The 115,294-nt window shown below is 32.1% G+C and overlaps 6 protein-coding genes and 1 long non-coding RNA gene across 7 annotated transcripts; 5 read left to right on the forward strand and 2 right to left on the reverse strand.

Annotated features, from left to right (window-relative positions):
• Window positions 1–18,720: 18,720 nt before the first annotated feature.
• On the forward strand, window positions 18,721–20,105 carry LOC143075795 (toll-like receptor 6). Its single transcript, XM_076251359.1, has one exon. The coding sequence runs from the start codon at window positions 19,183–19,185 to the stop codon at window positions 20,080–20,082; it is 900 nt and encodes a 299-aa protein (XP_076107474.1). The 5' UTR covers window positions 18,721–19,182; the 3' UTR covers window positions 20,083–20,105.
• Window positions 20,106–30,476: 10,371 nt separating this feature from the next.
• Window positions 30,477–32,294, forward strand: LOC143075794 (toll-like receptor 1). The gene has a single exon (XM_076251358.1). It carries the CDS (start codon window positions 30,590–30,592, stop codon window positions 32,270–32,272), a length of 1,683 nt encoding a protein of 560 aa, XP_076107473.1. The 5' UTR covers window positions 30,477–30,589; the 3' UTR covers window positions 32,273–32,294.
• A 9,130-nt stretch (window positions 32,295–41,424) lies between these two features.
• On the forward strand, window positions 41,425–43,606 carry LOC143075797 (toll-like receptor 1). The gene has a single exon (XM_076251360.1). The coding sequence runs from the start codon at window positions 41,442–41,444 to the stop codon at window positions 43,578–43,580; it is 2,139 nt and encodes a 712-aa protein (XP_076107475.1). The 5' UTR covers window positions 41,425–41,441; the 3' UTR covers window positions 43,581–43,606.
• Window positions 43,607–44,276: 670 nt separating this feature from the next.
• On the reverse strand, window positions 44,277–56,702 carry LOC143075798 (uncharacterized). Its single transcript, XR_012978415.1, has 2 exons — window positions 56,657–56,702; window positions 44,277–47,365 (listed from the first exon to the last, which is right to left on the reverse strand). It is a non-coding gene; the product is annotated as an uncharacterized LOC143075798 (long non-coding RNA).
• LOC143075799 (uncharacterized) lies at window positions 50,868–53,037 on the forward strand. The gene has a single exon (XM_076251361.1). It carries the CDS (start codon window positions 50,877–50,879, stop codon window positions 53,013–53,015), a length of 2,139 nt encoding a protein of 712 aa, XP_076107476.1. The 5' UTR covers window positions 50,868–50,876; the 3' UTR covers window positions 53,016–53,037.
• A 6,862-nt stretch (window positions 56,703–63,564) lies between the features above and the next one.
• LOC143074486 (uncharacterized) lies at window positions 63,565–74,298 on the reverse strand. Its single transcript, XM_076249925.1, has 9 exons — window positions 74,243–74,298; window positions 73,102–73,194; window positions 68,661–68,807; window positions 67,936–68,124; window positions 66,656–66,802; window positions 66,046–66,107; window positions 65,609–65,705; window positions 64,203–64,541; window positions 63,565–63,679 (listed from the first exon to the last, which is right to left on the reverse strand). Exons 1-9 carry the CDS (start codon window positions 74,256–74,258, stop codon window positions 63,600–63,602), a joined length of 1,170 nt encoding a protein of 389 aa, XP_076106040.1. The 5' UTR covers window positions 74,259–74,298; the 3' UTR covers window positions 63,565–63,599.
• Window positions 74,299–75,074: 776 nt separating this feature from the next.
• Window positions 75,075–86,570, forward strand: LOC143075800 (ketohexokinase-like). Its single transcript, XM_076251363.1, has 8 exons — window positions 75,075–75,192; window positions 76,239–76,351; window positions 77,798–77,914; window positions 79,691–79,828; window positions 81,220–81,292; window positions 81,929–82,055; window positions 84,581–84,695; window positions 85,218–86,570. The coding sequence occupies exons 2-8, from the start codon at window positions 76,263–76,265 to the stop codon at window positions 85,483–85,485; spliced, it is 927 nt and encodes a 308-aa protein (XP_076107478.1). The 5' UTR covers window positions 75,075–75,192; window positions 76,239–76,262; the 3' UTR covers window positions 85,486–86,570.
• The last annotated feature ends 28,724 nt before the right edge of the window (window positions 86,571–115,294 follow it).

Below are 115,294 nucleotides of genomic sequence, written 5' to 3' on the forward strand. Positions count from 1 at the left end.
TTTTATAAATACTGTTTAAAAATGTTTGAATTTTTCGAAATTCTAAGGATTTTCTTATCCCAGACATAGATTACCTTAACCAAATTTGGCACAACTTTTTGGAATTTTGGGTCCTCAATGCTCTTCAATTCGGTACTTGTTTTGGCTTTCTAACTATTTTGATCACTGATAAATTGTATGTGAACATAACGCACGTACCGTCTGGCGTATTGAATTATAAGCCTGGAACCTTTGATAACTATAACTGTCATTGTATTAATAGATAATGTAAAACCATTCTAAATTTGTAGCCTGAAACGACTTTTTGATCTGTTGACAATTATGATAGTATTGTTAATAATTTGCTAGATTGATCATAGGCGGCGGACTTGGGGCCCGGCCCTCCCCTTTACTTTTGGAAAAATTAGGTTAATATATAGGTAATCACTGAACTATGCCTGGATCCGCCACTGTTGATTGCATGGTAAGAAAGATTGAATCATCTGTGTATTTAATTTATGATATAAGAACAACGAAGTGTCCGTTGACACTACGAAATAATGTTTAAACTTGAAGTAGAATATTTTCAATGTAGTACTTCTTAGTATTTGATAAAACTATGTCAAATCATTTGGAAAGTCATATATTTTCTATTTAATGAGTTTATTCTTTTAGGAAATGACCTGTTGTGAATGAAAAAAGAGTTTTCCATTCATCTTCATAAACTTGGCCTTTGTTTCGCTTTGAAAAATTACATGGACTTAAAATTAAAGACATTTTCGAAAGACAATTTGAAAGATTAAAGAATAAAAGAGCTATTGCATTGTCTTTACCCTATACATGCGTGTGTCCCATTTTCCAAAACATTTAGCGTATATAGTCTTTTATTAATGAAATTTTAACATAATATAAAAAAGAATATGTGTAATGAATGCCAATGAGACAACTTTCCACAAGAGACCAAATAACATAGAAATTAACAACTATAGGTCACCATACGGCATTCAACAATGAGTCAGAGCATAAAAGGCCCCGAAATGACAAATGTAAAACAATTCAAACGAGAAAGCTAAGGCCAAATGTATGTACACAAAATGAACGAAAAACAAATATGTAACACACCAACAAACGATTACTATTGAATTACAGGCTCCTGACTTGGGACAGACACATACATACAGAATGTGGCGGGGTTAAACATGATAGCGGGATCCAAATTATCCTCTATAACCTGGAACAGTGATATAACAGTACAACATAAAAAAAAACCACGGTTACTATATCCAATAAAAGGCTTTCTAACAAAATCGTGTTTTGAGAATTCATTTGCATATCCAAAAACTAATTTGCACACAAAATTGATTTTTGTGACACAAAATTGACTTCTGTGACAAAAAAAATACTTTTGTGACTTTTGTGAAATTTTCACTTTTGTTTAAACAAAATTCAATTTTGTCTACACAGAAATACACAAAAAAATGATTTTTTGTATGCAAATTAGTTCATGTAATCCAAACTAAACTAATTTGCATACACAATTGACCTTGTCGCCCAATTTTAAAAATTAGGTAACGGAAGTAAAGTCTGTGATACAAAACTTAATTTTGTCATGACAAAGGTAACTTTTGTCCACTAATAGTATACAAAATTCAAATTTGTAGTTTGTTACGCATTTTGTTAAACTGAACTCATTTTTGTTGAACACCACTCATTTTTGGTCCGTACAAAATTGAATTTCGAGTACAAAACCACAAGAGTCCCGTTCGGCGCCCCGTAATAACATCCAGTTACAAATAAAATTGCATGTTGTTAAATGTTCGTACCGTTCAATTTCTGACAAATAAGCTCTAAGATATTTATGTTTTGTATAATAATAAAACCAATGAAACATATAAGTTTTTTTCATTGAATTTATGTAACATTGTAATGTTTTATCTTGTTATTTGTCATTAATAAATACTGTTTAAACTAATGAAAGATGAAAAAATTGAAAACAAGGTATAAAATTCCCTTACTAAAGCTTGTTTAATATCAATTGCATATTTTAAGACTTACAGTACATAAATTACCGTTAAAGTAATAAACATTGTTTGAATGAAAGCCTAAGAAAATTGTTACTCGATTTGATTGGATTGTGAATTACCAGGAGGCAGATAAAGATCCCTTCTTTACGCGTCATCAATTAATTAATTACGACATTTTTTGTATATTGAAACATACAAAAATAAAAGCTCATACGGTTGTTAAAAATATCCAAATACCCAAATAGAAATCTCGTTGTTGTTCTATGTTAAACAAAACTTGTGAATGTGAATATTAGGTTTTAAAACATGCTGAATTTTATAAATTATTGTTGATCATCTCAAAGAGATTGATTTTCTCGCTTGAGCTTGGTCGGCGAAGTGAGGAAAGCAACCGAGTTAATATAACCAATGATTATCTGTTTATTGCTATTTTACCTATCACGAAGTTGTCAATTTCATGTCAACTTCATTGACAACGCAACGTGCCCCTTAGTTTTAGCGATATAAGATCTATAAAAAAGTTTATATGACCAAAATTGTCAATCTCCTAAATTGTTAAGGAGTTACTGTCCTTTAAAGAAAAAAATTCTGAATTTGTTCATCAATTTCAGCAAAACTCAGGCTGAATGAGTTTCAGAATATCTTGTATGAATTTTGTATTTCATTTTCTTGTACATCAAGAAACATAGCCACTGTAACTAAAACTAAACATAGGGACAAAATGCATTTATTCCGCTTTTGAAGAAAATATGACAGAAACAAAGAACGCTTAAATGGAAATTTTAAGACACTCATTAATATATATTAAAAAGCAAAATTATCAATGTGGAAACATTTTAAGCAAACAATAACAGGTGAGCTATTCAGGCTCTTGTTCAAGGTTGCCTTTCGTGTGCTAGAAAATATGACTGCTCGACGTCTATGACGTCAGATGTCCAACAACGACGTCGTTCGATATATGACGTCACGTTTTAATGACCGTTACATTTGAGACCAATTGAAGAAAAAATATAACACTATTTAATCTTTGGTCTTTTATTTGGAAAAAACATAACAATGAGGAGAAGCTTGCATAAATTAAAACAAAGACATATGTGTCCCTCCGCCAAAGTCAGTGTGGACTCATATGTCCCTCCGGCAGCAAGAGGGTTGAGTGGTGAAAAGTCTAGGTTACTTTCAAAATGATGTGTCTATTGGATACAATAGAAATCAGAAAAATCCTCTGTCATAGCAATGGTTAAACATGAGGTTGTCATAGAAATATGTAAATATGTACCGTATTGATTTTAAAAGAAAAATATTAATAGCAAAGTAATGATTTAACGAAATAATATCTCGCATTCATATTTGAGTTGAATAACATGCTTTCATATATAACACGTGTTTTTTAAAAGGTGCGATGATTCAGATTTATGATTTTTTGTTGATCTTCGTACTTTTGTATTATATTTTATTGAGGTTAAATGATAGAGACACATTCCTCTTGTATGTTTCATTTCCAGCTACTTCAATCAAAATACAGTTTTTCTCAAACCAGACTTTGAAACATAGCAATTCTTGATCTATCTGATTTACTAACCATAAAATGGTCATGGCCGAGACAAAAGAAATCTCGAATGCATTGAAGTACTGAAAAGACATCTTATTAGAAACTATTTTAAGGGTTTTAATGTGGGCCGTTTTACATAATAAAAAAAACCACGACATTTTTTGGTCCTTTTTAAATCCTCATTTTAAGTTCATCTCGTGGTACCTTTTCGAAAATAGCATGTATTCAATTTCTAAATAATAATAACGAAACAGACATAACCAGTGGCACCTACTTTTAGGACAAACGTCACCGATAAAAATCATTATAATATAGCTATTATCTCAAGGATAATTGTTCTGTAATTTATACACGGAAGTGAAGAACAAATCGTTGAGAAATATCAAGTATTCACATCATCATATGCTTACCTTATAAGTGTTTACATCATCAGGTTCTAACTTTATAAGTATCGACACCAAGGTCATGTTTGAATAGTTTGACTTAATTAATATACTACAAGGACTCAAATTGACCTTCAATATCGCCTTTGTGTGTCCGCAATTCACTTTGAGAAAATCAAAATTGTTTCTTCAATACCTTCTTCAGTGAAAAGATAACAATCTTAAAGTTACTCATATTTCAATCACTAATTAGTATTCTTTTAAATATGACAGCAATCTATGGTAACTTGTTATAATTTGAAATTGAAAAAGAAAAATTAAATGAGAAAATATTTTAACTTTATTTGAAGGCCATAGAGGTTCATGTAATTTATAAAAGAAAATGGGATCAGTATTCCGTCATCTACAACCAAGACAAAACATATCGACACAATCTATTCATCAAAGTAGTTAATACTTAAAACAATTTCGATATTTCTCATACATGTCATATTAAATGATGTTTTGTCGTCAGTTAATAGTTCGTGTTATGCAATATCTATTTCGCCACCTATATACATTTTGGTCTTAAAACTCTCATTTTCAGATGAAAGATTAATAAAAAATTTAAAAAAGAAATGTCAAATGTTCAAGCTATAAGTGAAACGTCCTTCGCAAAGCTTATAAAACCCTTGAAATAAGGTAATAAGTTCAAGGTTTAAACTTCACCTTTTTTATAAATCAAAACGATGTAAAAAGAGTTAATGAATTCACTGAACGCATTGCTGATACATATAAGGAGATCTACGGTGGATTATGGCGTGTGAAACAATGCAATATTCTCCCAAAAAAAATATGTTCATAAAAATTAAATAATTGTTCTTAAAAACGAATATTTGTTCATGAAAATAAAATGTATATTCAATAAATCAAAATATGTGTTCATTATATGAATTATATATGCATAAGATATAAAGATATGTTCATAAATTAGTTTTTGTTCACAAATAATTGATATATGTTCATATAAATAAATAAAGAGTTAAAGCTAAGTAGTTTAAACGAGTTATCTAAGTTGTTATCACGAGTTAAATAAAGTTAACTAAGTCGTTATAACAATTTAGCTTAACCGTTATAACGACTTAAAAAATAACTCCACACTGACACTAACCGGCGTCCACACAAAAGAATCCCATGATACAAAAGAGGTGCGAAAGATACCAGAGGAACAGTCTAACTCATAGATAGAAAATAAACCGACAACACAATGGCTAACAAATAAAAAAAAACCAGACAAATAATAGTACACAAGACACAACATAGAAAACTAAGGAGTAAATAATTGAACGTATTTATAAATTTAAGAATATCATTTAATTTTTTAATGAATATTTAGATTTTATGAATGAATATTTTGATACAAGAATGAATATTATATGCTATTTGTTATTATATAAATTGCTGTTACACCTTATTTAAACCATAACAATTTTTTTTTACTAAATTTATCCGTTTTATAAAAGTTTTTCAAAAAGTTTAAAACAACGAATATTTTGCAATTAAAAGAGTGCGTTTCAATTCAATTACATAGTTAGTTTTTACGCTAAATGTAAAATAATCGACAAAAATATAATATTTCATACCTTAATTGAACAACAGTTTCAAATTCATTTACCTCAGAGGCATTGTTTTTGACTTGGAATCCTTTCTTATAATTTCACAGGGGTATTTTATATCAATTTTGGTTAAATAATAGTACACAAGACACAACATAGAAAACTAAGGAGTAAATAATTGAACGTATTTATACATTTTAAGAATATCATTTAAATTTTATGAATGAATATTTTGATACAAGACTTATAATTTCATTCGTTTAAACGGGCAGTGCATTAGAGTGAAATTATTTTTTCCTGGGTGTTTCATCATATGTAGCATAGAGGGCGTAATGTTTTCCCGCTTCAAAATTATTTTCGCGGTATTTTATTGCCTATGTAATCATTCAGCACGACATCGTCAATCTGAGCAGTCGAATTTTCTTGGTACGCTGCCTATCTTGAATTTGACAATGGACCCAGATTCTCCATCATTACTCGAGGAATCGCCTTCATCACTGGGGTAAAGCTGATGACCGTAACTGCATTCACGGTCATCCCAAGATGTCGGATGAAAAATTAGGTCAGTTTTTTTATTGTCTGTTAAGGTGTTTCTACATCATTTTCTTTACAAAGCATACTTTGATACGATGTAAATTTATAAAAGATTCACACGGAAGTCACAAATCTCTACCGAGGAACGTGTATAAAACGGGAATTTGGATTTGAAAAATTCGCTAGGATGACCGTAAATCGTAATCGAGATGACCGTAACAGGATTAGCGATTCATAACAAGGCTGACCGTAATTGGTTAAAAGATGACCGTAAATTGTTAAGGATGACCGTAACTTTTAAAGGATGACCGTCAATTCTAAGAAATATTCATATTTGTATTCATAACTGTTTGTCGAGTTTGTCTCAATATAATAGGGGTTCGTTTAGCGGTTATAAATATGTTTTATCAATTTCTTTTCAACTATTTGCCGTATTTAGAGTTTATGACAATGATAGTAAATTGCATATTTCTCGTAAATAATTAAATATTTAAGGAAGGACTGAAATATTTTTTTCTGTCTATGAAGAAATAACATAAAAAAATTGGTGCACACTGAATAACGCGGGTTATTTAACAGTGTGCATCCCATTTTTTATGTTATTTAGAATAGACAGAAAAAGTATTACAGTCATTTCTTATAATTCAATTCTAAATTCCATTTTAAACCATAGAAAACCATGAAAAAACGTTGATGACGTCACGGTCACATGACTAAATTATGTCTATGGGCTCATAACAAAATAACGTCAGCCAATCAGAAGACGCGTTACATCCAAAATTAAATTATTTATTGATAACAACGTTAAAATTTGAATACAAATCAAATATTTTATTTTTCCAATCAGGGTCCCAAAGCGGGTATTTATACAATTACCAATAATGAAAGTATATGCAACAAACATTGAAAACTATATAACGTGACAGATATTATAATAGACAAATGACAATAAATGTGTTCATCTGTATAGGAGACACCAAGGGACGGTGCTGTAGGATAAATTGTTGATTGCGATAGGCAATAACAGCAATCAATCCTCCTCGTGTCTGAAGCAGATGAACAAAAATAAATAGAGAAACTGAATCCTGTCACTTAAAAACTTTTTTTTTTTTTAATAACAACAATAACTAATTTTGCTAAACATGGAATATAAATCTGCTATTTGCAGTGTTTAACCAAGAATATACACAACTCTTTTCATACAGTTGAGTTCTCACAAGACAGCAGCCGTAGCAATTTTTCTTGGGAATTTAAGTTAATGAAATTGGAACATGATTCAGATGTGATATAAATAGTGTCTGTCTTCGTTATATTTTGTGCAATAAAAGAGAAAATGAACTTCATTTTCAACATTACCAGAATTACATTGCTGACATACGGTCTAAGGTTTGGAGGAGTACCCTGGTATCGTTCTATTTTAATCTGCAAATGGTGAGATGACACCCTCAATTTTGTTAATGATCTCCTACGCTAAAATTTTGTTATGATATTTATATAGATACTTTTCGAAACCATAATTATCCTTAACTGTCACATAAGTGCGGAGCTCTCCTTCTGATTTCTTGGTCAGTTGATCCTTCCAAAATTTGTATGCACGTCTCTTTCAATATTTTCCTGATGGTATTATTTGAAATATTTTCCCCATCATTTAGATTTGCAAAACCAGAAAGTATTTAAAATGTGTTGGAGAAAGCTATACCATGACGATTTATACTGAGAATATAGAGATTTGAATGCTGGTATGCATCTTGTAATAAAGGAAATTATTCTTATTTTTTAGTCTAAGCCAATAATTCAAAACAGACCTCACTAATTAAAAGTACAGTGGAAACCGACCAAGTTAAAAATAAGGCTGCACAATTTGTGTTTTTATTTGTGCCGACCAGAATGAATTTACAAAATTTACTGTGTAGCTTTTCACAAGTTAAATTTGAATACATTTTATCCATGCAAATTAGTTGGTTTCCATATCTAAATTTTGCTATCAAGGGATCGAATGAGCTCCAAATTTCACTTCCATATAGAGGAATAAGCTTAATAGCATGCTCAAAAACATGCATACAGTACTAGTTTTTAAGGATTTAGAGATAATATGCCTATTAATATTTACATGGTCTAGAGATTTTTCCAAATAGTTGGGAAGGTCATTGATGAAAATCTTAAACAGGTTAGGACTTATGTTATCTCCTTGTATAACTCCAAACTGTGTAGGGAAGAATATAATACAAATTGACAGCGATGCGACGAAAAGTTGAAGAAAAAAAAACATTGATTAAGCATGAGATTATCCAGCGGAATCAGATTAAAATATTAACATTTGCATTGAAATATACAAACAGTCCATTGACAACACCGGATCCGATGGAACTGCAAAATGTATTCGGCATTCAGTTGGTTTGACTGAGATTAAAGCTTCCGTAACAAATGAAAAGCAATATGTTCAGTAAATATTCCATTAGATAAGGATTTCAATACGGAAATGAAGTCTTCGTATCGCCCTATCTCTTTTAGTTTTGCTTCAATATTTGGCAATAGTTCATAAAAAAAAGATGTGGTATAATTGCTAATTAGACAACTCTCCAAAAGACAATTCTCCACTGGAGACCAAAATGACACAAAAATCAACAACTATTGTTCACCGGACGGTCTTCATCAATGAGCAAAGTACATACCGCATAGTCAGTATAAAAGGCCCCCTAAATAACAATGTAAAAGAAATTCAAACGAGAAAACTAACGACCTAATAAAGTTCATTTTTAATTCCGTTGGACACCCTTCTTGGACATAATCGCCACTGACTTTAAAATTGGAGGAACATCTTTTGAATGCTATAGTTAGTTCTTCTAAATTTATAATTTGGTTTTCACTTGTATAATTTAGATTTTTTACAGGTGCCCTCCAATAATATATATGCAACACTATCGTGCAAAGCAGGTGCAACATATATACACCTGTTTCCTTGGGTTATAAGTTACAGGCAGGTTAAAATGTTTACATAGTAAGCACATTGTCTACAAGATAGCTCATGTTCAAAGCTAGCATGATTCCTCTTTCGTTCGGATACGATTTAATACAGTTGGTGAACTATGTGTTTGAAGCAAGTCTTATTTTCTTCTACCTATAGGATAATGCAGTCTTGTAAATACGTTTTATACCAACACAATTAATTATTTGATACAAAAAAGGTAATAAAAATACGGATATCTGTTAGAATCGATGGTCATCCTTTATAAATTACGGTCATCCTTTACAAATTACGGTCATCTTTTTACCAATCACGGTCATCCTTGTTTTATGTTACGGTCATCTTGAAAATATTTTACTTACGATTTACGGTCATCTTAGCGATTTTTTCAAATCCAATTTCCTGTTTCATACACATTTCTCGGTAGTAATATGTGATATCCATGTGATTTTTTTATACATTTACATCGTACCAATGTATGCTTTGTAAAGAAAATGCTTTAGAAACACTTAAACAGACAATACAAATACTGACCTAATTTTTCATCCGACATCTTGGGATGACCGTGAATGCAGTTACGGTCATCAGCTTTACCCCAGTGTTCATGGTGTTTCACAACAGGACATTTTCAGCACCTGTAAAAAACATTTTAAAATTTCAACAGCAGCCCTTTCGATAACCTCATCCCGGTTGTTATGCCTTTTTCCCGTTAAATTGCAACGTCCAGCACGAGCGGAAGTCAGTCTGAGTTTCAGGAGCCTGCTATGGTTGTGGCTAACCAATATCTGAGGAATAGATGCCTATTCAACCCGAAAGCAGTCGATAGGCAAAATACGGAATTAATGATTTATATAAGATGAGTATTTAAATATTTCTATTGGTAGTCAATCGAGTGCACACTTACTCACACCAGACTATTTTCATTTTGAATATGAACAAGGTCAGTCTAAAATTATCGTCAGAGATTGATTATAGAGACATATTGATTTTTGGTAAAACATTGGTTGTCACGATTTTATTACCGATACCATTTTACACGCTTATAAAAATACATTTTTATACTACACGGCTGTCCGTTTGTTTACAAAACAATTGTTCTGCTATTACATACAGTTATTTGTTTTTAGAAGCTATTGAAGATCTTTTGTTTAGAGGACTTATTATTGAATGCACTGATGCTAAACCATTGGTTTGCAAACTCACTTGCTACCTCTGTTCTAAAAAATGGTAATGAAAGTTTAAATTTAGATATAGGTCAATAGGTCAAGTCAATTTACATCTATGGAAAACACCTTTGTGAAATTTGAAGATATCATGGTATATATACAATCTATTAAATAGATTTGTTATTGTTTTAAGTTTGACATTCAGCTTATCACCATATAGGCATATACGATCTGCATTCTGATTATCTTAGTTTTACTGGACATATGACAAGGTATACATAATAGTTGAGACTACAAATCCTTGGATGAAAGTTCATATATTTTTATTCTCGTTCCCCCTTTTTGGATAAAGTTCTGCTTATTGTATATTTACTTAAGTTACTTGACCACTAATTAAATTGAGGTGGATGAAAAGAAATTTTCATGTATATAGATTATGGATTTGACACCGATTCTGATATTAGCGTGTGTACAGATATTGCCACCTGAGTTAAACAAGACTTTATTGACCAAAGTGGTTGTGTCCATATGGTCTCCCAGTTATACATTGATATATTTGGTTATTTTGGATTAGTTATCACATAAGCAACACGACGGGTGCCACATGTGGAGCAGGATCTGCTTACCCTTTCTGAGCACCTGAGATCAACCCTAGTTTTGGTTGGGTTCGTGTTGCTTATTCTTTAGTTTTCTATGTGTCATGTGAACTATTGTTTGTGTTTTTGTCTTTTTCATTTTTAGCCATGACGTTGTCAGTTTATTTTCGACTTATGAGTTTGATTATCCCTCTGGTATCTTTCCTCCCTCTTTTATAACACCGATATAAAATAAGACAAAAGCAGAAGTACAGGCATAACAATGATAATCAATACTATGTAAAAAAAATCCTTCCAATTACTTATATCCAGCTCAAAGTATTTAACCTGCTGATATTAAAGTGTGCCTCATACGCTCCTATCAATGGTTGTACAGTAGGACATAATCTTATACAGTGATCAAATTTAATCTATCTAAAACCAAACAAAAACCTACAGATATAGTTCTCGTTTTAAAAAAACTGAATGGGAAAACAAAACAAACAGAATTGTTTAACCGGATAGACGAAGGCAACATCCTAGAAATTGATATTTTATAAATCTATTATATGAAATATGGGAAAATACATGTTTTTTTTATATAAACAAAGCAACATAACTATCAATGGATTTTTAAGAAAATCTAACCGAAATTGATGAAAATACCACTGTGAAACTATAAGAAAGGATTCAAAGTAAAATACAACTTCACCATTTGGAACTCTTGGTTAAGTAGCTTCCTTGTGAGCAGCAACCCTGTTTCAAGCAAATCATGATAGGAAATGAAAGCACGTGAATATCGTATCAATTGGGAGATATATACCCCGTATGCAGGTGCTGCTGGAATGTTAAAGTTAAGTGTTTTTACTTTCCGTACGAATGTGTATTCTGTATTCTTTGTATGCATATTTCATTATTTGAGTGATCGTGAACAAGGTTCAGTGGCGGAACTAAGGGGGGATCGGTGGTGGTGGAACCCCCCTTGTTTACGATCAATGCATTTGAATGGGAATGTATAGTTGGAAACCCCCTTTATCAGGGTTGGGAGCCTTTTTTCAAATTGTTGGATACTGCCCCTTGGGTTATATCAGTAACCTTGTTTAATGTTGTGGTTTGATAGTCAAAAATGTGTATTCTGTATTCTTTGTATGCATATTTCATTATTTGAGTGATCGTGAACAAGGTTCAGTGGCGGAACTAAGGGGGGATCGGTGGTGGTGGAACCCCCCCTTGTTTACGATCAATGCATTTGAATGGGAATGTATAGTTGGAAACCCCCTTTATCAGGGTTGGGAGCCTTTTTTCAAATTGTTGGATACTGCCCCTTGGGTTATATCAGTAACCTTGTTTAATGTTGTGGTTTGATAGTCAAAAATCTTTTCTAGACTGGGCACAAATAAGAGATTTATATATTGTATCGACGCTTTTTAACTGTTAAAGACTAATTGCTACTGATAGAATTCTTTTCATTTTTTGGTTTCTCTGTTTGCAGTCTCATTGATATTTTCCAAATCTCCATTTATTCATAATTAAATAGACGAAAACTAACAACCACGTATGAAATGACTTTTTTTGAAACATAATGTAGGCTCTTTTAACATACTTGTCAAATAATTAGATCAACTTCAGATAATTACCTCTGGTGATATTTTCATACGATACTAACATAAATAATGATATATAGTGTGAGGTTGAAACAAAGACAACATCCGATTCAGAAAACAAAGGTACACATATATAGATGGCAATTAATATGACCTGTCATAACTCGTAAAATTTTTGGTTTCTCATTAAAATTCACAAACATCTTTGTCCTTGCAACTCGACCATTTTATAGTAAACGATACTTTGTACATTTCATTTAAACCCACCCGTGCTAAATCGTACATTAATTGAAACACATGCACCCATTTATAATTTTACCTGTAGAAATAAAATACAAAAATGTTTATGAAATTTATGTAAAAAAATGTTTTTTTGTTGTTGTTTGAAAACATATATCAAATATTATAATTAAGTGTATGTATAATATGGAATTTATTAAAAAATTGAATTAATTAAAAGAAAAGGTAGTAAAAAATTAGTATTCTGGAAAAAAATATTTCATGAAAAATTAGTAAAAGCATTTTAAAGTCTGAGAAAAAATCTTACACCGCACAATTCCAATGACACGGGAATTAACAACTATATGTCACCACACGGCCTTCACCAATGAGCAAAGCCCATACCACATAGCCAGCTTTAAAAGGCCCCAAAATGACAAATGTAAAACGAAAAAACTAACAGCCTAATATATGTACCAAATTATAAGCCAAAAAAACCAACAAAAATGTTACACAGAAGCAAACGACAACACCTGAATAACAGGTTCCTGACTTGGGATAGGCACATACAAAATCTGACGAGGTTAATGTCGTTTGAAGGCGCCAGTCATCCATAACCTTGGGACAGTGGTGTAACAGTACAACAAAAGAACAAACTATTAAAATTAGTCATAAAGTCTGTCATCTTTTTCCTTGTATTTTCTCTTTATTGGAACAGGTTTGTCACCGGCTCTGTATTGATAAGATTGAGAACAAGGAAGACTTCTTCTTGCATCAACAACTTAATCATGCTGAAGATGTTTGGGTGATGTGCTTTGAATAACTTCCTCAGCTTTCTATTCCAACCTTCCAAATGATTTGTTGTTCTAGGACATTCTGTTTTTAATTACAATGAATGATACATTTTCAAATAATGAATTGAATAAAATATTTGAAGCTCAAGTTGAAAGTGTTGGTTACTATTAAATGTTTGAACTACCTTTTCTTTTTTTTCAGACTTAGAATGCTTTGTTACAGTTTCACATTTGTTTTTTTTTCAATAATTTTGCTTAGATTTTCTTATAAATCCATTGATGGGTATGTTGCTCTGGTTTTTGTTAAACATGTATCTTCCCATATGCATATGAAAGTTTTATAAAATGTCGTCTGTTTTTATAAGCATTTTATTGTCTTTGGTTTCCCTTTTTCGTATTATCCTTCAATATGATATTTTAAGTTCATCTTTGAAATCTGAGTTTTCAAAATATTAAGCTTTAATGAACGCTTAATGAGAAATATATTTTCTAAATGAAAATATGTATGGTAAGTGTAATCATCGTAAGTTTCTGGTAATTTTATTTCGGTTTATCTAATTAAAATCTACAGTTTGCAAATAACCTGAACAAACAATTATCAGCAACAATGAATAAGATAATATCAAAGACATATACATATATTTAACAGAACTAAAAAATCGTATTTGAAGATCACCTTTTTGTGAACATTGAAGTCATATATAGATCTCCCTTGTCAGCAAATGACTGATATGTTGATAGCTTGTTATGTTTAAAAGTGGTTTAACTTTATCAGATATAAGCAGGGTGATATATTTCAGAACTAAGTAAACTGATCGAGTATTACAAAGGCGTAATTTCTGAAAATAATCGTTGATTATTGCCGTTAGTCATGACAATCTGAATGTCAGGCACATACAAAGACATTTTGTTAGAACTTACAAGAAAAACATACATACATTTCTATTTTTTAATCACCGAGGTAGCAAACTGTCTGATGTCACCAAAATGATCAGGAATGTTAGGTTGGCTTTCTTCTTAATCAGAAGATTCTGTGCTGACGCTGGCAAACTTGTCATCTTATGATTAATCTGTTAATAAAGAGATGACTGAAATTTTACTAGGTTCATGGACCATATATGTCCTAGATGAAGTGTGCTGAAATTTTCTACCGGTTGTGATTTGAATGATGGCTAGTTTTGGGACATGCTTGCTGAGGTCTTTGTCCTACTGATGTTTTTGTATGATAATGAGAGTTTAATGGAGAGAAACATCGAACGTATTGTTAATTGTGGAATAACACGCGTAACCTGTTTGCTTTCTTCGTTTTTCATAGGGCACGTATGGTTTCCCTCTTCCAGTTCGTTCGATCCCGTCTCTTTAGTTTGGTCCATTCCATCTCTATCCTTTTATTCTCTCTCTCTCTCTCTCTCTCTCTTTCTCTCTCTCTCTCTCTTGCTCTCTTTCTCACTTTTTCATTATATGTCATCTATTTCTTTCAATTGCTTACTCTCTGTTTGTCTTTTTTTTTCGAATAGTCGAGAGTTAGAATGACAGTTAGTAGACGACAAAGTTAGAGATAGAGCGAGTTGAGTGGGAGATGATTAGAGAGGAAGAATAGACGAGAGATTGAGAGTAGACGAGAGTGAGGAAGAGTAGTTGAGTGTGAGAAATAGATGAAGATAATGTGACCAGGAGAAGAGAGAGAATGAGAAGATGAGATTGAGAGAAAGTAGTGGAGTGTGTGAGAGAGATCATTCATCATCAATGTATACTACCCTATATTTCCCGAACACGGAATTCCTAACCCGAATTTGTTACTCCGTTTCACACGTAATAAAAATCAACTCAACTTTCCCCGCTCAACAACAATATACACACACATATGATCAACAATTGATACTCGCATCTGTTAATTGGAGTTTTATACATTCTCTGCATTACAGTTACATTTTTTCAAACTTTGAAAGTATTCCGCATTCCTGGCCATTTGGGAGGAAAATTGTGTCGTCCAATGTCGTTCTCGTGTTTAGGAATAACTGCTTGACTTATTTGGATAGAGGAGTCAAGCTCGTCCTATGTCTTGCGATCTCTCCCAGTATTGTAGGCTAACTTGAGAGGAAAATAATTACTCTTATATGACACAAATTTAACCCGAATGAATTATTTTACCCAGATTAAAACGACTAAGTGTGAACGGATTAAAAGAAATGAATTAACGTAAGGTAACGATCATAACCAATATATATATATATAAACAGAATTATCATCTTTTTTTTTAATATTGTATGCGTCTTGCAAATCTCCTCAAATATTTGAATTGCATAAAATACCTATGTTTTATTTTTTGGTGTCTTTTTATTGTAAAATTATGAACGTCCAAAAAAATTGAGAGTGTTTCTATTTACATTGAAAAAGACTAGCCAATGTCAAAATTACTGCATTCAAATGTGCAGCCTGCTTTAAGCAAATGCAGTTTGTATATAATATAGATAAATCAATCTAGTATCATTCGGTGATCAGTGTGGGCCATGACTCCGTGTTGAGGGTCGTACTTTGACCTATAATGGTTTACTTTTACAAATTGTGACTTGGATGAAGAGTTATCTCATTGGCAATCTTACCACATCTTTGTATATCTAAATAATAGTTAAGTTTGTTAATTTTAGTGTTTTATTAACGGTCTTAGTTTTAATTATTTGATTTCAATAAATTTGTTTTACATATTTTCTGTTTGAAATAATCACAAAAATGTGAGTGCAATAGAGAAACGTTCACACGACAATTATTCCGAAGGTGACCTGTTTTCTAACACTTCAAACACATAATTGACCTGTTTTCTAACACTTAAAACACATATTGTTATTCTAATTACTTCCCTGTGAAAATTTAGATTACTCCAATTTCTGGTTATTACGATAACCTCATGTCCATGACTTTTGACTTGTGTATCTTTTGCCCGACCTATAATGTTCTCCTTCCATACAATTGTATGTTCATTCGTTTCAAAAATTATTCAAAATGCATTCTTAAATTTCAATTAGTTATGGAAAGTATTACACAAGTTGAATATGATCGGTGATATCTTCCATTAACCAAATCTAATTCAAATAAAGATAGTCCTTTTTTTTTGGGGGGGGGGGGGGGTTCAGCCGAATGATTACGTTATCTCTTCATTGCAGGTAAAGAGACATGGGCCTCCTTTACACAATTCCATCCTCCGTTTTTGTCATTGAATTTCATTATATATGTATCTGTTTTAGTACAACAACAGTATGACAGATGACTGATAAAGGGTATGATTGTTTTTGAAGATATAAGTTATTTGTTGGCTCGGCATTTGATTTAAAATAGTGATTATATCAAAATCTTATATGCAGATAGAGACCCAGAATACATAGTTGAACCATCAAAATGCATATATGAGAATAGAAATAACCGAATTAAATTGCTTATTTCTTTGTAAATGTTACAGACTTATATTCTACGGTTGAATGTAGCTGCTGTAAATTAATTAACAGAAGAGACTTTTATCAGTGGTATCAATTATGTTGTACATTTGTTCAAGGGTTCATCAATTGCATGAATAATTAGGATTACATGTTCCATCACACAATCTATTATTACTTTTGTCAAATTATATAAACTTGCATATGCTGAAATTCTTATCTTTGGTTTCTTTATAAGCAGTGAAATACACATGATAGATGTTGCATCGTTCTGATAATGCTATGCCACTCTGGATGGATTTAAAAAAAAAATTTCATCAAGCATCAGATTAAACTGTATATAAAAAAAATTACCAAAGGTACCAGGCTTGTGATACACATGACTCATCATAGACGAACGAATCAAAACAGTTGTAAGGCCAAATTTATCTAAACATAGTATATCAAGGAAGTATTTCAAAATAATTATACATTAGGAAATAATTCTCTGGTTTCGACGTCCTTTCCGTTTTGAAATAGCACATTTCACAAAATGTTCAGATGTCGGTTTTATTGATAAAATGTATTTGTATTATACTGTGCATGGCATATGGATATAATGTCTTCTGCCTTACGAAAGAAATACGATGTGGAAAATATAAAGAATGCATATGTAAAGGGGAAAATGCAACGTGTTCATTATTGCATTATATTCCGTCGTTGCCACGAAAAATAGCCAAATTAACATTGAAAAATAACACTCTAACGTTGATCAATCAGAGTGCTTTTAGGAATATTTCTTCAATCAAACTCAAGACACTATGGTTTGAGAACAATTCAATTGAAACAATACAAGATGATGCATTTTATGATTTCAAAGTTTTAACTAATCTAAATATAACGAACGAAAAGTTTTTGAATGTAACATCATTAAAATTTTCGTTCAAGAGTTTGAATAGTACCACCATTCAAAAGTAAACTTTAGAGAACAACGATTGGAATGCGATTCCGGATGATATGTTTTCTTATTTATTGGTAGATATTATCTGTATGTCGCTAAACAACAATTTATTCCAAGAACTAAATTCAAGTGTTTTTCTACCTATACGAAGCCTACGTAAACTGTTTATCCAGAAAAATGAAATTGTGTTTGTCGATCTTAACGGTCTAATCACAACTGAGATTCTGGATTTATCAAATAATAACATTTATGCAATACCTAATTTTTGTAAAGAAAACAATAGAACGTTTGTTTCGCAGCTGAAAAACTTGTCACTTGCATACAATAGTATACGGCAATTTTCTAAAGAATCCTTTAGATGCCTAGACAATCTTTTATTATTCATCTGATTGTTAATCTGAATTTTGGTGAAAATTGACAATTTTTGACTAAATTTTTTTTTTAAAGAAAAAAAAAAAAACACACGACTTTCTTTTTATTTTCTGAATATATAGAATGTGGTCTTTCAAAATTTGTCAATGACATGTCATGGTATTGTTGGTCTTGGGAGATAAACAGATTTAAAATTTTAAAGTTTTTGAAATTTTTCATTTTCGAATTTTAACACATTTTAAATGGTTGCTATGGAAACAAACTATTTAGTAAATTCACAATTTTAACGTTTTTGTATAGTTTGGGGTTTTGTTTGTCAATACTGTAAATATACATATCCTTTGTATTGATTAACTTTATTTCTATGGGACTTTAAATTCCCTTATTTTATATTTTCAAAAAGGGTCTTTTTTCACATATTCAGGCAAAATGTTGATTTGATGGTTACCATGGCAACGGGCATAATACAGGGAAAATAAAGACAGAATTTTGACCATCTACCAAAGTTCTTATGATATAGGGCAAAAAAAATTACTTCTGTGACATGCCATGAATCACCTTCTGCATGATTTTTACAAAGACCGGTACTTAAGTATCTGAATCTGGACGGAAACCGTGTCCGACGCTTAGGTGATAATGTCTTTGGATTATTAAATAGTATAAGAAGACTTTCAATAGGAGTTAACCAGCAGCTGGAACATATTGCCTCATTTGCATTTAATAGTTCATCGCTACAAGTTCTACGTTTGCATCGAAATCATTTCCGATTTAGTAAAAGAAAACTCAAGAGAGAGGATTTTAATCCGTTATTGACTTTTGGAACTATTCCAAATTTGAAAGAATTAGATTTATCTAACAACCATTTAAAGGATTATGTGATACTGGGAAAACTTTTTTTATCTACAAGAAATATTAGAAAACTTAATTTAGCCTCGACACTTGTAAAAACAATCCCAGACGGATTTTTACAAAACATGCCATACATTAAATTGTTGAATTTACATGGCAATGAACTAGAAACGTGAAATGCATCAATTTTTAAAAATTTGTCTTCCATGCGTGAGTTGTATCTTGACGGAAATAATATACATGTTATAAACGAAAAGTCTTTCCCATCATACTTATTAAAATCTGTAAAAGTACTTGAATTATCCGGTAATCAAAATCGATGTACATGTGAGATTAAATGGTTTTTAGATACAATTCGATCAACAAACTTATCAATTAAAATGCACAAAAATTGGCCAAAGTATTACACATGCCACTATCCAGATGATCTACGAAAATCACTACTTGCAGATTATTTTCCAACGACAGCAGAATGTAATCCTTTGAACATTGTGTCAATTATAATAATAGCTGCATGTTCGTCTGTTTTGATTTTACTTTTCTGTGTCCTAATGACCTTCAATTGCCAGATAAACCTTGAAAATGTGCTTTACCTGTTTCGTTTAAAAAAGCGCATGAAAAGTGGGAACTTTAGTCTTGAATCGTCAGATGATTTTGAGTTTGACGCGTTCGTTGTTTATTGCGATGCCGATCGCCTATGGGTCCATGGCGTTCTACTGAAACGATTGGAAAATGCTCACCTTAATATTTGTGTACATCATAGGGATTTTGATGTCGGTGACACAATCATCAACAATATTGGAAAATATATGGAGAAAAGTTGGAAGATAATAGTTGTTTTGTCTAATAACTTTGCTAAAAGCGAATGGAGTCAATGGGAGGTTGATCTTGTACAAGAGCGGAGGCGCCGACAGGGAAAAGAGGTTTTGATATTAATCATGTACCAACAGATTGATTCGAAACACATGATTACACCACTAAAGACATTACTCGACACAACGCCTTATTTATCATATAAGGAAGGGTTTGGCGAGTATTTGTTTTGGAATGCTGTCATTAAAGACATTAACAAACCTTTGAATATTCCACCAACTTCTATTTTCTAAAAAAATAAATGGATTAATATTAAGCTTTGTTGTTTTGTAATCAGAAAACGAGTCACAAATTCGCTTTTGGTTTTCTGAAACACGTTTCAAGATCTATCCTCACATATCGTATCTTTAAAGTCTATCTTTTATTCTTTTTAAATTGGTGTTTTATTTCTGCGTCTTTGTCAAATTTATTTGTCTTTTGGTTGGATTTTATGGTCAGATGTGTTATATGTCTGTTTACACGGTTTTGGCTTATTGGTCCCATTCATTGCCCCATTTACTAATAATGTCTGTTTGGGCAGTTTACCCATTATTGCCAATAAAACGATAAACACCTGTCATTCATTCAAGTGGGATGTTTACCTTACTTTAAAACCAATGGCATACTAAATGAAATAAAATAAAGAACAGTTAACATGTGTGAGTACATCAGAGAAACAATGAATATTTTTATACTGTCAATCAAAAAAATCTAATGTTTTGAAAAGTAATATTGAATAATTACATTTTCAAAAGAATGTAATTAATTGCTTTCAAGAAGCTCAATTACACATTATTTCAAATATTTTGGAATTTTTAATTAGTTACATATAATTACTATAATAGCAATTTGAATAATACCAGCCCTGCTCATTTCATTAAATAATTCTATGAAAGGCCTATTTGTTTGAAGTATTCCCGTTGGTTTCCATTCGGTTGTAATAACATTCAATAATTTAATTTTGGATGTAACGCGTCTTCTGATTGGCTGACGTTGTTTAGTTTATCAGCTCATAGACATAATTTTGTCATGTGATCGTGACGTCATCAAAGTTTTTTCTTGATTTACTCCGGTTTTAAATTGATTTGATTTTTGGTGTTTTAACGGCACTATTAAGCACCGCATTTAGGCTATTTCGTGGTGGTCAGTTTTTATTGGTGGAGGAAGTCATAGTGTTCGGACCGGTTTCAAATGGAATTAAGAATTTAAATATAAGAAATAACTGTAATGTTTTTTTTATGTCTTTACGAAATAACATCAGAAATGTGATGCACGCTGAATAAACCGCGTAGCGTGTTATTTTAAAGTGTGCACCATATTTTTTATGTTATTTCGAATAGACAGAAAAAATATTGCAGTCATTCCTTAATTGGTATCCTTTCCGTATTCTCTTTGCTTTTTGTAGTTTTTTGCAATTCTACCGTTTTAATGAAAACTTACCAAGAAAAATGTGGTGCACACTTTAAAATAACAGCTTTCTACAGTGTCTGTTTTTTTTTAATTGCCTTCTTTCCATTTCCAAGAAATCTTACATACATGTATGTGTATACAATTTTATTTTGAAACAAAACAACAATGAAATATATAATAACAAAAATAATAATAATTCTTATTGTACTAAACACTACATCAGATAATTTTTGAGGATCAACTTATATGGTTTACACCCGAGTCAAACATAAGTTATCTCCCTTGAAATCAGATCACATTGTAGATGTCTGTATTGTTAGCCTACAATTATTGAAATCAGTAATCAAGAGTGTGTAATTTCACTTATTATAAAAAATATTTACCATGTACAGTCAATTACAAAAATTAGTTTTCAGAAATTGCAAACTTCTGTATCCCTTTCGGTATAAGGCTTTATTCCATCAAAATAACAAAAATATTCGTATCTGGACATCAATGCAATGTTTTGTATGCAAATTTTTCAAAGACAGTATGTCGTTTTTGATCAGATTTTGAAATTACTTTCCAACCCTACCACATCCTAATAAAAGGAGTAAAACTGTAAAAGAGAAATAGCTTTCTCATCTTTAAAATAGCAAACCAGAATTAAAACATGCGCTGCTAAATAGATTGAATCTTAATTAAGATTACATAAAAAAACTTTTGAATTTAAGTATTAGGACCTCTATATAACCTTTTAAGCGTATCAAACCAAAATCATACACCAGAACATTACTTAAAGTAAGTGTATTGTAATATATCAGATTGTATCACTAGTGCAAAATAAAGTTTCAAAACTTACCAAGAAAAATGTGGTGCACACTTTAAAATAACAGCTTTCTACAGTGTCTGGTTTTTTTTAATTGCCTTCTCTCCATTTCCAAGAAATCTTACATACATGTATGTGTATACAATTTTATTTTGAAACAAAACAACAATGAAATATATAATAACAAAAATAATAATAAGTCTTATTGTACTAAACACTACATCAGATAATTTTTGAGGATCAACTTATATGGTTTACATCCGAGTCAAACATGAGTTATCTCCCTTGAAATCAGATCACATTGTAGATGTCTGTATTGTTAGCCTACAATTATTGAAATCAGTAATCAAGAGTTTGTAATTTCACTTATTATAAAAAATATTTACCATGTACAGTCAATTACAAAAATTAGTTTTCAGAAATTGCAAACTTCTGTATCCCTTTCGGTATAAGGCTTTATTCCATCAAAATAACAAAAATATTCGTATCTGGACATCAATGCAATGTTTTGTATGCAAATTTTTCAAAGACAGTATGTCGTTTTTGATCAGATTTTGAAATTACTTTCCAACCCTACCACATCCTAATAAAAGGAGTAAAACTGTAAAAGAGAAATAGCTTTCTCATCTTTAAAATAGCAAACCAGAATTAAAACATGCGCTGCTAAATAGATTGAATCTTAATTAAGATTACATAAAAAAACTTTTGAATTTAAGTATTAGGACCTCTATATAACCTTTTAAGCGTATCAAACCAAAATCATACACCAGAACATTACTTAAAGTAAGTGTATTGTAATATATCAGATTGTATCACTAGTGCAAAATAAAGTTTCAAAACTTACCAAGAAAAATGTGGTGCACACTTTAAAATAACAGCTTTCTACAGTGTCTGGTTTTTTTTAATTGCCTTCTCTCCATTTCCAAGAAATCTTACATACATGTATGTGTATACAATTTTATTTTGAAACAAAACAACAATGAAATATATAATAACAAAAATAATAATAAGTCTTATTGTACTAAACACTACATCAGATAATTTTTGAGGATCAACTTATATGGTTTACATCCGAGTCAAACATGAGTTATCTCCCTTGAAATCAGATCACATTGTAGATGTCTGTATTGTTAGCCTACAATTATTGAAATCAGTAATCAAGAGTTTGTAATTTCACTTATTATAAAAAATATTTACCATGTACAGTCAATTACAAAAATTAGTTTTCAGAAATTGCAAACTTCTGTATCCCTTTCGGTATAAGGCTTTATTCCATCAAAATAACAAAAATATTCGTATCTGGACATCAATGCAATGTTTTGTATGCAAATTTGTCAAAGACAGTATGTCGTTTTTGAGCAGATTTTGAAATTACTTTCCTACCTTACCACATCCTAATAAAAGGAGTAAAACTGTAAAAGAGAAATAGCTTTCTCATCTTGAAAATAGCAAACCAGAATTAAAACATGCGCTGCTAAATAGATTGAATCTTAATTAAGATTACATAAAAAAACTTTTGAATTTAAGTATTAGGACCTCTATATAACCTTTTAAGCGTATCAAACCAAAATCATACACCCAGAACATTACTTAAAGTAAGTGTATTGTAATATATCAGATTGTATCACTAGTGCAAAATAAAGTTTCAAATGGGTGGCATCATTGGTGACAATTATATTGTTATCAAGCTTTGCTATACAATAACAGACTTATTGTGTGTATGCTTGTATAAGTGTCTCTCTTAGAAGAAATATGGCAGTTTTCAGATTGATGCATGGTTTAGTTTAAATGTGTAATTAAGAAATATAAGATCAATGCCTGTATAAAAAATTGAAATTATTCCAACAATATATAGGTTGTTGGAATTGTTCCAACTTTTTCAACAGGCTTTGCACGAAAAAAAGGATGTCAAAAATTTATAATAAAAGCAGCATATTTCGAAGAATTTTAAAGATATATAAAGCTGAAGATATATATGCTAATTACACTTGACCTATGTGCGCAAAAAAAGTTTTATCTCCTAGTCTCGATGCCGATGGTTGATAAACATTAAATCATAAATGAATCCATCCTCTTATTCAATATTGGAATATCAATTTTCCTTTGAATAGACGACTTTTGTTCTGTATAATAAATAACATTTAAAACTAAATAGGAGTTCAAGGTACCATACTTCTTAATCAGTAAAGAACCAATATTTAATTGCACAAACATCTAAAATATTGGTTACAATTTACCGAGAGTATAGACGAGGATTTACAGAATAGAGAAAAATAGGCATAAAAAATAGAGCTCAAAGATATGGTGAAATCTTAAGAATACGGGAAAACAGGTAAACGAATTAAGGATAGGGAACACGCCATTAAGAGTTAAAAATTCACTTCAACTCCGTTCCTCAATCCAGACCATTGATTTAGTAAAAACACTTTTGATATATACTGCATGTAAAACTTTTAAATAGATCAATAACGTAAATGTCGCAAATTGAAATAAATATAATTTACGACGAAAAGACTTTATAATTTAAAAAAAAAATATCACATAAGTCATATTACTGACCATAACATTACTTCATCAGAGGCAATAATTATTGTATGTTGTTTGTTTTGTTTTACAAGCGAAGTCAATTCTTTTCTATAATCACAGTCTTGTTACCACCAATGTATATCACTGATTGTCCTGGCTTAAATTAATATTAGATTTCTGCACGAGTTTTCTATGTTCCTTGTTCTGTTTTTTACAAGCGAAGTCAATTCTTGCCTATTATCACAGACTTATTACCGCCCATGTATATCAGTGATTGTCTTGGTTTAGATTAATTTTAGATTTATTCAGACTAATTCCTTTGTTCTTTAGAACAATCCTTAGTTGGAATTTAGGTTTCTTTTTCATTGGTTCGTTAAAGTCATTTTCAAGTTCAAAATTATCAGGCATGTCTGATTTAAGTTTCTGATTTGTGCTTTTCTTTGTTCTGAGCGTATCCATTTGTTTAATAGCATTGTTGATCATCTGTAGAAAAATTTTGTCATGTCTTGCAGGACTTGTCTGTTCAAGTAGTGTCTGGGTTTGGTCTTGTTCAAGCAATTCAAGTTTTGTTGTTAATGACTGATGTGTGGATATCATTTTAAATTTCAATGGTTGCTTGTGAAATGATCCCAATTTTAAAATCTGTGAGTCTCTCTGATAATCATCGGTAACAGATCCATTGAACTTTGAAACAGTTGCTTTACTTACAGTAACATTTTTCAAATCTTTATCAGTAACAACCTTCTCGTGCATGACCTTGACCTTTTTACCAAACTTTTTTAGAATGTATTGCCCAGGCTCTATTTTGTCAATCAGGATACATATAATCTTGTTTGATTTAAACAGGACATAGGCAGGTTGAATTTTAGCAGATTCAAGTGAACTCTCCAGATCATCATAATATTGAGGCATATTTTCTCTTAATAATCGTTTATCACTACCGTCAGTCATGAAGACCTGAATATCAGTCACTGTAGATGATGTTTTATCGGAACTTCCAGAAAGAACAGTTAGTCCTTGACAATACCTAACAACAGATGGATGAAAATTTCTGTGATCAATGAACTGATTTGGAGTGCTGGTTGTGCTTGTATCTGAATCTGAAGGTTCTGTACTGACATTGTTAAACATGTCATCTTCAGATTGTTCCGTTGATAAAGAGATGACTGATGTCTGACTGTTTGTTTGGGAGATAGAGGTGGTAGATAATGAAATTACAGACTTTTGACTCTCAGTGTATTCAGTCGAAGAGCACAACTCCTGAGATTGAGATGGTTCTACTGACTGTGAGTAAGGTGTCTGGTTTTGAGACATTTTCTTTTCTGTTGGGCTTTTTGCCCCACTCACGCTTTGGTCAACAGATGAGTTACTCTTCCCTATGATGTGTTGGTCAGCTATAATTTGTGATTTATTGAAAAATTGTAATTGTGTATGCAGTAGATCCATATCTTCCTACTTTTAAATCAGCTCTCTTGAGTTCTGAAAATAAACCTTATATTTGCAGAGATTATACATATGGTGCTACACTTTAATTTCATTGTGCTAAATATTCACTTGGGGTGTAATTTCTATTTGATAATGATGGAACTAAATAAAAACAAGTATAACGTTGAAGAGCATTGAGGACCCAAAGTTCCAAAAAGTTGTACCAAATACGGCTAAGGTAATCCATGCCTGGGATAAAAAAAAAAATCCTCAGTATCACGAATAAATCATAATTTTGCAAACAGTTAATTTATAAAAATGACAGATGTACGTAATTATGAAGAGATCAACTATCACAGGTACGAATATATATAAAAAAAACCTGAAGTATCAAGGAAGTTTTATGATTTTGAATATATTGCCGAGCTTAGAATAACAAATGAGAAGTTATTAAACATTACATCGTTGAAATCTTCGTTTCAAAGTTTGACTATTGGAACTATTCGAAGATTGTATTTAGAAAAAAAACGATTGGTTTGGTCTTGCGGATGACATGTTTTATCATTTGGTAGGAGCTAATATCGCTTTGTCGCTTAGAAAAAATTTATTACACAAACTAAATTCAAGTATATTTCTACCAATAGCAAATCTAAAGAAATTACAGGTTGAAGAAAACGAAATTGTGAATGTAGATTTAAACGGTCTTACGACAACTGGGTTTTTGGATTTATCAAATAATAATATTTATGCAATACCTAATTTTTGTAATAACAGCGACGAAACATTTGTTCCGAAACTGAGAAATTTGTCACTTGCATGCAATGCTATAAGGAAAATTTCAAAAGAATCTTTCAAATGCCTGGATTCTTTAGAGTCTCTAAATTTGGATGGGAATCGTTTTCGAAGCTTGGATAATAATATCCTCGCATCACTACATAACTTGGCGAAACTTATCATAGGGGATAATCAGCAATTGAAAGACATTGCTCCGTTCGCATTTAACAGTTCGTCATTACAGAAGCTACATTTGTACCGGAATAATTTTCGATTTAGTAAGAAAAAAATAAAGGATAAACAATTCAATCCGCAAACGATTTTTCAAACAATACCAAATTTGAAAGAATTGGATTTATCTCACAACCATTTAAATGACTTTTTTATATTTCGAGAACTGTTTGCGTCTACACGGAATATTCAAAAACTTACTTTAGTTTCGTCAGATATAACGACAATTCCAGATGATTTGTTCCGAAATATGCCGCACATTAAATCGTTGAATTTAGAAGGAAATGAAATAGAACGGTGGAGGGAATCACTCTTCGATAATTTGCCGTCAATGCGTGAATTATATCTTGATGGAAACAATATTCACGTTATTAACGAAACGTCGTTTCCATCAAATTTATTAAAAACTTTAAAAGTACTAGAATTATCTGGTAATCAATTTCGATGTACGTGTGAAATAAAATGGTTTTTGGACACAATTCGATCAACGAATCTTTCAACAAAAATGCGGAAAAATTGGCCGAGTCGTTATACTTGCTACTATCCGGAACATCTCCGATTAACCCTTCTTGCAGATTACTTTCCAACAATTGCAGAGTGTAATACGTTAAACATTGTCTATCTGATAATAATTACTGCATGTTCGTCTGTTTTGATTTTGCTTTTCTTTGTCATAATAACGTTCCAATGTCAGATAAATTTTAAGAATGCACTGTACTTATTTCGGTTAAAGCAACGTATGAAACGTGGGTACTTAAGTCTTGAATCTTCAGATGATTATGAGTTTGACGCGTTCGTTGTTTATTGCGATGCCGATCGCCTATGGGTCCATGGCGTCCTGCTTAAACATCTAGAAAATTGTAACCTTAATATTTGTGTACATCATAGGGATTTTGATATCGGAGAGCCAGTCCTTAACAATATTGGAAAATATATGAAGAAGAGTTGGAAGATCATCGTTGTTTTGTCTAATAACTTTGCTAAAAGCGAATGGTGTCAATGGGAAATTGCCCTTGTACAAGAACGGAGGCGCCGACAGGGACAAGAGGTTTTGGTATTAGTTATGTACCAACAAATTGATTCGAAACACATGATAACTCCACTAAAGGATTACTCGACACAACGCCTTATTTGTCATATAAGGAAGGGTTTGGGGAGTCTTTGTTCTGGAATGCCGTTGTTAAAGACATTAACAAACCTTTGGATATACCTCCAACATCTATTTTCTAAATAATAGAATCGATGTTATATGTTTCTGTTTCTTTCTATTATTGCAACCCAGCAATGCTGCGATATCAACTTCATCAAAAACTCCTTTGATCAAAAACTTTTACCTGAACCGGGACAGAAACGGACGGTCGAACGAACGGACGGACAGACCAAAAAACATAATGCACCTAGATGGGGCATAACGAAAATAGATTGCAGTATAAAGACAATAATAGTTCATTGACTTGACATATCAACGATATAAGGATTCGGCCCGAAACGGGGAAATAGCTCGACACAGCTGTTTCTAAGCCTCATCCTTATATCGTTGATATGTCAAGTCAATGCACTATTATTGTCTATTTATTTTCTAGATTAAAGTTTAACATATAATTACGCTAAACAAAGTGAATTACCAGACGTCAATTTGGCTGAAGGTGACCTGTTTTCTAACACTTCAAACACATAATTGACCTGTTTTCTAACACTTAAAACACATATTGTTATTCTAATAAATGGGAAAATTTAGATTACTCCAATTTCCGGTAATGACGATAACCTCATGTCCATGACTTTTGACTTGTGTATCTTTTGTCCGACCTTTAATGTTCTCTTTCCATACAATCGTATGTTCATCCGTTTCAATAATTATTTAAAATGCATTCTTAAATTTCAATTAGTTATCGAAAGTATTACCTCAAGTTGAATATGATCGGTAATATCTTCCATTAACCAAATCTAATTCAAATAAATATAGTCCTTTTTTGGGGGTGTCCAGCCGAATGATTTCATTGCAGGTAAAGAGACATGGGCCTCCTTTACATAATTCCATCCTCCATTTTTGTCATTGAATTTCATTATATATATATGTATCTGTTTTAGTACACTAACAGTATGACAGATGACTGATAAGTATAGATTATCGGGTTGTCTACACATTGATATCGTAAAATATCAGCCGCGAGCCACAATGTGAACCTTTTTGGCGAGTGAGCGTAGCAATTATTAATGGTCTTTTTTCCTCTCCCTAAGACAGTTTTACGCTGGACGAAAGCAAGCTTGATAACGTCTCCTCTCGCATTGTGACGTCGCTGATAACTTCTCCTCTCACATTGTGACGTCGCTGATAATGCCTGGTCTCGTTTTGAAGTCTTGATACGAGAATTACTGAGCGACAGAGCAGGGTGATAAAGGGTATGATTGTTTTTGAGGATATAAGTTATTTGTTGGCTCGGCATTTGATTTATAGTAGTGATTATATCGAAATCTTAGATGCAGAAAGAGACCCAGAATACATCAAAATGCATATATGAAAATAGAAATAACCGAATGAAATTGCTTATTTCTTCGTTAATGTTATAGCCTTATATTCTACGGTTGAATGTAGCTGCTGTTCATTGATTAACAGAAGCGATTTTTTTCAGTGGTATCAATTATGCTGTCCATTTATTCAAGGGTTCATCAATTGCATGAATAATTAGGATTACATGTTTAATCACTCCACCCGATTCTTACTTTTGTCAAATTATATAAACTTGGATATGCTGAAATTCTTATCTTTGGTTTCTTTATAAGCAGTGAAATACACATGATAGGTGTTGCATCGTTCTGATTATGCTATGCCACTCTGGATGGATTTAAATAAAAAAAAAACTTTCATTAAGCATCAGATTAAACTGTGTATAAAAAACTCACCAAAGGTACCACGCTTGTGATACACATGACTCATCATAGACGAACGAATCAAAACAGTTGTAAGGCCAAATTTATCTAAACATAGTATATCAAGGAAGTATTTCAAAATAATTATACATTAGGAAATATTTATCTGGTTTCGACGTCCTTTCCGTTTTTAAAATAGCACATTTTAAAAGTGTTCAGATGTCTGTTGCCATGATAAAATGTAGTTGGATTATACTGTGCATGGCATATGGATATAATGTTTTCTGCCTTACGAAAGAAATACGATGTGGAAAACATCAAGAATGTATATTTAAAGGGGAAAATGCCACCTGTTGTAATTTTCATTATATTCCGTCGTTACCACGAAACATAACCAAATTAACAATTATATTCCGTCGTTACCACGAAACATAACCAAATTAACATTGAAAAATAACACTCTAACGTTGATCAATCAGAGTGCATTTAGGAATATTTCTTCAATCAAACTCAAGACACTATGGTTTGAGAACAATTCAATTGAAACAGTTCAAGAAGATGCATTTTATGATTTCAAAGTTTTAACCGAACTAAATATAACGAACGAGAAGCTATTGAATAAAACAGCATTGAAATATTCATTCAAGAGTTTGCCTTTTAACACCATTAAAAAGTTGTGTTTAGAGAACAACGGCTGGAATAAACTTCCGCGGGACATGTTCGAAGTTTTATCAAAAGCTAATATTTCCATTTCGCTTAAAAACAATTTATTGACAGAACTATCTTCAAGTGTTTTTTTACCAATTAGGAACCTACAGACACTACTTATTGAAGGAAATGAAATTTTATTTGTCGATCTAAATGGTCTTAGTACAACTGAATATCTGGATTTATCAAACAATAACATTTATTCAATACCGGTTTTTTGTAAAAACACCAACGAAACACTTGTCCCGAAGTTGAAATACTTGTCACTTGCATACAATAGTATACGGAAATTTTCAAAAGAATCCTTTAGATGCTTAGGCAATTTAAAGGATCTTAATCTTGATGGAAACCGTATTCGAAGCTTGGGTGATAATGTTTTTGGGTTATTGAATGGTATCAGAAGACTTTCAATAGGAGTTAACCAGCAGCTAAAACATATTTCTCCGTCTGCATTCAATAGTTCATCGTTACAGATTCTACGATTGCATCGAAATCAATTTCGTTTTAGTAAAGGACAAATCAAGAAAAGAAGTTTCGATCCGTTTAGGATTTTTCGAACTATTCCAAATCTGAAAGAATTGGATTTATCTAACAACCATTTAACAGATTTTGATATAATGAAAAAATTGTTTTTATCCACACGGAATATACGAAAACTTTATCTAGCATCGACAGGTATAAAAACAATCCCAGATGGATTTTTGCAAAAAATGCCAAATATTGAATTGTTGACATTACATGGGAATGAACTAGAACTGTGGAAGGCATCAATCTTCGAAAACGTGTCTTCATTGCGCGAGTTGTATCTTGACGGAAACAATATTCATGTTATAAACGAAAAGTCTTTCCCATCACAATTATTGAAATCTTTAAAAGTTCTAGAATTATCCGGTAATCAATATCGATGCACATGCGAAATAAAATGGTTTTTAGATACAATTCGATCAACAAATTTATCAAGTAAAATGCACAAAAATTGGCCAAAGTATTACAAATGCCATTATCCAGATAATCTTCGAAAATCACTACTTGCAGATTATTTTCCAACCACAGCAGAATGTAATCCTTTGAACATTGTGTCAATAATAATAATAGCTGCATGTTCGTCTGTTTTGGTTTTGCTTTTCTGTGTCCTAATGACCTTCAATTGCCAGATAAACTTTAAAAATGCGCTTTATCTGCTTCGTTTAAAGAAACGCATGAAAAGTGGGAACTTTAGTCTTGAATCGTCAGATGATTATGAGTTTGATGCGTTCGTTGTTTATTGCGATGCCGATCGCCTATGGGTCCATGGCGTTCTTCTGAAACAATTGGAAAATTCTCACCTTAATATTTGTGTACATCATAGGGATTTTGATGTCGGAGACACAATCATCAACAATATTGGGAAATACATGGCGAAAAGTTGGAAGATCATAGTTGTTTTGTCTAACAATTTTGCTAAAAGTGAATGGTGTCAATGGGAGATTGACCTTGTACAAGAGCGGAGGCGCCGACAGGGAAAAGAGGTTTTGGTTTTAGTAATGTACCAACAGATTGATTCAAAACACATGATAACTCCACTAAAGGCATTACTCGACACAACGCCTTATTTGTCATATAAAGAAGGGTTTGGCGAGAATTTGTTCTGGACTGCTGTAGATAAAGACATACACAAACCTTTGAATATTCCACCAACTTCTATTTTCTAAAAATAAATGTTTGGTGTTTTTTTGTTTGTTGGATTTTTATTGTCAGATGTGTTGTATGTCTGTGATGTTGTTAACACGGTTTTGACTTATTGCCCTATTATCTAATAATGTCTGTTTGGGGTGCTTACCCTTGTTGTCAATAAAACGGAGCTATAAACAACTGTCATAAAAGTGTGCTATTTACCTAGATTTAAACCGAAGGACATACGTAATGAAATAGAATAAAGACCCAGTTTACATGTGTATATGAGTACATCAGAAAAACAATGAATATTTTATACTGTCAATCAAATACTTTATTTTTTTTTAAATTTTTGAATAATTACATTTTAAAAGTAATGTAATTCATTGCTTTCAAAGAAGCTTAATAACATATTGATTTCAATTATTTTGGAATTAGTAACTAGTTATATTATAGCTATTTGAATAATCCCAAATCTGCTCAATTCTTTAAATAATTCTATGAAAGGCGTATAACTTTGAAGTAACTTGTTATTCCCGTTGGATTCCAATTGTGTATTATCATTCAATAGTGTCCTTTCCGTACTCTCTTTATTTCTTGTAATTTTTGCAATTTTACCGTTTTAATGAACACTTATCAAGAAAGAATTCTTTTAAATGAAAATTAAAGGTACATGACATTTTCTGCAGTGTCGGGTAAATTTATTATGCCTTCATTTTATTGCTTTAAAAAATCTAACACACATGCATTTGTGTACAATTTTATTGTGAGACAAAACAACAATGAAATAGATAATAACAAAAACAACAACATTTCCTAATAAACTTAAACCTAATTCAGATCATACTTGAAGATCAACTTCTATGGTTGACGGTGTCTTCAACCTATGCCAACATTTGATAAAAATATATTCAACCTATGCCTACAAACAAAATACAATAGGTGTTGTTATAACAATTATTACTTAATGAAAGGTAAAACACAGTCAGTATATTTAAGCATTAAATGTTACTCTTTAAAAATTCAGAAAACAAAAATAAAGTATTTGTAAATTTGTGTTGAATTAAAAATGGAATTATTAAAAAGATTCTACATAGACAAAAATTGAAAAATAGAAATTTTTATAATTTTTTTTTTCTTCATTATTTTGTTAAATTCAATATGAAGCAAATTTCAACAAGCAACAACATATACAAATATAACATACTTCAACAGAAACTTTTTTTAAATCATATTAATTTTGCAATATAGAAATTAAAATAAATATAGTAAAAAAAAAATTTGGTCCATTTATACATGTTATAGGCAGCAACTTTCCAGTGGGAAAGTGCACTATTCATATACTTGATTTTAGTTTAGAAAATTCATGTACTCCGTGTTTGTTTTAATGCCCCATTTAAGGGCTTTATGTGTCTGGTCTGTGCGTCCGTCCGTCAGTCCTTTCGTTTGTTCGTTTGTCCGTTTGTTCGTCCTTCCGTCCGTCCGTTTGTTCGTTCGTTCGTCGGTTCGTTCGTTCGTTCGTTCGTTCGTTCGTTCGTTCGATCGTTCGTTCGTTCGTCCGTCTGTTCGTCTGTTCCGCTTCAGGTTAAAGTTTTTGGTCAAGGTAAATTTTAATGAAGTTGAAGTCCTATCAACTTGAAGCTTAGTACACATATGTTCCCTATGATATGATCATTCTAATTTTTCTGCCAAATTACAGATTTTATCTCTTTTTCACGGTCCACTGAACATAGAAACAGAGACTCAATAATAACATGCCACCAGTTGATTGTGCAGATGCAGTATCATATCGCACAGTGTGACTTTTGAGGGTCTTATTCTCTGTAGGTGTTGAAATTATTTGTGAACATTTAAACAAGATATTTAACATGAGTCAGAATTTATGAAATACATGAGTTTCAATAGTGTTGTATGTCATTGTATCTGAAGGAATCTATTTTACTTAAAATTTAATATTTTTATCATATATTTTTATATTAGTAATGAGAATGACACTGATAGATATTTAATATGTCTAGATGATTGTTCCTTAAATAAAAAAAAATCATGAAATCTTTTTTCACCCATTATTTCATTATATTAATTTTAAACTAATTCCTTTATGAAATAGAGATCATCAACACATTCAATTACCTACATTTTCACTAGTACTTGTAAAAAAAATTGCATATCAAGTATACTTTAACGATAGATTTAAACTGGTTGTATATTAATTAGCCCCTAATCAATTTATGTTTTTAAAACACTTAATCTGTAACAAATTATTCAATCTATGCCAACATTTTTTCACACAATTTTATACCCAATTTTCAAAATGTTGGCATAGGTTGAATGAACCAAAATAACCTGGTTGACATCTGAGTCAAAAATGAGTTATCTCCCGTGACGTCAGAACACATTGTAGAAGTCTGTATTGTTCGCCTAAAATTTGCAATCGCATGCTCTTGCAATATAAAATTCTAATCGGGACAATATTCCCCAATATTCATGCAATAACCCTATAATATTAAACTTTTGAAACTATCATGCCTTATGCAAAGGACACTTCACAGGAAAACAAATGTGTTACTTATATAAATTAAGAAATTATTGCGTGCATTTCAAATTGCGATTTTGTCATGTTTGACTAAATGCGATTTTATTTTTTTACGATAATGAGAAAATCCTGTTTAATTCAAACTAAATTGCACAAACATGTAAAATATTGGTACCACTACAACTAGTCAATTTATTGAGAGCATAGACGAGGGTTTTTAATACAGAAAAATAGGCATAAAGAAATAGAGCATAAAGAGATGGTGAAATCTAAAGAATACAAGAAAACTAGTCAACGCTTAAAGGACAGGGAACACGCCATTAAGAATTTAAAATACATAAATGAAGACATCCCACTACTTCAACCCCGCACCTCAACCAAGACCCTTGATATAAGTAAAAAAAACAAATTGGATATATACTGTATGTAAAACTTTTAGATATATCAATAAGGTAAATGTTGCAAATTAAACTAAATATAAATTACGGTGGAAAGACTTCAGAAATTTATAAAAGAAATATCACATGAGTCATATTGCTGACCATAACATTACTTCATCAGATGTAAGAACTTTGTATGTGCCGTGTTCTGTTTAACAAGCGAATATAAAAAAGAAGATGTGGTATGATTGCCAATGATACAACTGTCTACACGAGACCAAAATGACACAGACATTAACAACTATAGGTCACCGTACGGCCTTCAACAATGATCACAGCCCATACCGCATAGTCAGCTATAAAAGACAATGTAAAACAATTCAAACGAGAAAACTAACGGCCTTATTTATATAAAAAAAATGAACGAAAAACAAATATGTAACACATAAACAAACGACAACCACTGAATTAAATTCTTTTCTGTAATCACAGTCTTGTTACCACCAATGAATGTCACAGATTTTCCTGTTTTTAATTAATTTTAGACTTCTGCACGAGTATTGTATGTTCCTTGCTCTATTTTACAAGCGAAGTCAATTCTTGTCTATAATCACAGTCTTGTTACCACTAATGTATATCACTGATTGTCCTGGCTTAAATTAATTTTAGATTTCTGCACGAGTTTTCTATGTTCCTTGTTCTGTTTTACAAGCGGAGTCAATTCTTGTCTATTATCAAAGTATTGTTACCAACAATGTATATCACTGATTGTCCTGGCTTAAATTAGTTTTAGATATCTTCTGACTATTTCCTCTATTCTTTAAAACAATCCTCAGTTGGAATTTAGGTTTCCTTTTCACTGGTTCATTAAAGTCATTTTAAAATTCATCCAAATTGTCATTCATGTCTGATTTAAGTTTCTGCTTTCTGCCTTTCTTTGTTGTGACAGTTTGCATTTGTTTTACAGCGCTGTTGATCATCTGTAGAAATATTTGGTCATGTTTTGCAGGACTTGTCTGTTCAAGTAGTGTCTGTGTTTCTTCTTGTTCAAGCAATGCAAGTTTTGCTGACAATGACTGATGTGTGGATATCATTTTAAGTTTCAGTTGTTGCTTGTGAAATGATCCCAATATCAAAATCTGTGATTCCTTCTGATTATCATCGGTAACACATCCGCTGAAGTTTGAAACAATTGCTTTACTAACAGTAACATTTTTCAAATCTTTATCAGTAACAACCTTCTCGTGCATGACTTTCACTTTCTTACCAATTTTCTTCAGAATATATTGACCAGGCTCTATTTTATCAACCAGTATACATATAACCTTGTTTGACTTCAACAGGACATAGGAAGGTTAATTTTTAGCAAATTCAAGTGAACTCTCCGGATCATATTGAGGCATATTTTCTGTTGATAATCGTTTATCACTACCGTCAGTCTTTAGGATCTGGATATCAGTCACCGTGGATGATGTTTTTTTGGAACTCCCAGTAAGAACAGTAAGTTCTTGGCAATATCTAACAACAGATGGATAATAATTTCTGTGATCAACGAACTGATTCGGAGTATTGGCTGTGCTAGTTTCTGAATTTGAGGATTCTGTGCTGACGTTGTTAAACATGTCATCTTCAGATTGTTCTGTTGATAAAGAGATGACTGATGTCAGACTGTTTGTTTGGGATATAGAGGTGGTAGATAGTGAAATTACAGACTTTTGACTATCAGTGTATTCAGTCGAAGAGCACAACTCCTGAGATTGAGATGATTCTACTGACTGTACGGATGGTGTCTGGTTTTGAGACATTATCTTTTCTGTTGGGCTTCTTGTCGCACTCACGCTTTGGTCAACATATGAGCTACTCTTCCCACTGATGTTTTGGTCAGCTGTTGGTGATTGATCGAAGAACTGTGAGTGTGCAAGTAGTAGATTCATATCTTTCTATTTTTGAATCAGCTGTTTGAGTTCTGGAAATAAACATTATTTTGCAAAGATTATACATATGGTACTACAAATTAATTTCACTGTGCCCAATATTCACTTGGGATGAACTTTCTATTTGATAATGGTAAAACTATTTTTCTTATCGATAGAAATATGGAATCATCTGAGTTAGCCTTACAGAAACCTGTAACAGAAGAGAGAGTCTGAAAGTAAGACAAATATGTAGGAACAATTTTCTCTGTATAATTTTTATTCGTTTTATAAGAGGGGTCAAAAGCATATATATTGTTTTTGAATATAGTAGACCATAAACATATGATATATTAAAATTTGCATTAAATTTCCTTAATATAATAAAATTAATGGTACCAATTTTCTTGCACCAGATGCGCATTTCGACAACACATGTCTCTTCAGTGATGCTCGTGGCCAAAATATTTGAAATCCAAAGCTTATATAAAAGATGAAGAGCTTTAATCCAAAAGGTCCAAAAAGTATAGCCAAATCCGTGAAAGGAATCAGAGCTTTGCATGAGGGAGATACATTCCTTAATTTAAAATAATTTCTAATATTTTGTAACAGCAAATTTTAATAACACAAAAAATCCGTATTTTCATGCCAGTACCGAAGTACTGGCTACTGGGCTGGTGATACCCTCGGGGACTAATAGTCCACCAGCAGAGGCATCGAGCCAGTGGTAGTAATAAAATTAACGGTACCAATTTTCTTGCACCAGATGCGCATTTCGACAATACATGTCTCTTCAGTGATGCTCGTGGCCAAAATATTTGAAATCCAAAGCTTATATAAAAGATGAAGAGCTTTAATCCAAAAGGTCCAAAAAGTATAGCCAAATCCGTGAAAGGAATCAGAGCTTTGCATGAGGGAGATACATCCCTTAATTTAAAATAATTTCTAATATTTTGTAACAGCAAATTTTAATAACACAAAAAATCCGTATTTTCATGCCAGTACCGAAGTACTGGCTACTGGGCTGGTGATACCCTCGGGGACTAATAGTCCACCAGCAGAGGCATCGACCCAGTGGTAGTAATATAAATTACGTTTCAATTTGCAAAGATACCGTTGTCAGACCAATGATCAATAGATTTCACGTGTTTCCCTTTTTGTATACATTATTATTTTTAGGAGAGGCCATCTGAAGCCCGCCTGCAGGTGCAGGATTTTCTCGCTATGTTGAAAACCAATTGGTGACCTTGGGCTGTTTTCCGCTCTCTGACAAATTCCTCGTTTCCATATTCAATTTCTATCATTTCGTTCAAAACTCGGGTTTCCCCATCTGATATGTGTATGACGACTGACGTATTCAATAAATAGTTCCACAACATTACAGAATTATTTTAAAGTTTGATGTTCGGTACAAGGGGGACAGAAAAATATTTTAGTGATTGTACGGGTTTGGTTTTATGGTGCTTTATTAAGTTCGAAATTTGAATGTATCAGTGCCAGATGTGCTCGCGTTGACAACGACACGAAGTTGTTCACAATTTTTTCAGTTAATGCTAAGTTCATTCATTCTTTGGACCTATATGTATATATAATTTTGAATGGTAGAATTGGGTCTACACAATTAAATAAAAAGGTGTATCGCAAAATAAAATGAGACGATATTACGACCTGTCCATGTTATTTCTGTTTATAAATTTTGTTTATAGCCAATTAAATTAACATTTGAAATACTTTAAATTCAAACGACAAGGGAAAATCATTTGTTGATAAATGTATCCAAGGGCTTTCGGCATCCTGTTTAAAAATGTTTTTTCTTCTTCAATAAATGATAAATTATAGATATGAAAGAAAAAAGTCCACAAATAGAGTCATTTCAAGTGCTCAAGGGCATACGATACAGTTTTGATGCCATATTGAAACTATGCTGAGAATTTGCATATATGCTATTTTTGCCTGATTAAATCAAATATGAAAAAAGAATACCTTCATGTGCTACTTCTTGAGTAAAATGGTCCAAATTTTAGATATTTGCTCAAAATGGGATTTGTGAACGTATTTTTCCTGCCGACAGAAATACATAACTTTTTTGTTTTAAAAGATAAACACAAGCTGTTTTTTGTTAAATAATTTGTAAATTCTTGTTTATATAATTAATTTATATTTATCAAATGTACACGAATGTAGTACAAATAAATCTTTTAAAAGAGGGACGAAATAATAATAAAAAAAAGCCATTTGGTTTGATTACGTAAGAAGATTATGTGTACCAATTTTCATGAAACTGTTAATAGTGCAATTTTTTAAAATTTGATAAATATTCAGTAAAAAATGACTTTTACTCGTTTTCAAGTCAGATAAGTTTGAAAGATAAATAACAGCCGAAAACTGAATCTTTTCACGATAAGTCATCGTTTCCTGTTTACAAAACTTTGAATTTTTCGAAAAAATAAGGATTTTCTAATCCCAGGCATAGATTACCTTAGCCGTATTTGGCACAACTTTTTGGAATTTTGGATCCTCAATGCTCTTCAACTTTGTATTGTTTTTTTATAATTCTTTATTTTGTATTTCTTCACCTCATACAATATTTTTATGCATTTTATCAAAGAAAAATACAAAACATGTTTATTCATTTTGACCTGTCAGTGTCAGTGCTTATATGATTATCCCCCTCCCCATACAAAAAAAAAAAAAAAAAAAACGAAAAAAACAAAAACAAAAAACAAAACAAAAAACAAAACAAAAAACAAAAAACAAAAAACAAAAAACAAAACAAAAAGTACAAAAAACAAACAAACAAAAAATAAATAAAATAAATATAAAAAATCATTGACTTATATTCATATCCGATTAAATTGATATTAAACGATTATAATTATTATCAATGCAACCTAATTATTCTATTCATACATGTACTTATAATAAAAAAAAAAGAAGAATAAAATATATATATATAGTGACATACATTTATATTCTGTTGTTATTTTCTCTCCCAAAAATATCTGGAAATCATATATATAAAAAAAACAGTATTTTAACTCCTATTATCATAACATAGTAACACATATTTAAATCTTCCATACATACATATATATAATATCTATAGGATGCACACTAACCACTGTCCAATTGTGATGTGCATCCAGTTGTGTTAAACATTTATTTTCAGTCAAATATGAGTTATCTTTCTTGTATCATAAAATTAGTTGTTGAAATGGTTCCCATTTTTTTCTATTTTTTCACCTATTACAACTTTGTACTTGCTTGGCTTCATAAATATTTTGATATGAGCGTCACTGATGAGTCTTGTGTAGTTGCGCGTCTGGCGTACTACATGATAATCCTGGTACCTTTGATAACTATTTGAAAATAATAGTTTACGTTAGCAACGTCACTACCTCCCCTGTACCTGTATCGTACGCCCTTAAACAGTCTTTTACTGATTGTGACTATTTTCATCACATTTAAAATTGAATAATGTTATTGTATTTACTTCCGTGAGAAAAATATATTATTCTACTTTTCTGTAAGCAATGGTTAACTTAATTTCCTTATACAAAACATTTCGAGCCGGAAAATAAATCAGTCACATTTGGACATCTCTTATTTGAAACTATGACCATCATCTTCTTATATACATGATCGTCCTGAAATACCGACAAGTATAGATTTACTCCTTCAGTCTAGTATACAGTATGCTCATTATTAGTATCATTCAATTCAAATTAATAAAAGAAATAAAAGTTCGATTTAAAAGCAGAACATTTACACGCATAAAATTACAATATTAGGTCAATGTAAGAAACTCATCTTTTTTTATAGAATGTGTAGAAAATGGGCTCGGGAAATGCAAGTATCTTTATTTTATAAAGAAGTTTAAGCTTAATTTGAATGCAAAACGTTCACGCGCATACAATTACAACATATATATAAGGTCAATGTAAAAAGCTCATCTTTTTATATGCGGTTTAGAGGCTAGGCTTGGAAAAGGCGAGGTCACCAAGCCCTTAAACAGTTTTAAATCAAAGAAATATACTTTTTGCCAGTTTAGATTTTTTTTTTGGTATACAAGTGCTTATTTTTGCAAACTGCAGAAGTATGTATAAACATGCATTGCTTGGGTTTGCTGATAGAAATCAGTGTTAATAGAATTCAAAAGAATATTTATATTCATGTAGCCAATGAAATAGAAGGTCACCAAGTATTCAAAAGAGTTGAAACATGTATGTAGTTATGAAGAGATCAACTATCACAGGTCCGAATATATAAAAAACTGAAGTATCAAGGAAGTTTTTTCCAATACTAATGTACCGGGAAGAACTGTTTTGGTTTCATTATCCTTTCCATTGTTATATAGCACTTTGTAATGTAAAAAACAATGTCAAATGTAAAGTTAAACTATGTTTGCATTTTAATCTGTTTTACCGTTGGATATAATGACTTCTGCTGTGCGAATGAAAATTCACGGAAAAAATATACTGAATGCAAGTGTATAAAAGCAACAGCTACCTGCTCTGGTTTGAAGTATATCCCGAAGCTGCCACCAAACATTACGAAATTAATATTGAAAAATAACATTCTTACGGTGATCAATCGGAGTAGTTTTAGAAATATTTCCTCAGTCAACATCAAGAAATTATGGTTCGAGAATAATTCAATGGAGATAATTCAAGTTGATGCGTTTTATGATTTTGAATATATTGCCGAGCTAAGAATAACAAATGAGAAGTTATTAAACATAACAGCGTTGAAATCTTCGTTTCAAAGTTTGACTATTGGAACTATTCGAAGTTTGTATTTAGAGAAAAACGATTGGTATGGACTTGCGGATGACATGTTTTATCATTTGGTAGGAGCTAATATCGCTTTGTCGCTTAGAAGAAATTTATTACACAAACTAAATTCAAGTATATTTCTTCCAATAGCAAAACTTAAGAAATTACAGGTTGAAGAAAACGAAATTGTGAATGTAGATTTAAACGGTCTCACAACAACTGGGTTTCTGGATTTATCAAATAATAATATTTATGCAATACCTAATTTTTGTAATAACAGTGATGAAACGTTTGTTCCGAAACTGAGAATTTTGTCACTTGCATACAATGCTATAAGGAAAATTTCAAAAGAATCTTTCAAATGCCTGGAAACTTTAGAGTCTCTAAATTTGGATGGGAATCGTTTTCGAAGGTTGGATAATAATATCCTCGCCTCACTTCATAACTTGGCGAAACTTATCATAGGGGATAATCAGCAGTTGAAAGACATTGCTCCGTTCGCATTTAACAGTTCGTCTTTACAGAAGCTACATTTGTACGGGAATAATTTTCGATTTAGTAAGAAAAAAATAATCGAAAAAAAATTCAATCCGCAAACGATTTTTCAAACAATACCAAATTTAAAAGAATTGGATTTATCTCACAACAATTTAAATGACTTTTTTATATTTCAAGAACTTTTTGCGTCTACACGGAATATACAAAAACTTACTATAGTTTCGTCAGATATAACGACAATTCCAGATGGTTCGTTCCGTAATATGCCGCACATCAAATCGTTGAATTTAGAAGGAAATGAAATAGAACGATGGAACGAATCACTCTTCGATAATTTGCCGTCCATGCGTGAATTGTATCTTGATGGAAACAATATTCATATTATTAACGAAACGTCGTTTCCATCCGACTTATTTAAATCACTAGAGGTACTAGAATTATCCGGTAATCAATATCGATGTACTTGTGAAATAAAATGGTTTTTGGACACAATTCGATCAACAAATCTTTCAACAAAAATGCAGAAAAATTGGCCGAGTCGTTATACTTGCTACTATCCGGAACATCTGCGATTGACCCTTCTTGCAAATTACTTTCCAACAAATGCAGAGTGTAATTCGTTAAACATTGTCTATCTGATAATAATAACTGCATGTTCGTCTGTTTTGATTTTGCTTTTCTTTGTCATAATGACGTTCCAATGTCAGATAAATTTTAAGAATGCACTGTACTTATTTCGGTTAAAGCAACGTATGAAACGTGGGTACTTTAGTCTTGAATCGTCAGATGATTACGAGTTTGACGCGTTCGTTGTTTATTGCGACGCCGATCGCCTATGGGTCCATGGCGTTTTGCTAAAACATCTAGAAAATTGTAACCTTAATATTTGTGTACATGATAGGGATTTTGATGTTGGAGAGCCAATCCTTAACAGTGTTGGAAAATACATGGCGAAAAGTTGGAAGATCATCGTTGTTTTATCTAATAACTTTGCTAAAAGCGAATGGTGTCAATGGGAGATTGCCCTTGTACAAGAACGAAGGCGCCGACAGGGAAAAGAGGTTTTGGTATTAGTTATGTACCAACAGATTGATTCAAAACACATGATAACTCCACTAAAGGCATTACTCGACACAACGCCTTATTTGTCATATAAAGAAGGGTTTGGCGAGAATTTGTTCTGGACTGCTGTAGATAAAGACATACACAAACCTTTGGATATTCCACCAACTTCTATTTTCTAAAAATAATTTTATTTTTTTTATTTGTTGGATTTTTATTGTCAGATGTGTTGTATGTCTGTGATGTTGTTAACACGGTTTTGACTTATTGCCCTATTATCTAATAATGTCTGTTTGGGGTGCTTACCCTTGTTGTCAATAAAACGGAGCTATAAACAACTGTCATAAAAGTGTGCTATTTACCTAGATTTAAACCGAAGGACATACGTAATGAAATAGAATAAAGACCCAGTTTACATGTGTTCATCAGAGAAACAATGAATATTTTATACTGTCAATCAAATACTTTATTTTTTTTTTAAATTGTTGAATAATTACATTTTAAAGGAATGTAATTCATTGCTTTCAAATAAGCTTAATAACATAAAGATTTCAAGTATTTTGGAATTAGTAACTAGTTATATTATAGCTATTTGAATAATCCCAAATCTGCTCATTTCATTAATAATTCTATGAAAGGCGTATTACTTTGAAGTAACTTGTTATTCCCGTTGGATTCCAATTGTGTATTATCATTCAATAGTATCCTTTCCGTACTCTCTTTATTTCTTGTATTTTTTGCAATCCTACCGTTTTAATGAACACTTATCAAGAAAGAATTCTTTTAAATGAAAATTAATGGTACATGACATTTTCTGCAGTAGTCTGGTAAATTTATTATGCCTTCATTTTATTGCTTTAAAAAATCTAACACACATGCATTTGTGTACAATTTTATGGTGAAACAAAACAACAATAAAATAGATAATAACAAAAACAACAACATTTCCTAATATACTTAAAACTAATTCAGATCATATTTGAAGATCAACTTCTATGGTTGACATCTGAGTTAAAAATGAGTTATCTCCCGTGACGTCATAACATATTGTAGAAGTCTGTATGGTTCGCCTAAAATATTGCAATCAGTAATGAATTAAGAGTATGTATTTTCACTTTGTCATAAAAAAAATAATCACGTGCAGACAATTACAACATTAGATATAATAAATTACAATGATCTGTATCACTTTCTGTATAATGCTTTATTCCATCAAAATTTATTTTTTTCGTTTCCTGACATCAATGCAATGTTTTGTGTACAAATTTGGCAAAGACAGTATGTCGGTTTGAGCAGATTTTGAAATTACTTTCCTATCCTACTACACCCAAATAAAAATAGTAAATCTATAAAGGAGAAATAGGTTTCTAATCTTGAAAATTACAAACAAGAAAAAAAGATTGCGATGCTAAATAAATAGCCCCTTAGTAAAGAAACTGAATGATGACCTCTATAAAACCTTGAAAGTGTATGATACCAAAATTGTACACAGAAAACATGACCTAAAGAATATGACATAAAATAAGCGTATACGATAATATATCATATTGTATCACTATGGCAGAATTAAGTTTCAAATACGTGACTTCATTTTGATTACATATTTAAAATAAAACCGTGCGTCAATCAGAAAACTCTTTTTATTGCATAGCAATATAATGTTTCCCATAGAAAGTAACCAAAAGGTTAGCGTGCAATAAACTCCAATATTGCACTAGTACAATAAATCTTCAAAATTCATGACGTCATCAACGACAAAATCTTAGTTTAAACGAATTTTTACTTTCAAATATTATATTGCTATACAATAAAAGGGTTATTGCATGAATATTAGGGAATATTGTCCCTCGTAGAACATATATTGCACTCGCAAGCTGGTGCAATATAAAATTCTACTCGGGACAGTATTCCCCAGTATTCATGCAATAGCCCTTTAATATAAAAAAAATTTGAAACTATCATGCCTTATGCAAGGACACTTCATAGGAAAACAAATGTGTTACTTATATTCAGAAATTATTGCGTGAATTTCGAATTGCGATTTTGTCATTTTTGACTAAAATGCGATTTTATTTTTTTAAGATATTGAGAAAAATCCTGTTTAATTGAAATTGAATTGCTCAAACATGTTAAATATTGGTACCACTACAACTAGTCAATTTATTGATAGCATGGACGAGGATTTTTAATAGAGAAAAATAGGCATAAAAAATAGAGCATAAAGAGATGGTGAAATCTAAAGAATACAAGAAAACTAGTCAACGAATAAAGGACAGGGAACACGCCATTACGAGTTTAAAATACGTAAGGTAAATGTCGCAAATTAAAATAAATATAAATTACGATGGAAAGACTTCAGAAATAAATAAAAGAAATATCACACGACTCATATTGCTGACCATACATTACTTCATCAGATGTAAGAAATTTGTATGTGCCGTGTTCTGTTTAACAAGCGAAGTCAATTCTTGTCTATAATCACAGTCTTGTTACTACCAATGTATATCACTGATTGTCCTGTTGTTAAATAATTTTAGACTTCTGCACGAGTATTGTATGTTCCTTAGTCTATTTTACAAGCAAGGTCAATTCTTGTCTATTATCAAAGTATTGTTACCACCACTGTATATCACTGATTTTCCTGGCTTAAATTAGTTTTATATTACTGCACGAGTTTTTAATGTTCCTTGTTCTATTTAACAAGCGAAGTCAATTATTGCCTATTATCACAGACTTATTACCGTCCATGTATATCAGTGATTGTCCTGGCTTAAATTAGTTTTAGATTTCTTCAGACTAATTCCTTTGTTCTTTAGAACAATCCTCAGTTGGAATTTAGGTTTCTTTTTCACTGGTTCATTAAAGTCATTTTCCAATCCATCCAAATTGTTATTAATGTCTGATTTAAGTTTCTTCTTCCTGCTTTTCTTTGTTGTGACAGTTTTCATTTGTTTTACAGCGTTGTTGATCATCTGTAAAAATATTTGGTCATGTTTTGCCGAACTTGTCTGTTCAAGTAGTGTTTGTGTTTCGTCTTGTTCAAGCAAGGCAAGTTTTGTGGATAATGGCTGATGTGTGGATATCATTTTAAAGTTCAATGGTTGCTTGTGAAATGATCCCAATATAAAAATCTGTGAATCTCCCTGATAATCATCGGTAACAGGTCCACTATACTTTGAAACAATTGCTTTACTTACATTTACATTTTTTAAATCTTTATCAGTAACCACCTTCTCGTGAATGACTTTGACCTTCTTACAAAACCTTTTTAGAATGTATTGTCCAGGCTCTATATTGTCAATCAGAATACATATAACCTTGTTTGACTTTAACAGAACATAGGCAGGTTGATTTTGCCCAGATTCAAGTGAACTCTTCGGATCATTAAAATATGTAGGCATATTTTCTGATAATAATCGTTTATCACTGCCGTTGGTCATAAGGATCTGAATATCAGTCATCGTGGACGATGTTTTATTGGAACTTCCAGTAAGAACAGTAAGTCCTTGGCAATATCTAACAACAGATGGATAAAAATTTCTGAGATCAATGAACTGATTTGGAGTGCTGGTTGAGCATGTATCTGAATCTGAAGGTTCTGTGCTGACATTGTTAAACATGTCATCTTCAGATAGTTCGGTTGATAAAGAGATTACTGATGACTGACTGTTTGTTTGTGATATAGAGGTGGTAGATAAAGAAATAACAGACTTTTGACTACCAGTGTATTCAGTCGAAGTGCATAACTCCTGAGACTGTGATGATTCTACTGACTGTACGGATGGTGTCTGGTTTTGAGACATTATCTTTTCTGTTGGGTTCCCTGTCTCACTCATACTTTGGTCAACCGATGAGCTACTCTTCCCACTGACTAATGTTTTGGTCAGCTGTTGTTGATTTATTGAAGAACTGTAATTGTGCAAGTAGTACACTCAAATTTCCTGTTCTTAAATCAGCTGTCTCAGTTCTGAAAATAAACATGATATTTGCAGAGATTATACATATGGTGCTACACTTTTCTCTGTACAATTTGTTTTACTAGAGTGGCCAAAAATATGTATAGATATTTTTTTTTAAATGTTTTAGACCATGAACATAACTTTATCTTAAAAAAAAACCCAATTCCTCATAATTTGAATCATATTTCCTCATAATAAATTGCGTTTCAATTTGCAAAAAAATGTAGACAATTGATTTAACACTTCAAATACTTAAAATTTGAACAAGGGAAAATCACTTGTTGATAAATACATCATATAGGCCTTTTGCATCCTGTTTACAGGTGTTTTTTTTTTCAATACATGATAATTATAGATATGAGAGAAAAAATCCACAAATAGAGACATCTTAAGTGTTAAACAGTTTTTTGTTGATTGTGACTATTTCTATCCACTTTAGATTGAATAATGATTTTTTTTATCTACTTCCGCGAGAAATATGTATTCTTCCAATTTTCTGTAAGCAACGGTTATCTCAATTTCCTTATACAAAACATTTTAAGCCGAAAAAAATCACGTTTGGAAATCTTTTATTTAAACTATCCTATAAACATGTTACAGTAAATAGGTAAAATTAGGAATTACACGTACTTACTAAAGATTTCAGTAAATACCTGTAATTACTATAGGCCAATTTAGCAATTACATGTATTTACCAGTTGTTTCAGTAATTACTGGTATTCACTGATATTTTTTTGTCATTTTAACAGCTGTTTACTTACTTGATATGTTTGCTTTGAAATAAAAATATAATTCAAGACACTAAATTAGAAAGTAAAAGGGTAGGTATTTTGGGGCTTACTTAATTTAGGATTAAGGAATATAAGGCACATCAAAAGTGTATACTCTTTATTGTGAATTGAAACTGGGAAATGGTTGTTTTTGAAACTCCCTAAAATCAAGTTTATAGGCAACTACGCCACCTCTTTTTGATGATAGACATTCGATAATGCCAAATTTGATTGAAAAATTTTGATAATTCTTACAATCCAATAATTTTTTTAAATTAAAATCTCCATCAGACATACTTTGCATATTAACTTGGCCAATGACATAAGTTAAATTCCTTTTACAAAACAGGTTTATTTAAGACTTTTTTGGTCAGACTGTTGCGATGAAGCCGACATTCTTCACAAACAAATTTATACAATTTGAAGGTTTTTAGAGTCACATTTCATATTTCTGTGTTTCTCTTTTTTATGAGTTTTTCAAGACCTCCAAACTTGAGCTTATATACCTGTAACAAAATTCTATCATTGTTTTTACTTGTATAAGAATCATCTTTTTGTGGATTGAATAAGTCAACTAAATGGTCCATCCCTTTTGTTTTACTTTCAATGTTGTCATTTTGTTTCTTTTTATCGCGCCTTCGACTTTTGTCGCACGCGCGAGACATAAAAAAACATTTTCTATCCTGGATTTCTACCAAACTTGAACAGAAGCTTGTTAATGATCATAAGATAATTTTCAAGAAATAAATCTCGTAAAAATAAAATCAAGTTTTTCCGTATTTTACTTATAAATGGACTTATTTCTATCAAACTTGGACAAAAGCTTGTTTATAATTATAAGATAATCTCCAGAAGTAAAGTTTGTAAAAAAAAATCGTTCTTCGTATATTCCGTATAAATGGACTTTTTCAAGTTAACTCTACATGTACACCATGTACACTCTGTGGTTAATTTTATTTTTTTTTTTTTTTTAACCTTTATTAGATTTTATAAACCATCCTGGATTTTAACCAAATTTGGACAGAAGCTTCTTACTGTACTGTCAAAAGATAGTATCTGGAGGAAAATTTAAAATATTTTTTTTACATATTTGTTGAGCCTGCGACTAACAGCAAAAGTAGGCGAGATACTGAGTTCCGTGAAACCCTAACAATTTTAAATCTGAATACATCGGTAACCTATCTCCAGCTAGGGGTTGAATTGAAGCCGAATGAAGGTCACATGAATACGTATTCAATGATGTCCAATTATTCACTTACAAGTGCACAACTCATCAACCAGGTTTCTCAGCTTATTTTAGTAAAAATAAAATCATATTTAATTTTTTATATATCTTGTAGCTAATGCTCTTATAACAAAAAGGTACAATTTAGGCTAATCACTTTTTGAGAGTACTCACTGATCTTCTTTAGTTGGTATTACCATAACTTTTGATCAGCTGACCATATTACAACATTGTTTTCACAGTTAGTAAATAGGTGTAATTCATTTTAAAATCAGTAATTACTGGTAATAATTGGGCCGTTTCAGGAACTACTTGTATTTACTAAGTGCATCAGGGATTACATGTAATTCCTAAATTTTAGTAATTACACGTAATTCCTATTTTCACATATTTACTGTAACATATATAACCGTCCTGAAAATTCGATAATTATAGTTTTGCTACACCAGTCAAGTATACATTATGCTCATTTATAATATACTTCAATTCAAATTAATATTATAGTATTAATGAATGGGTGTTTTTATAATGGCCCTGTTATATGTCCAAGGTCTGTAATAATGGTCGAGGAAGTCTGTAATGGCCCGAGGCAATGCCGAGGGCCATTACAGACATCCGAGGCCATTATTACTGACTGAAGACAAATATAACAGGGCCATTAAAAACACATTCTTAATACATTTATTAACCAGCTGAACAAAAGTGTATGTGTTGCTGCCAACTTGATGTACTCTGTACTGTTTTTGAAACTTTTAGTCTATTTCTAAAATATTGATCTTAAGAAAACCATTGCATTGCCGTATTTTACAGAATAAAATTATGATGACTTTTTTTCAAGCCGATCTGTATTGAAAATCGGTAGTCATGTTAATTTTTTTATATTTGATATTAACACTGTTTTTCTGTACTGGCCCTGTTTTTTCTGTTATGGCCCAGCCGCCCTGTTTTTCTGTAATGGCACTGTATTAATGTCCAGTTTTTCTGTATTAAACCCAGTTAAGATTTATAATAAACAGTCATTTCTGCCAGTAATGTACTTAGTTGGTTAATAAAAGAAGTTTAAGTCCAATTTCATTTTCAAAGCAAAACGATCACACGGATACATATACAATATTAGGTCAATATAAGAAAATCATATTTTTATGAGATTTATAGACTGGGCTTGGGAAAGGCAAGGTCACCAAGCCATTCCACAGTTTTGAATTAAAGAAATATATATACTTGTTGCCAGTTTATAATTGTTTTGTATCAAAGTGATTTTTTGGCAAACCAAAAAAGTATGTTTAAAATTATGGTTTGGTGATAAAATTTCAGTGTTAGAAAACTGTCAAATGAATATTTAAATTGACATATAGGTTAGCAAGTGCATATCGAGTTGAAACATGCACGTAATTATCAAGAGATCAACAGGTATATAAAAAACTGGAGAATCAAGGAAGTTATTCAACATACCAATATACCGGGAAGTATTTTTTTGTGTCGGTGTCCTTTTTTTATTGTAATCTATCACTTTGAAGTTTGAAAATGTCGAATTCAAAGTTTACTTCTGTGTGCATTTTACTTTGCTTAGCCGTTGGATGTAATGTTTTCTGCTGTGCGAAAGAAAAACCATGTGGAATAAATGATGAATGCATGTGTACAAAAAGAATAGCAACCTGCTCATCTTTGAATTATATCCCGAAGCTACCACCAACAATTACTAAATTGATATTGAAAAATAACATTCTTACGGTGATCAATCGGAGTAGTTTTAGGAATATTTCTTCAATCAACCTCAAGACATTGTGGTTCGAGAATAACTCAATTAAGATAATTCAAGATGATGCGTTTTGTGATTTTGAAATTATTGCCGAGCTAAGAATAATAACTGAGAAGTTATTAAATACAACATCGTTGAAATCTTCGTTCCAGAGTTTGACTATTGGAAGCATTAAAATGTTGTATTTAGAGAAAAACGATTGGTATGGACTTCCGAATGACATGTTTTATCATTTGGTAGGAGCTAAAATCGCCATGTCACTTAAAAACAATCTGTTCCATAAACTAAATTCAAGTGTATTTCTACCAATAGCAAACCTAAGAAAATTGCAGGTCGAAGAAAACGAAATTGTGTATGTCAATTTTAACGGTCTTATGACAACTGGTTTTCTGGATTTATCAAATAATAATATATATGCAATACCCAATTTTTGTAATAGCAGCGATGAAACGTTTGTTCCGCAACTGAAATACTTGTCACTTGCATACAATGCTATAAGGAAAATTTCTAAAGAATCTTTTAAATGCCTGGATAATTTGAATTATCTAATAATGGATGGAAATCGTTTACGAAGCTTGGATAATAATGTCTTTGCATTGCTACATAATTTGATGAAACTTGTCATAGGTGATAATCAGCAATTGAAAATCATTGCTCCGTTCGCATTTAACAGTTCGTCATTACAGATATTACATTTGTATCGGAATAATTTTCGATATAGTAAGAAAAAATATAAGGAAAAACGATTTAATCCGCAAACGATTTTTCAAACTATACCAAATTTGAAAGAAGTGGATTTATCTCATAACTATTTAAATGAGTATGCAATTGTACGAGAACTATTTGCATCAACACGGAATATTCATAAACTTACTTTAGCTTCGTCAGATATAACGACAATTCCAGAAGAATTATTACGAAATATGCCTCACATCGAATCGTTGAATTTACAAGGAAATGAGATAGAACGATGGAACGAATCCCTCTTCGATAATTTGTCATCCATGCGCGAATTGTATCTTGATGGGAACAATATTCACGTTATTAACGAAACGTCGTTTCCAGCAAATCTATTAAAATCTTTAAACGTACTAGAATTATCCGGTAATCAATATCGATGCACGTGTGAAATGAAATGGTTTTTAGACAAAATTCGATCAACGAATTTTTCAACAAAAATGCAGAAAAATTGGCCGAGTCGTTACACTTGCTACTATCCGGAACATCTACGATTAACCCTTCTTGCAGATTATTTTCCAACAATTGCAGAGTGTAATTCTTTTAGCATTGTCTACCTGATAATAATAACGGCATGTTCATCTGTTTTGATTTTGCTTTTCTTTGTCATAATGACATTCCAATGTCAGATAAATTTTAAGAATGCACTGTATTTATTTCGTTTAAAGCAACGAATGAAACGTGGGTACTTTAGTCTTGAATCGGCAGATGATTACGAGTTTGACGCGTTCGTTGTTTATTGCGATGCCGATCGCCTATGGGTCCATGGCGTTTTGCTTAAACATCTAGAAAATTCTAACCTTAATGTTTGTGTTCATCATAGGGATTTTGATGTCGGAGAGCCAGTCATTAACAATATTGGAAAATATATGGAGAAGAGTTGGAAGATTATCGTTGTTTTGTCTAATAATTTTGCTAAAAGCGAATGGTGTCAATGGGAGATTGATCTTGTACAAGAGCGGAGGCGCCGACAGGGAAAAGAAGTTTTGATATTAATAATGTACCAACAGATTGATTCAAAACACATGATTACCCCACTTAAGACATTACTCGACACAACGCCATATTTATCTTGTAAGGAAGGGTTTGGGGAGTCTTTGTTCTGGACTGCTGTAGTTAATGACATAAATAAACCTTTGAATATACCTCCAACATCTATTTTCTAAATAATAGATTCGATGTAATATGTTTCTGTTGTTTTTTTTTTCTTTTATTACAGCCTAGCAATGTTGCATTTTTGCACATACAACTGCAAATTAATATATTTCCCGGATCTAACGGAAAGACGTCATAAATAATCTGAGAAAAAACATGACATAGCGCAACGACATAATGCAGGACCATATAGGTTCTATTTGTTTTATGTTATGTATTAAACTATTTAAAATATGATAAATTTTGGTACAGACAAAGGAAATATTAAAAAAATAAAGTTTTACAATGTTAAATTGATAACATGTAAGAATAAGTGCAATCAAAGAGCCAGTTAATATTTTCATAGGTCGTATCTTAATTTACGAGCTCTCTATACAACGTTTTGTATGTTTTTTACCTTACGGTTGTTGTATTCATTGACATTAATATCATGCCTTCATTTATTGAAATAAGAATCTTTTCAATTGAACAAAATTCTTATTTTATTTTAACCAAACAGCCAATCCATTTCAATCAGTCATTGTTATAAAGTTTTGATTCAAAGTATTTCGAGATTTTGGGAACAAAATTCGATAAAACAAGAATGTGTCCATAGTACACGGATGCCTCGCTGGCACTATCATTTTCTATATTCAGTGGACCGTGAAATTGGTGTCAAAACTTGGTATTAAAGTTAAAAAGATCATATTATAAAGAACATGTGTACTAAGTACATGTATCTCCCGTTTGTCACTTACAGGAGTTTCATTCTTTTTTTAGTTCGCTTCCCAGTTTCAAAATAAATAGTTTTCCATAACACTAGTATATATTGATAGGGGACTAATTGAGGCATCATGAAGCAAAAAAAAAAAATATAGGTGTCAATTTTCTTGTTTTCGAGATATTACCAAAAAGTTCGAAAATCTGACAAAAATTCTAAAGCATGACGAGCAAACATTCTTAAGGGCAGTATTTTTCAGTTTTGTACTCATTTTTGTTTAATTTTCACTAGCTATTTGCAGGGCTTAATCCAAGTTGATTTTACAAGACGTTATTTTCGACTTTCAAAAATACATCATGCAAAGAATCTGTCAAATCCGCAAATAATAGAAACTTAAAATTTGTTGCTTTTTGCGCAGATTAGAATAAAGAAGTTTAATTATAACCGTTCTGTCGGATTAAACGATATTGAAATTTATTGCAATATCAAACATTACTAAGTCTAATACAACATATATAACGTCACAGTACACAGCACCGCCACCGAGCTAAACATTTTGTATATTTTTTTTAATTATTATTTATCATAAGAAGTAAATTGTTTAAATATATCAGAAAACCTTCACAATATAGGTGCAATTAGGGTTCCCTCACCTTAAATTTCAAAGTTTCACATTCGCAAGTAGAAGTGTCTATGTCAACACCTACGGTAGAAGAGTCAAGACTCGAATTTTTTATGATACAAGAAACCCATATAATATCAACCACAACCCGACAATCAAGATCATATATGTTTTGTCTAAGTCAGGAATCGGAATTGTCTTGTGCATATTCATGTACATATTTTGCACTCTCTCTGTACCTATGTATGGTTATGAGAATAAAGATATATTGATCATATGTTTTCCCATTAAGAAATTGAATGTTGAAAATTCTTGATAAGTTGATTAACAATACAAAGTTTGATTTCCTTTAATTTATCTAGACACTTTACTAGTGCTTCTTATTTTTCAATATACGGACTTCTTTGCCATATACATACATACATATGTACATTGTTGGAAAATATATAATTTACTTTTACGAGCTTCATCATTTCATTTTGAAATCAAACATACAAAATTTTCTTGACCCCCCCCTCCCCCCCCCCCCATAATATTTCACTATTTTTATTTGACCTCCCCTCATGAAAACGTTAAAAAATATTGATCCCCCTCTATTTAACATGCCGAAATTTTAATATGCGAAACACTTATGAAATATTTTCTGTGGATTGAGTCCAAAAACATATTTGGAGGGAAAATTGCCTTGAAATAGAGCTCTTCAATTCTTCAATTTCGAAATCTTTTTCTGTTTTTTTTTCTTCTAATTTCCTTTATTCGGCTATTGAAGAACACTTTTCGCAGTAACTCTGTAAAAAAAACACATTAAAAACTTAAAGTAAACCGGTAAACTTTTGTATGAATAGTTCATGCTTTCAGCTTGAACATTTCAATTACTCATTTATTGTCACATTTCTATCTTAAATGTGCGATAGTTACCCCAAAATTTTGAGATATTAGCCTGAAAAATACAAATTTTTGAGGGAAAATTTTGAGGGAATGAGAGGTATAATGGACCCAAAGGGATCTTATAACGAATACAGAAAGAAACATAAGTGGTGTGCGTCAGAATCATCTTTTGTATCAATATTCAACTTTTTGTATGCAAATTACTTAGTAGTTAAATATTGGATCATTTATTGGAGAATTTATTGCTCTTTTTTATTTCATGATGTGGCGTGATTTTTTTCATTTTAATTCATACAAGTTTAATTTCTCTCAACTATTATAAAGCTGAATGTAACTAACCTTGGCAGTAATGCTTGAAAATGTAAGTGATCTAAGTGAGTGAAATATCACGACTGGATCATTCGAGTTATGAGTGCACCAATGCATTAAAATTTTATATGGGACAAAATGGCAGAAGGCAGCTTTCTACATCACAAAGTCATGTGAGGTCATACTTAATTGTATATGATTGTTGGTAAAATGTATTTCCATTTGACTGTAGAAATGTTCTTCTTGAAATTTTGTCTCTATAAGTATTTTAACTATTTATTTCCCTGTGCAAAACAATATTGATCCTCACACTTTGAAATTATAAAAAAAAATTGAGCCCCCCTTTTCCACACACAGAAAAAAAAATTGATACCCCTGTATTTTGACCAGCCCCACTCCCAGATAAAAAATGATAAGTCCCTTATTTTGCCATAATTTTAGTAGGTGTCATTTTTAGAGGGTGGTAATGGGTTGTTTTCGTGCAACTTGTTTTGCCATTTTTTTTTCACCTGCAGCCGTGAAAAAGGTTAGTTATTCACAGTGTTTCGTGAAATCGGCAAAAAGATCAACGTGCAGACATTTTTAATTGTTCGTTTATCGTAAAATGGCAATTTTATTTCGCGTTCTGCCGTGCACATACCCCCCTCTTTTTTCTGATTAATTCAACCCAAATGCAAGAATTTAGGATTTTAATTTGGTTAGAATGTATAGTTAACTTTCCCAGAAATATGTTGTACAACAGTGTCGGATCCAGAGATTTTCCTAAAAGAGGGGGGGGGGGGGGGCACTGACAGCACTTAGACTATATAAGAGGAGACCCACTTCAGTGATTCCCTATATATTCAACCAAATGTTTTTTATCGCAGGTATAAGAATACTATTTTACATATATGCCAGACCACAAAGAAGAATCACTGTAAAATTAAAGTAAATTACAACATTTAAAAACGACTTTCGTCTTTCGAGTTTTTTTTTTTTTTTTTTTGTATCGTCAACAGTGGGGCGTTGGAAAAGTGACCCCACTTTAAAGTATAGAAATAAAAGAAGTTATATAGAAGGAGGGGAAAAGAAAACAACTTTATAGTGTATATTATTTTGTGGATAAGCTAGGACCCTAAATATGTAGAACTTACGTCGAGTTACAGATGTTGCAGTTTAAGGCAGACGACTAAGTTCCGGGTGCTCTCTATCGCGTCCGCTTCGACTGGTATGGATAAAGTATGTCCAACAAATTCCGATATAATGTATCCCTAATGTTCATTACAAGTATTTGTTTTTTAAATATTTAAGGAATGACTAATATTTTTTTCTGTCTATGAACCCTTATGGAAATATAAGCCCTCTGGCACATAGTTGCGGCAGCAGTATGGCTATGCTGCGGCTTTGTTGCTGCAAACTGTTGCGGCTTCAATGCAGCGATAGCATATTTCGTATGCAAATTAGTTTTCTGGCACCATAATTGCGGCTATATTCTGGCACCGTTGCGGCAATATTCTGGCATCATGTTGCGGTACTGATGCGGCTATAGCGTATTTCGTATGCAAATTAGTTTTCTGGCATTATGATTGTGGCGCTGTTGCGGCGCTAATACGGCTATATTCTTGCATCATTTTAGTGACAAAACATGCGAATAGGCCGTGCTTTGTATAAAATGTATTGTGCCGGCAAAAACAAGTTGTCAATGCATATATATGACATGCATTCATGCATTATAAATTTGTATGCACAGGCACATAAAATAAATGTCAGCGGTATCTGCATAAAAAATAATGAAAATTTTTAATGTGCCCTAAGTTTAGCAAATAATATTGTGTTATTTACCAAACTACAAGTATGCAATTAAACTGCTGCAAAAAAAAAAACAACACAAACTTCACCGATACATGTATAGTGAACTCAGATGAGGCCATGTTATTGAAATACACAATGCAAGATTAATCTTTTCTATACATGCAATTACTTGATATGAGTTTACTTACAGGTCTTCAAATCTTCCAAAAAAAAAAACCAGCTAGAACACCAAATTCTTCAATACAATTATTATCACAAGCAACATGGTGGATTTCTAACACACTAGTACAGGGAATAGCTAAAAACGCTGGAAATGACATCATCAAATTTTCTGGCTATATTGTGGTGCTCATTAATTTTGAAAGGAATTAGTGTCGCAATGATGCCAGAACAATGCCGCTAGCAGCATCATCCGGCACTACCCCGGCAACAATCCTCTGGCAACCTGATTAGGTTGTAGCTTTAAAGCCGCAACGCTGCGGCAATGCTGCAGCAACATTTTAAATTTCATAAGGGAAGAAATAACATAACAAATTTGGTGCACACTGAATAACGCGCGTAGCGGGTTATTTAACAGTGTGCACCACATTTTTTTTTAGGTTATTTCGAATAGACAGAAAAAATATTACAGTCATTTCTTATAATTTAATTCTAAATTCCATTTTAAACCGTAAAAAACTATGAAAAAACGTTGATGACGTCACGGTCACATGACTAAATTATGTCAATGGGCTCATAACAAAATAACGTCAGCCAATCAGAAGACGCGTTACATCCAAAATTAAATTAGTTAAGGAATGACTGTAATATTTTTTCTGTCTATGAAGAAATAACATAAAAAATTTGGTGCACACTGAATAACGCGCGTAGCGGGTTATTTAACAGTGTGCACCACATTTTTTATGTTATTTCGAATAGACAGAAAAAATATTACAGTCATTTCTTATAATTTAATTCTAAATTCCATTTTAAACCGTAGAAAACCATTGAAAAACGTTGATGACGTCACGGTCACATAACTAAATTATGTCTATGGGCTCATAACAAAATAACGTCAGCCAATGAGAAGACGCTTTACGTCCAATATTAAATTATTTGAAGATAAGTTAAATTTTTGACTTGTCTCAGTCTTCCACGAACTCAAAACTGATAAATGAAAGGAAAAATGAATAGGGATCAACGATTTCATTTTACTGTTTAAAAAGTTTTAGCAGAGACATATAATACATCTTATCGCTATTCCCGCTTGACCCGAAAATCTGTAACGCTTGAACTTTTGACGGCATACAACAACCAATTTTCCATTTTGGCGTCAGCTGTTTTATATTATGACGTCCAAATTTGCAGGAACTTTTGTGAAGTCCAACAATGGAGGACAAATAGCGATAAGGTGTATCCTCGTTTGTTGGTGTGCAAGATATTTTTCGACTTTTTAGTATTTAGCGTCCGGGTCTCAGTAATTAGCGACAAGAAGCGTCAAAAAGCGACAAGAAGACTATTTAGCGACAAGAAAACTTTTAAAAAATATTTTTAAATAAATATATAAAAAAAAACAAAAAATGCATTGACATTTTTATTTTAATATATTGGCTAATAAAGTGATTTTCATTTTTTGAGGTTATTGTATTGAAAGATGAAGAAATTAAAAATTTGTGAAGAACAAAGGGGTTCTATAGTTTTTATTAGATCACATATATGTTAAAGATCATGTATGCACTGCATGTTTTCAGCAAAATCAAAGGTATGAACAAATGAGTCAAGATAACACTTGGTCAGAGACATATATACACATATGTCTCTGAATTGGTGGTCAGGGGCGTAGCTAGGTATTCATTCAACTGTAGGCACAAATCGGCAAGGGGTCTGTGGGCCGCTCAAGGCCCCCAGTAGGTCCAGGGCAGAGCCCTGGCAGGGGGTTCAGGGGAACGAAGCCCCCGACGGAAAACGGATTTCGGCGTTTTGGCTGCAAAATTATATGCACAAAAATTTAAATTTTCTGCTTATTTAACCATGATAATTATAATATACATGATAAAAAGTTCGAAGAATTATGAATAATTTACCATAACATCTGAATTAAATAACGCAGTACAATAGGAAAATCAAATATTAAAATACAATGTAAAATATTTACAATATGTACTGCCCAGCATATATCCGCGTATCCCTTTAATCAAGCAGTACACCCTGTTTGGTATTTTCAAATCTATTCCGTTATGACCGATATATACGTTTAACTTAATTGATAGTACATATTGACGATCCTTCATTAAAAAAAATAGGCACTTGCACGTAAACACTGATATTACTATATAATAACACTATTCTTTTGGCTAGAAAGACATCAATCATCAATCTTTTGATTCTTAAACCTTCACCCTAGCCACACAAACACATACACACATATATAGTCGATGCCTAATGCAAAAGTTCTGTTCTGTTCATACTAACGTAACAAAATTCAAGAAATTCGTATTTCTTTATATCCCGCTCTACTGTAAAATCCCTACCTGCTTAGGAATTTGAATAATTGTGGTCATTACACGTAGATTTGAGAGTACTAAAACTACTGAAGCTAGTTGATAGATTGATTTTTAAACATCTAGTGTAAAACATCTATGCAAGTTTAGAACAAAAAAAAAAAAAACCAAACAAATTGATTATTTACAATAAACACAACAGTGAGCTTAGTCCTGTAAGAAATCAGAAACTTTGCCTTTCAGTAGACCAACTACGAACCGCTCAAAGAGTGGCATTCTCTCTACAACTAGGCATAAGATTAAATGTCCCCATTCTGACCAGACGTGACTACGTATTTATACATCCTGCACAGCCAAATGGACGACTAACATTGGCAAGTCGGGTGAAGACAAAGTGGAAAGCTAGTTGAAAACTAACAACAACTAATTAAAAATGCATGTGTCTAAGTTGAGGTTCATCCAAGTTTGTGTTGATAGAATTGAAATGATCTGAACCAAAGTTATAGTTTATAGTTTCTATATAAGGTACACACATAAAAAACATTTAATTCTATCCAATATTCAATTTACTAAGGACGAGAGACAAGTGTACACATGACATTCGATAATTAGAGTTGTGACAACTTCACTGGAGTTCATCTACATATAACGTTGTTTATTGTTTTTTTAATATGTCTCTGATTACGATTCGATTAGAATTTATAGTGGCCTGTTGCATTCCATGCTTGAACTTTATAGATTTGCAGTAAATGAGAAAACTTGAAGAAAGAACATTTTGTAAAAATGTATAAAACCTAGTTTTACAGCTAGCTGTCTATTTCACTTGTTAGCAAGTTGCATTAAATTTCATTAAATTGAACTAAACTAAAAGACACAATAGTTAAAATTCAGTGACATAAAAGGAATAGCAGAGGAGGATTTAGGGGGGGGGCAGGGGGCCCGCCCCCCCCTTTTTGGGAAAAAATTTGGTTGCTTATATAGGGAATCATTGAAGCGTGACTGGAGCGGGCCCCCTCTTAGGTCAGTCAGTGGACCCCCACTTATGAAAATTTCTGGATCCGCCACTGAATAGAGCAATCAACATAGTGTAACAATTAGAAATAGTATATGAAAATATAAATAACTAAGACAGCAGAGTAATTTAATAATTTAACAATCCCTGATAACATACAAAGAGAAATAAAAAAAAAAAAAAACAAACTAGGAAACGTATTAAAAAAACATAACACTATAACTTACTGGTGGGATGTATAAATACTGAGCCGCGTCAAAGAGTATTCATCAAAATACACATAAAAAGAAACAGACGTGAAAATAAACCGCAAACAGATATAAATTAAACTAAAAAATTTAAAGAGTATGAAGTTATCAAAGGTACCAGGATTATAATTTAGTACGCCAGACGCGCGTTTCGTCTACATAAGACTCATCAGTGACGCTCATATCAAAATATTTATAAAGCCAAACAAGTACAAAGTTGAAGAGCATTGAGGGTCCAAAATTCCAAAAAGTTGTGCCAAATACGGCTAAGGTAATCTATGCCTGGGATAAGAAAATCCTTAGTTTCTCGAAAAATTCATGACACAGTCATTTTACGAATCGAAAACGTCGATAAGACGCACATCAGTTAATAAAAACTCAAACTATAACCAGGTCCAGGATCGAGTACCACAAACCCCACATAAAACCTCTGTGGTGTATAAGTATGATGCGTTAATAAAATCACATTTGGTGGTGAATGGAGTAATATAAACGGCCGTGAAGGTTACAAATATGATGTTAATTGTTGAAATTATAATTCTTAAAATTTTTAAATCCAAAGTTACCCACATCTGAAAATAAAGTTACGGACAGTCTGCTTAGTTTCGATCAAAAAGTTACGGACGTCTTATGCATTTTTTAAAGTTGGCCTAGCGCTTTAGTGAACTCTATATTAACAAATTTATGGTAATTGTTAGTTATTTCTTTATTCAATAATCCTATAAATATTTACATTCTGCATGAAAAACGTCGCAAAAGGTACATTTTGTATGAATTAAATATCAACGAGTTTAGAGTCCGCCATCTTGGGCTGTGGGTAATTTAATTAAGTTACCCACAGCCGTTTAAGCACAGTGTCTGGTGTTACCATACTTATTAACTTTTATAACAGGATAAGTACATTTTGTACCTAGTATGTATTCTGCTATTTCTTTATTCATACTAGAGATTGGCCAGGCATTTTTGGAACCAACTGATTCTTTTCTTGTAAGAATTACTTCTTTTTATAGAATCATAATGACGATGAACAAATTAGAATCATGATTGGAATTAAGGACGTGTGTTCCTTGTTGTATTGCTACAATAACATCCAATTAACACCTATAACTTTATACACGCGTCCGACTATATAATTACACGCGACAATCGACATCACGGGAAATCGAGAAATCGAGAAAGCGAAATCGAGAAATCAGGAAATCGGGAAAGCGAGAAAGCGAAAACGCGAAATTGAGAAATCAAGAAAGCAAAAACGCGAAAACGGGAAGTGAAATAGATTTCTCGATTTCGCGATTTCGCTCTCTTGATTTCTCGATTTCCCGATTTCCCGATTTCTCGATTTCTCGATTTCGCGTGAAAGTGAAAGGAGAAAACGCGAAAACGCGAAAAGGCGAAATGGCCTCATCCGGCCACCATAGTTAACAGTAGTAATGCAACTATATTTCTACCTTTACGTTTTAATTTATATTTGTACTGAGACCTGAAAACAACTCACTTTTACATGTATTTCACTTACCTTATTTAATCATGATATTATTTCACAATTACGATCTTTGAAATTATTTCTGGTTTTCTTTCTTATGTTTAATGATAATTTTCTTTTTAAAAGAATGATATTTACTTGAATTTTTTCAGGATTTTTTTTAAATGATAATTTTTAAGATAATTCCCATTATAATACATTTTTTTTACAAAATAGGTTTTATTCAAATTCACTATTATTATTTCATAGTATTTGTAAAGGATATTTTTTTTCTAATAACTATTCAATAAGTTAACTACCCAGATAGAATTTCACAGCAAAGGAAAAAATATCCCAGGGAAATATTTTCCGCCGGATAAAAAAATAACAACTACTGTGACTTTTTTTCCTCCGGATCAAATTTCACCCGGATATAATTTTGCTTTACACTTGTCGCTAAAATTCTTCTTGTCGCTAATTAGTGAGACCGTAGCGTCCATTTGGGATATAAATTTGACATTCAACTTACTATAAAAATCCTATAAAAATCCGTCGTCGCGTGTGATCCCTGTACATTGTTCAGATGGCAGCGTGTATAAATCTGAACGTGTTTAACTTAAGTAAGTCATTGAAATGTGCGACTCTAGTTTAGCGATGTTCAGCTCTACTAAATCGACAAGGTCGAGTGAGACAAATCAAAACAACCAACAGAAACCCTGGAGCGAGACCGGGTCTGTAGACCGGGCTAGTTTCTCCTGATATGCATGCATCACCTGCCATGCGAAATCACACTCGGTAAAAATGTTATTATCGGTAACAGAACCCAATCAATAACATTAAAAATCAAAACGACTATGCTGGTATATAAACATGCAAGACCACGCGAAACATGTCGCTGGTAAGTTGAGACCACCACACATCGCATCGCTCAACCAATTCGTGATAATGGACGTAGAACGTATGTACGTAGATGTGTCGATTCGCACATTTTAGTGAGTGCGAGTAACATAAATTCTTTCGTGTAAATCATTAAACAAAAATAGTAATGTTGAGAGAATAAATATAACAAATTTATTATAAAAATCATGAAGATTCAAATATTTCACTAATCGAAGAGGTATAACTGCAAAACTGTGACGTTACTGTTGCTGTTTCTGTTTCTTCTGAAAATAAAAACGTATACAATTATATAGGACAATATCTTCAAAAAAAAGGAAATATCATAAATTGTCGCATTGTTTATGTCATGATTCGATTTTAAAGCCGCATAATGTATGATATGAACTATAATAAAAATAAAGTCAATAAGAGGGCGTAACAACAAGAACATTTCAAGATAAAAACATTTACCTTATTTCATCTTCAACTTATTTTCTCGTCCTTTGATATGTTACAAAGAGTCGACAAATGCCAAAGGGACATTCAAAAATATAAGTAGAAAATAAACTGACAACGCCATATGAATGCCAAATAAAGAAAAAGATCAAAAAGACAAGCAAGCTAGCTCATATATAAAAAAACAAGTTAGAAACTAAGACTGAGCAGCATGGACAACGCTAAAACCGTGGGAGATTTCAGGTGACTGAGAAGGGTGTGTCCTGCTCAACATGAGACATCCATCGTGTTGCTCGTTTAAGTATTTGTACTAAGGACATTTTCCATAAGGTACGTTTTGAAGTTGTTTACCTGAGGTCGTTGTTGTATTTGAAGGTGAAGTACTTGGGTCAGTATCGTTGGCTGGAATTATAACTGCTGACCAGTTCTCATCTAGGTATGCGACAATACTGATATCCTGTCCCAAACTAAATGACTTATCGTATTGTTTTACTTTGTCTACCAGCTTCTCTATCAGTTTGTCTCGGCGATACAGCTGAAGTTCTAATTGTAAGACTTTCGTTTTCTGGTGCTCGAGCTCACGTTTGTCCCAGTCAGTGACATTATTTGCTTTAGGAAAGGTTCCATTGTTGAGCATCATTGGTGCCTGTGGTGTTGCAGTTATAGACAATTTTCCACTAGGTTCTTTATCTAAAATGGCGACAAGTTATTTTAAGACTACTTCCACATATGTTGTTAGACCTAAATCTTTTAAACTTGTGATAAATTTTTAAAAGACGTTTAAAAATGTGAAAGTACAAAGTGGAGGCTCTTAGTCTATATGCATATGGGGACTTCAATTCCTTAATTTTTGTAACCAACTCTGTTCATCATAATTTTGGTCCATTACTCTCTATTCTTCATAATTTCGCAATCCAATGTTCGCTTTTTTAGGGGGGGGGGGTGGTGGGGGATGTTTATTTTTTTATCCTATTTTCTGCACTCGTCTTCCATTATTCTCTTTTCTTTAATCATAATCCAGAATACCATGATGTGTTCTATCGTCTATCATTGACATCGATAGGGAAATGCATACCACTTTGAATGTGACGCATGGATGTAATATCTCTTGTCCTTGGAACTTTTATGTTTGAAGAATTTTTATGTTTTGTTTATTTATTGTTAGATTATTATAAGCTTTGTTTTAGTATTTGTTTGTTTTTGTTTCACTTTTTGCTCTGCTTTAATTTGCTTCGTTTTGTTTGTTTAATATAAAAAAGAAGATGTGGTATTATTGCCAATGAGACAACTATCCACAAAAGACCAAAATGACACAGACATTAACAACTATAGGTCATCGTACGGCCTTCAACAATGAGCAAAGCCCATACCGCATAGTCAGCTATAAAAGGCCCCGATAAGACAATGTAAAACAATTCAAACGAGAAAACTAACGGCCTTATTTATGTAAAAAAAGAACGAAAACAAATATGTAACACATAAACAAACGACAACCACTGAATTACAGGCTCCTGACTTGGGACAGGCACATACATAAATAATGTGGCGGGGTTAAACATGTTAGCGGGATCCCAACCCTCCCCCTAACCTGGGACAGTGGTATAACAGTACAACATAAGAACGAACTATAAAAATCAATTGCAAATGGCTTAACTCATCACATGGACAAATATACAAGTTTATATATAATTTTTTTTGTTTGTTTTGGAAGGTGATTGTTTTGTTTTTTTATTATTATTTATGAGTATGATTTCTACCTTTAAGTTGATCCCTCTCCTTCTTGAGACCAGTAATATGTAAAAAGCAGATCTTGAGTTTTTCTTCGTAAAATTTTGATTTAGATCTTATATGCTCCTAATTAAATAAAAGATGACGAAGTCAGATACATAGCCAATAAATATAAAGAAAATATATGTCAAGAACATTTGAATTATCAAAATCTATATGCATATTTATACACACCATTTAACCGATATTTAATTCATTTATTTTGTATTAGCTCATCTTGTTTGAATATTAAATTGTAATCCAATTTCTGTTTGTTACATTAAATCGTACACATGAATTGTTTAAAACAAGTTGTCAACGAAAAATTTAGTTTTTGAAGGTTCTTGACTTCCTCTACGACCTTACTAGTATAGAAAGTCTATGTTTGAAGTCAATTAGTTTAAAGTATATTATAATGTTTTTTTACCAAAAGATTTGCCCGTTCTTCTTTCATATTCTCGATTCTGTTTTCTCCATCTTCAATTTCACCTACGAAAAAAATAATTGCGTTATCATGTAGCAACCGCACGAGGATCCTCGTAACTTCCGTTCAAGATCATGTATAGATTGCTCATTTATATCGTTTGCTTTCAAAATCATGATGAAGATTAATCCAAACTCACGTGGTTTGTGCAAAGAAATTCTTCGTCTCTTTTCCGAAGATGTATTTGTTACATTCATGAATTAAAAAAGTAAATCTGAGAAAAAAATATTTCCCTTTTTCGGAAAGGCCCCTAAACCAGAAACTAATAAAAGGTCTAGAAAAAAAATTGAATCCAATATTAGAATTACCCGGCAATACTGCTGATTATGATTTTTAACAAAAATGTATAGCCATATCATGGAACAAGTCTTTTTATATTGTTTACTTCTATTTACCAAGTAGTTATTGCTAAATGTTGTTTATAACTTTAAAAAAAGATCATGAAAAAATTTCACCCGTAATATAAAGGCATATCGATGTATCTATGAACAGATAGCCTACCGTGCAAGGGCTGTATAGCCAGTCAAGGTAGTCTTAGTATGAACAAATATACCTTGAAGACCGGATATTTTTTCCTTTAATAGTTGTACGTCGACAGATAGTTCTCGTATGACATCCTCTTGTCTCTGTATCTCTAGATGTAAATCCATCTTCCCATCCTTCATGTTGTTAATGTTGTTCTTAGACTTAATCAGCATATCTAAAATGTTACTTAAATTGTTTTGATGATATAAAAAAACTGAAGACTTTATTCAAAATTCGCCATAGATTGTCAATAGCAAATCCAATGTTGTAAGATTACTTTATGAAAGATTTTATGCCGAAAAGAAATGCTAAACTAGATGTGTCGAAACGACAAGCCTGAATGGCCCCGTCTCAAAAAGTTGAAAAATATTCAATTTCAACAACAAATGTGGAAAACATGATAGTAGTCTCACATATAAAAAATCAGCTCAAAATCTGAAGGCGTTACGAAAAAAAGTCTGTATAACTGTGATTTTCAACAATTTATCGAAGTCCAAAGCCCGTAATTTCGGCAAAAAATAGCGGAGCGGAACGGAACTTAAATAAATAATAATAATAAAATTCTTTATTTAACGAACACATTTTACAATTACATGTTAATCTTCCATTAGGCCTTCAAAACCTATTAATACAAATAGAAAACAGAAAAAAAAAATACATACAAAATAAAATGCATAATACAGTTAAAAATATATATAGCAGCTTAAATATTGAATAAGTACATATGCATTCGATCAGTAGAAGAAGAAAAAATACATTAGTTTCGTGCATCTTAATTCTTTTGTATCTAAATTATCTATATCTTTAATATTATTTGGTAAATTATCCCAGGTAATAACCCCAGAATATTTAAATGTTCTTTTTAAAAAAAAATCAGAATTAGGTGCAGAAACTGTAACTCATCACGGTTAACTCACATACCGAAAATCAGCCGAGTATCTAAAGATGTTTAGAAAAAAAGTCTGTATAATGGTTTGTTGCGGAATGACAAATGACGAAATGACGGAATGACGGACAAGGGTGAAACTATATGGCACCAATAACCTTGTCGCGGGGCCATACAAAAGGGAAACATATAGAGGAAAGCGTAATGAAACATTATTTCTGTCTCAAAAAAATCAACCACCAGTGAATGCAATCACAATCTGCATGCATGAATTCTCCATTTTACTACTATACAGAGTCTTAAAACTGAATTCTCAAAACTGATGTCATGTTTTGAATATCTGAAAAGTATGAGGTAAATAGAAAATCACAAAAATGTCCACACGAACATGTTATTATGACAAGAAGACATACAAAACATACCTTCGGCTCTGTCTAGTTTTCTATTTGCTTGCTCTAAGTCAGATGTCATTCTCTGAGAGTGAGCTTGGAACCTGCATAGTTCTAGCTCGACTGTCTGTTTTTCTTTGGATGTCTGTTTTAGCTCATCCGCCAGTGCGCTTTGTTCTTTTCGTCCATCACTAAGCTGGCGCTTTAAATCCTCGTCGAATTCTATTAATGTATGCAAAATTTATAAATTTAATTGAAAAGACTATTCATCATAAGCAAAAAATGGCACTTTATTTGTCTTTTAACGGTACCATGTATTTCACATTCGTTAAATCAGTTGAAACTAGCAGTATGAAAATGATGCAGGTAGAAAAAAATGAATATTGATAATAAAAAACTCAGTTTGGTTTGGTAGTCTATGCATGACAAAGATCAAATTGGCAACATGTTTGTTACTTTCAATTGATTCACAGGAGAGTCACAAGTCCTACACTTTGTTAGCATTGTGTGCCCATGTGAAGTATCTGTATTTCTATCTCAATGAAAAACAGTGTCACCATCAAACAACACTACAAAATATCAGATTTTTAGTGGCAAATGTGCGCCGCGATCGCTGGCAGCCACTGGAATTTGTCACTACACAAATCAAGTCATTGTCAAAATCCGCGCATCTAACATCACAAGTCGGTGGCTTTACCTGTATATTACATATCATAACAAAAAGTTTTGAGTTAAACATTTTAATCTTATTTTTCTACCTTTTCTAAAATCACTTATAGACACCAAGTCAGCTATTTTGCTTGTTAAATCAGCTATGCATTTATTTGTAACACCGAGCTGCTCTAGTGATCCTTTTCTGTCGTCTGTCAGCGTGGTTATTTTACTACTGATGACATCTTGTTTCTCTGTTGAAAAAAAATAAAATCAGCAAAATGTTCGGGTTTAGATAAGAAAATCTGTTTAGGGGCCATACCGCATTTATTCAATGTAGACATAAAAACCCTTTTTCGTATAGGTCAGACCTATTTCTAGTGAGATACGTGTATATGAAGTTTTATTTTCTCAATTCACTCTGTTCAACCGAAAATAAATTATTTATATACTCTAGGCTCCTTATTTTTTAACGACAACCTAATACCAACCACGAAAAATAATACGTATGTCTCAATTATTTGCAGTGAAATTATTTCTGTATTAATAAAAACAAACACCATTATAGAGACTGTCAGGTGCGGGGACCATCTTCATAATTTATTAAACACATAAAACACAAGACAAATGTCCTCAAACAGTTTTTACCACTAATGGCATCAGATCATTCAATTAACATACGATCTACAAAAGAAAAGCGCATAATTAAAATATGAACTCTACATATATAAGGCATGAGCTGTTATACAGAAGATTAATCTTCCTATACACACATACGCACACACCACTCGCTAGATGTTCTCCACCCTTGTCGATAACTTTTCTCGTGCACGCACGACTTTAAATACTAACGGAACTTCTTACTCTATTGTTATTACAATTAGCCCGCTACCTGAACTCGAAAATTCATACGCCTGTCGTAAATAAATATATAGTACTAGAACACACCCGTGATATCGCGGGTCCGTGACTGAATTAAAGTATATAACTATGCGCAAGCCTTATTTTAGTATTATTTTTTAATTGATAAAGTCATGCCGATAATAAGATACACAGTCTTCTCTGCTTTCAAATCTTTCTGTTTGAACCCGTCGAACTGGAACTTATCAATTATTGGTTATATTAATTTGGATAACAAAAGGTCCTGGAATGGAGTAATTTTAAATCAACAGCATTGTCCTATGTTAGTTATAATTAAAGTTGAATTATTTGATTCACTGTTTTATCATCATGCCCGCTAACAAATTGAAAACGGTTCGTATATACACCTTATTTAGATTTTTAGTACTCGTATTGTTATCTAAGAAAGTCTTACTGATTAAAATACTACAATAGGTAACAATTTGACAATGATTGAATTTAGTAGTGTCAACCCTGTGATTATGATCCGTGTACATAGCATAATCCTAAATACACCGTTTGGTGGTGCACCTGTTAGATGCGGAACGTACAGATAAGGTAATAGGTAACAGGTGAATATACTATTGGTATCGGTATCGGACTCGACCCGGAACTTCTTAGTTATTGGCAATATTAATTACGTGGAAAACAAGAGTTGTGTAATTTTTAATCTACACCTTTGTACTATATTAGTTATATATAAAGCTGAATTCTTTGATTCGTCGTTTTTACGTGATGACGGCTGACAAATTGGACCTCGTAATTTTAGTATTATAGATATCGGTGCCGTTGAAGGGTTATTTTTCTATATTTATAAATTTAGATCGTTCAGTTTGAGGACTGGAAAGTAGTTATTTAAAAGGGGAAAATTTTAAAGATTTATAGATACATGTATAAGAAGATGGTGCATGAGTTCGAATGAGACAACTTTCCATCAAAGTAATAATTGTTTAAAGTAAACCATTATAGATCAAAGTAGGGCCTTAAACACGGAGCCTTGGCTCACAGCAAACACCACGCTATATAGGAACAAAAAAATTACTAGTGTTAAACCATTCAAACAGGAAAACCAACGGTCTAATTTATATAAAAAAAGGAGATTCAAAAGTACAGGTCAGATTTTGTCGAATCAATCTGAACGAGAACAGTATGATTCATCTTTGTCACAAGTTAGTTTCATTGTTATCAATAAAGAAAGTCTTCCATGGTGCGTTGCGAGAATATCGGATATATATTATTTCGGTGTTTTCATTATAAAATTTGCTAAATGTTATATATGTGAACAATCATTTTGATACTTAGCTATTTGATTACGACATTGTTTATTAAACCCTTATTTGGGGCGCATTGCATTTGCGCCAAATTTTAAAAAATCCAATCTTTCATTTGCGCCACAAGGTTATATTTCATTTGCGCCAAAAAATAAAAACATCATTTGCGCCATTTTACAGGTGAAATATTGTTTGTGGCGCAAATGAAAGATTTTTTTTGCGCAAATGAAATGTCAATTGGGGCAAAAGCAAAGCACCCCTTATTTGATTAGTTTTGCTTTCAAAACCAATTGAAAAATTTGAAAGATAACAACTGTCATATTTCTGACTCGGTACTGGCATTTTCAAATTTTGAAAATGGTGGGTTGAACCTGGTTTTATAGCGCTTAACCTCTCACGTGTATGACAGTCTCATCAAATTCTATCATATTTACAACGATGCGTGAAATAAACAGACATGTATAATAGGTAAAGTTGTCAAAATATGGGTACAGGAGTCTAATATTAATACTAATAAGTACTAATATTGATATAACAAAAACACCGCTATGATATTTTAAAAGTATCGCATTGATATAAGAACTAATAGCATTTGTTTATTTATGTATAAGAAAAACACAGCACTTCAAATTTTACACGGACATAAACTTGAGCTTCTAACTAACTTCTGAATGTATATCTAGACTCAATTGTTGTTTATATTTGAACAATAAGTTTTAAAGTTAGTATTTTATTAATTTTTCGTTGCCGAAAACAACATTTTCCGCATGGAATGTCTGCATATTTACAATTGATATTAGACAATATCGCTATGTGATATGTATAGATTATTACATGGCATTTTTCATATCAGACCCTTTATCAGCCCAAGGTTATGATATTAGCCCAAGAGCCGCAGGCTCGAGGGCTAATACCATGAACGAGGGCCGATAAAGGGTCTGATATGAAAAATGACATGTAATTATCTTTTTATCATATACTTCAGGAGAAGAAATACAGACAAGAACTATTAAAATTTAATTTTGTTTATCTTTGCATTTTCAGATAATATTTACAGACAACCAAAATTTTTTTTTATTAATAACTTTAATTGTTTTTATTGCATACTATTACAAGCATTCATTGATCTTTTCGCAATAATTATCGTGTTCTTCAATAATATTGTCAACTCATGTATGTCTTTCAAAACAAGTTTAACTTAATTCATTTTTGCTCCTAAACCATTTTTGGAAAAGTCTTATCACTTGCAGTTTTCCGCGTTCTGTTGTCGTTTTCATACAAATTTCCGGAAATGCACGAAGTTGCATGTGATAAACGTCACGGAAATTAACGGAAAGGCATGTGATAACATACCGGAAGCAGTCAATAAAGGCACCTTTATCAGCCCGCTATTGAAATTCCAAGGAATCTGGTCAATAAACCCAGTAATCCTTTCATAGCCTTATGATATTTTCAAATGTTATTGAACTGTAAAATTTAAGATATATTTTATACAAGTATATGATAAAAGAAAAGTTTTTATCGATACGCTTCTTCCATAGACTGAAAATGTCTAAATAAATAGACAATAACTGTTTAGTGTCTTTAAATATCAGCTGTATTTGTACGAGGCTAGGAAACAAGGTGTATGCGAGCTTTTAGCGAGCTACTACACCTGTTTCGAGCCGAGTACAAATACAGTTGATATTTAAACACACTAAACAGTTATTGTCTTTATCCTGCAATTAATTCTGTATATTGTTTGTGTTTTGAAAGACACAAAAACTAACATATTTAGCTTTTATTTTCGATTTGTACTCCCTTGAGGCCCGCGTAGTAATATCAAAATCACGCATATTACGCTGAAGACGGGTTCGCAAAAAAGAATCTCGAATGGTCAACAATAATACATCGCTCAAGGTGAATAATTATCTATTTTAACATAACAACTAATTTCAACAGTAAAAACAAATAACAAAACATTGTCAAATTTGAAACAAAAGTGTACGAGTTGTCCTACGATTCAGACTTGACTTTCACTAAATCGGCATGCATGCTGAAATTGACATGGTTGATTTTGTAACACAATCATACATATTCATGTTTTGAAATCGACAAGTGTCATCGTCATTGGAATGCAACTGGAATATACACATTCTGGGGTCACACAGGTTCAAACAATACTCAGTCCGGCAGTGGGCGGAGCTTTAAGCGATATCTGTATAGTATACAGATACAGCATAGCGATATCTGTAGGGCTGTATCTGTATAGCAGGACACCCAATTGCAGGATAAATAAATACTAAAGTAAGAAAATCATGATTTGCATATATTTGCATGTATCAAATGCTAAAAAAATCTATATTAGTTGCATAATCTTAAATTTTCGTGCACAAACCTAGAATATTTTTGATAATTTTCTTCTTTTCGCTTGGTCGACGTTTCAGACTAAACCATTTTCTTTTTCCTGGTGTATCCCCTACGTGACTATCTAAAAAAATACATGTATAAACAATTAACTAAATGCGTAAACATGAAATCGAAATATAAAAAAAAGAAGATGTGGTATGATTGCCTGTTAGACAACTCTCCACAAGAGACCAATTGACACAGAATATTTGTACACGGCAGCGACTCTGGTCTTCCCCTTTATATACAGACAGTATAATTATGTAACTCGTTGAACCTAAGCCATATTTAGAAGAAAGACTCTGATCTACCATAAAAAAGACACATACTGTGGTGCTATACAAATAGCATAATTAAAAGCACAGTTCCCGTTCGTAGCTCTTCCAAAAAAGATGACATCAATGTTTTATCTCTAACCACCTGCTTTTCTCTGTTCTTTGACCCTACGGACAAAGTTAACAATTGAGGACTGTACATGCTGCACACCACTATTTGAAGGTTTACCATAGTTTAATATAAGGCATTATAGGATGATCTGGATGTGTTTACAAAATAGAGAATATTTGGCAACTAAGATAATCAACAAAGAGAAATGTAGTACTAAAACATAAGTAAAAGATATGAAAGTGAAAAAAATGGTTTGTGGGTTCTGCTAAAAAAGCCACAAAAATATCGTCCATGTACTTTTGGCGCCGAAAAGGTTAAATTATATTACAATTGATATTGCATATAACTGCACACTGAAAATAGGAGGCAAAACAAGAAAGAAGATGCAGAATATATCAATGTAACATTCAAAACAGCGAATAGTTGAAGAAAAAAAAGACAACGCCATGAAAAAAAAACACCATGAAAACGATGATAGACGAACAAGTCCGTCCATAAAAGACTACATAGAAAACTGAAGACTTAGCAACACGTATCACACCCGAAATATTAACTTTAGTGGCCATCTCAGGTTCACAAGGAAATGTAAGCAGTAACAGCATGTGTTGCTCATGTGTGCCATAAAACTATCTCCTTCGCGTGTAAGTTAGTCTGCTTTTCAAAAACAAAGAACATATGGCATAGCCTGTAAACGGTGTCCTGAATTAAAAAAAAACAGCGCCTCGTAACAATACAGTACTAACCATCTAAAGAGCCCATGTCTGTTATGTTCGTCGTGTACTCAATGAAGACTTGAGTGACGTAACTATTCGGCGGGAAGACGTCAATGTCCAAATGGTACACTTTCTCCAGGATTTGGTTACTGCTGTTAACAGTTGTATTATATTATCAAAACGGCACCCATACAACAACAACAAAAAAAAACAAAACCCAACCGTTATCTCAGATTTGCTGACCGGATAATATAATGTCTGTATTGCATGGTCATTTTTTAAAAGACCTTTTTGCAATTTACATTTATATATTATACATGTACACAAGGTTTTTCTCGCTAGTTTGAATTTTCATTGTATCGCATCCACGGAATGATTTTTTTATCAGTATTATTTTCCGGTACTTTTAATATGATGCAACAACGTCGGACTTTTACAAAATCCTCCAGAATATAATACTTATTGCCGATTGATTAATCTGCAAAATTATTTTATTCAAGCAGAAATAGAGTTATAGCTAAACTATCAGAGGCAATATAATACATTCCTCGAAATAGTCAGTCTAAGGAAAAGCTGGCGTATTACACAAATCAATCAATCAATCAATCAATCAATCAATCAATCAATCAATCAATCAATCAAAGGTAAATATGATAAAAATTTACAAACGTGACATGTTATATTAAAATGCTATATTATATTCTTTTAATAGATATATGTCTGTTGTAAAAATCAGAGAAAAGTTATAGAAATGTATAAAACCAGAGGTAATGAAAATTGAGCAGGAAATAAAACGACCTAAATGTAAAGATCCCTTTTGAGATCGGGATCGTTACATTTAATTTGACTTCATGGGACACAACACTGCTGGGAAAGGAAACAGCTGCAAAGTTTTCATCAAAACCTGCGATAACAAGCACTTTACTTTTACTTTTTGAGGGTTTTACTTAATCGTACATATTAATATTGGTAGTATAAGGGTATGTAAATTTTTTTGATTCTATGACAATACAAAATAAATAAGCCAGACGAGAAAAAGAAAAAAAAGGGGGAGGGTACATGTTTCTATAATTTTGTCTAGTGTACACATCATAATAAACCTGGAGGGCAGTGTTAAAGTCTTATAATTCTCCACTCAATCTTTTAAAATTATTGACACTTGTTTTATTTGTACCTATTAAAGTCAAATCTGCAGTTGATAAGTTGTAACTAAGGAATTTACATTATAACTGTCTAATTCTAACATTATATGTCTAATATTACAATCTGATCCAATCTATATAATAAAAAAACCAGTGTAATCACAGTACAACATTTATATATCTATTTAGCTCAATATACACATTCATACACAACATTTATATATCTACTTCAAAGCTCAATATACACATTCATACACAACATATGCTGTTCCATGTTGTGCCTATGCACTTATTTATAGACCAGGTAAACTCAAAATGCCACTTTAAAACCAGCGCTTTAATTATATATACATAAGCCAAGCTTCAAAATTAATATATGGTTAAGCTCTAATGAGGGGGGGCAGGACCTTTTTCGGGACGTCAGATCGGATGTTTTTTTTTAGCTCAAGATTTCGCGATTGATCCTTTCGGGATCCGGGAATTCTTTTTTGGAATTTCGGGATGTCAGGATTTAAATTTCTTTAAATTGGGGACCTCAGGGTTTCAAGTTTTTAAGCCAGGGATTTCCGGATCAGGACCCCTCCAACTGACCCCCTCTCTATTATAATGCAAAATAATCATGATAAACAAATCAGTCCTTTCTGCTTTTATTTTGTTGAAAAGTTCCAAAAAGGAACTTTCATGATTTGATGTTACATGTATTGTCTTCTGCAACTGAACAACAAGATGACGTCAATAAGAAAAGAAAAGTTTCACTCCTGTTGAAAGTTGAATGATTTGCTGACAATACAAATTATCATAACACTTCAAAATACATCCACATTTCTCACTACAGAAAATTGTAAAAATATTCTATTAAAATAATTTACTTTTTATTTATTCAGTGACAGTAACATGAAATAAAGAATATGACTAAGAGAATCCTGGTAGTTGGTTTGGCATGTGTTGATATCATCAGTGTCGTCCAAGATTATCCAGAGGAAGATAGCGATCAAAGGTACATACATCATATGAACTGTGGTGGTAGTTATCTCATTTAGCAATCAATCCATGTCTCTTTACTATAGATTATAAAAAAAGAAGATGTGGTATGATTGCCAATGAGTCAACTGTCCACAAGAGACCAAAGTGAACAGACATTAACAACTATAGGTCACCGTACAGCCTTCAACAATGATCAAAGCACATACCGCATAGTCAGCTATAAAAGGCCCAGATAAGACAATGTAAAACAATTCAAACGAGAAAACTAACAGCCTAATTTATATAAAAAAAATGAACGAAAAACAAATATATGTATCATTATTATTCATTGGATACCAATTTTCATGGATTTTATGGTCACCCAGCAAAGACGAATTCTAATGTTCAATGAAATGAAAAATTTCAATAAGAATGTAAGCAGACTTTGGCAAAACCATGAAATTAAATATCCACAAAAATGCAGGTTTGCCTTAATCCACAAAATTTGGTAACAACGAAAATAAATGAATCCACAGTAATTTTATGTAAACAATTACCATTTTTGAAGTTCATGTTCATATGTGTAGTAGACTTAAGTTTTTATGGATGTATTTAAAACACTTATTGACAAGGCTATTTAGTTAGATGCCAATATATATGTGTCGTAATGGGTTTAAAACACTTTAAAAATAATTTGGTGTTCACCTATAGGAGGGTCGTAATGGTTTAAAATTTAACACTTTAAACAAAATTTGGTGTTTCACCTATAGGAGGGTCGTAATGGGTTTATAACACATTAAAAAAAATTTGGTGTTCACCTTTAGGAGGGTCATAATGGGGTTAAATTCATGAGGAATCACAGTTATAATTCTTGCCAAATGAAGTTACATGTAACAGTAATTTTTAGTGCATGATGATAAAATGTAAACCTTTTTAAACGATAAAAAATTGACTGATTTTGACAAATCACATTATTTTTTTCTTCAAAATTAACCGTAACTATAATTATTTGAGACCTCTGCCGTTTCACGATAAATTGTTTTGACGAATCAGGGTAAAAATGTAACCAATATGACGCTAACACTAAATGAAAAAATGACTGTTTGACGCCTGACAGTAAAGGGCATTTCTACCCTCCTATGTATGCCCACAATATCCACAAAAATTATTATGCACAGCATGAACTTAGTAGTACTTGGAAACATTGCTTATATGTATCATGTATATGTTATAACTTTTAAACAAAAAGAGAAGAACATGTACAAAGAAAAAAAAACTGTTTTCAAACATGATTGAACAATTTAAATTAGTATAAAATAACTTCAACTGGTGTTTTGTGAAAACGATTTTTGATCTTTAACCCACATTAAATACAAAACATTAGGTCAATATCTATAAGGGCCTAATTATAATTCACATAGTTCTTCTAGTTTAAAATCTGATGTTTGTCAAATAAGATTAATTCTTTACATTTTTTCAGAGTACTTGATTATTATTGGCAAAGGGGAGGTAATGCTGCCAATACAAGCTGTGTTCTCTCCCTTCTTGGAGCCAGGTCAGAGTTCCTTGGTACATTTGCTACAGACAGAGAGGCAGAGTAAGTCAGGTACTACTATATGTATAAATGGTTTGTAGAAATGTTAACCAAGTTATAAAAACTCAATCTCTTAATGTAATGTTAACTATTCCTAAATAGAAAGTGGAAGTTTAATAAGTGTTGTATAATTATTACTTTGGTATTACTAAGAATTTTAAATTGACTGTTTTTAAGTTTGTATTTTATAAAGTTCCTGATGAAACTCTGAGAAAGAATAACATTTTTGCAACAATATATATGTAGGACTCTAAAGTGCGATGGGGACGCTAAAGTATGATGGTCACGCTAAAGTGCAATGGTATACGCTAAAGTGCAATGCCTCCATACGCTAAAGTCCGATGGTCCACGAACGTATAGACGTAAGAATTGTACTTGGATTATGACGTTAACAGTTGTTTATACAAATCAAAAAATAAAAAAATTTATATGAATATTTGATCGACAACTGTTAAACCAAATGTCCATGACTTAATTTCAGACCTAATCTTGCTTCGTCGACTGAAGCAACTGTGTTTATTTATTTCGGATGCTGGAAGAAGAACGTGTGTCCTGCAGTCGACCATTTTACTATATAGATACAAAATAGAATTATGCATAGGTATCGTGTATCCTGCTTCTATTTAATGGTAGAAAACGGTCCCCATTAAAATAATATTGATTTTATTGAAAAGAAACGTCAGTAAAATAAAGGTTCGTGCTTTTAAGCGTAAATTATAAATTGTCGGCTAAAAACATAGTTTGTACAGTGTAGGAAAATATAACATGTATTTTTCACGGAAATTGAGAAAGCTCTACGAATATCGCTTTTTCTCTCATTTTAAATTAAAGCCTAACGCCTCATACAAATGTTACTTATTCCGACAATGTGGTCGATCTTTTGAATTTAGAAACTATCACTTAAGTCTACAGGTAAATCATAAAGTCATCACATATATATGTTATACTTTAACATACGGGATTTGTTACAACAGGAGCAAAACGACGGGTGCGTCAGCCACATGTGGTGCAGGATCTGCTTAACCCATGGAGCACCTGAGATTACCCCCAGTTTTTGATGGGGTTTGTGTTGCTTATTCTTTAGTATTCTATGTTGTGTCATGTGTACTATTGTTTGTCTGTTTGTCTTTTTAATTTTTAGCCATGCATGACGTTGTCAGTTTATTTTCGATTTATAAGTTTGACTGTCCCTCTGGTATCTTTCTTCCTTCTTTTAGCATAATAGCTTTTGCAAAAAGACTTTCTTTTTTTATCCATGTACATTTTAAGCCGTTGAACCTTATCATATTGGTCAATCGCACTTTAGCGTGATATACCATTGTACTTTAGCAAACAAACAACCATCACACTTTAGCGTGATACGCCATAGTAATTTAGTGTAGACCATCGCACTTTAGAGTACCATCGCACTTTAGAGTCCTACATATATATATTTGAAATAAATTAGTTTTCCATATAAAAATAAGAAGATGTGGTATGGTTGCCAATGATATTATTATCCACCAAAGTTCAAATGAAGTGGATGTAAGCAATTATAGGCAATCATACAACCTTCAACAATAAGAAAAACCTGTAAGTCTCTTTTATACAAAAAACATTAACTTAAATAAGGAGTTTTCTTTGAGAGCTGGAAACCTATCAGTTAAAGATTTAATTAAGTTCTAAATGATCTGGAAATTTTCTTATGGCATGAACATATATTTTGTATTTAGATTAACTAATTCTTTCTTTTTTTACTCTATTCAATTTCTTATAAATAATTTATGTATATCATTACAGATTTCTGAAAGAAGTATTTCAAAAGTATAATGTAGTTACAGAAAATTGTGTTACTAATACAGATAATGTAAAAACACCAACATCCATTGTCATAACCAACAGCAAGAATGGATCTAGGACTATACTGCATCATGGCAAGTATGTAATCCTGTAATTTGTTTTTCTTGTTTTGCCATGTAGACTAGGACAGCCAGTTTTCCTGCAGTAGGTTGAAAGATATCTTTGGCTACCTCCACCAAAAAATCAATATAACCAAAAGTTTTGAAAAAAGTAAAATCACAAAAATACTGTACTCAGATGAAAAATCGGAAAGTCCCTTTTTAGATGGCAAAATCAAAAGCTCAAATACATCAAATGAATGGATAACATCTGTCATAATCCTGCCTTGGTACAGCCATTATCTTATGTAGAAAATTATGGATAAAACCTTGTTTTATAGCTAGCAAAAACTCTCACTTGTATGACAGTCACATCAAATTCCATTATATTAACAACGAAGTGTAAACAAAACAAACAGACGGTGAGACCTAATAGGTAAAAATGTAACAAATAGGGGAACATCAGTCAGCATTGTGTTATAATCTTAATCACTATAAAAACAAACAAATATTCATTTTTTTACATAAATAAGGCCGTTAGTTTTCTCATTTGAATTGTTTTACATTGTCTTATCGGGGCCTATTATAGCTGACTGTGCGGTGTTGGCTTTGCTCATTGTTGAAGGCCGTACGGTGACCTATAGTTATTGATGTCTGTGTCATTTTGGTCTTTTGTGGATAGTTGTCTCATTGGCAATCATACCACATCTTCTTTTTTATATGTAACAAAGAAGCACAATATGGCAAAGAGACCATGCACATTAAAAAAAAAGAAAGTGGCATTAAACATCACCAATCAATTAATCAATCAATGTGAACTTGGCAATTTATAAGGGTATGACATATTGTATTCACTGGAATAAAATTACGTCAAAATATACAAATTTCAGTAATCGAAGTCAAATTTTAGTAGCCATGGGTTACTGGGACCTCTGAATTTCTATCTCTATATAAATGTTTTTGTAAGATTAAGATTTTTCAATGGTTTAACGTGATCTATTTGGTTTATTTTTGTGAGATCTTCTAGTGAAAAAAAATGAAAAAGTGGATTTGTTAACTTCAAGATTTATGTCATTTTGAATTTCAGGGTTTATTTAATTTGACATGATGCTAAAGTTAATCGTTTATAATTATTAGAGCACTTTAGCTACAGAGTTTGACTTTTAAGAAAATTTCTCTGGTATGAATTGATTTTCCAAAGTCTATGGGTAATTTTAACATCAAATGTACATACAACAGCCATGACAGCAAACAAACAACAATACAAAAAAAAGATAGAACTACATTTCACACCTTCCCACTTATAGTTTAAAGGAACAGCTCTAATTGATCATATGACAAAATCAGAAGAATTGTTCTGTTCTGAGTGTTTTATTTATGTCCATGATATATATCAAATTTAAACTCTTAAATTTCAATAAATCATTTCAGAAATTGGCCAGAAATAAAACCTGAACATTTTAAAAAGCTAGATCTGACTCAGTATAAATGGATTCACTTTGAGGTTAGTGTATTTACTTTGTATAGATTAAAGGAGATGTACAGTAATATTGACTGAGACATCTACTAAACAAAGCAAAAACAAACAAAAAATCTTGATGTGAAATTGCCGTTGTTAAAATACCTTTACAAAATGTACAATATGGCAAGCTCTTAATTACCATTCTCTAGAATATTTTGAAAAATTGATAAATTTAAACAAAGAATATCAAAGACTGCCATGGTTACAAAATTCCTGAAAGGAAAAAATGAAGATGAAGACAATTTATGACAAGTTGCCTGACTTAGGACGCGCACATGAACATGAAACAGCTTTATAACAACCCAGCTACAGAGTTAGTGGTACCTATGTTCATCCCTCACTCTGTAACCATATTTGATCATATTTACACATGTCAGTTGCATTTTTCTCAACAAGTTTTTTAAATGTTGGTGTGACTGATTGAGTTGCTACAAACCAGTAATATGTACAATGTAATTATCAGCAAGGGCAATAACTAACTTTTAATTATGATTTAAGATTATATTTGGATTTTAGAAATCCAGTTTTGATTGCAAGGGGTTTGAAGTGTCTAAATATGAGGTGATACATGTAGTTGTGATTGTTAATAATTTTAATTAGAAAAAAAAAATGTTTAAGGGGAGACCATCATGTGACGATATTAAAGACATGTTATTGTGGATAGATGAATACAATAAAACTGTTGATAAAGATGCAAGGATTCGCACATCATTGGAGATCGAAAAGACCACTAGAATTGGTTTAGGTAATATGAAAACTCAATGTTTTTGTCATAATGTAACAGAAAGCATGTTGGCCAGAGCAAATTTGTATATGACCCTTAAAAGACACTACAAAGAAGGTTGATGTTTTGAAAATATTTTCCTAATCAGATGACCATTTTTTGAAAGCTAACAGAAAAAAAAGAAAAAAAACCCATAAAGAATAATACTCCTTCACTAGAAATATTGTTCTTTTGAAGAGCAGTTCTTTTTCTTAAGTTTATTTAAGAATTCTGAGGTTTATGCAGAGGTCATAGGGAGTTCAGATTTGTTTTAAAAAAAGAAGGCAGAGGATTATGTGAATTTTCAAGTGATAAGCCCTCCCTTATAAAGTCAAAAGTCCTGTATTAAGCATCAGTGTAAAGGAATGGTACTGGACTTTTTAAATAAAAAATTAAAGATTTCCATTAAAAAAAAACCACAGGCCTCAAACCTTTGTCTCGCACTTGTAATGTCTCCTTTAAGCCTTGCACCTTTATTTTAGTATTTTTAAATTCATAAGGATACAGATAGTACTGATTCCTGAAGTTTCCTAAACACTGATATTGTCACTGATGAAATTCACTAAAGGGGTTCTTATAATTATTTATAGATGTCAATGAATGAACTGTAATTGTTATGTCCCTCGGATAGAGATCTGGTGACATATTGTTATTGTTCGATTCTTTTTCTTTTCCTTATTATTGCTATTCCACACTTTTTTTGTCCAAACTATTTCTCAGAAATGTACGGACCAATTATGATGGAACTTATCAATAATATTAACCCCCATGTGCAGATGTGCAATCAGGGGTTGGCATTTCCAAGATGGCCGCTGTTGCCCTGGAAACAGAAAGAATATGAAAAACTGGAAAGTCTTCCAAATTAAGTGAAACTTTGTGGAAATGTTTCTTTGCATGTGAAGATATGCTGTCCATCTATGGAATTTTCAAATTTGGCTGCCGTTGCCATGGAAACAGTATAAATGAAAAAAATGCCAAAATGTTTAAACTTTCTGAAAATTTAAAAAAAAAGTAGAAAGATATATTGTGATGCATTATAAAAGTTGTATTCAATGTTTAAAAAAAAATCAAAATGGCTGCTGTTTAGTGGCAATTGGCGGACCAGGGTGACATCCACTATTGCTCGCAATGGCAGTTCTAGTTGTTATTACTTTTTGGTTGGTTGCAATGAATAACATTGATTTTCCAGTGTAATAAAAATCTATAATTTTACATGCTATTTCACTCCTCTGACTTCATACAACAATTGGTGTTGTCAAGACATCAATAACATAGGATCCAAACAAATTGCGAATGCGTAGAACAAAAATAAATAAGTCCTTACATTTTTATGGCCCCACAATGAAGTTGTCAGTGGTGCCATATAGTTTTACCCTTGTCCGTCATTCCGTCATTCCATCATTCTTTCATTGCGTCATTCTGTCATTCCGTCATTCCATCATTCTGTCATTCTGTCATTCCGTCATTTCACAACAAACCATTATTTTTTAAAAGCCTTCAGATATTGGGCTGATTTTTAGTATGTGGGTTAACAATGATAAGTTACAAATCAAGTTTAAGTTTCACTCCGCTCGTCTAATTTTTGACGAAATAACGGGCTTTGGACTTTGATAAATTGTTATACGGATATTTTTTCTAAACGCTTTCAGATATTGGGATGATTTTTGGTAGGTGAGTTAACCACATTCGTTACAGATCAAGTTTAAGTTTCATTCCCCTTCGCTGATTTTTGCCAAAAATTAAGGGTTTACTACTTTGAAATTGTTGAAAATCACAGTTATAAGGACTTTTCTTCTATACGCGTTTAGATTTTGAGCTGATTTTTGATATGTGAGACTACCATCATGTGTGCGTCCACATGTGTTATTGAAATTGCAAATTTTTTAATTTTTTGAGACGGGGCCATTTGTGTCGTATTGACACATCTAGTCTACATTAATTTCATAAAAAAGGAATTTTCCAATGTAATAAAAAGAATAACTAATAAAAGAATTAAAATAGCGAAAAATAATCAACTTGTGACCGAACAACACTGATAATTAGGTGCTACACCCATTTGTGAATTAATGTGTTGTTGGGTCAATTGTTGAATATTTTTGTCTATTTGAAGTAATTCTATAATTATTACTTTATAAATAAACTTGGTGTATTTACTGTCTTCTGATTGGCTAAAAGAATTGGCTTTATTTTCAATGTTATCAATTTTTATGGAGACACGCCCACTCTAACGTTGTGTATTCATACGCAAACATCTGTGTATGTTGTTATTGGTATTAATATATATCTTTGAGCATTATTTTTGATAGAAATTTATTTATAATGAATGGCAATAATTTATTTTGAATTTATTGAACCATAAAATTAATTTTTGACTGTTCACATTTAACATAATCCGCTTCGCTCCGCTTCGCTCCGCTCAATGTGAAGAGTCAAAAATTAATTTTATGGTTCAATAAATTCAAAATAAATAAAAGCCATTCATTAATTGTCTTTTTATTTTTTGTTAGATAACCTGTTTGATACAGCAGACACAATATTTGTAAGCAAGGATTATGTTAAGAGTAGAGGATATAAAACTAAAGAAGAAGGGGTCCAGAAATTATATGCCAAGTGCAGAGAAGGGTAAGATATGATACCGTTTTTCAGGTTTCTGCAAATAGATACTGTAAGTTATTATCTCTGAGCAACAGTATGAAGCTCTTTGTTTAGGGAGCACAGGGAGCTAGTTTACATGGGATTTATTTAGAATAGTCTAGCTGATATTTTGAAATATTGATTTGAAGAATATCTGATAATTGATTTATATGATTTTTAATGTATTTCCATGATATCTTTTTTATTATCTCCAAACTCTTATGCATGTTACTAGTGTGCGTGCTTTGTTTTCAATGTGCATGTTTTGAATTCTTTGTTTGTAATAAGAGGATATAAATGTGATATTCACCTATATATAAAGCTTTTGAGTTTTGAACCTCTGTTAAGAAATTGTTTTAAAATGTCTTGTAAACCATATTCATATCATGTTTTACATGTATGTATAATGCAAGGTTTAACAAAGACAAAAAATAGTAGCACCCTAACCGTTACTTATTGTCTTTTATTTGTATATCTGGTTAATTATATATTGTATCTTAACTATTTAAGGTCTGAAATTATTTGCCCCTGGGGTGAAGAAGGAGCAGTTGCTGTTAGAACAGATGGAATGTTACACTCTTCTCCAGCTTTTCCTCCAAAACTTTCACCAGGACAGAATATGGAAACTTTAGCAGCTGGTGATACATTTAATGCTGCCTTTATTTTGTCAAGGTCAAAAGGTCAAAGTTTAAATGAAGCTCTGACATTTGGTTGCCAAGTGGCTGGTGCTAAATGTGGAATGAAGGGTATTGATGGGTTAGATACATTTAAATCATGATGAAAGGCTGAATATATGTTAAAATATGTGTAAATGATAATTGAATAAAAAATTTTTCAGGTTTAATTGATAACTGGAAAAGAGCTTTTTGATAGTTGAAAAAAATATGTGAAAGTATTTTATAAACTTTGTTGCTTTAAAGGAAAAGATGTAAAACATTCTTATACTTGAAAAAGACTTTTATCTAATAATAATTTAATTTTGGATGTAACGCGTCTTCTGATTGGCTGACGTTATTTTGTTATCAGCCCATAATTTAGTCATGTGACCGTGACGTCATCAACGTTTTTTCATGGTTTTCTGCGGTTTAAAATGGAATTTAGAATTAAATTATAAGAAATGACTGTAATATTTTTTCTGTCTATTCGAAATAACATAAAAAATGTGGTGCACACTGTCAAATGACCCGCTACACGCGTTATTCAGTGTGCATCAAATTTTTTATGTTATTTCTTCATAGACAGAAAAAATATTACAGTCATTCCTTAAATAATAAAGAGGAATTTTATGTATAAACAGAAGTTTTTAATCTTCCATATTTTTTGGATATGATAATAAAATAGAAGTGAATAATTTGTCCAGGTGAAACTTTTCAAAGCTGTATTATTGGGTCTGTCTCCAAGCAGAGATGGTTGAAGTATTGAACATTATCATATGCATGTTGTTTTTCTATTCATTCCCTATATGAAATCTAAGAGAAAATCACTTTGCAGTATGAGGTCAACTTTATTTTGGGAATATATATGTATAAAATGTAAAAAAAGTATAAACTAACGTTTGGAAAGAAAAAGTATTTAAATAATTTTTCTTACATTGCTTCTTTCTTCAAAATTACTTGTATTCTTTATGATGGAACTATATTCAGGAATAAATTTCAGCCAATCCACCTAACTATCACACAAAAACCAGGTTTTATGTATAATGAGTAAAATAGGTTCAATGTAACGACATTAAAAAACATTTTTTAAGAAAAATGTATGATAAATTCTATCAAAGAATGTCTTGCACTTCATAAAATATCACTGCAATTGTACTATTGATTATAAAGTTTTTAGATATATTGAAATGCATGTTATTAAATGTATAATTGTTTTTATACGACCGCAAAATTTGAAAATTTTTTCGTCGTATATTGCTATCACGTTGGCGTCGTCGTCTGCGTCGTCGTCCTCGTCATCGTTTGCGTCGTCGTCGTCGTCGTCGTCGTAGTCGTCCGAATACTTTTAGTTTTCGCACTCTAACTTTAGTAAAAGTGAATGGAAATCTATGAAATTTTAACACAAGGTTTATGACCACAAAAGGAAGGTTGGTATTGATTTTGGGAGTTTTGGTCCCAACATTTTAGGAATTAGGGGCCAAAAAGGGCCCAAATAAGCATTTTCTTGGTTTTCGCACTATAACTTTAGTTTAAGTTATAGAAATCTATGAAATTTTGACACAAGGTTTATGACCACAAAAGAACGGTTGGGATTGATTTTGGGAGTTTTGGTTTCAACAGTTTAGGAATTAGGGGCCAAAAAAGGGCCCAAATAAGCATTATTCTTGGTTTTCGCACAATAACTTTGGTTTAAGTAAATAGAAATCTATGAAATTTAAACACAAGGTTTATGACCATAAAAGGAAGGTTGGTATTGATTTTGGGAATTTTGGTCCCAACAGAATAAGGGGCCCAAAGGGTCCAAAATTAAACTTTGTTTGATTTCATCAAAATTGAATAATTGGGGTTCTTTGATATGCCGAATCTAACTGTCATGACTGTGTATGTAGATTCTTAACTTTTGGTCCCGTTTTCAAATTGGTCTACATTAAAGTCCAAAGGGTCCAAAATTAAACTTAGTTTGATTTTGACAAAAAATGAATCAGTTAGGTTCTTTGATATGCTGAATCTAAAAATGTACTTAGATTCTTGATTATTGGCCCAGTTTTCAAGTTGGTCCAAATCGGGGTCCAAAATTAAACTTTGTTTGATTTCATCAAAAATTGAATAAATGGGGTTCTTTGATATACCAAATCTAACTGTGTATGTAGATTCTTCATTTTTGGTCCTGTTTTCAAATTGGTCTACACTAAAGTCCAAAGGGTCCAAAATTAAACTTAGTCTGATTTTAACAAAAATTGAAATCTTGGGGTTCTTTGATATGCTGAATCCAAAAATGTACTTAGATTTTTTATTATGGGCCCAGTTTTCAAGTTGGTCTAAATCAGGATCTAAAATTATTATATTAAGTATTGTGCAATAGCAAGTCTTTTCAATTGCACAGTATTGCGCAATGGCAAGAAATATCTAATTGCACAATATTGTGAAATAGCAATTTTTTTTTTAATTAGAGTTATCTTTCTTTGTCCAGAATAGTAAGCAAGAAATATCTAATTGCAAAATATTGTGCAATAGCAAGATTTTTTTTAATTGGAGTTATCTTTCTTTGTCCAGAATCAACTTAAATCTTTGTTATATACAATATACAATGTATATTAACTTTTTACTACCAACTGATAAATTAAAATAATCTTTACCATTCAATGATAACAAGCAGTTTTTTTACATCTTAATATTTTATGATGTATTTAAATGAGTAGTTATTGTTGCAAACTCCATTAGAAATTTTAATTGAGATTAGTTTTGGAATAAGGGAAAGGGGGATGTAATTAAAAAAATTGGGTTCAATTTTTCTCATTTGAAATTTCATAAATAAAAAAGAAAATTTCTTCAAACATTTTTTTGAGAGGATTAATATTCAACAGCATAGTGAATTGCTCTAAGAGAAAACAAAAATTTTAAGTTCATTAGAACACATTCATTCTGTGTCAGAAACCTATGCTGTGTCAACTATTTAATCACAATCCAAATTTAGAGCTGAATCCAGCTTGAATGTTGTGTCCATACTTGCCCCAACCGTTCAGGGTTCAACCTCTGCGGTCGTATAAAGCTACACCCTGCGGAGCATCTGGTTTTAATTGTGATAATTTATATTTTTTTATGTTGAGTATTATAATCATGATATCAAAAGTTAATTAAAAGAATATGAATATAGTTATTATCTGATTTTGTCTTAAGATGTCTGCACTCCTTTTAATCTTTCTAGCAGCTTTCCTTTGAAAAATAGTAAAATCACAAAAATACAGAACTCTTAGGAAAATTCAAAACATAAAGTCGGTAATAATGGTGAAATCAAAAGCTATCAAACAAATGGATAACTGTCATATCCTTTACTTGGTACAGTCATTTTCTTATGTAGAAAATAGTATATTAAACCTTTTATAGCTAGCTAAACCTCTCACTTGTATGACAGGCTGCAATTCATGAATCCTTTTGGTATTTTGCTTATACATGTCTGTTGAGAATCCACCAGAGGATGGATTCCATTTGGCCTTTGTTGGATATATTTTAGATATATATAACTAGTCCTTTAACAATGACTTTTTAATGCTAGTGGTCCAACAAAAGGGACCGTTTTGAGCTTATTGTCCTGACTTTTCATACCACATGCCCAATTTAGACCATAATGAGCTTTTGTCCTGAATTTTTATACCACAAGCTGAAATTAAACTATAGTGAGCTTTTGACTTGACTTTTCATACCACACGCCCAATTTAGACCATAGATTGGCTGACTCATTATATGTGTGTTTATGATAAAGTTTGCGTATTTCCTTTTCTCTGACTTCATGGTAAAAATAACTGTGAGCAGCAAAAACAAAATCATCAATCCGCTTCTTATAGGAGTTATTGCTGTCAAAAGATTTTATCTTATATAGAAAATATTATAGAAACAGAAACTGTTTGCAAAAAAAAAAGAGCTTCACATAAGCTGATATGCATGCAGTGACGGATCCAGAACTTTTTGTAAAGGGTGGGTGGGGGCACTGACTGACCTAAGGTAGGACCCGCTCCAGTCATGCTTCAGTGATTCTCTATATTATCAACAAAATTTTTCCCAGACCAGTCCCCCCTTTGGATCCTCCTATGGTATGATAGACCAATGATAGGAATGATTACCTTTTTTTTTGGGGGGGGGGATGGGAGTATATTTAAAACAAGGATAAATATATAAACTGTAAAGAACAAATAAAAAACATTCCTATATCTAAATACATATTATTGTACGCAATAATACTGAAATCGACAGTTGATCCATTAACAGGGTTATTTCCTGAAACGACCAAGTACTGACACTTTATCTTTAGAAATTAACTATAACATTTATCACTAAAACAAAGAGAAATTGTTAACAGGTAAAATGATAAGTAAGATAATCTAAAAGAAAAACTTATCGCTAAAATCTTATTATCTCAACCTCTTAGGTCATTTGACATTGAGAGACATAGCCATATCCTTTTAAAAAGTTTTACCTGCGAATCTGGCCAATCAAATATAGTTACAATTTTTGTTGATGACCTAAACATAACTTAATCTGTTGCTTATTGTTTTGTTGTAGCATATTTTCGTATTGACCAACCCCGTTTATCTTACTTTAATATCAGAAGGTAGATATAATTAATTATTCGAGCATATTAAAATATCCTGTTTGAGTTATTGTTCTTTAAAGACCTTTTCCAATTATTTTAGAAAATAGATTGAGATAATAAAAAGAGAAAATCTATCAATACCGTTGAGACAGAATATATATATATGAAAAAACTACACGGATGGAAATCGTTAACTGATCATGACTCCTACGTGCAGTAATTATCGTTAAATGATGTGCTCATTAAAAAATATCTGATGGGATCTGATAGTATTCTCTTGTTTGTGTTCGAATATGAATTTTGTTTCTATTCGTTTGATATGTTTGAGCAGTTGATTTTGCCAAGTGATATTTGACTTTCCGTTTTGAATTTCCTTTAGAATTCGGTATTTTTTTTAATATCGCTCATAGACATATTCTATCGTTGTGAATGATTAATATTGCATATTTGTATTTTTGTAGATGTGCTGAGCATGCTTCTTAAACCTGTTATTTTTGCGGGTCATAACTGACATGTACTTAAATCGACCCCACAGTTTTCAATAAACAATAGAGCTATTTGCATGGTAATTCATACAATTAAGTTAAACACAGGTATAAAAAGTCGACAACAACAACAATCATTCATATTCATTTTCATGTCACAGTTCCAAACTTGTAAACGATTTATTAAAGTTAAATGATTTTGAACAATAGAATCGTTTTACCGATATTTTATTTTATATAAACATTTACAATCATAAGTTTAGGGTTGTCTTTTGATATATTTCTTACTAAAAAATAAAACATTCTTCTTTCATTTATATTTATGAAGTGGAATATAACATTTTAAGTATTAGTTTGATACTAAGGAGAATAATGGCACAAAACTTACTAAAATGTCAATTCTGTAAGATATCGTCTAACGTTAAATGAAAGTGCGAGACTTGTGATGTATTTTCTGTGACCCGTGTAGAATTAACACCCACGCCTTAGGACATGATGTTACAGATTATAAAGATATTGACACGGAATGCAGTGATAAAGTGAATCTGAAAAACCATCCCATGTTCTACGCATCCTGAACATAGTTGTTTAGTTTATTGTCGAAACTGTGACAAATCACTCTGTCCTTCTTGCTTAATTAATCCGTCCGATCAAGAAGAACTGATAAGGATTTACGATATAAGGCGTGAAAGTCTTACCGAGTTAAGACAACAGGTTGAGAATATTTTACCCTTCTTTGAGGAGAAGGCTGCTGAGTTCCAGAATCTAGAATCGAAATCGCTATCTCAGTACGATAGTATAAAACAAATTATATCTGACAGGCAAAACGCACTGACACATGTACATGAAACCGAGGAGCTTTTTCAAATATAAGACGGCTTTAAGAATCCAGCTGATAATCCTTTTACACAAGAGAAAGAAAGATTGATGAACATAAAAAAGGATTTAAAGCAAAGAAAAAAATAAACTCGAAGAAACATTAGAGGCATCATCACCATCTTTTATTTTTCCAGTTTTTGAAAAGATCAAAAAAGATTTGCCACCAAAAAAGATTTTAAATGTTACACCTCCTAATCTAACCTATATTGAATCATTATCGAATGGTTCGTATTTGGGATCAATTGTTCCAGTTCCTGGTTTGAAATTGGTACGTACATTCACTGTTGAGTTACCGGATATATTGGGCATTGTAACTCTCAACGCTGAAACCATTACAATTTACAGCGCAAAAATAAAAAGTTTCCAGTATTTAACTATATCTAATTTTGAAATGAGAAAGCTTTTCGATTACGAAAGAGGTTACCGGCGATTCGATAAATCAACCCGAGTAGTAGACATGACAGCTAACCGTGGTAACATTTTGATATCCGACGAGTCGATTGACAAAGAAATTATGCACATTTGTCATAGTGTGAGTCAAACTAAATTTACATCGATCAATGATCAGTTAGAAGCTTGTGGTGTTCATACAGCACGAGATATCATTCTTGTAGGATACTGTAGCAGTCATAAATCCACCAGAAAATCGGGAATCATAACACTGAATTCAATTGGGACGGAGATAAGAAGATTTGAATGTAGTGCAAGTAGTGATAGATTATTTACGTTCCCTGCTAAAATCACAACAAATTTAAATAATGACATTTGCATCATTGATTACAAGTCATTTTATTTAGAAAACAATCCAGAACAATACTGTAGTAATTATACATATAAACCCAGAAATGGAAGAGTTGTTACCTTAGGAGAATGGGGTCAACCAAAATGGACATATACAGGACATGCAAGTGTTAAGTCTAATGACAATTCGTTCACACCGCATGACATCGTTACACCAATGCATGGTCATATCCTAATTGCAGACAGGGACTCGAGCACCATTCATGTTGTGTCAAAGGATGGACAGTTTATCATTTTCTTTAGACACGAAGAAATTGTGCACCCAGTTAGTCTAAATATTGATAAAATGGGGAGATTATTGATAGGCTGTTCGAGTGACTGGGAGGGGGGCAATCATGAAGATGACGCAGGATGTTGTCAAACTTCTAAACTTCATGTAGCTGAGTTGGTGTGATATATATCATCTATAAATATATTCAATATATAAGATTAATATTCCTTTATGTAATTGAATTAATATGTTTACGCTTAAATTATTCTTTTTATCTCACCTGGCCAAAATGCCGTTCATATATGCATGCCATGGTATATCGTTCCAGATGTTATCATCATCTAATAATGTAAAAACCTTGCAATTACATAACGTAGAAACAATTTAAGGGTGTACTTAGGTTAGGTTAGGTGGAAATTAATAAACTAAGAATTTAAAATTGACACTCTAAGCTGGTAGAGCTTCAATTAAGGATAAACATAAGCTAAAAATATTGATAGGTCATGGATCTCATTTTCGAGATATTTGAGTTTTAAAATAAGGCGGGAAAAGGCTGACTGGGACTTTTACCTTATATTTGCAATGGTATTATTTTGGGTCTCAAAACAAAAGATAGAAAATCAAGAATCTTCTTAAATTTTGGTAAATAACCTTTCATGAGCCATTAAGTCTTATATGAAAAAATAAATGTGTGTTATGGGGCAAAATATTTTACATTGTTTTGTATGGAAAAACACCAAGGAGTCATAACACAAATTCCAAAACCTCACCTATGTACATCCTTTAGTCAGAGTTTGACATAAAAAAAAAAAAACATGACCAACAAATAAAAAATGAGCATAAACTTGGCTGCATAGAAAACGAAATATACACTAAAACAAAAAAACCTAACAGGGATAAACAATGATGTTCTGAAACTGCGAACAATTGCTTACTGTAAGTGAAATTCTCAAGCTACTAATGACAAGCAAACATGCAGTTGTTGCTGCAATACACAGAAAGAAGGAAGAGTGTATGTGGTTGTGATATAAGAGCATTGGGACTTCATTTGTACTACATTATATACGGTTAATCAAATCACGATTGTTTTCAAATCATACGTGTTATTCCTATAAAATACTTTGACAAGTTATATCAAGTTATTAGACATCACCCAATGGATGATTGGGAATTTACTTGATTAACCCAAAGACACTACTAGACTCTAGACCATCGATCGATCATGTAAAATGATGTAATCCTGAAACCTTCCGATTGTGAAATTTTGACGTTGAAATATTTTTTCATGACAAAGGAAAGACGAGACTGTTGCCACACTCACATTGAAAAATTAAAATCTTAATCTCACTTAAGTGAATTTCGAAACAAAGCAAGCAGAATCCTGTTCTTAAAATACACTTAAAATTTTTTAGTTTACTCATGCTCGCCAAATTCATATAACATTTTCTCCCATAAGCACAGTGAATTAGTAAACATGACTGATATACGGTTTGTTTCTACTGTTCAAAGGTATCGTCTAGGCTGTTGTAACTGGTCGAGAAACGCATGGTTATAACCTCTTTGAGAAAATATTCAAAGAATCATGACTGACACCTTGCATTAAGTTATAGGATTAAAGTAAAACTTAAAAAATCAAGAAACTAAAATTGATACTATAAGTTTGCAGAGCATCAGTTAAGCTAGGTTCACATTGCCGATCAGATCAACTCGAACAAGCCCGATCAAGACAAATTACGTGATCGGAAGACTGGTTTGACTCAATTGACAAGAATGTTCGGGATAGTCTACCCTACTCGTCACCGATCTGACCATCTACCCGAGACCAAGGACCGAGAAGCAAGTCACTCGAGAAGGGATCGGGAATTCGTCGAGTAGCGGTCGAATTGATCGGGAAAGGATCTTGTAGAGATCGCGATTGGTCGGAATACAACAAAATTTCCGATCAGTACTCGATCATTTCGACCTTTGCTAGACTAATGTCTGATCATTTCAGAGTGGTCGAATGTTGTCGCAAAGGGATCGGGTATTGGTCGAGTTGGTCTGGGGTAAAATAAATATAGAAGACGCAGTAATCTGGAAGCGATCGGACATTGGTCGAGTTAATCTGGAAATGATCAGTCATTAGTCGAGCAAAGATCGAAATGATCGAGTACTGATCGGAAATTTTGTTGTATTCCGACCAATCTCGATCTCCACACGATCCTTTCCCGATCAATTCGACCGCTACTCGACGAATTTTCGATCTCTTCTCGGGTGACATGCTTCTCGGTCCTTACCCGAGAGTTTTGACATGTCAAAAACTCTCGGGTAGATGGTCAGATGGATGACGAGTAGGGTAGACTATTCCCGAACATCCTTATCGATTGAGTCAGACCAGTCTCCCGATCACGTAATTTGTCTTGATCGGGCTTGATCGAGTTGATCTGATCGTTAGTGTGAACTAAGCTTTATGGAACAAAATAAGCTTAAAATATTGATAGGTTATAGAGCTCCTTTTTGAGATATTTGAGTTTTGAAAAATAGCGGAAAATGGTGACTCGGACTTTGCATTTGCATTGGTATTATTTGGGAGTCAAATCGAAAGAAAAAAATTAAGAATCTGCTGAAATTGTAGAGAATGACCTTTCATGTTCTATTGAAGTCTTTTATGAAAAGAAAAATGGGTGTTGTAGGGCAAAATATTTTACCCTGTATCATAGGAAAAAAACCAAAGAGTCCGAACAATTTACACAAATTTCCAAAACCTCACCTAAGTACATCCTAAAGGTATAGGATTACAACCACATCGAGTAGTGGTTTCAACAAATTTATTGTCCATAATGACAAATGGATCAGATACAAGTTTTATAACTTAGTAACGTCTTCTCCGTAACATTTATTCTGAATTTGTAGTCCTACTTACTTGATATATTTTCCATTGGAAGTTTATTAAACCAAAACCAATAGGTGCATAAATGACAGATTTAAAAAAAAAACGTGGTTGTAGTGCTATTTGTATGAACATTATCAGCACTAAACGTATTCGTTGTAAAAGATCCTAAGATTTGTGACATTGTAGCTGCCATTAAAATTTGCCAATTTTTTTTCCTAATCGTTCAAAAACTTGAATCTTGCATGTTGTTAAAAGCATATATCATCTATGCTATTTGGTACTTCCAGTAGTTGCGGGTTTGTACGAAACTTTTATTTTCGACAGTTTCTAATACAGCTTGGCGATTTTAATTTATGTATTTTTGTGAGATAGTCAACTTACATAAAGCCTGAATTTGACAGCCGTTTAAAAAAAATACACATTTGAATTACATATATCAATTCAATGAACATTTAATCGATAAAGTTATAGGTAAACTAATTAAATTGAAAGTATAAATCTCTCAACTGAAACTGTGTAGCTCGATTCATTAATAATATCATAACATGTATGTTTGGATCTTTCAAAGTTTAAATTCTGAACTACCCTTCCATAAACTTTCAACAGCATGAATAAATTACAAAGCCTTTTTATATGATATTCAATTTAGGCCAAACACTTTTCATCAATTTTAAAAGCCTGTGGCTGTGGTTGATCTGTGTATGTTAAAATTCAAAATATTTATTTGTAATGCGCCCTGACAACGACAGGAATGGAAGTATAATTATATTAAAGATCGACGTACTCTTGGTTTAACAAATATAGCAAACGTCTACCTCTGAGGAAAAGAGATAATGGTGGGGGATCCAATTAACTCTTATCTAAATAAATACGGAAACTCTTCCTTCATGAAAACATTGTTAGCGATACATCGATGTGATATTTAATAGAAGAATGGCACATAACTCATTAAAATGCCAATTTTGTAAGATATCGTTGGAAGTTAAATGGAAGTGTGAAACTTGTGATGTACTTTTCTGTAATTCATGCAGAATTAATATTCACGCTATACTTAAAAATTCCCATGAACATGACGTTATAGATTTTAAAGAAACAGATAGAACGTACAGTGATAAAGTTGATCTGAAAAGTATCCCATGTTCTACACATCTTGAACATAACTGTTTAATGTATTGTCGAAATTGTGACAAATCGGTTTGCTCCTCTTGTTTAATTTATCCGTCGGACAAAATTGAACTAACAAGGATTTACGATATAAAGCACAAAAGTCTAAAAGAATTAAAGCAACAAATTGAAAATATTTTACCATTCTTTGAAGGGAAGGTTACAGAGTTTCGTGATATTGATTCAGAGTTGCTATTTCAGCACCGTCAAATCAGTCAAAAAATTACTAAAAGGCAGAATGACTTGAATACTCAATTGTCAAATGAAGCTGGGGAACTTTTCCGAAAATTAAAAAGTTTTTAGAATCCAAAAGATAATCTAGTTACACAACAAAAAGAGAAATAAGAAACCATAGTAGAAGATTTGAAGGCGAGAAGGGTTATCCTTGATGATGCATTAAAGGAATCATCACCAACTTCTATTTTCACAGTATACGAAAAGATCAACAAAGATTTACCATCAATGATAACTGAACAAGTCAAAGCTCCCAAAATAATTTACATCGAATCACGTTTAAGTGATTCTTACTTTGGATCAGTAGTTGTAGTTCCGAAGTTAAAACTGGCACACACATTCAACACTGTATTGACAATCTCAATGCAGACACGATTAAACTTTACAGTGCTAAAAAGAATTATTTCCAGCATATAACTATTTCTAATCTTAAAATGATCACTGTAATCAGTTATTACAGTCAGACAAGACGAAATCCCAACTTTGAAACATCAACTAGGGTAGTAGACATGACTGCTTATCGTCAAACAATTTAATTTCCGATAAATCGCTAGGCAATGAAATAATGCACATTTGTCATAGTGTCAGTCAAATAAAATTTACGTCAATCCGTTCCTTAAAACCTTGTGGTACTCATGCAACTCAAAATACCATTCTTGTAGGATATTGTGATGAATATGATTGCAATAAAAAATCTGGAATTATAATACTTGATTCAGTTGGAAAGGAAATCAGAAGATTTGAATGTAGTGCAGGTAGTGGTGATAGGCTATTTACGTTTCCCGCAAAAATCACAACAAATATTAACAATGACATTTGCATTATTGACTACCAGTCATTTTATTTACAAAGAAATCCAAGACCTGATCCACTATATACGTATAAACCAAGGAATGGAAGAGTAGTTACCTTAGGAGAGTGGGGTCAACCAAAGTGGACATATAGTGGCCAGTCTTGGGTCAACCTTTACAATAAATTCACACCGCATGACATAGCTTCATCAATGAATGGTGACATCTTAATTTGCAGACAGAGACTCTAGCAGCATTCATATCGTGTCAAAAGATGGGATGTTCGTCACTAAGTTTTCTCATGGCAATATTGTTCACCCAGTTAGTCTTAATATTGACAAAATGGGGAGAATATTGATTGGCTGTTCAAGTGACTGGGATGGGGGCAATCATGAAGATGATGCAAGACGTTGTAAAACTTCTAAACTTCATGTAGTTGAGTTTGTTTTATAGATAAATGTTGATATTTCTGCTTTACAAGTATAATGTGTTGTAGATTTTGTACTTGATACATGTCAAATCATAACTTGTACCTTAATCAACTTGTAGATCTAGCAATTCTTACTCCTATATTTACACCAATAGTGGTATTTTTCTTGATTTGTGAAATAGCTACGAGTTTCGTAAATTATTAAACCAGTGATTATGTTATTATAAATGGATTTAAACTCCTACAATATTCATTTATGATTACATAAAACTACTTAGTTTTAAAGTTTGGTTGTATCTGTGGATTTCTTATTAGAAGCTGGGTATCACATTCTGATATTAACTGTAATGCTTTTTAAAAAGATTCATTTAGTGCTTTATCGTTCCTCTTTTTGACTTCTCTCTCGCTTTCTCTAGATTATAATTTCTCAACTATCCATATATAAAAAAGAAGATATGGTATTATTGCCAATGAAACTGCTCTCCACAAGAGACCAAAATGACACAGAAATAATTAACAACTATAGGTCACCATACGACCTTTAACAATGAGCAAAGCTATACCACATAGTCAGTTCAGAAGAAATTCATAAGATATAAAGGGTCAATCAACAAATCCAAGTCACAACCTTTCTAGATCATATATCATAAGACAGTCGAAACACAGAACAACATTTCACGGAAAACTGAGAGTTGGGAATCATGAATAGTGCTTAAAAGGATTACAGGAATCACCAAAAATACAGTACAACAGCATTAACCAATAACATTGTCCAATGTATACAAGTTAACACATGTTTCGGACACAACCTGACTGGGTTTAGTTTAAACATATTTATTTGTAGTGGATTGGGAAACAAGTTTTGCAACTTATATTTATCCCTTTCCACTTTGCAGGTGTGAGTGCTGCCTTGTAGTGGCATTAGCCTGCTCTTTTTCGAAGTCTACAAGGGTGTCTTTAACGTGCAAGACATCTGGTTCTCTCTTAACACTGGCCAGCCATTTATCGTCCCCTTCCGACCGACTATCGTCGTTTCCTCAAGACCATACTCGCAAATGGTGTAAAGGGAGAGACGAAAATTCAGTTCCTCAAATTTTCATCCCAGACGGGAATCGAACCAGGAACCTTTGTGTTAAAAGTCCGATGCACTAACCACCACACCACGGTACAATCACAAACTATTATAGGGTTGCCTTAGTTTTGAGAACCTCTCCATTATCAATTGAATAGACCGTTACTTATCGTCACTGACCATAATATGTATCTTTTAAAAACACTTTCGTTATCTGAGAAATTAAAACAGTGCAATTGAAAACAACACTACATTCTTTTGTGCGTGCAAGTTTGCAAAAAATACTTATTCATAATATTTTGGACTAGGCGTGATTTTCCTCCTTTAGTGCCACGTAATGTCCCTCTCTTTTTGCATATTTTTACTTGTATATTCAGTTATTCAAAAACCATCTCATCAGCTCTGCTGTTTTTGTTTAAATGACAATTTACTAGTACATGTATTATGTCATCATATACACACAAAGTTAAGTATTCATGTGAACAATATTGTCCAAAGTTAAGCACAACTGTCTGCTTATTGAACAGTAAGATATCATTTCCTTCGTGTAACACCACTATGACGAAAGAATGTAAAAGACACGATATATCAGTTTTTGTCGATGTTAAAAAGAATAGTAGTTGTCTTCATCATAAAGTTTAAGAAGCCAACTGCCTCTTCCAAACTGTCTACTCTACCTGTCTGTTAATTATTGTCATTCTACGGAAATCAGAACTATTAACATGACTTTCAGAAGAATGCAGCTTATTTAAAACTTCGACCTACTTAAAATCTTCAGATCAAAATACTGTGGGTTCTGTTATTTTTAGGAAACTAATTTCGTGGATTGAAGAAACATTGTATTTAGTGCACACAACCCAATATAAAATGTGTACTCATTAAACATTTACATTCGTTGTTCATCTTTACCTACGAAATCCACGATAATGCTATCCGTCGAATAATAATAAAATCACAGTTACTGTAATAAGTTTTGTCACAATGTTAAAGTACAAAGTCCCGTTTAGAAATCGAGAAATATTGAAATACACGTTGTTAAATATTTAAAAAACGCCGATATAGGAAATGCATTTTATATGGTTTAAGCAAGGTACCTTTTATAACTATTTACTTTGCTGGCCAATACGAAAGGGGATATTTTGTGTAAAAGGGTTTGTAAAATGTTATTTCAATTCATTCTGGTGAGATGTTATTCAACAGTGCATAACAAAAGAAGTTTGGAATATGCTTTTCTGTCCTGTGTTGTCATTTTGACCGAGAAAATATGTAGTTCGAAGTTTTTCATCCAAGGAAGTTCGATAGAAGCTATTGCATTTTCCACTTGTGTTTTTTGTTGGTTAATTTCCCCCTTAACAGCTTCAAATTAATGGTATACACTTTAAAATCATTTATTTTGTTAATCAGCAAAACATACGTAGGTGTTAATCTAATCCTACAGTTTTACTTTTTTCCAATACTTCATTAAGAAGGTATATCATTCCCACCAAACGAGTTTACATTGACAAAACAATATTATCACGTATATGCAAAATATGCAATTCTTAAAATGTCGACCAATTGAGTCGAGTATATAGACACTTTAATGTCACAGCTATCAAGGTTTTATCTTGGTTTTACTTGGTTACTAACAATAAGATTTATTTGGGGACATTTTTATCTTGTAAACTGATAATCAACAGCAGGTGGATTATATTTTGATATTTGAAGTTCAAAACGTGCATCCATTCTGCATACAAAGATCAGACCGTCGTTTATAAATAAACACGAAATAGGATATTACATCAGTTTTTTTTTTGATGAACATGGCACAAAACTTACTGAAATGCCAATTTTGTAAGATATCGTCTGAAGTTAAATGGAAGTGTAAGACTTGTGAAGTATTTTTCTGTGATCCGTGCAGAAAGAATACTCATGCCGTACTTAAAAACTCGCACGAACATGATGTTACCGATTATACAGATATGGATACTGTGAGGAGTGATACGATTAATCTAAAAAGTATTTCATGTTATACACATCCTGAACATAGCTGTTTAATTTTCTGTCGAAACTGTGACAAATCCCTTTGTTCTTCTTGTTTAGTTAATCCATTCGACCAAGTAGAATTGACAAGGATTTACGATGTAAGGCGTGAAAGTCTAAGAGAGTTAAAGCACCAAATTGAAAGGGTCTTACCCTTCTTTGAAGAGAAGTGCGATGAATTCCAGGATCTAGAATCAAATTCACTATCGCAGTACAATCAAATTAGGCAAAAAATTTCTGAGAGGCAACATGCACTGACCCAGGAAGCTGAAAAACTTTTTAAACAATTAGACGACTTTTGGAATCCAGTTGATAACGCATTGACACAAGAGAAAGAAAGGTTAACGAAAATAGAAAAGGATTTAAAACAAAGAAAGAGTGAACTTGAAAATGCATTAAAGGAGTCATCACCATCTAACATTTTCCTCGTATATGAAAAGATCGACAGAGAATTGCCGTCTCAAATGATTGCTAATGTAAAATCTCCTCATCTGACTTATGTTAAATCAAGTTCAAATGGTTTCTACTTCGGATCAATTACTCAAGTTCCAAAGTTGAATTTAGTCCACACATTCACTATTGCAATGCCAGATATTTCGGCTATTACTACCCTTAATGCTGAGACTAGTGTCATTTACAGTGCGAGGACAAATCGTTTCCAGCATTTCATTATTTCTGATTCCGAAATAGTCAAATGTTTAGATTACAAAGGTAAGAACAATACTTTTAAGGAATTCAACTCATCAACTCGAGTAGTAGATATGGCAGAATACCGTGGAAACATTTTAATTTCTGATGAATTGCTGGGCGATGAAATAATGCATATTTGCCATAGCGTTAGTCAAACAAAATTCACATCAATCGGTGACGTAAAACCTTGTGGTGTTCATACAGCTGTTAATACCATTCTTGTAGGATATTGTAGTAATTATTATTTCAGCAATGGAAAATCTGGAATTATAATACTTGATTCAATTGGAAAGGAAACAAGACGATTTGAATGTAATGGTAGAAATGAGGGAAGGTTATTTACTTATCCTGTTAAAATCACAACAAATATTAACAATGACATTTGCATTATCGACTTCAAGATATTTTATTCTGACACATATCCAGAATATGGTGGTAAACCAAGGAATGGACGGGTAGTTACCTTAGGAGAATGGGGTCAACCAAAATGGACATACAGTGGCCACTCTTGTATCAACTGTTACGATACATTCACACCGTATGACATAGTAACAACGATGCGTGGTCACATTTTAATTGCGGACAGAGATTCTAGTACCGTTCATGTCGTGTCACAGGAGGGAGAGTTTATCACTAAGTTTTGTCATGATGATATTATGCATCCTGATAGTATTGCTATTGATAAAATGGGAAGATTATTGATTGGCTGTTCAAGTGACTTGGAGGTTGGCAATCACAAAGATGATGCAAGACGTTGTAAAACTTCTAAACTTCATGTAGTTGAGTTTGTTTGATAGACATCTATTAATAAATCTACTGTAGGATATAAATTGTTTACAGTATTACCGGTTGCACGTCCATTCATAACATTGCAAACTCGTTCCTTAATAAACTTTTACACCTAGCAACTCTAATCCTATTTCTGCTGCTTCATTCATGTATACCTTAACAGCTCCTTTTATTTATCAATGAACATAATCGTTCATATGAATTCAATTCTAATAATTATTTCACAACTATAGTTTAAAAGGTATTTTCGATATCGTGTCGAATTTCTAGTTCAGTCTTTCAATGGTACCTTTGATAACTTTTTTTTCTCCTACTTTACTCAGGGTTAAGATTTTATGGGCCCAATTTTTGTTGACTTCTGTTACTTGATGTGTAAAACTTTGTATACCATGATTGTGACTCCTCTCTGTTTATAGATGGGTTCAGATAAAACTTAATGTTGAGATTCTCTTTGAGCTTCGGTTGTTCTCTTTATTGCTATGTTATTTTAATAGAACTATGGTGAGATTATGTTTTTCCTGTGGCTTTCCCTTATGTGTACGTTTCAGCAGTTTATTATCTATAGCCTGTAAGTATACCAACGACATCGTTCCTTTGATATCAGACATACGTCTATCTCTTTTATTTTTTTTATGAACTATAGTTTATGAATAAATCATACTAATTTTATCTTATTTTACCAACAACAATTGTCTTCTTCTAGATCTTTGAAAAAATGACGAGTTTCATGATAATTTTAGGCGCGGATTTCGATACCACAAATAAATTAAAAATACTACAATATTCTTCTATACATACAATAATTTAATTTGGAAGTTTGGTTGTATCTGTAGAATTGTTATAAAAAAACGGGATATCACATCCTAATATTTACGGTAATGCTGTTTATAAAGACCGTTAATTTAGACACAACCCTTCTTAGTTCATTGTCTCTACGCATGCTTATTCTTAAAGGACATCAATGTTACACGTCATAAGATCTCTAAGTATTGTTTTATCAGTACAAATTAATAGACCACTTTCGGTTTTGTCCTTCACTGGAAAAAAAACTCGTCAATTGTGCGCGCAATTATGACGTCATTTACTAGATAGATGGGATCGCCTGTATTCCTGCACTATTAACATTCATCAAGCGTATTAGAGATCGTCATTGTGCAGAATAAACTAGAAATAATGTTTGTTCTGTAGGAACTTAATCACAATTCCCTCATGACAGCAGTGCTGATTGTAAATTATGAGAATTCAATTTGGCGAATAATTCGTGAAATATAGCATCATCGTTTTCCAACCACTCGATCAACATTTACGAATGATGTTCACTAAAACCAAGGTTTTCGACAGAAATACATCGAACTCGAAAGTTGTCTATTATGTTTTTGATAAATTAAAAACATTACTAAATATCTATATATTGCTGTAGAGAGATGAAGTCGTATGGTCCAATAGTATGTATGTGCAATCGACAAACATAAATCGAGGATATACTAAACCATGGCCAATGAGCAAGTTGAAAATACAGATAATCAATACATAGAAAACTGAAAAAATTTATTCACTTTCTGAATTATCATATGGTGTTAGTCAATTTTACCTGCTTCCCCAACGGCCTCAGATGGTCTAATAGCATCCAAAGCTGTCGTACCATTTGTTCCGGCATCAGAAATATTAGGGAAGGAAAACGTTTTCATTTTTTTCTCTTCTTCTCTGTAAGAGTGATCTTATATTTAGTTTAAACATATTTATTCATCATCTTATATTTGGTCAGCAGCTTGATAATTATGATTTGTAGCCTATAAATATTGTTTAGATATGCTGTGCAGCTTCTTTCTGTTGGCAGACAATTTGAAATTCTTCAACACTCATTGTACAGGGAAACATTTCATTAAACATTTCCTGGCTTCTATGGCAAATAAGAATTTTATATTTGGTCTAGATATTGTTGAGTTGTAACTACTAGTATAAGTAATTTGTATATCTTCCATGCAGTCACTGCCTATTTGTAAATAGTTTTAAAAAATGAAAATATGGAGATGCGGTAGCATTGCAAATGAAACAACTATGAACTAAAGTGCATAAGAAGTGGGTGAAATTAATTATTGGCAAACTTACGGCTTTCAACAATAAGAAAACTCTATACCGTGAAGTCAACCATGAAAGACCCTGACTTGAAAAAAATGAAACAATTCAATTACGAAAAGTAACTGCCTAATTTATAATACGAAAATCAAAATATGACAGATATGATACATAAACAATTTTTGTTAAAGCATATAAACATTTTTTTACATCTGCCCTACATTAACTTTCTATTTCCAAAAAGATGGAAGACCCTAAATGTGGCAGAACGGTTTTGTCATTTTTTAAAGCTCACTAAAATAGTTCCCTTGTAAAGTACTTGATTTACGAGAGGATCCCCATCCCCCCACACACATGTACACACACACAATAAAGAAAAATAAAGAAAATCTAAACATGAAAAGGTTATTGAACAGTTACTTTATATTTATTATCATATCAAAGATAATGTATGTCAATACAAAAGTGATAAATGCTTGACTGGGAATGCCCTCGGAGAGGAAGCCTGAAGCAGCAGTTACATCGACCCAGTGGTTGTAAATGAATTCATCAAAGATACCAGTCTTACAATTTTGTTCCCCAGACGAGTGTCACAAGGAGCAACATAGAAAATAGTCGATATCGAAACAAAAGAATGTGCTTAAGCAGTGAATTGTAAATATAATGTTCGCCTAGAGCAACATGAATTAGTAGATATGTGTAGTATGATGTTTGTTGTTTGTGTTCAAACGTATCGTAAAGCCTGATGTATGTAATTGGAAGACAAATTCATAGTTAACCTGTTTGGGCAAATATTAAAATCCACTGCACTGATACCTTGCTTAAATGTGACTTATTTGACTGAATGGTAGCATTTGTTGGCTGTTTGGTATATCGGTTTACAGCCACATCTGGCCAGGATGAGGACATAACATCCAGTGTTATGTTTCGTGTAAGGAGAGAACCACGTCCTATCTGTGCACCTTATCGAACAATTGCAGACTCCATAAGTGGCATGGATTTGTTCTCATTCTTATACTAACTAGATAGATTTTTCATTGGACAATAATCAAATGATAATCAAAAACCAAGTAATCAGCACATCATTGTAAGATTTCACAATTGTGCTATTTGTAGGAACATATCTAACACTTGACTTTGTCATTGTAGGAGATAATAAGAAATGTGTCATTGTAGCTGCCATAACAATAGATAACGTGTAACGAACTGTTAGATTACAACAAAATGCATTTAATGTGTAGATAAAGGTAATATTTTTGACTAGCTTGCTTGATAGCGGAGTAGTGAAGTTATTATTAGGTTATGTATACAATTATCCCTTAAGTGTAGACTAGTCCGACAGAAAACCGATCTATCTCTCTGTAGGACAAAAGAGGGACGAACGATACCAGAGGGACAGTCAAACTCATAAATTGAAAATAAACGTACAACGCCATCGCTAAAAATGGAAAAGACAAACAGACAAACAATAGTACACATGACACAACATAGAAAACTAAATAATAAGCAACACGAACCCCACCAAAAACTAGGGGTAATCTCAGATGCTCCGGAAGGGTAAGCAGATACTGCTCCACATGTGGCACTCGTCGTGTTGCTTATGTGATAACAGATCCGGTAGATAGTCTAATTCGGTAGGTCACATTCATGAAAGGGAAGGGGGTTGTAGTTACGACGTAAGAGTACTCAAAAAGGATGGTATTAAACCTTTCCGAATAATGACTTCACGGTTCAGCTAGCAACCAATTTAGTCAAAGATATTACCTTTACCTACACTCTCAATGCATTTTGCAGTAAGTGTTTTTAAAAATGTCATTTGTTCAAACTCTTGCATAATTATTGCATGTTGTCAAATTCGTATACCATCTGTCCTATTTCATACTTTCCGTAGATTCGAGTTTGTGAAAAATATGTTTTCGGCAATTTGTGAATAAGCTTGGCAATTTTGATTCATTTCTTTTATGAAATAAACAATTGATATAAAGTCGTTTTAAGAAGAACATCAATGAGAAAATGTCTGTAACATATATGCATTTAAATTCAATTAATATTTAATCGATACAGTTGCCTCTGCTGGTGTACTATTAGTCCCTGAGGGTATCACCAGCCCAGTAGCCAGTACTTCGGTACTGGCATGAAAATACGGATTTATTGTGTTATTAAAATTTGCTTTACAAAATATTAGAAATTATTATAAATTAAGGAATGTATCTCCCTCATGCAAAGCTCTGATTCCTTTCACGGATTTGGCTATACTTTTTGGAGCTTTTGGATTATAGCTCTTCATCTTTTATATATACTTTGGATTGCAAATATTTTGGCCACGAGCATCACTGAAGAGACATGTATTGTCGAAAAATTGGTACCGTTAATTTTATTATAGGTAAAATAATTTCAATACATACTAAAACTCTCTCAACTTAAACTATTCACCTTTATTCATCAATAACATCATAGAATGTATGTTTTCCTCTATCAAACATATTTTAATAAAAAAAAAAATCATTAACTCTCAAACAACATGAATAAGTTTCAAAGACTTTTAAAGTGGTAATCGATGCATGTAAAATACTTTTCATCAATTTTTAAAGGCTGTGGTTGTCAATGATCAGTGTATTTTCAATTATATAATGTTTACTTGTAATGTGCGTTGACAACATCGATACATGTACTTGGTAGTATGATTATGTTGAAGATCGACTCGAGGTTTTATAAATACAGCAAATGTATTTTCTGGGGAAAGAGACAATTGTGACGGATTCAAATTAATACGTTTCTGATCTTATAAGGAAATTCTTTTTTCTCGAAAATATTTTTAGCGATACATCAGTGTTATATTTATAAGAAGAATGGCACAAAACTCATTAAAATGTCAATTTTGCAAGATATCGTTGGAAGTTAAATGGAAGTGCAAAACTTGTGATGTTATTTTCTGTGATTCATGCAGATTAAATATTCATGCTATACTTAAAAATTCACATGAACATGACGTTATGGATTTTAAAGATACCGAAAAAAATTGCAGTGATAATGTTGATCTGAAAAGTATCCCATGTTCTACACATCTTGAACAAAGCTGTTTAATTTATTGTCGAAATTGTGACAAATCGCTGTGTTCCTCTTGTTTAATCTATCCTTCCGATCAAATAGAACTAACAAGAATTTACCATTTAAGACGCGAAAGTCTAGATGAATTAAAACAACAGATTGAGAACACTTTACCATTCTTTGAAGCGAAATCTACAGAGTTTCAAAGCCGAAATTCGAAGTTGTTATCTCAGCACCGTCAAATTAGTCAAGAAATTTCTGACAGGCAGAATGACTTGAACACTACATTGTCAAATGAGGCTAGTGAATTATTACGAAAATTAAACAGCTTTTGGAATCCAGATAATAATCCAGTTACACAACAGAAAGAGATATTAGAAACTATAGAAGAAGATTTGAAACAAAGAAGGGATGACCTTGAAGATGCATTAGAGGCATCATCGGCTTCTTCTATATTCCCTGTATTTGAAACGATCAACAAAGATTTACCAGCACAGATAACTGTACAAGCAAAAACTCCTAATCTTATTTACATTGAATCAAGATCAAATGATTCTTTCTTTGGGTCAATAATTGAAATTCCTACATTTAAGTTGGCACACACATTCGACATTCGATTGCCAGATATCTCGGCCATTGTAACTCTCAATGAGGAAACATGTGTTCTTTACAGTGCGAAAAAGATTTTTTTCCAGCATATATCTATATCTAATCTCAAATTGATAAAATTGATCAGTTATAACGGCAAGACAAAAAGAAATCAAACATTTGATAGATCAACTCGAGTAGTTGACATGACAGCTAATCGTGGAAACATTTTGATTTCTGATGTGTCGATAGGCAACGAAATAATGCATATTTGTCATAGTGTCAAACAGAATTTACATCAATAGGTAACTTACAACCTTGCGGTGTTCATACTGCCAAAGACACCATTATTGTAGGATATTGTAGTAGTTATCATCGCAAGGATAAATCTGGAATTATGATACTTGACTTAACTGGAAAGGAAATCAGACGTTTTGAATGTACTGCAAAGAATGAGGGAAGATTATTTACATATCCCGCAAAAATCACAACAAATATTAACAATGACATTTGCGTAGTAGACTACCAGTCATTTTATTCAGAAAAAAATCCAATATATGGTGAAAGTTATACATATGAACCAAGGAATGGGAGAGTAGTTACCTTAGGAGAATGGGGTCAACCAAAATGGACATACAGTGGCAAGTTTTCGGTCAACCGTTACAATAAATTCACACCGCTTGACATAGTTACAACGATGCATGGTTTCATCTTAATTGCGGACCGAGACTCTAGCACCATTCATGTAGTGTCAACGAATGGACAGTTTATCACTGAGTTTTCTGACAGCGATATTGTACACCCTAATAGTCTTAATATTGACAAAATGGGGAGATTATTGATTGGCTGCTCGAGTGACTGGGATGGTGGCAATCATAAGGATGACGCAGGACGTTGTCAAACTTCTAAACTTCACGTAGTTGAGTTTGTTTGATAGACATCTGTTGATATATTTGCTTTAGAGACATAATTTGTTTGAGATGTGCAGTCTTACTGATAGCACAGCAATATAACATTGCAAACTCGTATCTTAACCAACTCTTATATCTAGCAACTCTTATCCTATGTATGCTTCTTCATCTATGTATACTTAAGAGTTCCCTTAATTCATCAATGAAAATACTCGTTCATATTGATTATGTTCTTATAGTTGTTTTACAACTATAGTTTTAAAGGAGCACTAGCTACACTTATAAAAAATCTGAAGTATGATTTTTTGTTTGTTTAAAATTATGTGAAATGATAATTTAATTTAAGCAGCCAGTATGGTTTAATTTTGTCAAATTAAGCTAGAAAATTAAACATTAATGATGAACAATTCGACCTCATTAAATCCGTATTCATGTGAACTTCAACTTAACTCCTTTCCTAAACATAGATAGCGCATAAAGTGTGCGTGTGCATGTTCGTTATCTCATGGAAAGGATGTTAAGGATGTTGATACAGATAAAAACGATGATAATCATATATTTTAATCTATAATATGAAATTTAACATACATAAAAAAATGCCATTTGCACTAGCTCGCTATTTATCTCTAAATTTATATGACCATCGGAGGTCTTCAGAGGTCAACTTGATAGTTAATTAGATGGCATAAAATACACTCGAAACAAATTTAAATGCCCTGAAAATGGTTTTTTCTTACTCTTTTTTAATAATTTGTATAAATGTTTTACTTGGTTATAAGTCAAATGAGAGAATTTAAGTCAAATCGATCTTTTTCGATATTGTGTAAATTTTCTGGTTTATATATAAAAAAGAAGATGTGGTATGATTGCCAATGAGACAACTGTTCACAAGAGACCAAAATGACACAGACATTAAGTTAAACTATAGGTCACCGTACGGCCTTCAACAATGAGCATAGCCCATACCGCATAGTCAGCTAAAAAAGGCCCCGATAAGACAATGTAAAACAATTCAAACGAGAAAACTAACGGCCTTATATATATAAAAAAATTAACGAAAAACAAACATGTAATGTCGAAATGAGCATCTGGTGCAGAAACATTAATATCGCTTATATTATTATCCCATTGACAACCATTACACATCTTCTTTGATTTTATAGAAAAAACAAACAATATAAAATAATTTGTAAAAATCAAACAAATATCAACCTTTTTTGTACGAGACGTGACACTGATGAAGGGTGAGGTTTACAGAGCCATTCAACTGTGTAGTGGCAAATTAAATCTAGTTGATACTTTATGTATTGTTTTCATGCATGCTCTTATTTTCTTCGTTCCTCCAAAAACTAACCGCGCGGAGTAAATATAGACGTGATTGCTGTTCAATGCGTCACATGGATATTTATTAACTGTTGCCAAAAGGAACTTTCATGCCATGGTTTTTAAGGTTAGAGCATTTGTGTTGAATGGTTGTCTTTAAACACACCAGTGAAGTTTCCCCATAAGATGTAAAAGTAAAGGCTTTTCAGATATGCTCGCAACTAACAATATTATTAATTCATATTTTCTGTAAAAATTAGTGAAATGGCAAATAAGTTTCACTTTAAATTCAAGACATTCTGAAAATGTTGAATCAAAAAATATTTTGTGAGGTTTGACAAGCTTTTTTTTCAAAACTAACGCCTTTTCAGTAGTTCGGATAGTTAAAACTTCTAATGAAGATATTTGATTTAAAAAAAAACATGTGTTCCACTCGCAATGAGATAAATGGACAACGGTTATATTTGTAACTATTTTCTACCATTTCAAAATTTATTTTACTATAATTGCCATCATTTTCTTATTAAAATTAAAACTAATTATCCCACTTTTAGAAAGTCGTGCCGCGTGTGCGACATCCGTGTTAGAGTTTTAGCTATAAATAAATGTATTTTTGCAACACCATAAACTAGACAATTGCAACTATGACATCATAGTTAACAATATTCAAGTTAGAAAATGTATCGTACTCGGACTCGTTATGGTGTTTCGCGCACATATTGTGTGCTCCGAGTACAAATATTAAGTAAAGATTGTTCTCTTATTCAGAACAAACATTATATAGTGTCATCTAAGTAACCACTTATTGGGTTAAATGTCGAATAACTGTTTATCCCGTATTTACATATATTCATGATGTTACTTTAAAAATATAATAACTTAACCCCTTCCTTGTATAGTTTTGTTATATTCTTTGTATGTTTATCTTGGCATTACTTTTTTCTAAGATTATTATAAAACATATTAGCTATTACAAGTTTTGTGAAATAATCATATCAAAAACCGTTATACAACACAGTAGCATATGGCTAAGGTTTTAATACGTGAAAAAGTATCTCTAAGCGTGAAGTGATATCAAAAAGATTTGTTGTGGCTGAACATATATTATGTTTATTCATTGTTCATAGGATGAATATTCATAGTTCCCCTTTTTTATTTTTCAACTGAATGGAGATCGCCATATGGGACGACTGCCGGTTTATTTTTATGTCTAGTGACCTATATTTAACTCAACCAAACCGTTATCTACATATTCCATTTTAAGACCTATTTAGCACATAAAGTTAGGTATCAAATGCATGTAATTGACTCAACATCAAAGAATTTCGTCAATTTTACACATTTAATTCAAGCAATACATTCCATTTACATTCTGAACTATAATAATACATCAAATATTGAATTAGTAACTAAACTATATTTATAAATCACAAATGTAGTTTAAGATTCAAAATTTTACACTTTATAAGACGTTTACAAACCTTAACCGCTGTTTTTAAAAGCAAATTGGGAATATTTATTCGCCTATCGAGATCGGTGTATAGAATTTTCCAATACATTGAATGCATCTCCGTCATATACTTCATAGAAGCAGCCCGGGAGTAAAAGCATATTCAAATACCATTAGATCGGAATCAAATGACTCGGAAATAGGAAATGTGTGAATGATGCTTCTATTTTGCGCAATGAAGTAATTTGCTAAAGTAACATGTTGATTCTGATGTATTTACTCTTCATTTGCTCCAAAACACATTTGTTTTCATTCTCTTTCCAAGGAAGGCATTAAATACGGATTAACCAAACGAACCTACTACATAAGAATCTATATCAATTCCAATAGCATAAATACTTCGTCCAAAATCATTTTTCAAATGTCTATTTGATTAAGAATAAGGGTTGTCACAGAAATCTAATACTATATTTGATTGTTTTAGTGATTTGATTTTAAGAGACACTAATTTCTTTTGAAATGCGTCAGACTGTTTTCAACAGCCTAGGTAGTTTTCTGAGTCAAACATTGATGAGAAGTTAAAAGAGAAACAATCTGCAACATAGAATATGCATCCACAACATGCACAATTTCCCACAAGACAGCCTGTTATGTTAGCTATTTTAAGAAATGAAAAGGGATTTGTGGTAAAAACCACTTAAAATGGTGCCAGTCGGCTTTAAATTTAGATATCTTACTTGTATAATTAGCATACATGGTTAAACATACTACGTGTGAATGCGTAAGTATGTCTTTTACCAAAACCACCCACTATTTATTTTAGTACGCAGTTGTTTTGTTTGTTAAAATAAAGAATGCTCTTTGTTTCTACTTTTCTGATATTCCTGTTTTGAAAAAATAAGCTACATAGAATAGTTTACTCTCAATACCTACGTATTTTAATTTGCACGTTTTCCTTCCACCTGTCATAGTTCAATTTTAGTTTTGTTTTATTATATATATTAATATATATGTATACCAAAATAAAACGTGTTTTTTTTTTAGTTTGTGTTAATTATGGGTTTGAAATGTTGATAGTCCAATTATTGGACCTAAGTTTCGATAAAAGTATTTGATTTGATGTTTCTCAGTCTAGGTTTCTATGTTGTGTTTTGTGTACTTTTATTTGTCTGTTGGTCTTTGGTCGTTTTGGCCATGGCGTTGTTAGTTTATTTTCGACTTAAGAGATTGAATGTCCCTTTGGTATCTTTCACCAGTCTTTGACATTTTAAAATTTTTAACATTTACGTTACTTATAAAAAAAACCTTGCACAGACAAAAGTCATGATCAAGGCTTTTGATAATAAGTCGGTAATTTTTACAAAAACATTTAGATATAAGGATCAGTACCTATATCATTGCTTGGTATAGTTTTTTTATTATTTTCTTCAGAAGCTGAATTTATGACTAAAATTATTAGCTATGTTGTTAAAACGACTTAGCTAACTCGTTTAAACCACTTATCTAACTTGTTAAAACAACTTAGTTAACTCGTTTAAACAACTTAGCTAACTTGTTTAAACGACTTAGCTAACTTGTTATAACGACTTAGCTAATGTAACTCGTTATAAAAAGTTCGCTAAGTTGTTTAAACGAGTTAGCTAAGTTGTTTTAACAAGTTAGCCAATTCGTTTAAACGAGTTGGCTAAGTTGTTTAAACGAGAACTCTAAGTTGTTTGAACGAGTTAGCTAAGTCGTTATAACGAGTTAGCTAAGTTGTTATAACGAGTTAAATTAGCTTAGTCGTTATGACAAGCTAGCTATGTTGTTTAAACAAGTTAGCTTAGTCGTTTTAACGAGTTAGCTAAGTTGTTTAAACGAGTAAGCTAAGTTGTTTAAACAAGTAAGCTAAGTCGTTAAAACAAGTTAGCTAAGTTGTTATAACAAGATAAATATGCTAAGTCGTTGTAACAACTTAGCTATGTCGTTTAAACAAATTAGCGATGTAGCTATAACGACTTAAAAATAAAACTGTAGCCTGACACTAACCGGCTTCTTTACAAAAAGGATAAATTGTAAAGCATGAGCTCAGTTAAAACGATTTCATATATATACCAATATTAAAGTCATATCTTGATAACTACCAATCCGACTCACTTTAATGAAACGCCTGACAGTGTACAGTTAGGATATCGGCCTTTTGAACAACCTGGGTAAATTTGAGAAATTTCTTCTGACGTACGTACAATTATTATACTGTACATAAAATTATTTCAACGAAATCCGATAGTTATGAGTGAATTGCGTTATGTATCATACAGTTATTTGCACCTAATAAAATGTCTATTTAATTTCCGGATTCATGAATTGCTATTTTATAGCAAAACATTGTAAAGGTTAAAAAAGCGATTTGTGAAATTTCTTATTATACTGCTAATATTGAAGTTCATTATAAGTCCACAGTAAAGAAGTGTTTGTATATAACATTTAACAAGAAAAGTTACAATCTAATTTCAAACCATAAGTGAGTTCTTATGAGATATTTCACAGATTAGATTATTAAACCACTAAGGTAATTCTTATTATTTTCTACGTTTGCAGTTTTAATTTCTTTTCGTTATACAATGTCTGATTCGTCTTAATGGAAATTGGTTGTCACTCCATGATACCATATCCGTCAAGTACGCCGCTAATCAAAATATGCATGAAAAGACAACTGATCAATTTGTTGTGAATAAATAATAAAAAGGTGGTTCAGGATATTATTTCTCAAATTCTGTCAATATTTGCAATGTTCGGAAACATTTTATAAGCAATTAACACAGTAGGAAATACATTTCTATTGTGCTATATATACTGATATCCAAATCTTATAAATGTGGTGAAGGAATATTCGATCTTTCACGAATTAGTTGCATTGATTAAAAACAAGAAAAACGACTTTGAAAATTTCACTTTTTATGCAAATGAGACTATGTTTAATTGTTTTGTCGATTCTAAAGGGAAACAATTGGTTCATAAGAATCGTGGGAAGTCTTATAAACTAGTACTGTTGTTCTTATTCAGCTATCAAAATATGTTAATTGCGTCGATATGGCATTCTAACAAAAAGTTCAAGTTGACAGATTAGTTCTTTGTTTTTAGTATATGAAAAATTTACCAGAAATATAATGAATAATTATACATCAGCAAGAGAGCAAACTTGAAGGCGTTTGTTTTGTAAAATCGTTTTCTGATTGGTTTAAAAAGTACGGAGACGATCCTAATAACCTTCTAATTTCAAACGAGGTATTCAACAACACAAATATATTCGTGGCCTATATCACGAAGAAGGGTCATTCATCAGACGAGCTTTGTCGTGATTAAATTGCAGATATTCACACCAGATTATATGATAAAAACATTAAATAAGACTTGAAAGAAGACATGATATTACCACCTAGTATAAACTACAAGAAAATAATTTTGATTTTAATATAGTATTTTGAGGCTTATGTTTTTGACTCGAGCGTACCCGATGTAGGTGAT

The sequence above is a fragment of the Mytilus galloprovincialis genome, chromosome 5 (genome assembly GCF_965363235.1).
Source record: "Mytilus galloprovincialis chromosome 5, xbMytGall1.hap1.1, whole genome shotgun sequence".
NCBI classification, from domain to species: domain Eukaryota; kingdom Metazoa; phylum Mollusca; class Bivalvia; order Mytilida; family Mytilidae; genus Mytilus; species Mytilus galloprovincialis.

Bases quoted from the DNA above. Each gene is read 5' to 3' on its own strand.
- LOC143075797 (XM_076251360.1), top strand. From the start codon at position 41,442: ATGTCAAATGTAAAGTTAAACTATGTTTGCATTTTAATCTGTTTTACC.
- LOC143074486 (XM_076249925.1), bottom strand. The intron at 66,803-67,935 runs GTATGTTTTGTA...GTAACATTTTAG, and splicing joins AAAACTAGACAGAGCCGAAG to ATATGCTGATTAAGTCTAAG. The intron at 65,706-66,045 runs GTAAAAAAACAT...TTATTTAATTAG, and splicing joins AAGAACGGGCAAATCTTTTG to GAGCATATAAGATCTAAATC.
- LOC143075799 (XM_076251361.1), top strand. From the start codon at position 50,877: ATGTCGAATTCAAAGTTTACTTCTGTGTGCATTTTACTTTGCTTAGCC.
- LOC143075794 (XM_076251358.1), top strand. From the start codon at position 30,590: ATGTTCGAAGTTTTATCAAAAGCTAATATTTCCATTTCGCTTAAAAAC.
- LOC143075800 (XM_076251363.1), top strand. From the start codon at position 76,263: ATGACTAAGAGAATCCTGGTAGTTGGTTTGGCATGTGTTGATATCATC. The intron at 77,915-79,690 runs GTAAGTCAGGTA...ATATCATTACAG, and splicing joins GCTACAGACAGAGAGGCAGA to ATTTCTGAAAGAAGTATTTC. The intron at 79,829-81,219 runs GTATGTAATCCT...AAATCATTTCAG, and splicing joins ACTATACTGCATCATGGCAA to AAATTGGCCAGAAATAAAAC.
- LOC143075795 (XM_076251359.1), top strand. From the start codon at position 19,183: ATGCGTGAGTTGTATCTTGACGGAAATAATATACATGTTATAAACGAA.